The sequence below is a fragment of the Marmota flaviventris genome, chromosome 15 (genome assembly GCF_047511675.1).
Source record: "Marmota flaviventris isolate mMarFla1 chromosome 15, mMarFla1.hap1, whole genome shotgun sequence".
Lineage (NCBI taxonomy): Eukaryota > Metazoa > Chordata > Mammalia > Rodentia > Sciuridae > Marmota > Marmota flaviventris.
Window position 1 is genome coordinate 69,993,465 of NC_092512.1, and position 144,179 is coordinate 70,137,643.

At 35.6% G+C, this 144,179-nt stretch overlaps 2 protein-coding genes across 3 annotated transcripts; both read right to left on the bottom strand.

Moving 5' to 3' along the window:
• Window positions 1–33,837: 33,837 nt before the first annotated feature.
• Window positions 33,838–71,727, bottom strand: Mybl1 (MYB proto-oncogene like 1). 2 transcript variants are annotated; one of them, XM_027932904.2, is made up of 16 exons: window positions 71,639–71,727; window positions 62,077–62,182; window positions 61,690–61,761; window positions 59,441–59,533; window positions 56,833–57,053; window positions 54,962–55,136; window positions 51,836–51,910; window positions 51,168–51,272; window positions 46,386–46,619; window positions 44,574–44,942; window positions 41,907–42,049; window positions 38,655–38,769; window positions 37,523–37,639; window positions 37,331–37,435; window positions 36,724–36,903; window positions 33,838–34,267 (listed from the first exon to the last, which is right to left on the bottom strand). In XM_027932904.2, the coding sequence occupies exons 1-16, from the start codon at window positions 71,656–71,658 to the stop codon at window positions 34,139–34,141; spliced, it is 2,259 nt and encodes a 752-aa protein (XP_027788705.1). In that variant the 5' UTR covers window positions 71,659–71,727; the 3' UTR covers window positions 33,838–34,138. The 2 variants fall into 2 exon arrangements, with proteins under 2 accessions (XP_027788705.1, XP_027788706.1); XM_027932905.2 differs by lacking the exon at window positions 36,724–36,903.
• A 13,373-nt stretch (window positions 71,728–85,100) lies between these two features.
• Vcpip1 (valosin containing protein interacting protein 1) lies at window positions 85,101–114,158 on the bottom strand. Its single transcript, XM_027932843.2, has 3 exons — window positions 111,188–114,158; window positions 101,055–101,141; window positions 85,101–92,099 (listed from the first exon to the last, which is right to left on the bottom strand). Exons 1-3 carry the CDS (start codon window positions 113,898–113,900, stop codon window positions 91,231–91,233), a joined length of 3,669 nt encoding a protein of 1,222 aa, XP_027788644.1. The 5' UTR covers window positions 113,901–114,158; the 3' UTR covers window positions 85,101–91,230.
• Between the last annotated feature and the right edge of the window lie 30,021 nt (window positions 114,159–144,179).

Consider the following 144,179-nt stretch of genomic DNA (forward strand, 5'->3'; position numbering starts at 1 on the left):
CTAAAAAGAGCATGCTACAGGGACACTGCTACATCGATGTTCATAGCAGCTCAATTCACAATAGCAAGACTGTGGAACCAACCCAGATGCCCTTCAATAGACGAATGGATTAAAAAAAAATGTGGCATTTATACACAATGGAGTATTACTCTGCATTAAAAAATGACAAAATCATAGAATTTGCAGGGAAATGGATGGCACTAGAGCAGATTATGCTAAGTGAAGCTAGCCAATCCCTAAAAAAAACAAATGCCAAATGTCTTCTTTGATATAAGGAGAGTAACTAAGAACAGAGTAGGGACGAAGAGCATGAGAAGAAGATTAACATTAAACAGAGATGAGAGGTGGGAGGGAAAGGGAGAGAAAAGGGAAATTGCATGGAAATGGAAGGAGACCCTCAGGGTTATACAAAAGAACATACAAGAGGAAATGAGGGGAAAGGGAAAAATAATACAAGGGGGAGAAATGAAGGTCAGTAGAGGGGGTAGAGAGAGAAGAGGGGAGGGGAGGGGAGGGGAGGGGAGGGGAGATAGTAGAGGATAGGAAAGGTAGCAGAACACGACAGTCACTAGTATGGCAATATGTAAATCAATGGATGTGTAATTGATGTGATTCTGCAATCTGTATATGAGATAAAAATGGGAGTTCATAACCCACTTGAAGCAAAGTGTGGAATATGATATGTCAAGAAATTTGTAATGTTTTGAACAACCCACAATAAAAAATTAAAAAAGAAAAAAAAAGAACTATGTAATGTTTTGAACAACCAACAATAAAAAAAAAATAAAAGAAAAAGAAAACAAAACCCTGGAAAAAAAAAAAAAGAAAAAGAAAAGCAGCTGAGTCATCCCAAAGTCTAAATCTTCACAGGAATCTCCTGATGAGTTCACATAAATGCATATTCCTGGGTTTCACGCCCAGCAATTATGATAGGTTAGGGTGGGAAAACATAAAAATTAAAATAAAAAAAAAACAGCAATAACAAATATCCAGGGGATTCAGATGATAGTGGCCCAATTATTCCGGTATGCTGATTTAGGATAATAAATAAATAAAAGACTTTCACTCTTTCCTTTTACTCTCACTTCATTTCCCCACAGTCCATGTTTTTCAGAAGAAGAAACAGAATCCCAAAAGGCACCCTTATTTAAGTATTCAGATACATCATTGAATATTTACTTGTAATTTATAGCCTACCCATTTCTAGAATTGCTTACGCACTTCCATGCTTGAGCAGGATTGCCAAAAGAGATGAACGTTAGGGAAGACTAGATCTGGGGCCTCACATTTAGCGAACACGTGAGTGGCTGCTATGGGCTCAGCGTTTGTTTTCACAAATACTCTCAGGTCATCCTCCCAGCAACCACATTCTCTAAATGAGAAATCAAAGGCTCAGAAAGGTTCAATAAGTTCCTCAAGGTCACAGAGATACTAAGTGTGTTTGTGTCCACTCTGATCCCAGATTGGCCTCTTACCCAACAGCTGCAGTGCATCTCAAACACTAGGCAAGTAAGCATGAAATCACTTATCTTTAGATGTCATTAAAGAAGAAAAAACAAAAAGCTTTTGAAATTGTTTTTCACTTGATGGCTGCATAAGCATGACCAGCAATAACCCCTCTTGAAAAAGGAAATAATTTGGCTACTTGTGGTTTAGAAATGTTGTCCCACCCTCAATGTCATACCTACCAAGTCAGTGAGCTCCTTACTTACTGTAGCCTCCGGTTGAGTCATATCAGTGTACAGGGACAGGAAAAAGGGGAAATTCCACTAACTATCTGAAGTCTTGACTCAGGAATGAGTGACTCAGATGCCACTAACAGCCTCCATGCCTAGCCTATCATCCTTATTAAGAAGACTCATGCAGTCAGCACATGCTTAGAAGAATTTAGGCTTTCAGAGCTCCAACTTTTAGCTGATGGCTAAATCCTGGGCCCCAAACCTACAGAAGGTCATGAAGCAAGTGATTTAACTACCCTGGTCTTTGATGTTTTCATGTATATGATGAATGTAATAACTAACCTACTGCATGGAGAAGTTGTAAAGCATAAATAAGATAGGGAGGTGATGATTGGCACACAGTGAGTGCTGGATTGATGCAAATTCCTTCTGGATTGTCAGAAGGAAGGAAAATATGTTGTAATGAATAATGGATGGTTAAAGTACTTCCCTGTTGACTTCATTCTTTGTGATTTGAGTGCCCACTGGATGCTGAAGAAAAAGGAAGAAGGCAGTTAAGATCTTGGTAGAGCTCTAGCTGGGATGTAGTGTGAGAAATGCAGAAACACAGGGGTTGCAGAGGTAGAAGCCCCAGAGAGGGACTGACACACTCTTTCTGCCTGGGGCATCAGAAGGACTGGGGCAAACTGGGATTGTGCAGGAGCAGGAGCAAGAGGTGAACAAAAGAAGGTTTTAGCCAAAGCAACAAAAAACTGGGGAGGACAGACAGAGGATGTGCTACAAGATTGGAAAATGGTTAATTTAACAGCAGTAAAATGTATAGAGGAGAAGTGGAAGACAAGATTGAGAAGAGGGTAAGGACCCAGAATGTCATGCTAAGCATTTATTTGTGACTCTGGTTAGCAGTAGGGAGTCATAGGAAGCTCACAGGAAGAGTGGAGTGTTCTGATGAGATCTTGTAAAGAAAGCTTTCTGGATGACAGGCAGTTCTATGAATGAGAGATGATGGATAGTGCCAAAAGTTAGAAAATGAGCAAAAAGAAACAAGGATGAAAAAATAAGAATTAAAGGCTAATATCCTGGATACTCCATGGTTTCTCTAATTAGCATTTTAGTCATCACAGGGATTACAGGGAAAAGTCCCCAGAGGTGCATAATACTAAAATTTTATACATATGCTAAGCAGTCTGTCCTTTCCAGTGACACATCCCAAAGTGTGATTGGGAACCCACAGCATCCAAAAGGACATTTGGTCCAGTCAATTCAAAATGGCGCATCTTTTAGGTCTGAGGTCAGCTCCATCCCTCACCTTTCTTGTTCACCTTGCCTTCCTTTTCTGGACTCAGTTTTCTCTGAAGGGCACAGTCATGCCCAGAAATATAGTCTTAAATTATGCTTGCCCACTTGTTTATTCCTTAACTAATTTTACCAAACATTTACGAAGACCTATTCTCTCCTGGCAATATGAAGCTTATAAGAGAAATAAAAGGAGGAGATGACTTTGGTCTCATGGACATTACTTCTATTGTATGGCATACCTATAATAAAATGAAATCTGCTACAAGGGCTTCAAGCACAGGCTAAACAAGATATTATGAAAATTCAAAATGAGAAAGGTGATTTGAGAAACTTAGGTTCTGCCAACAATTAAAAAATTATCTATAAATCTTTGCTTCTTTAGGTGTGGTTCATGGAACCAGAGCAAAGGCACCACCTGGGAGCTTATCAGAAATACAGAATTAAAGCCTCTACCTAGACATATTGAATCAGGATCTGCATTTCAATAAGTTCTTTTAGCTGCGTGTATACCCATTCTAGCTTGAGAAGCACTGCTTTAGAGCCCCTGAGATACTAAAGTTTGCTTTAAATATGGTCTAAAAAAAGTAAGCAATAAGCAGATAGTGATCAAAACTAAACTCCCTGTATTTTAAGATTAGTCTAACCACAATATAATCTTTCAAAATTAGTACTTCTTTTCCTTAAATGCATCTTGTATTTCCAAGTCTTCCATTATTCCTCCTGAGAGGGATGCAGGCAGGTGTGTGGGACTGAAAGATGAAAAGAGAAGGGGAAAAAAAAATAGGCCCTCATTGGAAAGTAGACCAGACTGGCAAGCTACCAGCAGATTCAATTCAAGGAAATAAAGCCTGTGTGCTTTGAGGTGGTCAGGAGTCATTTGCTCTTAGATTTCCATTTCACCTGCTTTGCAGCTGTCCTGCTGTGTCACCACATCAGCACCGGTGAATGCAGTTTTGTGAATTTCATTTCACATGTCAATCAAGAAACATCTGAGCACCTACTAAGTGCATTGCATGAGCTATATGCTATCAGGTACATAAAGACATGGTCAAAGATGTACCTAAATAATTACAGGAACAGGTAGAAAGCAAGTAATATCAAAAGAGAAATGCAAACCAAACACTGAATGTTCAGCTAAGGAAAAGAAAATTCCTGGCTCAGGAGACCCAGGAAAGTTTCATGAATGAGGTAGCAGAAACAGTTGGGCCTTCCACAGATGAAGAGAATTTTAAGTGGTAGAGATGAGGCTAGAACATTTTTTAAAGGCTGGAGGAGTAACTCTGTGGCAGAGCACTTGCCTAGCATGTTCAAGGCCCAGGGTTTGATCCCAAACTCCACAAAAATAAATAAATATAGGTAGATAGGTAGATAGATTGATAGTATAAAGGGCCTCTAGCCCTGAAAAACAATACTGGTGAGGAGATGACAGGTTTTTCAGAGGAGATGAGAGAATCTGTTTGGTGTGTGAGAGAGAACAGTGGAAGGGAATGCTTGAGATTAGGTCTCAGGTAGTCCCAAATGTTTAAATGTGAGCAGCAGTGAGTCACCAAAGATTTTTAAGTTCAGGAATGACATGACCATATCTGGACTGTGGAGTTTTCTTATACCTACACAATGTATGCTTGGCTGGAAAGGGAGTAAGAGGAAGGGTAAGAATTATGAGACTCTTCCTAGAGCTTCCCTCAATTTCCAGTAGAAGACATAGTTATTATTCTCTTCCATAATGTCTTTCTAGCCCACTACCCATCCACCCCCACTTCCTACCAACTATACAATCAACAGACACTCAGCATCTGAAGTTGAGTCCAGCCCCCACTGAAGCCTTGTCTGAGGTTGGAAAGTAGCCTGAGCCTTGTTCCCAGGAAGACAGTTACTACGCAAGGGGTGCTGTGACAGTAAGTATCAAAGTCACACCGATTTATCAAAGTCGGGGGTTTTGTGATTACCATTGAGCATGCTGCATCATCCAAAAGGTGAGGAAAATCAGATTTTAAAAGAAAACCTCATTTGATAGTAATCTCCTTTCACCTGTGCTCATTTCTGGGTATTGTGGTTCTAAGAAACCTTCAGTCCTCTTTTCTGTGAATCTGATTCCCCTAATCCTGCTATTTCTTCTTTCTAACATTATTGTCAAGAACTTTGGAACTGGGTAGAACCACAGGACACTTCTCTCAACTCTGTTCATGGAGAAGATGAACATACCTGTCCAACTGCCGTCAGCAAAGCCTAGAATACAGCCGTTGTGAAAATATATCAAATATAAAGCTGGAGAAGGGTCCCTGGCATGCTCCCACCCTTGAAAGTGGGGGCTTCTATGTCACCCATGTCCACAAGGTGGTTATGTTTCCAGAAAGGGTCAGTTCTAGCCTCATCCTGGGGTGCAGGCCAGTTGATGAGAACCCTCACACAGGATGCCAGAGTGGATAGCACCTTTGACCACAGAACCAGGCAGCCTACCTACACAACCCAGCTGGACACACCCACCTGTGCTCTCACTCCATCTCAGTGTTCTGTTTTTACTTGTAAAAACAAAAATGCAACAGGATCTTAAACTGTTTAGAAGAGAATTTTAATTCAAGAAAATCTAACTTATCCTGCTTGGCCTAGACCAAAGTACAGAGACTGGTGTGAAATCATTTCCTCAAAAGGAACTAAGTGAGGCACGCTCAGTTGCTTCCCAGTGGAGGTGAGAAGGAGTTATTCTTTTTCTTTTGCAATCCCTGTGGAGAATCAGTGTGTGGAGGAGGTAAGGTCCTTCCTGAAGGAAGTATGCAGGGCTTATCTCCTTTCAAAAAGAGAAATAAGGACACCTCCTTCTCCAAATGGTGCCCACAGTTCTCCCCATGTCAAAATATCCTCTAAGGCTTTAACTGTCTTGTGCTTTGATTCAAGCTTATAAAGGAGAAAAGAGAATGCCTATTAAAGAAGGGGTCAAAGCATTTTCAAACATTAAAAGTCATTGGCAGATATTCCTTTTGACTTGGGCTTTCTCTAATCACCTACGCTAAGAGGTGAGGCAGAGCTTCCATTTTCAGAACGGTTTTGGTCAACCTGAGGGCAGAGCCTGGCTTTAGCTCTTCATCTATGAGAACAAGGCAGGGCTCACACCTGTGTCAGAAAACAATGAGGCCAGGATTGGGCTTCCCCAGGGTAAGACAAAGACAGATGAGAGGATTCTGTCACCAATCCAAACAAGCCTTCTGAGAGCACATAAGGCTGGACATTAGGAAAGTAGTCTTTTTCCTAACACTTACAAAGCAGTGTCCCAGGGCTCTGTACTCCTGACTATACAGTGGGATGGTTAGGTATGGCGCAGGCCTGGGGGCGTGGCTTGTCCTCCCTGACCTCACAGGTCTCAGAGCTGGGAGCTCATTAGAACCTCTCTGCCTTGGGTCAGGCAGGACCTGATGCCTAGCTCAGCAGCAATAAAGAGTGGGGACAGAAAGCAATTGAGTGGGTGCCAGGCACTCTTCCTTGGGAGCCAGCCCAGGATCACAACAGTCTGGTCACACTGAAAAAACCCCATTGGTGCATGCATCCCAAGGATCCTCTGGGAAACCACCCGAGTCACACACATACAGCTACTGTGACAGGTGCTAGGATAGAAAATGCAGGTGTTAGAACAGAACAGCAACATAGAATGTAAGGCTCAGAAGTTAACTCTTCTGCCCATAGCCAGTACAAGGCAGAGGGACCAAAACCAAGTCTCGAAGGCCAGGTTCTGTGCTTTTTTCTGTTAGGCAGCTTTTTCCATTATTCAGGGGCAGGGTAGAAAAGATTGTGTTCCCTTATCAAATGGCCATGGTTCACAGAGGTGGAATGAGCGAAGGGAGGGTTTACATGGAGTTTCCCAAGGCTCTATAATCCAGGGCACAGTTGAAGTCACGAATGCAAACACACAGAGCTATGGCTCCAAAACACACACCGGGGCTGTGTAATCACTGGGCTCCTGGTAAAGTAAAGCAAGGCAAGGCAGCCTGGGGGTTGCCTCATTCTTGATGGGTGCCCAGTAGGCAGCGCCTGCTAGAGATTATCGTCCAGCACCTGGGCTTGTGTCTTCTGTGGGGGTGGAACCTGAATCCTCTGGGCCTGCCAGAAGGTAGGAAGGAAGCTTATCTCAGGTTCAGGCACAAGCTTTCCTAGCCTCACCTCAAGCTATCACAGCACCAGGCAGGGAGTCCTGGGGCCTCAGAGGATCCCAAGTGACAGCCACATCTGTGCCTGTGGGGGTCCTTCAAGGTCATGCACTTATTCAGTGAGCTGGATGTTTGCTTCTCCTTGGGGACATAGTATTTCTGAATAGTATCCAGCTTGGGCTTGGAGGGGTGGCAGAGGACAGGGTGCTTCAGCATGTGCTGCAGGGCCTGTGTGTTCTTCTGGATGCCTAAGGCAGGATGGTAAGACAGATGCAGCTTCTGACTCCTGCCTTCCCCAGCCTCACAGCAGCCATTGGTAAAAGGACTGGAGAGTCCCCAACATGAAAACTCTGCTCCCAGACCTCCCATGGCGATGAATTCCACAAACACAATTTTACTTTTTTGGAAGCCACATTAAAAAGAAAAAGAGAAAATAATTTTAACGTTTTTATTTAGCCCAGTGTATACAAACTATGATCATTTCAACATATAATCAATATGTGAGTTTTTTTTAACATTCTTTTTCATACTAAGTCTTGGAAATCTGGTGTGTATTCTATACTTAGCGTACATCCCAATTCAAATGAGCCACATTTCAAGGGACAAATAGCAATGTGTTGTTGCTGGTTATTGCACTGCATCTCTCAGAGTTAGAGAAGCAAAAAAAGAAAAAAAAAGTAGAAAAGATAATCTAAGGATACTAATCATCTGGGGGGAAATGCCTATCTATTATAGTAAAGTAAGTGGGGGGTGAGTGGCTAGTCCTCTAGGAAGAGGCCACTATAAGTACTGAAAGATCCATCATTGTCACCATCTTCATTACCATCTTTATTATTATCATTCTAACTAACACCACCATGATCTTCAAAGAGTTTATTCCATCTTTACGCTGACCCCATGGACTGGATATTAGTCTCTCTTGATTAGAAATAAAGAAACAGGGGCTGGGGTTGTGGCTCAGAGGTAGAGTGCTCACCTAGCATGTGCAAGGCCCTGGGTTCAATTCTCAGCACCACATAAAAATAAATAAAATAAAAATTTGTGTCCAACTACAACTAAAAATAAATAAATATTAAAAAAAAAAAAAGAAAGAAAGAAACAGAGTCAGTTGATTAACACTTGTCCAAGGTCAACCATGAAGGAGAAGTGAATGCAGGATTTGAGCCCAGGGCTCCTGACTCCTCACACTGTCTGTGTTATGTCAGGAGACAATCCCTGAAACTCCAAAAGTGTCTCTGTGGTGTCGTTCTATCTCATCCCACACAGATTTCACCCTTTCAGAAGATCAATGACACACTACCTAAAGGCAGATGGACATCTATGCATATCCTGGATGGTGTCTTAGGATTGCAGGGTTAGAGGGGAAGGCGAGAGCCAAGCAGACTGGCCATGGGCAAACATGTCAGAGGTAGCTTTTAGAGTTCCCTTCTCTTTGCCACATTCTCTCAGTAGAGACCCTCTGCTGTGCTTCCATCTTGGTCTGCATGTCCTCTTTCTCATACTGACTTCTCCCAGCTCTCATGCCCCAGAGAACTTTTGAGTATTACCTACCCATGATGCTCCCTGCATCCATGATGAAGTGTACTCATGCGTTAGACTCAGGCCACCACGTAGAGGTAATGGGGACCTTCTAAAGAGAACACCCAGACCTCAGGAGACCAAGTCAGTGGATCCCCAGTTTAGAAGACAGAGGGGGATTTTATACACTCTCTCCTTGAGTCTGCTGGGCCAGGACAGTAAAGTTCTAGAACTGAACACTGTGTTCAAATTCAAACAGAGCATTTACCACTCTGTCTAAACAGTGGTCAAGCTGCACGTGTTCTGCTGGATCCAGAGAAAGGGCCAGCCCAGAGGATAGAGGCCAGGGCATGCTGCTACAGGTAGGGCAGGGTTCTGCCGTGTTACCTGTCTCTCCTACACAGACCATAAATCCACACCTGGAAGAGCTCTACTCTCATCTTCCACTCGGGACAAGAACGCTGAGCCAAGATGTATTTGGGGAATTCTCTCTTTGGATCCTGGAGCCTCACTCCTCACTGAAATCCTGTCTGCACGTGCCCACCCGCTAGGCGCTCCTGGGGGCAGGCCCTGCAGAGAGCACAAATCCATAATCCATCCTCCCCGCCACCCCGACGCTCTTTTCATTCAAGTCCTCCGAACAATGGCCAGCCGGTGCTCACCCAAGTGCAAACATCGCTCTGGTCTCTGCCCTCAAAGGCCAGATGGAAACTCCCCCTCATTTGTTGGCCCAGATCTGACAGAGCAAATAAATGGCTTTTATCCTACAAGGAAAGAGCCCAGTTCCGAGTGGCAACCCCGCCCCTACGCACACACAAAGTCAAAAAGACATTTGTCCCAAGGGCCCGTCACGGAGAAAGTTCTTTTATTTATTTATTTTTCGGTTTCTCTTCCCGCCAAAATGTCTGCAGCAGCCGCAGCAGCCACAGCAGCAGGTCCACGGGGAACCTGCCATCTGACCTGCTGGTGCCGTCCCTAATTGCGCCCCATCTGGCGTCTGGCAAGCACAAAGCCCGGCGCCCGCCCGGCCGCGGTCTGGGCGCTCGATCCGCTCAGTCCGTTGTGCATTTGTGCAGCTCGGGCTGCGGCCCGCCCCGACGCGACACACTTTTGGCCGGCACTGGGCCAAGAGGCCACACGCGGCCGGCTCAGACCGCTGCGACTCTGCAGGGCGCTCTCGGGTCTCGGGGCACACAAAGGCTGTTGGCCCAGGGGGACCCCCCTCTGCGCTCCTGGGCTTTCACAGAAGATATCTTGTCAGCCAAAGGACTGACAGTTGATGTCCGTGGACTGGACTTCAGCCAGAGAAAGGCAATGTAGGAGCCCAGGACCCCATCCAGAGTTGCCAATATGTGCTACAGTGTGTATGGCTGTCAATCAGGGATTCAAGTCGTTGTGAACTCGATATATAAAAGTTGGACACAGAAGGAGACAGGAAAGGAAATCAAGAAGGGGAAAACAGGAGGAAAGGAGAAAAATCAAAAGGATCCCAGAGGTCATGTGAAGGAACGGATCCAGGCAGAAGAAAGGATTCTGTCAATGCCAAGAGGAAGAAGTCAGATATTAAGGGATGGACTGCAAATGAGCATTGGATTGGCCCGAGGAGATTTTATCAGAATGAGAGGGAAAGTGAGGAAGGAGAGTGTTGACAGCAAGAGCTGCAGAGAAGTGGGAGGTGTGGAGAGGGTGTGGGTCAAGAGAAGGTTGTGATTTCAAGATGGGGAAGAGCTCCACACTGTTTTAGATGATTGGAGTGATCAGAGAGCAAACCATCAGGTCTTGAGGGATGTTGGAGAGAGAAGACACTTCAAGGGTAACAAGGTTGGATAGATGAGAAAGGATAGGGTTCAGGTCCCAGGGAAGATGGCCCACAGAGTGAGACCCCAGCAGTCCATCCTCTGCTAAGGGAGAGAAAGCAGAGGAAGGGTGGGCATTATCTCTTAGTAGGTGGGGGAGGAGGTGAGGTATTTCTGGCTGGTTGTCACAATCTTGTCTAAAATATGGTACAAGTTGAGAATGAATGGGAATCCATGGTGAAGAAGGTGAGAGAGATCCCCCAGAGAGGGGAAGAGTTGCTCACCCAGATGCACAGGGTAAAATTGAGCCCCAGCTCCTTTAAGGGATTACTTGAGGTTTGTGGGCATCATGCATTTCACAGGTCAGTTGGCTTTCTTGTGTGCTTTCCTTTTGCAACAGGTGCTTCAGACTTGTCCAGGGTGATACGGAAAATGTCAGGGGGAGATCCCAGCAGAGCATTTTTTGGCATCAGAAGTTTGGGTCCTGATGTTCTTCAGCATCTTGCTGGAAATAGCTTCTCTCACCCCCTGCCTGAAGTCTATTCTGACTTTAAGACCTCATTTAGTGATCACACCCCAAATAAAACCAAGAAAAGTACTGCAACAAACATGAAGAATAATTATGCCTGTGAATCTGTTTCTAAAATTAGACCAGAAGTTTCTTGAGGGCTAGGAATGGGTTACCTTTATCTTTTGGATTTCTAGTACAGAATTTTAAAAATAGTAGGATCTTGCCTAAAATATGGCACAATAAATATGTGTTAAGGAAGAAAAGCAGGACAAAAGGAAGAAGGTAGGAAGGGAATAAATTTCTTTACTTTAGAATTGAGGAAATCTTGGCTGGGGTTGTAGCTCAGTGGCAGAGAGTTTGCCTAGCATGTGAGAGGCACTGGGTTCAAACCTTAACACCACACAAAATTAAGTAAATAAAATAGAGATAGTCTGTCAATCTACAACTAAAAATTAAAAAAAAAAGAATTGAGGAAAGAAATCAAAGCTACAGAACAGTAAATATGGCTGCTGATTCTAAATCCTACTTATAAAAACAGCCAAGAAACCAGGTGCAATGGCACACTTCTGTAATCTCAGCAGTTTGGGAGGCTGAGGAAGGAGGATCACAAGTTTGAGGGCAGCCTCAGCAACTTTGCAAGAGCTTGTCTCAAAATGAAAAATAAAAAGAGCTGAAGGTGTAGCTTAGTGATAGAGTGCCCCTGAGTTTGATTCCCAGTACCACAAAAATAAACAAATACAACCAAGAGTTTTGTATAACTATTTGCTTTATCAACAGACACATAATTAGAACTAGAGAGACTGTGCACATGATTGCTTTATGTTTCTTGTCCCAGGGTAATTATTATAGCACCATATTTCAAGCTTCAAACTATCCCCAATTTAGATGATAAATTATATGGTCACTTCAGTTACAGCTGCTCTCAAGTCAGCCGAGACCCTTTGTGTCACCCTTCACTGAAAATGTGGTTCCCATGGGCCTCCGTATGTGGATGGAATTGTCAGTGCACACCAACTCCTGAACTGATGTGGGGTGATTACAGGAGTCCAAGCATTCAGAATAATCTAGAAACTGAAAATTCAAAACCTTTCTATATTTTTCATGTTGTTTCATATCATATTCTCACTTTTAGCTATTCTACTATAGCCCTACAATATAATACATGAGTGTGAACCCAATTATATCCTTTTGCTCCTATTTTCTTTTGTTACAGTTTTGTTGGTTTTACGTGTGTGTGTGTGTGTCTCAAATAAAACAATTTCTTCCCCCTTTGCAGTGCTGGAGCCTTGCACATGCTAAGCAATTGTTCTGCCTGTGAGGTACATCCCGGACCCCCAAATAATTAATTTGTAACAGCTTTATTAAGATATATTTTATTACACACCATAAAATTCACCCATTTAATAATACAAGGGGGACAAACGAATGTCAGTAAAGGGGGCAGAGAGAGAAGAGGGGAGGGGAGGGGAGGGGAGGGGAGGGGAGGGGAGGGGGGATAGTAGAGGATAGGAAAGACAGCAGAATACAACAGACACTAGTATGGCAATATGTAAATCAATGGATGTGTAACTGATGTGATTCTGCAATCTGTATATGGGGTAAAAATGGGAGCTCATAACCCACTTGAATCAAATTGTGAAATATGATATATCAAGAACTATGTAATGTTTTGAACAGCCAACAATAAAAAAAAAAAAAAAAAAAGAAAAAAAAAAATTCACCCATTTAAATGTGTGACAACTTGAATCAAATGCATGAAATATGATATGTCAAGAGCTTTGTAATGTTTTGAACAACCAATAAAAAAAAATTGAAAAATAAAAAATAAATAAATAAATGTGTGACAAATTTTAATATTCAGAGTTGTGCAACAAACAGCACAGTAATTGAATTAATTTTATTTATAAAATGAAAATCATGTGTATCTTAAGCTTTTTATTTTAAAAATTATTTAATACACATAACCCCATTCACAAACATATACTTCTTAACTCTTTCTGTACCTCTCCTACCTCTTCCTCTCTCTTCTCTCAGTGCTTCGATTTTGTAATAACTTTTATGTGTCTCAGGAAATGACTTCAACCTCAAAAAAAAAAATGGGAATTACAAAATAATAAACATACTATTGAACATGATATTACTTTAGAAGATTTTTCTGGAACACACTCCATCTTATGTTTTCACTAAAAGGTGGGGGGACGATCATGAACGAGAAGATAGCTCTCTCCTTACAATGTAGGAGAAAGTCGATAGCTGACATCTGATGATTTAATTAATAGCCCAGAGACATTCTGCTTCCAGGGTTCCTCTCCTCACTATCACCCATTATACCTCCCCAGCAAGCTACCTGTGCTTTGTGGCTATAACTAAGTAGGCATCTGCCTTGTCATTTAAAGCCATTTTCTCTGGATTATAAGAGAAGAAAATCCATGCAGCTGCTTGTTTTCCTGTGGGCCTCTTTGGTCTTCACCGCAGATTGACATTCTGTACCAGGGTCCCAGTTTTAAAATTGCTGATCAACTTTTCTTTCATCACAGAACTTAATGAAACATCATCATGGCTACAATGCCCAATTTAACTGAAATTTATCTCTATCATGTTATGTATTTAATATCATATCATCAAGGACTTTGCTAACTAATGTAAGTGGAGTTTCTGATATTGATGTTCCAAGAAAGCTTAATGGTAACAAGGGCTAAATCTCATGTCTCACCAAGTTTCATGTCTTGGTTCACTGATCACAGAACATATTTAAGAACATCATTACAAGAAAGAACCTGGAAGAGAGTAAAAGTCGGAGATCTTTCTAGGACCCTCTAATAAAAAGCAATAGGAATGGATTTTCTCATCTAAGAAACTCAGAAGGAACACCCAAAATTTTAGATTTCATTTCATAATTTCAAAAATACTGGGGGTTTAGAGAAGAGATTGATTCAGAGTCTGGCCTATTTTGCTAAATGGAAACTATTCTCTGCTTTAAAAGAAAAGATTATTATTTTATTATTTAAACTCCACCCAAGTTAATTACATTTTGTATTACTTAAAAACTTATGCCCATCTACTTTCCTTGATGAGAGTATATCCTTACCCAAAACAGAACTGTCTTTACTATAAACAATTAAATTAGAAAAATATTTATTTATATTCAGTTTTTAATTTAAAAAAATAAAGAAAGGAAATTCCTACCACTTGTGAAGACATTTATAACCTGGAAAATAGTCTGCTAAGAAAAACAAGACAGAAACAGAAACAGTCCAGGGCAGGACTAAGGGAAGTGGGAAATGTAGGCCCAATAATTTAAAGTAGCAGATATGTAGAACAAATAAGTTCAAAGATCTTAAATATTAACACGAGGATTATAGCTAATGAAATTGTATTATGTTAGAGACTTTTGTTAAGTAAAGTTGTTCTTTTCACACACAAAAAAATTATGTGAGATCCTGGGTCTGTTAAATTTAACTACACTAATCATGTTACTATCTATATGTATCCCATACCATCATATTTAACTTCAAATAGACATATAAAGTTACTTTTTTAAAAAGAAAAACATTTGTTTCTAATTCTTTACCCAAATTGAAGGACTGATTAAAAAAAAAAACAAAAACACTGAATTCCAGAATTCAGGCAATAACTGTGGTATCAAAATGATCTAATGAAGGCTGGGGTTGTGGCTCAGTGGTAGAGTGCTTGCCTCCCATATGTGAGGCACTGGGTTAATTCTCAGCACCACATATAAATAAATGATTAAAATAAAGGTCCATTAACAACTAAAAAAAAATTTTTTTTAAATGATCTAATGAATTGTAGACATTCTCTCCTGTCCCCCTTTTACACCTTAATTTATATTATGACTTAGGGAAAGAATTTCCTATGTCATTCTTTCTATATCAGCAAACCTGAGAAAACATTCATCCTTAAAATCACAGCGTAAAAAGTTATAGTGAGAAAAATTGATTAAAGTATCCAAACTACAGAAATAAGATCAGAAATAAGATTAGAAGTGCTCAGAAACTGTACAAGTGGACATGCTATCATGGCCTAGACACCCCAAATTTACTTATGGCTCCTTGGTGCCATCGTATATATTTTTTTCCTTTGGAAAGTGAACAGTAAACCAAATATACAATGAATATAAACTACACTTATTACTTCAAATTGATTGTATGCATCAGAGGTCTATTAACTACCAGCTAGTCTACTGCTGTCTCTAGGTGATCAGCAAGACAAGCCCTGTGGTCTCTAAGAAGGGAGGAGGTAAAACATGACACAAAGAGCAGCCTTTAGAACCAAGTGGAGCTGGGCTGGGCACAACTTTCATAAGACTCAAAGAGATGGGTGTCTTTCACAAAGGCAGCCTTCTTTCATGTCTTCAAACACTTTTGGCTTAACTTTTCATTTTGACATAATTTCACCTAAGAGAAATATAATGAGTAGTACAAGAAATTTATGAACAGTCCTTTCATCCAGGTTCACCATTGCTAGCATTTTAGACATATTCATTTTGGCATCCTTTTTCCTTCTCCATACACACACACACACACACACACACACACACACACACACTCCTTCCTTGAACTATCCAACAGAGGTTTTCCTCTCTTGCTCTATGTTTGAGATCTGGAATCTCTCCTAAAGACCCATGTGTTGAAGGCTTGGTCCCCAATGCAATAATGTTCAAGGTGGGAATTTTGGGAAGTAAGGGCTCTAACTTCATTAGTGGATTAATCCATTGCTGAATCCATAACTTGATGGTATTATTAGGAGATCATGGAAACTTTAGGAGATGGGACCTGGTTGAAAGGAGTGGGTCCTTGGGGTATTCCCTTGGGGATTATATCTTTTCCCTGGTCCCTTCCTTTTTTAGTCTCTGCTTCCCAGTTGCCAGAAGTGAGCAGGTCTGTTCCACCACACATTCTCCACCATGATGTTCTGCCTTACCACAGACCCTCAGCAATAAAGCCAGCTGACCATGGACTAAAACTTCTGAAACCATGAACCAAAATAAATCTTTTCTCCTTTGTTTTTATCAGGTATTTTGTCACAGCAAGGGAAAGCTAACACACTCCTTCATCTCTAAACACTTCCTAGGACAAAGATGTTCATTCACTTAAGTAACCAGAATATATACAACTATCAAAATCATAAATTTAACATGGATACAATACCATGATCTAACCTATGAATTTTACTTAAGTGTTGTTAAGTATATGGACAGAATATGTTTCTCCAAAATCTGTATGTTGATGCCCTAACCTCCAGCATGGTGTATTTGGAGATAGGGGCTCTAGAATAGTAATTAAGAATAAATGAGTTTATGAGCACTGATCCAATAGAGCAGGTGTCCTTTTAAGAAGAGATGCCAGAGAGTTCTTCAGCTTCTGCCCAGCACACAAGAAATACCAAGTGAGGACACAGCAAGAAGATAACTGTTTATAAGCCAAGAAGACAACCCTTGCCAGAAATCAAAGTTGCCAGCACCTTCATCTTTCCAGCTCCAGAACTGTGAGAAATATATGTTGTTTAAGCCACCCAATCATGTATTCTGTTCAGGCAGCCCAAGCAGTCTAATACACTAATGGCCCCAATAATGTTTGTTTGTTTGTTTGTTTGTTTGTTTTCTTTTTTTTAGAGAGAGATAATTTTTTAATATTTATTTTTTAGTTTTCGGTGGACACAACATCTTTATTTTATTTTTATGTGGTGTTGAGGATCGAACCCAGCGCCCCGTGCATGCCAGGCAAGCATGTTACCGCTTGAGCCACATCCCCAGCCCCCAATAATGTTTTTAATAGCACTTTTTGTCTGCCAGCCCAGAATCCAATCCTCACCAAACTTTTAAAACATTCTATCCAAGGCCAAGTGTGGTGGAACACACCTGTAGACCCAGCTACTTGGGAGGCTGAGACAGGAGGTTTACAAATTCAAGATCAGCCTTGACGGCATTTGGGAGCTTGTACATCTCTCAGCATTTTCAAAGACTTATTTTTTAAAACTAGAGCATGAGTGTGAGTATAATACAAGTATGTATTTATTCACACCAAAAAAAAAAAAACAAGAAAGTTTGTCCTACCCATAAATGAGACAGTCCACTGAAGCCATTGGCCCCAAATTACAATGCAAGTAGCAGTAGTTACGATTTATTTCCATTCAATCCATCAACAAATACTCATTGTGTACCTCCTGTGGGAAGACCATGTGGGCAACTAAACCAGACCCTGATTCAAAATAAAAAATAAAAAAAAGATCTGGAGATGTAGTTCAGTGATAGAGCACTTGCCTAGCACTTGTAAGGCCCTGGGTCAACCCCCAATACTGAAATAAATAAATAAATAAATAAATGAATAAATAACGCTTTCTATATCCCTACCTTTGCTCACAGGAGCTACCATATGTTTTGGGTTAACTTTTCACATGTGTATGGCCATCTCCCTAAGGAAGCTTAGGCAATATGAATCTTCACTTTAGTCTCTGCTTCTGTGATTGCTACACATGGTCTGTACACAGGAGGAACCCAGTGAATATTTGTTGATTGACTGAATGAGAATAAGCTTTAAACCACTAGTTTCATTGCAATGTGGGGTAAATAGCCTCAGTGGACTGTCTCATCTGTTGTCGGGACAAAATCTCTTGTTCTTCAGTGGGAATAGTACCTATTTGTATTACATTCACATTTATGCTCTAGTTTGTAAAAATAATTCTTCGATAATGCTTAGAGGCATATATGTTACCAATTGCCTTCAGGATAAAAGTTCAATCTTCTACCAGGATTTTAAAGGTCCTGTAGCATCTTGGCCCCAGTGTGCCTTTCACAGTATTATTTTATAACCAAAGTGGATTACTTGTCCTTCTCTGAATATGTCAATTTTTTACTCTTCAGTCTTTAGTCATTCTTATTCTCTCCACCTAAAATGCAATTTCCTCCTTCTCCATTCATTAATCAAAATTAGACTTATGTTGGAGGACAATATTGAAGTAGGGCAACAATTCAATAGTTTTTTGTTGTTGTTGTTGCTTTTGTACCAGGGCTTGAACCCAGGGGTGCTTAGCCACTGAACCACATCCCCAGCACCCCCACTTTTTTTTTTTTTTTTTGAGACAGGTCCTTGATAAGTTTCTGAGGCTGGCTTTGAACTTGTGATCCTCCTATCTCAGCCTCCTGAGTCTTTGCTATTACAGGTGTACACTACCACACCCAACAAAAAATCAATAGTTTTTGCATATATACATCTATAAGTTTTTTTTCTACGAATGTTTATTGAGCACCAACTATATGTCAGGCACTGTACTACATGCTTGAACTGGGGCAATGTATACATGATGGTTTCTTGCCCTCTTAATCATCCTTGCCTCTGTTATTTGGGCCCTCTATTCTGAGAATTTAAATCAAGATTTCTATTTACAATGGTTCATTTTCTTGATGTAATAATACAATGGTCAATCATTCGGCCAAAAAGAATGTTTCACCTTTGTAGATGATTCAGTAGTTGATGGACACATACACAATCAACTCATTTTATTTTAACTAAGAGGTTAGTAAAGATATACTATTCTCATCTCATAAAAATTCAGAGAGGTTAAGATAGATTTTTACTAGAATCAGATTGAAGATGAGGATCCTGGCCTTTCTGAGCCCCCACCTAATTTTACCACCTCCTTTATATACAAATATAACCTTACAGAAAATGATAATGTACTGTACATTTCAAAAATTATAAGAAAGAATTTTTAATGTTTCCACTTGAAGAAGTGAGAAGTGTTTGAGGAGATAAATATGTTTAACCTGATTTAAATATTAGGCAATGTATACAGGCATCAAACCTTCTGTCATTTATCAGATACAAAGATTTACATTATTGCAATTATATTCTCATACCCTGGCTTTATTTTTTCACTTGATATCCTATTAATATTTTTCTGTGTTTCTATATAATCTGAAAATAGAACAGGTCTTGGAATCAGAAAATTCATATTTAAAACCCAGCTCTACGACTTATGCAAAGAAAGATTCAGGCTTAATGGGACCCAGAACTTTTACAATTTGGGGAAAATTTTATATTTAAAAATACAAAATTAAGGGGCTGGGATTGTGACTTAGTGGTAGATTACTTGCCTAGTACGTGTGAAACACTGGGTTTGATCCCCAGTACCACATAAAAATAAAAACAAATAAAATAAAGGTATTGGGTCCACATACAACTAAAAATATATATTTAGTTGTATGCTAAATATGTGTATGTGTGTATATATATATAAATACAAAATTAAGAGAAGAATTGATTATCATTTTGGAATGAAAAAGCAAATCACAACTCTTTTGTGGAGATTTTGAGATTTTGATCTTCTGAGAGGCAGCTTACCAGAAATGCTTATATATATATATATATATATATTGCTGATTGCAATCTTGTTTCTTCTCCTACATGCTACACTGTGAGACTCCTTATACTCACAGGGACCCATGCAAGTGGCAGCCCTGACACTTAAGCTTCACTCTTTGTGTGTGTGTGTGTGTGTGTGTGTGTGTGTTTATTACTTAGGATTGAACCCCAGGCACTCTACCACTGAGATACAGCTATAGCCCTTTTTATTTTTTGAGACAGAGCCTCACTTATGTTGCTTAGGATGGCCTCCAATTTGTACTCCTCCTGCTTTAGCCTCCCGAGTTCCTGGAATTACAGGCATGTACCACCATGCCTGGTTCATTTTGCTTCATAATAAATTCACCTCTGCCGGTAGGATCTTAGGCAGGTCAAATCATTTTTCTGGTTTTCAGTTTGCTTGTCTATAAAATGGAATCATTCCATCCACCTAGAGAGGTTCCAGTTAGGACCACAGGGAACCATGCAGAAACCAATGTTATAAAGCCCAGAGCACCCCAGGTCCATTCTTGTTCCCCTAATGCCAGTGCTCAGGAGGCAAAAGTTGTGCAGTGTTCTGGCTCCTTAGAGAGACCACTTCCTTTCCATTATATTATCATCACTTTTCAGCAAACAATCTATGTCTTCTCTTCTTATGTCACATTTAATGAATATGTAGACTAGCAGATTTTGTATGTTTTTGTAAATCCTTCTCTAACAATTCATGACCAAAGTAAGAGTTAAGTAGAGCAACATATTTTTCCATTTGATTATTTCTTCTGAAAACAATGCCATGCCTAATAAAATCTGATTTTATTATTATTTTTTTGTCCCTGGATGCATTGAAGCAATTAGAAAAGAGGTTAGAGGACTCAAGAGATTCAACGGCTATGGCCTGTGAGCAGACGGGCCATTCATAACTTCTTAGTTTCTAATTCGCGGCAGTCTCTGATGAATTTCCTGCCCAAGCTGGTCTGCACAAGGAACAAAAAGCCTGTAGATGTGCATTTCACGCCCCACTGGAGGAGCACATGCCCTGGGGTGGCCTCTCTGGTGGCCCACAATCATCAGAGGGACTGCCCACCCTCAATAATGTGGCTTTTACAAATCATTACAGGGAAATCCACTTAGGCAATGTATAAACATTTTCCTTCATGCCACGGGGACACTACTACTGTCCTTTAATCTTAAAAGAACCCACAAAGGTTTCTATTAACCATTTCCTATTACTGCTCCCTCACTAAGAAAGACAATCTTTTGTGCGGTGACTTTTCTAAAAAGCTAGGAAAACTCTGAAAGTAACCACTAAAAATTGTTCTTAAATCATCTGTTCCACAATTTACAAATAGATCCATCAAGGACCATTTGTATGGCTACATTTTACCTGATATCTAATACTCTGAAAAATAATATGCAAGCTTATAAAAGATACTAATGTCCCAACAAGAAGATTTGTGCCAGGTTGTCTTATTCCATTTAAACAAGGAACCTTGGTTTTACTCCTGCCTTCTTTTTGGAGGTGGGGAGGCAGGGAACACTTCAGCAATTAAAATGACTTTAACCTCAGCTCAAAGTTACCTCACTTTGGGCTGGGGTTGTGGCTCAGTGGTAGGGCACTTGCCTAGCACATGTGAGGCCCTGGGTTCAATCCTTAGCACCACATAAAAAATAAATGAATAAAATAAGGTTATGAAAAAAAAGTTACCTCTTTTTGATGATTTTTTTTTTTTTTTTTTGTACTGGGGATTGAACTCAGGGGCACTCAACCACTGAGCCACATCCCCAGCCCTATTTTGTACTTTATTTAGAGAATGGGTCTCACTGAATTGTTAAGCACCTCGCCATTGCTGAGGCTGGCTTTGAACTCACAATCCTCCTGTCTTAGCCTCATAATAATGGAAGAAGGAGCTGCGCAAAATGACACTTGCTTGTAATCCAGGCTACTTTGGAGACTGAGGCAGGAGAATTGCAAATTCAAGACCAGCCTGGGCAACTCAGAGTCTTGGCCTCAAAATTTAAAAAATAACAATAAAAAGGTCTGGGGATGTAGATCAGTGGTAGAGTGCTTGTCTAGCATATATGAAACCCTGTGTTCAATTCCCAGTACCACAAAATAATGATGATGATGATGATGGTGGTGGTGATGATGATGATGATGAAGAATAAAAACAATGCAAGAAATGGAGGAGGAGAACTACAAGGTAAATAAGAAAGATGAACCCAAAGCGGAGGTTGGGCATCATCCCATAAGCAGATTTGGGGTGACAGAACAGGAAAATGTGCCATATACAACATTGGAGTGATGGAGAGAGCGAGCAAGTTATTAGTTAACTAATTTTAAACAGTAGGTAGTAATGTATTACTTCCCATGATTTCTCTGAATCTTTAGGGTTTGTTTATTTTTTGTTGTTGTTGTTTGTTTCTTTTTGGTACCAAGGATTGAACTCAGAGGCACTCAACTACTGAGCCACATTCCCAACACTATTTTGTATTTTATTTAGAGACAAGGTCTCATGGAGTTTGCTTAACAAGCCTTGCCATTGCTGAGGCTGGTTTTGAACTCATAATCCTCCTGCCTCATTCTCCTGAGTCACTGGGATTACAGGCATGCACCCCAGCTTAGTTTTCTTTTTCTCATAAAAAAAAAAAAAGAGTATACTGCATGTTTCAAATACTTGGAGAGAACTGAATACACATAAGCAAATTTCCTTAAATACTCAAAGTAAGTGTCTAGTAATTGTCCATTCTGTGTTAGAATTGACCTCAAATTTTAGGTTAAGTTGCTGGACCTGGTGGCATGTGCCTATAATCTCAGTGACTCGGGAGTCTGAGGCAGGAGGATTGCAAGTTCAAGGTCAGCCTTGGCAATTTAATGAGGCCCTAAGCATTTTAGTGAGACTCTGTCTCAACATAAAAAATAAAATAAAAAGGGCTGGTGATACAGCTTAGTGGTTAAGTGCCCCTGGATTCTATCCCAGGTACAAAAGAAGAAGGAGGAAGAGAAGGAAAAGAAATTTAATCTAAGTTTAATAAAAGTAGAGAAAAAATTCCTGCCATGCCAACTTTTGATGATATTGTAAATATCATGATTTCACCTCTCTTAAGATATTTGACCCACCTGTTTTTATCTGGCCAAAGGCATCATAAATTTGAAACGATATCTACTACTATTACTACTCTTCCCAAAGAGTAAACCCAACTTCTCCACATATTGAATTTAATTTTCCACATTCTTCAACCACTAGGTTGCATGGATTTATTATTACCATTTCTTGCAACACCAGTGTAGTTTTACGAATGATGATTTCTAAAAATGTGGGGGCTGGAGTTGTAGCTCAGCGGTAGAGCACTTACCTCAACATGTGAGGCACTGGATTCGATTCTCAATATCACATATAAATAAGTAAATAAAATAAAGGTCCATCAACAACTAAAATATATATATATATATTAAAAAAATTGTGCCCCACCTAGTGCCAGCAAAGAATGCTTCCTACATTGTACATGAATGTAAATTTATTGGATAAGTGAACAAACAGTAACAAAACCCTCTTTCATGCTTAAGGAAGTTAAGAATGAAATTAACATTACTTAGGACTGGGGATGTAGCTCAGTAGTAGAGGGCTTGTGTCTACATGTGCAAAGACCTGGGTTTAATCGCCAGTACCACCAGGGAGGAAAAAAAAAAACAAACTACCATAATTTAGTGTTAGGGTTAAAGAGAGAGAGAGAGAGAGAGAGAGAGAGAGAGAGAGAGAGAGCGCATTTAAGAAAAAATCTGCCTTCCATGGGGAAAATTCACCTTTAATGGAGCAATCTCGATAGTTCTTTACATTGACTACAATTTCTGAGTATTATGTAGTATGTTGTATTCACTCCATTATTCAAAATTTGTTCATGGACTCTATATCTGCCAAACATACAATTCACAATGTCCTAATAGCCTAGTGTGGGAAACTAAATAGTGATCCTGTCAAAGATGTCAACATCTAATGCCCCAGCATCTGTGAACATGCTACTTTACATTGTTTAAGGGACTTTGCAGATGTGATTAAGGACCTTGAGATGGGAGATTATCCTGGATTATCTGGGTAGGCCCAAAGTAATCATTACATTCCTTAAAGTGTGAGGCAAAGGGAGATTTGACTGCAGAGGAGGAATGTCAAAGGATGAAGCATTAGAAGACTCTGACATTCCTGGTTTTGAAGACAACAGAAGGGGCCATAAGCCAAGTAAATGGATCTTCCCCAAGAGCTTCCAGAAGGAATGCAAGCATGTTGCCACCTTGATTTCAGCATGTTGAAACTCATTTCAAACTTCTGTCATTCAGATTATAAGATAATACATGTGTTCTTTAAAGCCATTAAATTAGTGATGGTTTGTTACAGCAGCAACAGGAACCTAATACAGCAGAGGATAGTGCAATAGATTTTAAAAACACTAAAGATCTGTTTCAATTTCTGTGATCCAAAATAAATGAGCACAGTGAATTGAATAAAATAAGTTGATCTTGCTTGAGCAAGAATGACAAAATGATGGGACAGAGCCAGATGGCTGACGAGAAAACAACCAACCCAGAAGATAAATGTCTCAAAAGAATCTAATGAAGGGTGAGGATGTGGGGAAAAAGGTATACTCATACATTGCTGGTAGGACTGCAAATTGGTGCAGCCAATATGGAAAGCAGTATGGAGATTCCTTGGAAATCTGGGAATGGAACCACCATTTGACCCAGCTATTCCTCTCCTCAGTCTATACCCAAAGGACTTAAAAACAGCATACTACAGGGACACAGCCACATCAATGTTTATAGCAGCACAATTCACAATAGGTACACTGTGGAGCCAACCTAAATGCCCTTCAGAGGATGAATGGGTAAAAAAAAAAGTGGTATATATACACAATGGAATTTTACTCAGCAATAAAAGAGAATAAAATTATGGCATTTTTAAGTAAATGGATGGCATTGGAGAAGATAATGCTAATTGAAGTTAGCCAATCCCAAAAAAACAAATGCCAAATGTTTTCTCTGATATAAGGAGGCTGATTCATAGTCAGGTAGGGAGGGGGAGCATGGGAAGAATAGACGAACTATAGATAGGGCAGAGGGGTGGGAGGGGAAGGGAGGGAGCAGAGGATTAGCAAGGATGGTGGAATGTGATAGACATCATCATTATCCAAATTACATGTATGAAGACACGAATTGTATCAACATACTTTATATAAAACCAGAGATATGAAAAAAATGTGCTATATAATAAGAATTGTAATGCATTCTGCTGTCATTTATTTTTAAAAAAATAATAAAAAAAATAATCTAGGGCTGGGGTTGTGGCTCAGCGGTAGAGCACTCATCTAGCATGTGCAAGACCCTGGGTTTGATCCTCAGCACCACATAAAAATAAATAAATAAAATGAAGGTATTGTGTCCAACTACAACTAAAAACTAAAAATATTTTTAAAAAAGAATCTAATGTAGACTATTTGTTACATTGTTTATAAATAAGGAATTTACCCAATAACTACCACTATATAAACTCGAGAGTCTCAAAGGGCTTAATGGTAAGAGTGAACATAGTATGTTGACAATTATAGTAATGAACCTAAATGTGTAGGCTGGATTTGATTTTTTTAAAATATTTTTTTTATTGTAGTTGGACACAATACCTTTATTTTATTTTTTTAATTTTTATGTGGTGCTGAGGATCAAACTCAGGGCCTTATACGTGCTAGGCGAGCGCTCTACCACTGAGCCACAACTCCAGCCCCAGGGTTTGATTTTTTAAAATTTACTGTAATCATAGTAACAAATTGTAGATGTTTGTAGAAGTTTCTATCAGAAGTATCAACTGTTGGAAATTACCAACCATGAGGTCAAAGGAAAGAAACTGGCTTGCCCAGGCCAATGGCACACTCCTATAATTCCAGCTATTCCCAAGACTGAGGCAAAAGGATCACAAGTTTGAGGCTAGCCTGGGCAATTTCGTGAGATCTTGTCTCAAAATTTAAAAAGAGCTAGAAGTGTAGCTCAAGAGTGGGGCATTCACCTAGCATGCACAAGGCCCTGGGTTCAATCCCCAGTACCACAAAAAAAAAAAAAAAAAGAAAGAAAGAAAGAAAAGAAACTGGTTTCAGTCTTCCCATAAACCCAATCAGGTACCACAGCTTTCATGTGCCCTCCTAAAACTTTAAAAGATCCAGAGGTCATATCCAGGTATGCACCTGTGCCTCCTGCAGTTGTGCCCTCTGATCTTAGAATGCAGGGAACTGGGGGTGTGGCTCAGTGGTAGAGCACTTGCCTAGCATGTGTGAATCACTGGGTTCGATTCTCAGCACCACATGTAAATAAATAAAATAAAGGTCCATTGACAACTAAAAAATATTTTTTTAAAAGAAATAATGCATTGTTACAGTAGACCCTCTAGAAAGAGAGCTAAAGCACACAGAAATAATGTTTTCTTGTTCTTATTAGTGATACATGATAGTAGAATGTATTTTGACATATTATACATACATGTAGTATAACTTCTCATTCTTCTGGTTGTACATGATGTAAAATTACTTTGGTCATGTAATCATATATGCATATAGGATAGTAATGTCCAGTCCATTCTACTATCTTTCCTATCCCATTCTCCCTCCCTTTCCTTGTTCCCCTTTGATCAATCCAAAGTACTTCTATTCTTCCCTACTATACCCCTTATTGTGAGTTAACATCCACATATCAGAGAAAACATTCAGCCTTTAGTTTTTTAGGATTGGCTTATTTCACTTAGAATGATATTCTCTAGCAGAAATGGTTTTAACCAAAAAAGAAAGAGAGAGAGAGAGAGAGAGAACAGAAGCAATGACAATCATAAGTGAGGGACGGACAAGGCACAATGGGAATTCAGAAGGGACAGAACAATTTCCAGCTTGAGGGTTATCCTGCCTCATAACCATTGTTCTTGATAATATTCCACACTTCCTTGATTCTCATTCTTTCATATCCATTTGACAAATGGACACTGTCTGCTGCTGCATGGAATCAACCTCACCTCATGGGGTGTATGCATTCATGCAGGGCTTCTACCCGTGGCTGTGTGTCTAACTGAGGGGGAAAGTAGGACCTGAATTAACACAAAAGTGTCATTATGGACCTAGCAAGGGGCCCAAATTCATGCTTACCAACCAAAAATGAGTCCTCAGTGCTGCTTGTCAATTTCACTGTGTTTCCCTAATCAAATCCCTTTCTCATTTTTCTCAAGTATTATTTCAAATATTCTTCATTCTCCTAAGATCACTAACCATGCTTCCCATAGAATAGCCCTTCCTTGTACTCTCAGCAGATGAATCTTCCCATTCCATGAACACACTGAAGTTCAGGGATTGCCTCTTCTGATGAGTATGCTGGGGCAGGCCTTGCTTCCTGGACATCCCACTTGCAATGATGAACCCATGATATAAAGACCTGGTCTTCTCAGCTGGACTTGGAACAACTGGAAAGGCCTTTGAGCCTCACAGCTCCCCATTGAGCTGACTGAGACCTTAATTGAGACTCTGGGGCCATTCAACTTCTCCCTCTGTCAATACTGCTTCATCCCTTCCCCACGTGTTGACTACCTAAGCACTCCATAATGCATTTCTGATGTTAATCCCTGTCTCTAAAATCTGTTTCCCCGGGAATACTTGGCCCACCAGGTCTGGTGTCTCTGCTTAGGGAACCTCCTCTTCACATCCCCATTTCCCACCAATCTCTCTACTTAAAGCATCTTAGTCTTAGATTCTTTGAACTGGAACTGGTTAGTTCCTCTGGCCTTTACCTGGTGTTCCCCAACCTTCTTGATCTATTTGCCGCATTCCTATCATCTGTGAGATACATCATGTCAAATATAACTGCCCCCTATCAAAAAAAATCAGATCAGATCAGTTTCGTATGTCACAACCCCTTTTGGAATCATATTTTTTCCTTTGTAGCGCTTCGATTTATGTCTATCTGCCCTCTCAGAATTTAAGCCTGCCAGCAGGGTTGCTTGGTCTTGTTAACCACTGCATCCTGGATATTTTGAATATTTCCAGATGGTGTGCTAAATGCTGGACATGGAGGGCTGAGCAAGACAAAGGTCTTCCACTCAGGAGTTTCTGATCTACTGAGAGAGACTGTAAAGGTGTTAAAAATGTAGATCTCCATTTTACTAATGAAGAAACTAAAGCTAGTGTCCTGGACAAGTTCCCATGGTAAATAAGAAGAACAACTGAGATTAAACTCCAACTCCAGGGCTGGGGTTGTGGCTCAGTGGTGAACACTTGCTAAAAAGTATGATGCATTATATTCGATTCTCAGCACCAAATAAACAAAAAATAAAGGCATTATACCCATCTACAACTAAAAATATTGTTAAAAAAATTCCCACTTCAGAGTCAGAGAGGTAGGAAGGTTGGGAGGGATGGCATTGTTCTTCTGTGGTCTGAAATAGGTAGTGTTTCTTCTGAATTACTGAAGATTTTTCTCTGAGTTCCTAGTACTTAAGAACTGTGTTGCCCAGTATGTGACTATTGAGCCCTTAAAAGGTGACTGGTCTGAATTGAGATGGACTCTAAATGTAAAATGCACATTGGGATTTCAAAGACTTAGAATAATTAATGCAAAATACTTCATTGATAATGTATATTAATCACGTTAAAATTATAATATTTTTGATAGATCTAAATTTTAAAAATGTAAAAGCCCCCTTAGAAGACGTTATTTGTATGCAAAAAAACTGAGCAAAAGTGTTCAGTAAACTGGGAAGAGGCCTACCAGCTCCGGGTAACAGGGATCTTGGGAATAAAGAATGTGTGTAAGTTGGATGAGTGAATTAAATGAATGTTGGTTAAGAGAATGTCAACTTTAAATAATCAAGACAATAACACATGGTGTCATAGAAAAATGCAGTTGATAAGATACAAAGCAATTGGTGGGACAGATGAAGTAGATGAATATTTGGTGACAAGTGACTTGATGACTATGAATATCTCAGTGGGGGTGGGAGTCAAAGTGTAAACTTTAAGTGGAGAGGAGAATCTGGGCAAAGGTTGATAGGCATTGGAGAGTATTAAGAGGAATGTTGTCTATTTAGTTTGGCTTGAGTCAAGATTTCATGCAGTGGAGCACAGTGAGCTCTTAACACACAAAAATACGACATATAATCACTCCAGAAAACACTCATTTATGTAATGTAGAAGTTTAGTATAAATTTAGTTTATCATGAGAAATGAGCTGGTGAATAATGGCAATAAGCTGCATGCTGGGTTTATAGAATCAGAAGTACGCATATCAATGAAATAATATAAGAATAATTCATTGCAGTTTGCTCTTGCTAAGCATTTTTATTTTTCTCTGTTATCCAACATAGGCTCAATTTTGACTTATTATTGAAGTGTAATGTACATACAGAAAAGTGCACATATCATTAATAATGGAGCTTGAATTTTTACCAACAGTGAACATTATCCACAAAATCAGCAGTCAGCATAAGAAATGGAGCATTGCAGCATCCCAGAAACACTCTTGTGCTCATCAACCCTTCCAAGCAGGGTAACCATTATTCTGACTTCTAACAGTAGAATTAGCTTTGCCTGTTTTTATACTTCTGTATAAATGAAATCATATACTGTGTAATCTCTTATACCATATACTTAATTTTAAACAATCAACCCAAGCCTCAAATGATTGAATTCTAGTCAGCATTTTATTGTGAGTTTGGATAAGCCTCTTAACCTAAGCTTGTTTCCACATCCATAAAAGTGGATTACAACAGTGTTTACCTCATAGAATTATTGTGAGGATTATATGAGATTGTGTATGTAAAGGGTTTAGCATAGAGGCTGACATATGGCTGTAGCTGCTACAATGAACTAAAATTTTTAGTCTGCACGAGTCTCCAGTGAACCACCTAACAACTAATTCTGCACACTGGAAGGAAAAAATCCACCCTCTCTGGGCAGAGTTAACCTTTTCTCTACACATAAATGAGCAATACACATGTAATAGGAAACTTGGCTACTTGATACATCTAATTTTTTTTTTATGGCCAAAGAAGAAATATTTCTGTCATTTCCTCTTTTAGAATGCAGCAGAATACAACAGACACTAGTATGGCAATATGTAAATCAATGGATGTGTAACTGATGTGATTCTGCAATCTGTATACGGGGTAAAAATGGGAGTTCATAACCCACTTGAATCAAAGTGTGAAATATGATATATCAAGAACTATGTTTTGAACAACCAACAATAAAAATTAAAAAAAAAAAAAGAATGTCAGCTTAAGAGAAGGGTACTATTTACCAAAGTATCCTCAGTAACTAGCCCAGGGTATAGTAAGTGCCCAGTTAAGTTGAATAAATAAATAAGTGCTAACTGTATTAGGACTTAGGAAATTATGTCAGCATCTGCTCAAACCTTTGAGCTATGGTTGGCAAAACCCCAGTAGTTCAAACCCTGTGCTGGCCAGGAAAAATCTAACCAAATCTAGCACATTCTGTACTTGGAACTTGAATAAGCACACCAGGTCAGAGAATTTCAGAAATAAGAGCCGTACATTACACTATTTTTGATACCACGTTTGCCTCAAACTCAACAGTTTTTAATGTACTTATGTCAAGATACTGAAAGCTTCAAAAGTACTCTTCCTAGCACATTGGTCACAAATAATTTTTTTCCAAGTACACTTTGTCTTGGTTTTCTAATATATTTCAAATATTCTTGACCACTCTGTACTTATTTTTAAAAAGGACTGGAAAAAGTTTAATATTCCCATGGAATTTTACTTGGTCTAATTTATCCACTACTACTTACTATAATAAACTTCACTTATCAAAGTAAGAAGTATCTCTTCAAATAGTATCATGTTTTACATTGAAATTAAAGGTCCAATTAGCTGGCAGGTCTTTGTATAACTAGACAAGTTAAACAGAAAATTACAGAGTTATAAAAATGAGCTAAAAATTTTTACGAAAGTTAATAGTTTCTTAACTATAAAGCAAAATTGCCTTCTCACAGAAACTAAAAAACAAAAGCTATTTGTCATATAAGTATCTTTAATATTCTCCAACAATTAAGACTAATTTTTAACATTTTTTTCAGTTTAACTTTTAGCTAGATTTTCTAAGCACCATGATAGACACAGAAATGAAATAGTTATAAATAGCAATTCCTACTCTTCAAAAATATAAATTTAGTGGAAAAGTTTTATGGAAGTGCTAGAATACTCAGGAAATGATTCACAGCCTTGTGCCTTAAAGGACAAATGAGATTTTAACAGTCTAGAAAGAAAGAAAAGCAGTCATGCAGAGAGAATATAAAAAACTCAGGCATGAAGAGAGGTAGATGCATTTGTCTTGGGGATCCAAGACAACAGCATGATGAAAAATGTAATGTGGAAAGACAAGCCAGGTCCAGATTAAGAAGTGAAGAATTATTATTTAGGCAACAGAGATCTGTGAGAGGTTTTTAAATGAGATGTGATCATATTTATGTGCTTTTTATATTTCTTTCTGCTTATATATGAGAATGTATCTAGTCCTCTCAGCAGTTTAATTTCACACTGATAATTAATAGATTGACATTCATGTTACATGTATTAGTCTTATAAACTTGATATTAGCCTTCTACTGTGGGGTAAACTCATTTTTCAGTGAGTTAATTCCAACAGATTTCTGAGACTAGAAGGCTAAATTAAAGCAACAGTGAATTTACCAAGGTATGTGATGCTGCCAAGACTTGATAGGGTAACCAAGTGGCCTTTCCCAGAGAAAACACCCTGATGTCACCACACAGTTTCTTGATATTTCTATAGAATAAAACTCAGAGAGATTGGTGCAATAATCCAATCCAAGTGTAAGAGAAAGGAATGGAATTAGAATGGCGGCATTATGCAAGCTGAGAGATTACAACAGATTTCAGTAAAGAGGTGAGGAAAAGATAGAAGATTATTCAGGGGATGAAGGAAGAGAAAGCAATACCATTTAGAGATAGAACAAAGGAAGGACAGGCCCAAGTTGGGAAAAAGGAAATCTGCTTTGGACATGTCATACTTGAGGTGCTGACAGAAGATTCATGTGGAAGTATCTACAAAGCAGTTGAAAATATGGTTCTGAATGAGGCGCAGTGAAGAGGCCATGTTGCATTAATAGATAAAAATCACCTGTAAAGGGAATTCTAAGAGAAAAAAGGTCTAAGAACAGAATGTTGGGTTCAGTCCTTAAGAGTATCAAGTCCATAAGACAAAAAATGGAAGTGAAATGAGCAAGGCCAAGTCAGCTTGTACACAGATGCTTTATTTGGATGTTAATATATGTCAACACTGTATGCAAGATTCTCTTACAATAGAAAATTTCTTCATATATCAAAAAAGCTCAATTTAGTCAGGGTAATTGCTGTATTAATGTGAAAGCCTTACAATAAAATGCTGTATATATATTATATGATATATGTGTAGTCAGTTTCCAGGAAAGTATGGCTGCTACATGTATGTCTGGCATTTTTATAACAATGAAAGAAATTTAAATGAACACAACCGTAAAAAGGGAGAATTAAGATGCCTGACACATTTACAATTGAAAATCTTGCAAAAAAGCAACAAAGCAGTTAACTGGAGAATTCAACCAATACCAATCCAAAAATGTACTATGTCCAACAAGCCCAGGCTTATCCACAATATATTTCCATTTGGGATAATTTAATGCTCAAGAAAAATTAGACTTTAAAAAATATAGCTCTTCTAAGATATTATACTTTGGTGGTTTAGAGACTATGTGTATCCAATCCAGCCAAGGGCTACATTAAAAAAAAAAAAAGGCCATTATATGCTATCAGTTTAAGGTAACTGAAATGATCCAGTATGATTTTGTCACAATCATTGGTTTTACAAAGTGAAATTTCTGTGAGAAGTTCATTAATTAGAAAGCAATCAACACACTTAACAAACATGCTAAGAAGATTCAAATTGGTTTATCTATTTGTTATCAACAAAGCATAATCTTAGTACCATACATATTCTTTACTTCTCACTAACATATAGTATGCAAAACTAGCAAGTGGATTTAAATAACTTAAAACCCTTTTAGGTCTACTGTTCAAGAGCTAGGCATTAAAATTCTTAGTATTTCCATTTCTATTAACATAAAAAACAGATCAGAAAATCCTAAGTTGTTTTGTTTTGTTTTTAAGGCATAGTAATATTTTGGTATTGATAAGAATTTGCCTGGTAATGGTTGATTCCATTAAGTTAACTTGAGAACTTGCCATCATTTGCTTTTTATCTTTTCACACAGTGCAAGTGGTGGTCGCTCTTTCCATCTCTCATAGCAGCAAGCCGATTCTGCTATTTTCTATAGCAGCATACATCAGGAGTGGAGAGGGAGAGAGTGTGTCAATTATAAATAATTCAAACTTCAGTGTACAATTCTATTTGCCTGTCAGTGTTTAAATTGACAGCACACCATTATATGTTTCAAAAAAATTACATAAAATCTCTACCACAAAAGCAAATAAAGACATTCTTTCAAGAAGAAATAAAATAAGTGCAAACACCTAAAACAGGCAACTGAAGCAACTGTTGTAACCTGTAGAGAAACACAAAACATTTATAAAAGGACAAAATATTTTTATAAATAAAAGATAATGTTCTCTACTTCTGAAACATTGAGTAAATACAATAAACTTCTAAGTACAGTCTGTCTTTAGGGACCAAGGTACCATATTATTTTTAAACAAAATGCAAAAATTTCAACACATATACAAATTACCAGATTAATTTATATGACCCCCCGATATAATTTAAAAAGAAAATATTAAATTATTATTTAGTACATTTTTAGAACTATTTTATAACCAACATGATTTAAAGGGCATAGTGCAATATTTAGGTAGATGTGACATACAGTATAGATATTGTATTCTTTGCAGATATAACTTACTGTTTCATACTTAAAGGTCAAAATTGTTCTTTTCTATGTTAGCTGTAATGACAGGAAACAACACTGGCTTCTAGACACCCTGTATATGTATAAATATCTACATTTAAGCTTTAAAAATGAAAATAAATTATAAAAACAGACATCTGTCCAATTTACAAAATTTTCCTGCTCCTACATACTGTACAATACATTCAACAAAACTCTCAGCTCTTCTGAGATTTATGAAGAAAATACTGACTCTTTACTAATAAGGAAAAAACCTTTTTCAATGCTTCTTGTCTTTAGTACTATGCTCAAATAAATACACTTAACACTGTAGTTAATTTTACTGTTTCTGAAAAATACCAAAAATTAGTAGTGCAACTTTCTATCTTCCTTTAGACTTCTTTTCACTGTGTTTCTTTTTAAAATGGTAACATAAGTTAATCAGCACATGGACAAAAATACTTCATAAAACCATGTGTGCTTCCCTTGGCTAATTTCAGAGATTATATGTACTAATATACCTGTCTATAACAAAACTGCAGCCTCAAGAGAATAGCAACATATATCTTGTAAAGAAAATATGTGAGAATTTACTTCTGAAATATCCATGAACATTCTTATTTTCCCATCTTGTTCTTTAAAAATAATTTTTTAAAAATCCCATCTCTTTAAAAAAAAATAAACAATGAAATTACCCACTCCTTACGTAAGTGACTTATTAGCTTTTTTTTTTCTTTTCCACTACCGGAAGAGCTTATTAGCATTTTGCCTACCCAGTATAGAAAAAAGATGCTAACTGTTTTAAGGCTATATTAAAACTTTAGAAGTAATTAATTGAGAAAAATTTCACTGCAACCTAATTTAGTATAGAATACAGTAAGGGAATGGGGCATTTCATCAGTTTTAGTAACAATTACAGTATTAGAGCTCTTGAAGTGCTGCTGGTAGCTGTGTAAGTACTCAGATATCTTCTTGCTTGTTCAGTCATGATAAGCTGGTCTTCTGTCTTCCCATAAACCACTGTTTCCCATTCACAATTTGACTAGGAAGAAAAAAACAACAAAAGTACTAAAATAATATCCATACCTACTCTATGATTAGACTTTTAAAAATTAGTTATTTTAATTGATCAGGTATTTTATAAGTCATTACTATAAAATGTTTTGATAAGATACTTTAAAAATACCTAGAAAATATTTATAATCAATTTTTTAAAAGTCAATTATTTTAACTATCCATATTGCTTATAGGCCTATGGAAGTAGTATAAAAGTTTTTTCCCCAACAGCTCCTCCAAAATCAAATGAGTCTCAACATGGAAAGAAATGTTAAATCTTTATTACTTCCAACTTTTGCAAAAATTTTAAAAATAGGGGGTTATAGACCAACATGGGTGAGCCCTGGGTTATATCACCACCACCACCACAAAAAAAAAAAAAAAAAAAAAAGATTTAAAGAGAGGATGTAATGTCAAAAAATTAACCAAGAATGTTTTATGTCTTACAAATTAGTGAATACATTCATCACACAAAGTCAAGTTTGATTTGTTTTCTTCCCATTTAAAGAATAAAGATTACTACATTCTAGGTAGGATCTAGTATATAATGAACTTTTCCAAAAGGTTCTATGTAAATTAAACATTGGGATTAAGAGAATGTGCTACACAAAAAGCAACTCAAAATGGATCAAAGATCTTGGAATAAGGCCAGAAATTATGCAACTCTTAGAAGAAAACTCAGGGTCAACATGCCTCCATATAGGCACAGACAATGAAGTTCTCAATAGGAAGCCTAAAGCTCAGGAAAAAATGCCAAGAGTTAATAAATGGGATGACATCAAATTGAAAAGTTTCTGCACAGCAAAGGAAACAGGAATGTGAAGATAGAACCTACAGAATTGGAGAAAATCTTTGCTAGCTACTTGTCTGACAGAGGCTTAATATACAGAATATATGAAGAACTCAATAAATGCCCCCAAACCCCCTAAGTAACCCAATTAATAAATGAATTAAACAGACATTTCTCAAAGAAGAAATACAAGCAGCCAACAAATATACGAAAAAAAATGTTCAACATTGTTAGTAATTAGGGGAATGCAAATTAAAACTATACTGAGATTTCTTCTCATTCCAGTCAGAATGGCAGTCATCAAAAATACAAAAAATAATAAATTCTGGAGAGGATGTGAACAAAAAAGAACACTTTTACACTATTGGTGAGATTATAAATTAGTACAACCACTATGGAAATCAGTATAGCAGTTCCTCAAAAGACTAAAAAAGGAACCATTATATGACCCATCTATACTGCTCCTTAGTATTTGTCCAAAAGAATTAAAGTCATCACACTATAGTGATACATGCATATTCATGTTTATAACAGCACAATTCACAATAGCCAACCTATAGAACCAGCCTAAGTGTCCATCAATAGATGAATGAGTAAAGAAAATGTGTTATATATACATAAGCCATAAAGAAAAATGAAATGTCATTTGCAGGAAAATGGATGGAACTTGAGACCATATGTTAAGTGGTAATAAGCCAAACTCAAAGTCAATGGTCATGTTTTCTCTCATATGTGGAAGCTAGAGAGGAGAAAGAAAAAGAAATGTGGAGGGTGGGGATCAAATGAAAATAAAAGGATGACCAGTAGAGGAAAAAGGATCAGGGAATGAGAAGAGGGAAGGAACAGGGAAATGATGGGGAGTGATACTGGCCAAATTATATCGTTATATTTTACGTACATATGAATCTGTAACAATAAGTCTCATCATTATGTACAACTATAATGCCCCAATAAAAATGTGGAAAGAAGAAAAAAAGAGTGCTACATATCTCTTTGAAGCAGTAGCTCAAGACAAATTGGAGGTGACCATATCTGACTGCCAATGACACTTTCAAGTAATCCTTAAATGTCAGGAATACTATGCTGCAGTTGTTACGGCATAAAGAAGAAACCCTCCTCTTCTATTAACTTATATTCTTACATTCTGTGGAGTAAGCTCTTAAGATAACATAATAAAAAATTTCAGCCTTTATTTGCAGCAATATACTGGCCACATAGCAACAGATACAAGGATTTTATTTCACTATTTCTGAGCCAAAAACTTTACTGGGAACCATTATAGCAATAAAAGCATGCTGACACTGCTTCCAACCACTTAACTCTTTCAGGACAGCAATTAAGACTATTCATATTTATTATAGGAGAAGAGGTGCCAGAAATTGATTTAGGTATCTTTAGTTTAAAAAAGAAATAGTACTTAAGAAATCATCAAGCATCTTTGGCTACAACTCCAGTTGTATGGTTAATATGTACCCTGATGAATGAGTCTCTCAAACCCAAATCTACTTTGAGTGACAAAATAATGATGAATGTTTAGGTACTTTTATCGTCAATTTCTAATTTAAAAGAAAAAGTATTTGTGATCAGTAAGTCTAGAGTGATTATTGAATAAACAATAACAAAAATCACTAAAGAAATTTAGAAATCCATACCTGAAGATTCTTTTCCAATGTGACACCTTTGGAAGTGTTAGGGTTTGGTTTCTTTCTAGTAAGTGTATATGTTTTGTTGGTTGAATTTATATCTTGTTTTTCAGGAGTCAAGTTGCACCTATTGTCATGTATTTCCAATAATGGTATCATTAATAAAGATGTTGTAAATATATTTTCTGACTAAGAGAAAAAAGAAAGAGGAAAATAAAATAACTAATTCAAAAATGGAGACAAACAGAGGGACTACTGAGTAAGTGGTAATGGAAGCCCTGTTCATTTCCCTCCAAGAAAGCATTTGGTTCCAATGCACTGTCTAGTAATATGGCAATATTAAATATTTTGGGAATGAACCAAAGATAAACACTGAAAGTTTTGCAAATTACCATTTTTTGACATTCATACATGAGAAACTAACTCCTCTCAAAATAAACAAGTATGAAAAAACAAAGAAGCAAATAAAATATTCTTTACAGTTAATAGTTTCTCTTTGCATTAGGCAGAATGATACCAAAGGAAACTATATGACTCTCTAACTGACCAAACAATAAAACTAGAAACACTAGGACTTAAAACAACCACTTAAAAAATATATTAATTCTTTACAAACCTGCATCTCTGAAATGTCTTCAGTCAACAGTTGAGTGCCTGGTTCTTCTTTTTCCCAATTATCTAAGACTAGTGACTTTCTGACTTTCTTCACAGAAGCAGTATGCTAGAATGAATAATTTACAAAAAAGCATCATAGCCAAGTCACTTGAACATGATAAAGCTTTTATTTACAATAATACTAAAATATTACCTCTTGTTTGCAACTTTTATAAGCAGGTTCATCTTCCTCTTTAAGGAATATGTCTGTTCCAGTTTCTTCTTTTAAAACTTCTCGAATATCTTCTTCCAAGAAGGCAAGTGGCTGGGACTAAATTGTTTTTAAAAGGGTTTTTTAAAGTTGTTGCTAACAATTCATTTTTCTCCCTACATATAGAACACCTATCTTTAAAACTTTTACATTATTAGCATAATTTTATCCTATTTCCTATAAATATATAAATTAATTAATCAGTTTAATGGCAAAAACAATTATTTAAAAATAATATTAGGGCTGGGGTTGTGGCTCAGCGGTAGAGCACTCCCCTCTCACGTGTGAGACCCTGGGTTAGATCCTCAGCACCACATAAAAATAAACAAAAAAATAAAGATAGAGAGGCAAAATAATAATAATAATAATAATAACTTAGTAATGAATCCACCCAAAAAGTGACTAAAAATTTAACTAAAGTAACCTGGAAGTAATTGATATTTTTTAAATTACATTTTATTTCTAGTAACTTTATAAAAAATCTGTATCTGCCTAAAATGTCCATAGTTTTTCTACATTATTTCAAAGGTGACATCATTTATGAGAACACTGAAAACTAGAATACTTCCCAAATCAATCTGTATACTACTACCACTACTACTGTAAAAATAATAATAGCAACTAAGTACATATTACTTTGAAACTCAAGTCAAGTCAATTTATTTCTGTTGTCTCCTTCAACTTCACCATAAAAATCTGGGATTTACTTTATGATCTCCTGGGTGTAGAAGTGAAAACTGAGCCTCAGAGAGGTACCCTGATCATTCAGTTTCCTAGATACTATTTTAAGTACCTGAGTATATGAAAGTAATGCTAGTAAAACTATTAAATGTACATTTTACTATTAAGAAAAAAGTTCCACTGACAACTGTTTTGCTTTATCTAGATGACACAAAGAAAGTAAAACTTAAAAATAATCGAAGCAAAAGTTATTTACTGGTCAAGGAAAAAGACTAACAAATTCAAGTTTTTGTTTCAGTTTCAGTGAGCATCTTTTTGATTAAAAATCAAAGTGATAAAATCAGTTTGTTTTATTAAAATTAGAAAAATTCTTAAAAATAAAGAGTATACATACCACAATTTTAAGAGGTCCATATTTTTTCTCCTGAGCAGCAAGTGCATTCTTAAAAGGGGTAGGAGTTCTTGGTGTGGTACCCAATATAGATCTTCTAATAGTAGGTGTTCTAAACCTATTCAACCATGTAGAGATTTGTGTTATTGATACTACAGTCAAAAAGGCATAGGGTACACTTTCCTTGCATATGCACTTGCTTTATTTAGATGTTCTAGGGCTAAAGTATGGTTGCCTAATTACAATACCAGAATTTAAATTATACTACAGAGCTATAGTAACAAAATGGTATGGTATTGGCACAAAAACAGACTTGAAGACCAATGGTATAGAATAAAAGGCACAAAGATAAACCCATATAAATACAGTTATCTTGCCAGGTGCAGTGGCACACACCTGTAATCCCAGCAGCTCAGGAGACTGAGGCAGAAGAATCGCGAGTTCAAAGCCAGCCTCAGCAAAAGTGAGGGGCTAAGCAACTCAGTGAGACCCTGTCTCTAAATAAAATACAAAATAGGGATGGGGATGTGGCTCAGTAGCTGAGTGCCCCTGAGTTCAATCCCCAGTACCCCCCAAAAAATAAATAAACAAACAAATACAGTTTTCTCATACTAGACAAAGGCACCATAAACATACATTGAAGAAAAGATAGCCTCTTCAATAAATGGTGCTGGGAAAACTGTAAATCCATATGTAGCAAAATGAAATTAAACCCTTATCTCTCACCCTGCACAAAATTCAAACTCAGAGTGGATCAAGAACCTAGGCATTAGATCAAAGACCCTACACCTACTAGAAGAAAAAGTAGGCCCAACTCTCCATTATATCAGCTTCAGAACCAAATTTCTCAATAAGACTCCTAAGAAAGTGCAAGAAATAAAATCAAGAATCAATAAATGGTATAAAACCAAAAAGCTTCTTCACAGCAAAAGAAACAATCAAGAATGTGAAGACATAGCCTAAAGAATGGGAGAAAATCTCTGCCACCTACACCTCAGATAGAGCATTAATCTCCAGGATATATGAAGAACTCAAAAAACTTCACACACACACACACACACAAAAAAAAAAAAAAAAAAAAAAACCCAAATAACCCAGTCAATAAATGGGCAAGGGAACTGAGCATGCACTTCACAGAGGAAGAAATATGATTAGTCAACAAATATATGAAAAATGTTCAACATTTCTGCATTAAGAGAAATGAAAATTAAAGCTTCACTAAGATTTCATCTCACTTCATTCAGAATAGCAATTATCAAGAATACAAGTAACAATAAATGTTGGTGAGGACGTGGGGAAAAAGTACAATCATACATTGCTGCAAATTGGTACAACCACTCTGGAAAGCATTATGGAGATTCCTCAGAAAACTTGAATGCAACCACCATTTGACCCAGTTATCTCATTCCTGGGTGTATACCCAAAGGACTTAAAATCCGCATATTATATTGATACAGCCACATCAATGTTTAAAGCAGCTCAACTGACAATTGCTAAACTGTGGAACTAGCCTAGGTGCCCTTCAACAGATGAATGGATAAAGAAAATGCGGTATATATACACAATGGAATATTACTCATCCATAAAGAAGAATAAAATTATGGCATTTGCCAGCAAATGAATAGAACTGGAGAATATCATGCTAAGTGAAATAAACCAATCCCAAAAAATCAAAGGCCGAATGTTCTCTGGGATATGTGGCAGTTAACACACAACAAGTGGAGTGGAAGGAAGAACATAAATTCAATGGATTAGACAAAGGAGATTGAAGGGAAGGGAGGGAGGATGGGAATAGGGAAAACAATAGAATGATTCACATAACTTTCCTATGTTCATACATGACCAGTATAATTCTACATCATGTACAACCATAAAATGGGGAGTTATACTCTATGTATATATGTCAAAATACACTCTACTGTCATGTATATCTAAAAAGAATTTAAAAAATTTTAAAATGAAATTTTAAAAATGAAACAAACAATATAAACAACAAAAACAAATTTGAGCTATATAAAGACAAGAGTAGTTATATTGTTAAATGCAGTATTGCTATTTTCCTGGAATAGCTGACTCTAATGGTCAGTATTTATATACTATGTTTTGCTCATAGGCTGATGTCTACAAATCCTGAGGTATTACTCATCTTCTCCCTGTTTGCTTTTAAGTGTGTTCATCTCAATATTAAATAGAATATTATAGATTTAGTTTTCCACAAAAGGACTCTAATAGAATTTAAACAGAGAAATCCATTAAATATAAAAATTTAATGTAAAAATTTTACTTTTTAGGTTGTCTATCAGCATGAAAATGAAAAGGTAGTTCATTATAACTATGCATAAACAGAATTTTCTATTATAATTTGTGAAAACTTAAATATTAGATTAAATATCTTGCTTTAAAATTTTTTAAAAATCATTTATACCCAGATTTTTGAGTCTGTTTGAGAATGTGTGCATTTTTTTCCTAAATTATTTTCTTCCTAGCCTTGCTGGGTACAGTGGTAAATGCCTATAATCCCAGCAGCTCGGGAGGCTGGGAGAATTGAGAGTTCAAAGCCAACCTCAGCAAAAGTGAGGCACTAAGAAACTCAGTGAGACCCTGTCTCTAAATAAAATACAAAATAGGGCTGGGGATGTGGCTCAGAGTGCCCCTGAGTTCAACCCCTAGTACAAAAAAAAACCCTAGCCCAGTCTTGGTAGGACTAGGTGGAAGAAGTGAGCAGATGGAGAGGAGAACTCAAGAGGAAAACTCAAGAGCACTACATAAATTGTCTTAATTTCGAGAAGTGTGGTCCTGACAATCACTTAAGACAATGTAGTTGATATAGCTGTCAGGATGGACTCTCTTTAAAGGAATTCTTCTATAGAATATCATTGTGACACTTTTCTCAAATGTATATCTTTAGTAGTATTTGATTACTATAACATAATAAAAGAGATGCACACCAAAAAAAAAAAAGGTTGCCTAAAGTAATTATTATTCCAATCAATCATCTTAAAATGAGGGAAAAAAAGGACTAATGTCAGAAAAGAGTATTTAGAAGGTTGCTTTCCTTGCAATCAAACTTTCACACTACATTGAGCAGGTTTCCAGTGTCCTAGGGATAAAATATTAGGTTATGACTTTATAAAAGTTCTAAGTCCTGCATGGATAGTGATTATAATACATGCTAAGTATTTGGACAAAAACCTAATCTACCCTTGATGTTTTACTTCTCATTTTCTCTAATACAATTATTCAGTACCTACTTACCCTACATTTTCCTTTTGATCTTTGGGAGTTGTTTCCTTCTGAAGAGGAGTTGTAATGAGAACTTTTTGCCCACAAATAGGGGTTGATGTAAATGAAGGGTTTTCTATATTAAGTTGTTCATTACCAGGACATGTGTTGAAAAACTAAAAAGGGAATACAGTTTAAAGGCAAGTTTCAGAATATCAAAATTTATACACAAATATTAAATTGATAAGACTTTCCAATTATTTTATTTGCTTTAGAAAAAGATTATCAATAATATTCCATGTATACTCCACTTCATGAAAATAAAGCTCCATAAAGGCAGTAACTTTTGTTTTGTTCACTGCTCCCAGCACTTAGAACAGCATTTAGCACGTAAGAGGCATTCTTGAAATAGTTGTTTAACAAAGGTTCAAAAGTTATATAGAAAAGTACCAAAATTTTTAAACAAAAGAGTATATTATTAAATATGGATCTGTAGAAACTGCTGTTAAAATGTAAGAATTTTGTACAATATAACTGAAGTAGGTCAGTTTTTAACTGTTATTAATGATCTTAAGTGGACTTTTCTATGAGAGTACCATTAATTCAGAATATAATAGCAGGCTGGGCACTGTGTGATCACCTGTAGTCTCAGTTACACAGGAAGCTGAGGTAGGAGGATCACTTGAGCCCAGGAGTGTCTGGGTAACACAGCAAGATGAAATATGAAATACAGCTATCTGGAAAATTTGCCTATCTAGAACACGGCACAGAACCTTGGAGCAAACAAAATTTTTATCTCAGAATCCATTTTCTAAATTACATAATGTGCTCATTCAGTCATACAAATGTGAAATACTAATTTTTGTGGCCAAAATAAGAAGTGGAAGTTGCTTCAGGACTGCTACTTTTAAGTGGAATGAATTCTAGCTCTATCACTCCTATATCCTAATATTTTAATTACTTTACCCTAAGATTAGCAATCAAACCCTCTTTCACAGAATAGTCTAAATTCTTTGCTTTGGGGACATAAGCACCTTTCAGACACTCTCCACCACAGAATTTACACTTCAATAAAAATTGCTAGCAGGCAAAACTCCAGAAAAGGAAAACTAGTAGTGTGCCCAAACCCATTTTCCCTTTCCTGGGATGTTCTTTAACTGAGGGCTGGGGAAGAAGTAAAGGGAGGCACTATTCACATTATAGTCTATGTAAATGGTGCCCCATAAAGTATGAGGGCACAATTTTCAGAGATCACAATAGCTCTGTGCTACCAGATCCTATTCATATTCCCAACCTCAAAACATACTTCCAATAATATCCCAGCATTCTCCATGTTTGTTTGACCACTAACCTCCTTGCACCATAAAACTTTTGGGGGCATCCTGGCAGCTCAGGAGGCTGAGGCAGGGTTTATTGTTGTTTTTGTTTGCTTGTTTTTAGTAGTGGGGATTGAACCCAGGAGGTACTCTACCACTAAGCTAGTCCTTTTTTTTTTTTTTTTTTTCTTGAGACATGGTCTAAATTGCCCAGGCTGGCCTTGAACTTAAGATCCTCCTGCCTTGACATCTCAAGTAGTTGGGATTACAGGCGTGCACCACCACACCTGGCTCCCCTGCAGAACTTTTTAATCTCTGTCAAAACACTTTCAACAAGCAAAAGCTCCATCTCTTACTAGGACATGTGGCTCAACTTCAAAATTTCATTCTATCCAACTCCTAAGTTTTTTTTTTGAAAGATTAACTGAGATGCTATAACAAAGGTGATGGCACACAACTTAGAAAATAGCAAGTATTCAATATGAATTTATCCTAATGTAAACATCTGCTATTCAGGAACATTAAAGGAGAAAGCAGGTAGTTCTGGAGATCCTAGAAAACCTCCTAACATGAGATTCTTATAGTAACCAGTTGTCTTTCTTCCAAAGAATGTTAAGAAGGAAAACTTAACAGGTAAACTCAAATCTAAGTTACTCTACATAGATGAGATCTCTCTATTTTTTGTTGGATATATCTGTTGAATAATCAAGGATCAACGAGTCAGACTGGATCTCAGTCTTAGCCTGTATTAGATAACTTTGGGCAAATCATTTTACCTTTCTGGCTGGTTCTGTTTCCAGGCTGATGAGTCCTAGACAGATGTGGAACTACATAATAAAGAAAATGTTGCCAGGCACAGTGGCACACACCTGTAATCCTAGCAGCTTAGGAGGCTGAGGTAGGGGTTCAAAGCCAGCCTCAGCAAAAGTGAGGTACAAAGCAATTCTGTGAGACCCTGTCTCTAAATAAAATACAAAATAGAGCTGGGATGTGGCTCAATGGTTGAGGGCCCTTGAGTTCAATCCCCAGTACCCGCCCCCCCAAAAAATAATGAAAACATCCCTTTTATCTTTAATAGTTGTAGGATGCTATAATGTAGCTACTATACTTTGTGAGACACTTTCTGATCTGAGTTTAGCACTCTCATGTACACAATCAAACACATCTGTTTTTATGTGTTATCAAAGCAACTAATTAGGGGCTGGGGTTGTGGATCAGCAGTACAGTGCTTGCCTAGCACATCAAGGCACTGGGTTCAATCCTCAGCACCACATAAAAATAAATAAATAAAGGTTTTTTAAAAAAGCAACTGATTATTAATAATGATACTAAAGATCTACTTTAGCTCATCAACACTTGGAAACATAAATAAAAACATTACTACCTGTGAAGGAGAAAATGGTAGTGTTTTCACCGGTGTGTGCTTTAGTGCTGTATTACCGCCATCGTTGAATGTGCCATCACCAAGTTCATTATTTGGGGACTGACCTATTCGCATTCTTCTCTTCTTTCTGAGTATAGTTGGTGGAGTGCTAAATTTTGCCATATTTGGGGATGTTAAAGGCACAGCCTCATTGTCTCCACCATTACAACTGTTTTTTTTCCCTTCAAGTACAAGACTGACATTAAATTGACATTCCATGGCTCCTTCATTGTGTTGAATTCGCATTAGTTTAACTGGGGTAGACTTGACAGGAGAAGCAGCAGCATCAGAAAGATCAAAACTGGTAACATCACTCCATGCTACAGGATCCTGCAATAAATTAAATTCTTAACTAAAGTTAATGTTGTAACCTAGTTTAAATCTGATCTTGGACACAGGATGGTATTTCCACTGAGTTACTTAACCATTTTTATCAGTAGAAACAGTCTTTACTCAAACATCTTTTTTAAGCAAGACCATCAAAGAAGAACAGAAATATAACATGGAACCAAAACATAACATGGAAATATATGTGTACTTTGGTTTAAAAAAATACATAAATATATATATATATATTTTCTATATATACAAAACAGATTGATGGAGTACATCAGATTAATTTTGAGTTATATGGGGGATTTTAATTTTCCTCTTTACAGTTTTCTCTAGCTTCTAACTTTCTCTAATGCACTTGTACAACTCGTTTTATGGTTTTCTTATCATACCAATTTGAAACATTCCAAAATATTATTTCATCTCATTCAGTAGCTGAAATTTACTGTTTAAAGTATTTTATATAAAAAGAACAAATTATTTCAAATTATTATCAAAAAGTATAATTTATCATAAAATTTCATATTCTACTTCCCAGGAAAACAATATTAAAATCTGAACAATCATTTGGTAATATGTATGAAATATCTTAAAAATGGTGATCTTTATGTCCTTTGATACTTTGATATATACTTTGATCCAAAAATTCAATTTAACCTAAAAACATAGACATGATTTTGCACAAAGCTTTATATAAATTTTTTGTTATTAGTAATATTGAAAATCTAGAATTCCCCCCAAATGTTCAATAATAATAGCATACTAGGTAAATACATTTCTTATATTCATCATATTATAAAGCCTACTAAAATTTAAGTTTAAAAAACAGTTTAGAAAATAAAAACATGCTCATGATATAAATAGAAGACAAAAGAAACAGAAACATAACATGGAAATATATGTGTACTTTGGTTTAAAAACATACATATAGGGGCTGGGGTTGTGGCTCAGCGGTAGAGCGCTCGCCTAGCACGTGCGAGGCCCTGGGTTCGATCCTCAGCACCACATAAAAATAAATAAGTGAAATAAAAGTATTGTGTCCAACTACAATTTAAAAAAATTTAAAAAAAATACATATATATATTTTCTATATATACAAAACAGACTGATGGAGTACATCAGATTAATTTTGAGTTATATGGGATATTTTAATTTTCTTCTTTAAAGTTTTCTCTAGCTTCTAACTTTCTCTAATGTACTTGTACAACTTGTTTAATAAAAATGAATTCTATTTAATTATAAAAAATATTTACAAGACACATACTTAAGATTTACTTATTTATTTTGCCAAAAGATACTGCAAAATAGAACAAAATTAAGTATGGCACATATAAAGTAATGCCTAATATAAAACTGGTCACTGCCCATTAACTGAATTTCTGAACATGAAACCATGTATCTAAAATTGAATTTTTGATAATTTCACAATTTTAAACTTACAGATTCAATAAGTTCCAAAGTTTCTGCAAATTCAGGAATGGTCTGTAGAGAAGATAGCACAGCATTTGCCTCTACAGCTAGGAACTTCGTGGGCGAATTCTGCTGAGCAGATGCAGTTTGATTTTCATCCATACCATAAAACTCAGTAGCATGTTCCTCAAGGCTATTTAGAGTATTAGACATGCTATCATCCATGAGGAAACTACCAGACCAGCTAGAAAAGCTTCCAGGTTGCTAAAAGTACAAAAGAAATTTGAATATTATTTGTTATTCATATTTTAAATAAAAGTTTTTTCTAGAACAATATACTTCATATCATATTAGCTAAATATACAGTAGCAAATATGTTCTTTATTCAAAATTGGTACAAGATTTATTTTCATTAAATCCTATACCTTCACTATATTTATTTTTTTTAATTTTTTTAGTCATAAAACCATGGTGAGATAAAACATGTATTTATATTGTCACATAAATTCTAGACCCCTAAAATCTGATCTTTCTCTTCCTTTCTAAATCATTTCCCAACACTTCCACTTACAAGTCCTCTTCCCAGGGAACTCAGCTGTAGTACTTTCAACTCCCTAAAGAGTAATGCTCTTTTGCCCTGGAGTACCTTTACACAGACTTTTGCTCACTTTATTTAGAATGTTCCCTAACCCACTGACCAGGGAAACTTCTATTTTTCATTGAAGATACAATTCAAATATTGAGAAGTACTCCTATGATTACATACTTTTATCTGCTCCATAATGTCCTAATTCATCGGTCTTGCTAATATATAATTATTCCGTCTTTCAAGAATGAGCTCAAATAGGACTTCTTCCAGGAACCCTCTCCAATGTGTTCCCATAACATTTCACAATTTATTTTATCATATCGATATGATATCTTGTCTATGTTCCCACAGCAAAATATATCCTTTGACATTAGGGACTCATTTTTCTTTATTTCTTTAGAGATGTACCCTAGAAAATGTATTCATTTTGTAAGCCTAGCTTCCTATTGTTTTATAATAAAAAATTAGAAGAGGGCTGGGGTTGTGACTCAGTGGTAGAGCACTTGCCTACCATGCGTGAGGCATTGGGTTTGATCCTCAGCACCATATAAAAAAACTAAATAAACAAAATAAAGGTATTATATCCATCTACAACTAAAAATATTTTTTAAAAAATAGAAGAGACTCTGAAGACTCATGAATGAGAAATAATATGCAAAGTATATAGGAATGTCCAACACAACTTTCTAAGATGATGAAAATGTTCTACATCTGCAGCTGCTCAATATGGAAACCAGTAGCAACTAAAATACGGGAAGTGAACTGAGGCTAGTAGCTGTCATATTGTAGAAAGCACACTGTCCATTCCAACTCATAAGAAATTTAAAGCTATCCTTTGATTTTTTTTTGTCAGTGCTGCTAACCTATGCAGACTTGTCATTAATTACCCTACACTATGGATTATAAATTTTAATTAAAAGTAAAAATTTCCTTGGCACTCAATAAGTAATGCCTCAGAGAATGGGAGGAAGGAAGGAAAAGAGGAAGTACTAGGGTCTGAATTAGAACAAATTATATCTCATGCTTGTATAAGTAATGTCAAAATGAATTCTATTATCATGTATAACCAAAAAGAACCAATTAAAAAAAAAACCTGAGGGCTGGGGTTGTGGCTCAGTGGCAGAGCACTTGCCTAGTATGTATGAGGCGCTGGGTTCAATCCTCAGCACCACATACAAATAAATAAAAAATAAAGGTAAATCAACAACTAAAAAATATTTTTAAAAAAACCTGGTTTATATCTGTTTGCCTTTAGTTCATAAATATTTTATTATTATACAAATGAGATGCATTAATAATCAGATAACTCCATTTCTGATCATTAATACTGTTTCCTAACTTATAAGAGATTTAAAGCCACTCTTTGATATTTTTGTCAGTGTTGATACCCTATGCAGACTTGTGATGTTACCCTACTCTATGGATTATAATTTTACTTTAAAAGTTAAAAGTAAGTGAATATAAGGACATCAATGTAATTGTGATGCTAATTATTACTGGTTTCTTTGTATATTAGATATATTTATGTCCTCAAAGTATACAATTCTTTTAAAATATAAAGAGTGGGAAAGCACTTTATTAAGCTGGTGTCCTCTAAACTAAAATTGTCGTAGCAGTAGTGTCCTTCAGATTTATATAAAAATAACAAATTTAGTTGGGGATCTACTTATATCATTTAATGTTTTGTAACTGGATATCATTAATAAATAATAAAGATTTTATGTTATTCTTTACACTGGGATGGGAAATTAAATGTATTTTTGGAAGGTTAAAAAATGGTTCCTATTACTATTACACATAAAATTTGCTAAACTGTGCTAAAGATTCACAGTAGCAAGCCAGGCATGGTGGTGCACCTATAATCCCAGTGGCCAGGAGGCTGAGGTCCTAAGCAACTTAGCAAGAAGCTGTCTCTAAAAAAAAATATTTCAAAAAGGTTCAATCCCCAGGACAAAAAAAAAGATTCACAGTAGCAAAATATTAAGTTTCAAGCTAAATAAGGTGAAAAAACACTGTTGCAAAACAAGTTCCATCTATTTTAAAGTTTCCTAAATATAAAACAAATTAAAACAACCTTAGTTCATTAGCATAGCTACCTTCTCAATTAACAATAACTTTCAGGAGATAGCTTCCAAATGATATGCCTTTCAACTGATTTTTCAGGTGGGAAAAAGATTCAAAAGATAAAGAGAGAAGTCATTGGGCCAAGAGGAAAAAACCACAAACAGAGTTGTAACCATACAAATCTAAATGTGACTCTCCAAAAACATTTCAGCTACTTAACAAAATTAATGAGGATTACCAAGAATACACAACAAAAACAGATACAAGAGTGGAACATAATAGATCCTCAGTTAAATGGTCATTGTTATCACATAATTGTTTAAAATAAATATGTGTGTATGCAGCCTGTTCTATTGGCAGCAGCAACTTCCTCTCTGGAATTCAAAAGATTCCTTATTCAACCAGATCTTTATGAGAGTGTATTTTAGATAGCAAGTTTAAAAAGAAATTAGTAACTTTCTCCCTTTTTTAATGCAAAATGTAATTGTGATGCTAATTATTACTGGTTTCTAATTAGTTATATTTTCCTGGTTAAAATAAGACTACCATTACCATTAAAAATGGTTTTAACAGCCCAATGAGGTGGCACACACCTATAATCCCAGCTGCTCAGGAGGCTGAGACAGGATATCAAAATATTTAATATCATATTAAAATCAGAAGTAGAAGTGAATATGCTTTATACCTGATAAAAACTACAAAAACATACTTATAAAGCATTCTAACAATAAAATAAGCTAATTTCTTACAGAAGGAAGTTGCTTTCACAAGTTCAAAGCCAGCCTCAGCAATGGCGAGGCGCTAAGCAACTCAGTGAAACCCTGTCACTAAATAAAATACAAAAAGACAGGGCTGGGGATGTGGCTCAGTGGTTGAGTGTCCCTGAGTTCAATCCCCAGTACCCTGCACCCGCCAAAAAAAACTTTTACCATGATATAATCATTACAAATGTTAACTCTTTGTTATTTGTAACTTAAAAAAAAAGAAAAAAAAATCAACGCTAAGTACACTTCATGTCTTCCTATTTGCCTACAGTTTTTGCAGTTTCAAAACAAAAACTCCTTTTCCTACAGTATATATCTCACCTAGTACAATTAATAAATATTCTTTTAAATAACCACTTAAATAATATAAAAACATTACCAATTTCCTCATAATACTATTTCAAGATCTCAGGTTATTCCTAGTCATTTTCAATTCATTCATCTCTCCGTCAATAAAATCCTTTTCTAAACACAAAAAGACTCAAGATATTATTTTAAACTTTTAAAATTATTAATGAAGTATAAATTTGGGTTTTTTTCTCTTAATCCTCTAGCATGGCCTGATTAATTCTACTAGAATGGTCACTATTTATCCCAGTTTAATACTATTAGTTATTCTCATTAACCATATCTCAGACAACAGTTTTCATACCTAGTAATCAAATCAACATTAATACAAAATTTCTTCTTTTGAAAGTTTTTGAGAGCATAATTTTTTATGTTCCCTTTATGCATATTTTTATTATTACTTTTTCTAATTTGCTGAATTCATATTCTAAATAGTTAGTAAGAAAAGTTTTTCAAAAAGAATTAAAGTAATGTCCAAGCTCTATTTTTTCTATTGAAACCATAATTATATGGAATATCTAAAATAAACTCAAGCCAAGCGCAGTGGCACATTCCTGTAATCCCAACAGCTCTGGAGCCTGAGGCAGGAGGATCATGAATTCAAAGCCAGCCTCAGCAATTTAGCAAGGCCTTGCCTCTAAATAAAATAAAAAGGGTTGGGGACATGGCTCAGTGGTTAAGCGTCCCTGGGTTCAATCCCTGGTACCAAATAAATAAATAAATATTAAACCAAAGCCTAATCTAAATTATACATATATGTCACAAATATATTTAAAAAAACAAATATAGATAGAAGATTTTACCCTAAGTCTGCTTGAAATTTATGACTCAGAATATCTTTTAAAAATATATCCTAATACAGAACACTGTAAAATACACTCAGAAAAATGCATATCAAAATCAGGCAACCTCAAAGTTGCAAATTAGAAAAATTATATCTATACCATATTAAAATCAGAAATAGAAGTGAATATGCTTTATACCTGATAAAAACTATAAAAACATACTTATGAAGCATTCTAACAATAAAATAAGCTAATTTCTTACAGACGGAAGTCTCTTTCTTCTAACTTCATTCTCTGCTGACATAAGAAGCATCTCAAGTTCCTTTATTTTCTTTTCCTTATCAGGATCTTCATCAACAAAGGGTTGCTAAACCAAGTTAAATAAAAGAGAAAAACAGGTTACTTACACAATTGGTTTATTATTAGTAGTGTTCTAATTTTATTTTCTTGTATACAACCTAAAATATATTTTCTCTAATAAAGCTTAATATTACTAAGTCCTAGACACTAGATATATCACAGTCCCACTAGTATTTAAAAGTGTGCTGATAAAATTAGCAGAAAAGATTTGAATGCATTAAAAAACACTGTATCATCCATACAAGTTGAAAATTTTATGTCTGGAATATATTAGTTTATTGAATTGTAATATATATTCTATTCTATTAATACTATTAGTTATTAATACTATTAGCAAATGATTGAATGCTTTAAGTTGAAAGAATGAATCACCATACCAGTGCTGTCATCATCTTACATTTGTACATTTTATATTTTCAAACCCACTTACATACTCTTTCAATATTACAATACATAAATAGGACTGTTTCATTTTTATCCTAGTTCAACAGATGAGGAAATAAGCACTATTCAACTTAAAAATATGTTTGAAAGCATTTCCTTTATTTTTTAAAAGGAAATAAAAATTACCTGAATAAAGGCAGAAGTAGTCTGAACATGTTCTACACAATTGCCTTCAGGTGACACATACTGATAACCAGGGATCTAAAAATTAAAGCATTACTATTACACATATAACACTATGCAACTTTTTAAAATCTGAGGCAAATGACAAAAAGTTTTGATAAAATGTCAACATCAACAACTTAAAAAGCATCTCTAAAATTTTGCAAATTCAAACCTGCAATAGTTTCCTATCTAGTAACTACATCTCTGTTCCTAGAATCTAGAGAGAAAGCCATAACACTAGGAAAATCCCTGTTTCCTAGATTAAATATGAGAATTACTTAGTCTAGTTTTATCAATCAATCCATCTATCTATTATCAACATTAACCAACAAATTATTTTTTTAATCTGCTACAGAAGTATTGCTCTATTTCATGGGGAAAAAAAAAAAAACATTGTTTTTATTTATCAGAGGAAGGGACTAGTCCATATAAAGCTTTCACAAGAATGCTTTTATCTCCTAAATTCCTCCCGTACCACTTCATGCCAATCTAAGTAGAAAGAAAGGAAAATAGACTAGTTTTACATTAGTTATCTTGGGAAAATAATAATAATTACTCATGTACTTTTAATAGATGCTCAGAGCATCATTTTGTTTCATTTCTAAAACATAATACTAAGTAAAGCTGGAGGCTATAAAGGAAGGGTTCTTGTGTGAGAGTGCCTAATAATGATCACAAGTCGCAAATGTCCTGAGTTAATTTGAGTCTGATTTCATAGACTTACAAATATTCCTACCCTTCTACATTGATGAACTTGATTTGTTTTTCACTGATAAGATTATAAATTACTGTCCTTATGGTTTTGAGAGACTGTCTGAAATACTAATTGTTTTTGTGCTAATTATTTACAAAAAAGTAATGCTTTGCTGCCTTTGTTGTCTTAGCATGCCAGCCCTGTGTATACCCTGTCCAGTCACCTGCCATCAGCCACTGTGGACCTCTGGACTACTCTGATGCTGAATGCCCTTAACTGTCCATGGCCCACCTGATAGAGAACAAGGACTTTTTGATTACTTCCTCCAACTTCGATCCCTCTCAGCAGGAAGCAGTTTAGAGATGTTGTTGCCCATTTTTCCATAGAAATGGAATGTAGAAATTGATAGTGAGGAAATGTAAGAGTGGTCCACTTTATGCTTTGAATATAACCCTGCTGTTCTGCCACACAATTTATTTCTTAAATGAACATGTTTCTTTCTCTTTCTCTCTCCCTGCTCCTCCCTAATCTCTTCCCCATCCTAGGCAGTTACCTGTATCAGAGTATACACCAACCATAGGAAGGAAGTAATCCAGATTTTGGGGATGGTACCAGAATTTATCAGGTGGGACTAGCTCCCAAATTAATAACCGAATTACAACTCCAATGGAGTACTTGTGGAATGTAACCTTTAAGTCACCACTTTAAAAGCCCTTGTTTCTGCTGATGGGCAGAATTACAGTCTTTGAGACGGGAGTTCCCTGTTTTTCTCCTTTGCTAGCAAAGCAATAATCCTTCATTTTCCTTTTTCTCAAAAAAATAAAAGGGGAGGCTGGAGTTAAGAAAAAGGGAGACAGGGGCTCAGTGATACAGTGTTTGCCTCACAAGGGTGAAGCACTGGGGGTTCGATCCTCAGTACACATAAAAATAAATAAAAGTTAAAAAAAAAAAAAGAATTATGAAGCTGCACCTGAGCAGTGGTGAAAATATTTTAAATCAAACAAATATAAATATGAAATTATCTACTTTCTATAATGACCTACCTAAATCACCATCTACTGCAAAAATCATACATTACTAACAGAACATTTATAATACTCAATTAGTATCAAGTATTACTTGGTACCACCAATGAATTAGAAATTTCTCTTTCTCAAATATTTCAAAATTTGAGACAGTATTTCAAACCACTGCATTTTTTCTCTAAGTACACTTTATAATAAAATTAGAATTACCCTCTTAATTGTTTAAACTAATTGAACTATGAATATATGAATCTAAGATTATTAAAAGGGAAAAAATTCTTAAAATAAATGTCCTTATAGTTCCAATTTTTATTGAGACTGCTAAATACCCCCTGGGTCCAAATAATTTTAAAAAATTATCTTTATATATGTTAAAGAGATAAATGGTAACATTTCTGAGATAGAAACAGAAAGTTTCAAGTTTATGCTATTAAAATTTAAGACTCTAAAGAAAAATGTAAAGAAACAGACAATAAAAACCTTAAGGTTCAATATCAGCAGATAACTATACTGTCTTCACATTTTCCTATTTGTAAACTAAAAATGTCATTACTTTAAATGGTTATTTTAACAGTATGTCTAAAAACAATGTCCATGGGCTGGATTTGTAGCTCAATGTTACAGCACTTGCCTTGCAAGTGTGAGGCACTAGGTTCAGTCCTAGCACCACATAAAAACAAATAAAGGCATTGAGTCCATATACAACTAAAAAAATTTTTTTAAATGTCCACAAAATGTACAATAAAATAAAATTTGAGGTATAGTAAGCACAGATTAACACCTTGACCTACTTTATATTTTGGTAGATACTATTAAGTTCTGATATAATCTTTATATTTTACATGAAAAGAACCTAGGTTTATCACAAAAAAATGACATTAACAGATAGATAGGAAAAGGTAAAACAAACCTTATGAAGACTCCTAAACTAAATTCTTGCAGGTAGGAGGATGCACTGCAAGGAACAACACAGAACTTGCCCTGTTTTGAGTTGGTAATCTCTATTTTAATGAATCTGCCTAACAAAGACTACAATCACTCAAGTCATTGGTTATTAGAGGAAAACAGAGCTTAAAGACATCAAATTATTTACTATACCTCCAAAGTGATAGCTTGAATGATTTTTTACTATTTTTTCCCTAGACCATTTTCTACACACCTATAAGACTACTACAATTATGCATAATATTTTTTAAATGGAAACTACACTATATTTGTCAAAATTATGACATTTTATTTTTAGTTTGGAAATGTATATCTTTCTCCTCCCTTAGTATATGTTGTATTTGTCCTATTAAGAAATCAAACACCTTTTCCATATATCAACTAAATAAATTTAAAAAAAATAAAGGTATTAAAAATATGTGCCTGAACAGGTATGTAAAATTGATTCTGGGTTTGCAAATGGTCCATAGTCGCACAAGGTTTGTGTTGAAGTTTTGATGAAGATCTTTCTGATTTTATTCCATCTTGTAAGTAGCCCTCCTGTTCCACTTTTCTTCGCATAGTAGAATTCCAATGATTTTTGATAGAATTATCAGTCCTAAGAAATAAAAGTGTTTAATTTGAAAAGGAAAAAAGGATTCCACAAATTTTAATACTGTATAACTTGCACAAAAAGCTTAAAACAAATTTCTACAACTGATGAAATCAGATACTTCTTTAAAAATTCTAAAGATAAACAGTATGTCTATATGTCAGGCACAGTTTTAAGCATCAGAAGTACTTCAGTGAATAAGACAAAGAAGGTTCCTACTCTCCTGAACTTACGTTCTCATTAGAAGTGTGGTCATAGGGAAGGAAGGAAGAAAAGAAAAACCAAAAATAAGAAAAATACCAATGCAGGGGCTGGGGCTATAGCTCAGTTGTGGAGCGACTGCCTTGAGAGTGTAAGGCACTGGGTTCGATCCTCAGCACCACATAAAAATAAATAAAGATACTGTGTCCATCTACAACTAAATTTAAAAAAATACCAATGCAATGTAGATAATTAAAGTAGGATGAGAAAAGTGGGTAATGGGTAATTTTGACGAGGTGGTCCAAGAAGCCCTGTATGAGGTAACAGTGAAACTAAGATCTGAATGACGAAAATGACCAACCATATGAAAAAAGAAAAAAAGAGCATTCCAGATAAAGAGTATAGTGAGTACAAAGACTAGGAATAAACATGGTCATGAAAAGTAAACCACAAATTACAGAATACTAGTATTCTTTTTTCACTTCTTAGAACAAAATATTTATAGAAAGAGCTCACTGGCTCCCTTTATAGAAATGTAAGTGTTCAACCTGTAGCTATTTGTAGTATAAATTCCATCCTGCATAAAAAATGTATTTATTGAAAAACTACTTCATATGAAGGTACTAAGCTAGGTTCTACAGAAAGTATAGATGTATAAGAGACTGAAAACATCAGAAGTTCCTAGTCCAGGGTTAGTAACCTGGATAAAAAATTTAACACTGTCTTGATTTCCTTATCTACAAAACAAAGACAGTAATGTTTGCTTTGCATAATTCCCAAGCATGTAAAGATTAATCAAGAATATATGTAAAAGCACTTTACACACTAAAAGTACTATATAGATAGAGATTACAGCAATAAAAAACAAATGCATATCTTTTGAGTGAGGTATAAAATGCCCCAAGATTGCTGGTCTGCCATACTAAAGACTACACAAAAAACATCCCCACCAGTACAATGTGGAGTGAATGTAAGACATCACACTGCCTCTGAGGGAACACATTTGCTCTATTTGCTATATTTTACATTTTATACATACACTTACTTCCACAGTTGAAATTATACCACAACTAATTAAAAACTGATTTTTCCTAACATTTTCACAACAGTTTATTTCAGCCAGTGTATTTGTAATTCATTATCTGGTTTTGTACATAGTATCCAATATGAAAGGAATCAGATTCCACTTCAACACAGTTTGTATAAGGAGGATCTGCCTGCCTTGATGTGTAAACATGACTTTTTGAATGTCTTAAATGTTTACATAATCTAAATGTCTATCATTTTATTGTAGAAATTATTGCTATAAATTTTCATTATAAAAATAATAATATTCCTTACTCCAGAATTTATTACAAATGATCTCAAATGGATGCTTGTATTATGTAGTCTAATTTTAATTATAAATAAAAGCCATGGGGTTCTTGCAAATATATTTAATAGTAAAGTAATAAAGGTCATGTTTAAGTACAGAAACATGTATATACATTTATATAAGCACCTTCCAGGAAGCAGTTTGGCAATTTCTGCCCAACGATTTCCCAACCGCTTATGCGCTTCATAGATAATCCTGTCTTCTTCTTCTGTCCAGGAAGATTTCTTTACCTCAGGATTCAGATGATTATGCCATCTTTCTCTACACTGCTTGCCTATTCTTCCTTTTAAATGTTTTGCAATTAAAGACCACCTTTTTGGTCCATATTTCTGAACCAGTTCAATAACCTAAGAAGCAAAGTTTAAAGAAAGCATTTTAAAACATAACTCAAGACAGTTGGGGTTGGGGTATCTGTTAGTAGTAAGACACTTTGCCTAGCATGCATGAAGTCCTGGGTTCAATCACCAGCACCACAAAAAAAAATTAAAATAAAAATAAATAAATTTAAAAAGACATTAAGAATAGCATCTTTTATTAACATTAAACAGATGAGGTGGGATGGAAAGGGAGAGAAAAGGGAAATTGCATGGTAATGGAGGGAGACCCTCGTTGTTATACAAAATTACATATAAGAGGTTGTGAGGGGAATGGGAAAATAAACAAGGAGAGATATGAATTACAGTGGATGGGGTAGAGAGAGAAGATGGGAGGGGAGGGAGGGGGGATGGTAGAGGATAGGAAAGGTAGCAGAATACAACAGTTACTAATAGGGTATTATGTAAAAATGTGGATGTGTAACCGATGTGATTCTGCAATCTGTATTTGGGGTAAAATTGGGAGTTCATAACCAACTTGAATCTAATGTATGAAATATGATATGTCAAGAGCTTTATAATGTTTTTAACAACCAATAAAAAAAATTAAAAAAAAAAAAAAAAGAATAGCATCTTTTAAAATTATTTATTCTAAAAATTTGTTATACATGATGGCAGAATGCAATTCACTTCATTTTACACATATAGAGCACAATTTTTCAAGTCTCTGATTGTAACAAAGTATTTTCACACCATTCATGTCTTCATATATGTACTTAGGGCAATGATGTCTATTCCACCATCATTCCTATCCCTTTGCCCCCTCCCTTCCCCTCCCTCCCCTTTGTCCTATCTAAAGTTCCTCCATTCCTCCCATCGCCATTATAAGTCAGCATCTCATATCAAAGAAAGAAGTTGGCCTTTGGTGTTTTGGGATTGGCTTGCTTCACTTAGCATTATATTCTCCAATTCCATCCATTTACTGCCATGATTTTATTCTCTTTTAAAGAATAGCATTTTTTAAGGAAGAATTTCTTATTCTTTTTTTCTAATTGTCAATGGACCTTATTTTATTTATTTATATGTGGTACTGAGAATCAAACCCAGTCCTCACACATGCTAGGCAAGTGCTCTACTACTGAGCTACAATCCCAGCCCAAGAATAACATCTTAATAAATGCATAAAATTTAAGCTACAACAACAATTTATAAAAATAAATTCATTAATAAAAAATCTTCAGTATTTGACAAGTTTAAACACAGATTACAAACTTATCTAAAATCCAAGGGTCTAATTAAAGTGACTCATAAGTGAAACTGCTTCTATACAAACTTAATAGGAAATAATAGTAAAGACATTGAGACATGTATATTTTCTACTCTTATATCTTAAAAAAAATCAAACAGAAAGTCCAATAAACCAATTTGGAAGCAGGAAGTAACTATAGTTATTGGCTTTTCACATTTCCTTTCTCAAACTGAAAAACATACAGGTTATGCATTATTTTCCCTACATTTTAAGTTTGTTTTTATTTTACCTAAAAATTGTAAAAATAGTTATTCCTAGACTACTTTACCTCATCACCACTTTGCCTCACTGTCAAATATCACATCATTAACAGTTTATATATTTAAATTTAATATATAATAATATTTTCACTATATGTGTCTATTTACTATATTTTAAAAAATAAAATTCTGAATTTATTAAATGTATTTTTAAACAAGGTCACACATTTTAAAACTTGCCATCAGTTATCAAGGAAATCAGATTCTAGTAAAGTAACTTTTAAAACTGTTGTACGTAGTAGTAAGAATGCTAACTCCCCAACTATATTAGCAACTTACATGACTTAAAGATCATAAAATAATTCCTAGTCAGGGTCAAAAATTCTTCTATTCTTCTCCAACTTTTATTGCACAACAAATGATCTTGGTTTTTAAATTATAAATACTTTGGAAATATCATGCCCTGATATCTAATTTTGGGGTTCATTAAAGGTCAAAAGGAAGAAATAAGAATGATTTCCTTACAATTCAAGTTAAATGTAAAAATAAAATTAAAATATTTTTAATATGTGAATTCAATTTTGACAGGAAAGTACATCCTAAATATTGCTAAACCAAGCTTTAAACAAGGTAATTAAACACACATAGTAGGCATTTTCTTATATTCTTCAAACTCTCAGAAACAAAGGGCTATATATATTAATTTGGTTTGACCCAATTCAGAAAAAAACAAAACAAAACAAAAAAAAAACTACATTTTAAGTACTTGATATTCAATTCTTAGCAAACAGCCTCTAGAGCACAAAATCAAGTGATTTACATACATACTTTATGTGTTAAAACTACCAATTAGTGAGGGAAAAAAGCTAGTGCATCTATAAGGTTAGCATAAAAAAACATGAACACATTACCCTCTGATCTTCTTCTTTAGTCCAAGGACCCTTTATCAATTCTGGATTTAAAACTTTCTGCCATCGATGTTGGCACTGAAAATCAGAACGGTTCTGAAAGAATTTGGAAAATATTATTGAACAACTGTCTTCCAGAAAGCAAGTCAATCCAAACTTATATCTCATGCTTTTAAGAACAAGTCTTCAAAAATAGTATAGTTGACATGTAATGTTTATTTTTCATGTCTATACCCCAATTTTGTTTTTTAAAATTAATTAGTAGGGCTTAGATTACAAATAAAGACAATATATTTGAAATTAAAGTATGTATCTTACACTATGTCTTATAATACAGCAAACAACACATGTATTACACAAGATCCTCCTAATACAGAAATAGATCAAAGATTGAGGAATAAAAGGCCAAAGGCAGAAAACTACACAAAGCAGACATAAGAACTCAAACAACATAGTAGTCCCCAATCTAGATAAAACAATTTTTAAAAACCCTAAAGGCATGACTTTACTACTGTTTGGCATTAAAAGGATGTTTATAAATGATCCCCAAGTTACTATGAAAACACTAAATATATCTGTACAGAAGATCTCCATTACATTTCAATTAAATTGGTTAAGTTAACACTTAAAAGGAAAATGAATTTGCCAGAATGAGAAAACTTTATGTAGAAACATCTTAAACCACAAAATTGATTAATAAATGAAGCCTTATTTTAATCTTCTCATGACCTAGTAACTATAATGTATTATAAGGAAAATAACAATAATACCTAATATTTCATTATAGATTCATAGTTTACAAAGTTACTAGTTCATACACAAGATTACAGATAACATGGAAAAATATAATGAGATAGATATAAATATTTTGTCTGCCAATGGCTTTGTGCCAATGGACTTCAAATAACTCTTTTTCAAACTGAGCTTCTTCAGTTATGGCTTGTATATATCAATGCATATATCATTTTAAGGCTACTCCTTTCTTCAAAATAATCAGGTTATTCTCATATGTCCTTGCAGCACACACATACTTAAAGGACATAAAGCTAATGTAAATAATTTTTCTAATTTAGTTTCCATTTATTGAACACCTGGTAAATGTCAGGAACCACACTGAATTTCTTATACATTATTTCTAATTCTCACAATAATACTTTAGAAATGAGTAGTATTATCTACCTATTATAGATAGGAAAGCTGAAGGTCAAAGAAATTAAATAATTTTTCTAAGTGAGTAGAGCTAACATTTGAACACAATTCAGACTAACTCCAAAACTTATTCTTTACATTATTTGATTTCAATTTTCAAGTTATGTTAAGAGGCATTATGACAACATAGAAAGAATACAGATAATGTGGTTTCTGAAACAAAGTAGTCAATTCAAATGTGAGTATTTTGTCTAACTACCCACAGTATATTAGGAAGTTAATAAAAGTATATGTAAATATACTTTGTAGGTTATAAAATTACATACTAACAAATAGTATGTGAATATTAGTATGATGAACAATAAAGATAATTTTTTTAAAAATCAGTAACACTTTAAAATCTAGGAATTGGATGATAAACTTTTTAACAGTTCTTCCTGATTTGACTAATTAGCTATCAAAATATTTCAATATTTAAATTCTCTCAAAATATTTTAACATAATATCACAAATATTTATAAAGCAATACCCAAACTTCATGTTATTTTTGTTTTATATTGGTAGTCTTTTGGTCCATGAACAAATCTTTATAGGTTGAGTATCCCTTATCTACAATGCTTGAGACCAGAAGTACTTTAGGGTTTTTTGTTTGTTTGGAATATTTGCTTATACATAATGAGACATCTTGCAATGGGACTCAAATCTAAACACAAAATCACATATGTTTCATACATACCTTCTATACATAACTAGAAGAAAATTTTACATAATATTTTTAGTGTACCTGCATTTTTATTGTGACCTATTACATGACATCAGGTGTGAAAATTTTTCTACTTATGGTGTCATGTTGGCACTCAAAAAAGTTTTAGATTTTAAAGAAATTGGATTTCTGATTTTTGGATTAGGGATGCTCAACCTGTACTACAAAATCAGACTCTCTAAGCCATTAGCAACCAACTACAAGCAGACCAGAAAAATAAGGATATTTTTAGAAAGGAAACCTAAGTATAAAATATGTAGACACATTTTTTAAAAATAGCAAACATAACCTAATGTCCTAAATCAGTCATGTTAGATATATAATTTAACACTTCACTTACTTGAAGATGACTAGCAATTAGCGTCCAATCATCTGTTCCATGTTGTTCCACCAATTTCTTCAACTTATCATCCTATTAAAACAGATTTAAAAATTAGAAAGCTTTCCCCCATCCTTTTCCTAAACCTTTGAACACAGGCAACTCTCCATTCTGTCAAGTCATAGCTAGTGACCATTTATAGGACTAAAGCCACTATCATAAAAGTTCCTCCATACTATTTCTGTCAGCCCCAATATCAGTAAGTTATTCATGTCTCTGACAGAAGAAAAAGAATGTGCAAGTTATGGACAACTTTTCCATTTGTTTTTAAATATCTTCCATAACTACAATAGTATTAATTTATCATACATATAAGTACAAAATTAAGAAATCTCGCCAGATAACTACCTCATCTCTCGTCCATTTTACTCTGTTCCAGAGTTTTTTCAATCCTTTTTGTTGTGGTACTTCATAATCATGATCAGCATACTGAAGGTCATCATCCTCATCCTCACTATTAAAAAAAAACCACACAATTTTTAAAATAAGGAATTTTATTTAAATTAGTGAATTCAATCATTGAACCTGTATATGAAGGTATGAATGAAGAAGCCACTCAGACTAAATAATATACACCCAATGAGATTATTTAAAGTATAAAAAGTTAAGTCATACAATGGGGAAGAGCTACAATTCTTACTGACACCAAATAGATAAGGCTGTATATATCACCAAGAGCCAAATCATAATTTTATATGTCATTCTAAGAAGATGGCCTTTATTCTTTATTTGATCTTTATTCTCTAAATGGCTTCAATGGGGAAGAAAAAACAAATATCTTGTGTTTTAGAAAAAAAATTAATGACACAACTGTGGTGAAATAGAAGGAACACCAATTAGTAATATTCATAATAACCCAAGCAAGAAATTATTACATCTGACAAATGGGAATGGTAAAATACAAACCAAAGCCAGTTCAAAGACACAATGGAAGAAGTGATCCATTACTAATATCAATGACAAAAGGACTAAACATCTAGAAATAATCTTAATGTATAAAATCAATGTATGATAAAGGGTAAGCACTCTTATGAAACAGAAAATGGAACAAATGAAAAATATCTAGACCATGTACTTGGATAACAGAATTATAGATTGTCCATTCTCCCTGAATTAATTTATAAATTTAAAATAAATGAAAATACCAATAGACTTTGGTGAGGCATTAAACAAACTATTATTATTTTTAATATATATATTTTAGTTGTCAATGGGCCTTTATTTTATTTATTTATGTGTCATGCTGAGGATCAAATCCAATGCCTCACACATGCTAGGCAAGTGTTCTACCGCCGAGCTACAACACCAGCCCCTGATTCTATTACTTATACAGAAAGGAAAGGTCTAAAAATTAATAGTAAGAGAATTAGCATTACCTAATATGTAAAAATATACTGTAGAGAAACAATAAGTATAAAACAAAATGGTACTGGCACATGAATAGAGATACACATAAATGTAACAGAGGAGAACATTCAAAAAAGAAAATCCATATAAAATTCAGTAAGCTATAACAGCAACATTTCAAATCAATGCGATAAAGACAGACTTTTCAATAAATGGTATCAAAATACTGGGCAGTCATTTTTAAAAACTAGAGTCCTATTTTACAATAAAATTAATTTAGATTAAACAAATATTTACATTTTTAAAATGAAAATCATAAAAGTACTATTAAAAAGTAGAGAAGAATTCTACTTTATGTTCTTGAGCAAAAGAGAGGTAAATGTGTCAAAAATTCAGAATCCACAAAAGTGACCAATCCAGATACCATAGTAAATGGAAAGAAGTACATGAAACTGACAAATATTTAAAATGTAGAAATAAAAGACTTTTGAAACTTAGGGCTATGAGGGACATGAAAGGAGGAGGAATCAAAGATAACAAAATTTATCACTTTGAGAATATAACTAGAACTATTTTCTAAGGAAGGGAACAGAGGTAGGAGAAATACGACTTTGGGAGGAGGGAGAGAAAGTAACTATAGTTTAGATTAGGTGTTTTCAAGGTACTTGAGAAATACACAGGGGGATACATCTAGAAAATAACTACCCAAAAGAAATATAATGCAAGCCACATATGTAATATTCTAGTACCCATATTTTTTTTAAAGAGAAATGGTTGCAATTAATTTTAATAAATATTATCTATCCCAGTATATCAAGAGCATAATCATTTCAACACATAATCAAAATAGAAATTATAAATGAAATATTACATTCTTTTCGCTAACTGAAGTCTTCAAAATCTGGTATTTTGTAGTTATAGTACACTGTAATTCAGTTACAATTGCTCAACAGCCACATGTTGCCAATACCTATCCTATTGGGTCAAACAATATTCTGGTGTCTCTTCAGATCATGTAAATTTTTTCATCTTTTACTATTGGGTAGAGCAGATCTAAAAGGCAATGAGCACATGGTTCTTCTGTTCAGATACAAGATCTAGAGTAGAGACACAGACTGGCAATTGGCAAGATACAAAGAACAGTTGAGGCCATGAGATGTCCCACGGAAAATTAACATAGTGAAGAAGAGTCCAAAGTCAGAATCTGAGTTTTTATGAAGTGGGGGAAAAAAAGGAATTTTAAGGAATAAAGCCAAAAAAGAGAGGGCAAGCTTCTATAATAAACTAAGTTAAAGGAGTATCCAGAGGACTGAATAAAGCTAAGGTTTATTTAAAACTTTAAATACCAGACATTGTGGTAGCCCATGAGGCTCTCTTAAAACTACAACAACCAGAAAAAGGAAATATTATTATCATTGACATTTCACAGAACATAAAATTTTGAGTTAGAAAAGTTAACTTATTAACAACTGTCCACTGAATATGGTATGGCTGATCTCTAAGTCCATTACTTAACCATTTTCTATAACAAACTGGAAACACAGGAAAGAGTACTAGGCAGCTGGAAGATACTAAAGACAAACCTCAAGTGCATTTTGAAATCAGAACAAGGCTTTAGTTCTAACTTTTCTGTAACCCAGACCATACTAACCTCTCAAGAATTTAGTAAACTTATTTGCAAAATGCATATAAATCCAGTGTTGCTTTAGGGATAAAATTAAATGAGAAAATATATTGAACACCTCATTCAACACTTGACACAGAAAAGTGGCCCTATATGATGTTCATAATCTGATTACCTAACAGAACTCAAAATTATTTTTGCTTTACTAGATTTAACTCTTTTCCAAAAATTCATTCTGATTTCAAACAGCAAGAGTTTGAAGATTTGTCTAACCTTACTGTAATATAGTTAAGAACATGTGAGTGCCTAGTATCTAAATATATTACATTCAGTCTTACAAAATTGAAATATAAAGGCCTAGATTTAATGTAAATTGTTTACAGATCTTTGCAGGAACTTTTAATTTCCTCTGACTTTTCAAATTCCATAGGAACAAAACTTTTTGTTGTTGGTTGTGCAATTAATAATATAGAATGGTGGGAGTTTCATTGCAGTGCATTGGTACAGGCATGTAACATTATTTGACCAATTTTACTCTCCAGTAACTTTCCATAGCCTACCCCTTCTCCCTGATTCTTTTTCTTTAACATGATAAGGATCAAAATTGTTCACATCTGAACAGGGAAAACATTAAGATCCCCTATTTTCTTATTTATGATTCTTTTTATCTATTTCTGTATTTCAAAACACTTTAATTTTCCAGTGTTCTTCCCTGAAGCCAATCTTTCTTCTAACAATAATCTGCCAGTCCTTCCTTCCATGGTTGTTTGTTTAACTATGCACAAAACAAAAACACACGGTTAATTAAAGGAAATACCTGCTACTGGCAGCCATCTTCAACTGTCAGAAATGTCACCTCATTACCCAAGAGCAAACTTAATTTGGATGTGCTTCAGGGTCCAATGACTTCATAAATTCTAAGCTACTAAATCAGATAAAGCTCCATAATATTGTTTACTCAGAGCATCTACTCTTTCTTCCATTAATGTTTCTCACAACCTCCTCAACCAACAGTAAACTCAAGAGTACAGAGGCCATGTTTACCATGCTCACCTCTGACGACCAAGCTCAGTACCTGCCATTCAAATATTTGTAAGATTAATGAGCAATCCTTCCTATCCTTCCACCTTCCTCAAGTGCTATATCATATTCCAAAATTATCTCATTCCCTTCAAACCCAACCAAAATTTTCATCTTTCTCAATACAGGTGTGATTTCAAAGGGGATATGAGAAAGAAAAATTTAAAAAAAAAATTAAAATACCTCTAGGAGGAGGTGGAAGGCATTCCCATTTGTTAAAATGGACTCTCAGAATCCAAATTCACCTCCAAGTGGTAGAATTTTAAGAAGCAGAACCTGCTGAAACAAACATTTTTAAAAATTCAGTACAGAAGGAGTTCTTTGAGGGTGTCTCCTATGCTGCCTAATCTTCCCTAGAAATGCCAATAATATTACCACTTTCTTACACCCCAAACAACCCTCAGGCATGCTAGTCACAGGTTCTCCTGTCCCTCCCTCCCCTCACATCCAAATAGCTTCCATAACAGAGTACTTGAGTGTTTTTTTAAAAAATAGGTTATTTCTAAGTCAAAACAATTTTTAATTTGGGAATTTGACCACATAGTCTTGAATATTCACAAAAGCATCTATATCACATCTAATCTGTACAAAATCCACCTTAAAGTTCTTATCAAAATGTCATAAGGCTATGTGTTCAAAAATGTTACTTTGGTCAAAAAGACCAGTGATCAAGGAGTAATATTCCTAAAAACTTGTTCATTTTAACTTTAAAATTCAGCCCCATATTTTTTAACCACATACTTTGTAAGAAATTTTTACATTTACATAAGGTTTCATTTATACATTTTACATTCAACATGGTCAAAAGTTTCAGACAATGAGCTATATATATATATATATATATATATATATATAGCCCATTCAGTGTCAGGAAGCTGGGTTTTTTGAGTCGGTGAGTGTGAGGGAACATTAAATTAGAATTCTTAGAATCACCTCTCTACCACTGGGACTTTCCTAGAGTCTAACTGACCTACTTCTTAGTTTTGGCATCAAGTTATTATTGTGCATGAGTGTGGGGGGCGGTGAAGCTGGGATTGAACTCAGGGCCTTGAGCAAGGTAGGCAAGCACTCTACCATTGGACCATACCCATTTCTATACATACTAAATGATTATTGAAAAGAATATAACTTTCAAAGAAGAGTGACAGAAGATCCCCAAAATGTGTCATCATTAACAACAATAGGAAGATGCCCAAGAAAGCCTATAATATACCAAGAAAAAAATGAAAATCTCTGCAAATAACCTTACCAACATTCATTTAAAAATGAAACAGTCTCATTGCTCAATAAGAGTTAGAAATTATCAAAACATATCTGCTCTATTTTTCTATTTGTTATGCCATCTTTTGGCATTTCTGTACTGTAGTAATAGGTTTTGGTAATATAATTCAATGAAATTGAGCTGCCTACTATGTAATTAAATAAATGAACCATTTCTAGGCTAATGGGATTAATCAAGATAGCAAAAGAAGGTCAATTATTTCTCCAGTCACAGAGCAAAATATTTCTCCAGTCTAAGACCTGGTTTCCTGAATTATTTTGCCAGTTTCCATTTTTTTAAGTTGAAGAAAATATTTATTCTATAAATGCCTAATATATAACCAACTACTATATTCATATGAAAATAGTTTTGTAAATTATGAATGAACAAAGTGATCAAGGTAATTATGAAACAGCAAAAAGAAGCATTAAAAATTCTACAACACATCAAGCCAGGAAAATGATTAAGCATAACTTTACATCTTAGAAGATGTAAGCAAATAGGATGTATAGTCATGTCTTTACCCATGAAATAATACACAAACTATCCTCAGTTGATGATATTAAGATAAAACATTTGGGAGAAGTTTGATTTTAAAGGACAACAATTATACCACATACATACACACACAAATTTAAAAAAAAAAAAACAGTAAAATGAGGTAGCCAAAGGAAGAATTTGAAAATTTTTCAAAATTTATTTTTATTGAAAAAGTAACTAATGGTCTGAAATTAGAGAAATATCAGTAGTTCCATAGAATCTGCTGTAGTAAATTTGCTTCAACTCGATCACATTTTTTAAAAAACTTTTTTTGTAGTTGTAGATGGACAGAATGCCTTTATTTTGTTTATTTTTATGTAGTGCTAAAGATGGAACCCAATGCCTAATGCATGCTAGGCAAACACTTTACCACTGAGCTACAACCCAGCCCCTCAATCACATTTTTAATCACAAACTGCCTCAGGTCTGAAATCTTTATCATAAGCAAAAAATATATCTTTATTATACTTTTTGGTGAAATGGTAACTGAGCATTTACTTTTAAGTCCACTGCATTCAAGGAATAAAATTTTACCAGGTTGATTTTAAAAGTGAAATTAGGCCACCCAGTGGTTAATGTGATGTACTGCATACATGAATATTTATTTCCAAATCTGGACTGTGCAAAGTAACATTATAGTAAGACAAATTTGACCCCACATAAATTTTGACAATTAACAATTAACTAACTAAAATGCTAAAGAATGTTCTGCCTAGCAATCCATAAACAAAAGAACATTTCTATTTGATTCTTTTAGAGTATGCACTGCCCTAAATGAGAAAAAAATTATTACAAAAGACTGTCAAAATAGATTTTACATTTAAGCAAGGGCCACCTTATAGACCATAAAATCCATATTCCCTATATTAAAAGATAAAAATGGAGGGCAAAGTTTATCTGTTTTCCCAAAGCAATATCTCCAGTTAATGCACACCTGATTAAAAAATCATTTCCCATATTTTGTTAAAATTTTACCCCCACATATTAACTACAAATAACATAAAAAAACTGCTATGCACAACCAATGAAAAATAAAATCTTGCAAAGTAAATGCTGGCTTTCACCTTTTCAGTTTAGTATACTCATTTATCATTTCAAATATAAATACCATAATACATTACTAGTGAATAGGCTTTGTAGGTTGGTGTGTTTTTAGACAGGTTCTCACTACATTACCCAAGCTGGCTTTGAAGTCACAATCCTCCTGCTTCAGCCTCCCAAGTAGTTGGGATTACAAAAATGATCTTTTAAATTTATATACTTTTTATTGGTATATTATAATTATACATAATAGTGGGCTTTGTTATTATAAATACATATGTTCATAACATGATTTGGTTAATTTCATTCCTTAGTAGCTCCCTTGCATAATTTTCTTAAAGTTTATTTTTAATGGTAGAACTAGTTTTTAAAAACTAAAATTATTGCAGAAATATTCTTAAAAATCAAGTAAATAATAGATAAGTCAATAATAGATACCCCAATTTTAGTGTTGCCTGTAAATTATGTCATAAAAACCCCCAGTGAGATCTAAAACTATTTTAAGTCTCAATACTAAACAAGCCTTTTCCTTTATGTAAATTTCAATGACAGATTCTACAGCTATTACAAAAGATCAAAAGAGCCAACATTCTTCAGCTGTTTCACACTTGAGGTATCATTTGGTTTTCTACTTTTAGGTGTTTTTTTCAGATCACACAGAAAAAGTATATTATAGGATTTATGCCTATACTTGTGCAAAAACTTTTACACAACAAAGTATAGTTTTCATTCAAATTCTTAAATGGTTATATACTGGAGATCTGAAAGTACAACTTGAAATAACTGATTTCCTTCTCTTTCTACTATACATTGAATTCATATATATTAAAAGATTCTTAGCCAAAAGAGTGGACTTTGATGAACAGATTATTTCTTCTTCAAAACATTTCACATTCCATTATCTTCTAAGACACAGAATCATATTACATATATAAGAAATACAGTTTACAGCATGAAACTCACACAACTATAAAGACCCAAGAAATGCACCATTCAGAGATGATAATTTCTCACTGCATCCTCTACCTGTATACTCCCCAGGGGGGTGTAGTTTCATTTCAGCATGCTTAATTATCCCAGACATATAACCATATAAATCATTCTATAATGTTTCAATTAAATTATACAGCTGAGAAGGAATAAAAGCCAACAATACAATCAATGATTAGATCTCAAGCTTACAGTACTATCAATAAAAGAAAATAATTTATACAGACAAGATATCATTAAATAATTTCTCCCTTCTGGTATACTATTATGGAGCATACACAACTATGAAATGAAGAAAAGACAGAAAACCAACTGGAAGGAGAGGGTTTTGACATTCAAACATGTCTATAACTTTAGCTAAATGCTGATAACAGAATTAGACAAGAAACTGTTTCAAATAAGATTAATATCAATGTTAAGTAGATAATGATACACATCATCTACAAATAAATTTCTGTAATTGGCATGTTCACTTTCACTTTGCATAATAAAGTTATTTTTAAATATTTTTTAGATTCAAAAATTCAAAAGGCTTAAGCCAGTATTTCCACAAACATAATTATAGGAGTTGTCAATTTGTCTATCTCCTGAAGATGGAAAGCTTAATTGAGTTCTTGAATTTCTGGACTAGTAGTTCTAACCTAATGATTTTACCTTCCCCCACCATCAAAAAAAAAAAAAAAAGACATTTGGCAATGTCCAGAGGCACTTTTGATTGTCATGGCTGTGAGAAGTGGGGCATTTTTGGCTTCTATTGACCAGAGGACAAGGATGCTGCTGAACATACCACTACAAAAAATCATTCAATCCAAAATGTCAATAGTGCCATGGTTGAGAAGCTCTTTATAAAGGGATTAGGGGTGTGTGTGTGTACTCACATTTGTTCCACCTCAAGGGTTTGTCTTATACTGCAGTTGCAGTATAAATAATAAGCTAATAATAACATATTTCGTGCTGATTTCTGCAGAACCATCTTACAGCAGATGCTCAATATATTAATAAAACAAAGAATTTGTGTAGTTATTGCCAATTTTAACTCAAATCTTCTATAAATGATTCCTGGTACTAAATTTCAGGAAATACAACTCTAGACTAAAGACTGAGTCTTTGGATATAAATAAATAACAATATTTGGGAATTCTGCCAAACATTTTTTCAGGTTTATTTATAATACTGAAAAGGCACTTCAGATTTTTCTGATTTCAGGGATTACTCCAATTCAGGAGTAACTACTTCTTAGTATATAAATAAGACTTAAATGCATACATTCAGTCTAGCACATGTTTCAACCGCCCCCCCCCCAAAAAAAAAAAAAAAAAAGATGTGCCCTACACCTCTGTGCAACACCTAGGTAAAGTAAGAATCAAACATGGACACTCAAGATATTAAGTGTATAAAACACATTGTTTTAAGACCAAGCTCCTGGTAGTAACAGTGTGACATCTCCCAGCAGACGATATTAAGAATATATACATAATGCTCAGAACATGAGAATGGTAATAACAGAAAAGATCAAAAAGACTCTTTCCTCAGCTATTCCTCAGAGGATTTTCCATAACCTTTCAAGGTAGCAAAGTTGGCAGAGGGATGCCCGCCCTGGTTTGTCACGGATTTCCTGTTTTGACTGGCACTGTAATTCAGAAAAGAGAACCCCATTTTCAAGTCATCCAGGCAGGACACAACCACTTTACCTGCGTAGAGTATTCCCCAAGAGTGCACAGACTTACCTGGGAAGAAACCTCCCTCCAAGAAGTGAATGTGAGAGATTAGGAATCTAGACGTGCGCTATGGGAACAATCAACTCAAAGGAGCAACCTGAGTATTTGTTACTTTCTCTGCGTCTTAAACACACTAGTCCCACACGTCGCGGCTGCGCTTCAGCCAACGGGGATGAATACGCCGTATGGCAGCGAAAAGGAAAACCTCTGCTCCGACTGGGGAGGGTCTGGTGTGGGGACAACCAGAAAAGAAAGAGAATCGGAACGGAGACTGTGCCGATAGGCCTGGGCGAAAGGGATGTCACCCACCTGCGCGACCTCTTCGCCATCCTTCAAGTACCGCATAGGCGCGGGCTGGGCGGGGACGCAGGTCAGCCTCCTCCAGCCTCAGGAGAATGCTCCTTCTCCCCGACCCTCCCGCCTCTTCCCTCGCTCTTTCCCCGAGGCGGCCGAGTGCGGAACGCAGGTCCTCGGCAGGACAGGACGGAGGGACAGAGGGGCGGACCGCGACCCGCCCCCGACCCGGGCGCCGCTCCTAGCCCCGGCCCGGCCCGGTCAGGGATGCCCCCAACATGTCAGGAGGCGCGCTCCCGCCCTCCGCTGGCCCCTCCCGCCGCTTCTCAGCCTCCTCGCTGCGGTCCAGGCGCGGCTCCGCCGCGGGCGCCGACCCCCGCCCTCTCCCCGCAGAGAGCAGCTCTGCAGCGCTCGCAGCCTCCTGCAGGGTTTTGTCCGCACCGCCGAATCTCGCGCCCAGCCTCCCTCAAGAGCCGCCGTTTGAATCTGCGCACGCGGCCCTAAACCTCATTGGCTGTGACGGCTGCACGCGGGGGGGCGGGGGCGGGGCGGGGAGCGCGCGCGCGACTGAGGGCGGGGTTGGGGAGCTGGAAGCTGGGACTGGAACTAGCGGGAGTCGGGGAAGGAGCGTGGAGCCAGGGGGAAGGGCCGCAGGCGGGGCTCGCGGGCTGCGCTGTGACAGGACCCGGAACGCGCCGAAAGCCGCACCACGAGGAGGCAGGTCGCCGGGCCCGCGCGGGGCCTGCTGGGAAAGCGAGTTCTTGCGCTCTCAGAGAAGCAGGTCCGGAAGCGGCAGCTGGACTGATCCCGCCGCCCCAAACTTCCCGGGGTGAGGCGGACCTTGCCCTTGGGGTTTGGGCGGACCCTGGGCCTGACAAGCGGACGTCTCTGCAGGCTTCTCTCCACCACAGTCCCTCACTCCTTGGGTATATCCCGCCTTACTAGTTAGGAGGCGCGGTCTTCGTATTTGAAACAAATCTAACTATAAAATTTGCGCAGTCGTTATTTTTTATTTTTAAACTCCGTCTGCTATTATTTTTGTTTATTTTTATGTGGTGCTGAGGATCGAACTTCTGCCTCACATGGCTAGGTGAGCACTCTACCACTGAGCCACAACCCCAGCCCCAGCCGTTATTTTTTAAGCAAAAAATGTGAGCTATTTTTACCCAGACATCATAGCTATGAAACAGGGGAAGATTCTGTGGCAGGAAACGAACTATAACTTATTTTCCTCAAGAATTAACAGAAATGTGACAAATGAAAAACATTTTTAGCTGGAGACGTGCTTTGTAGCGGGAAAAGGAAATGATCCATGCCTGCTGCTGGTCCCCGAGGTGGTTAATCCTGTACCTAGCTCTGCAGGAAATAACTGATTTGTGCGGTGGAGGAGTTCTGAGCCTGGAGAACTATTCAGGAAGATAGGAGTGGACTGGAAATTTTGCCCACACAAATGAGTACATTAGTCAGTCTTAGAAGGTGACCTTTTGCATGAGAGTCGGGAGGAAGGGCGTACTGTACCAGAGGAGCTTCAAGCAGTTGCAGCTACTAGAGATTTTAGGTCCAGTTTAAACTAAGAATTGCTCAGTTCAAGTAGATTAACTATAGTAACGATCAGAACCAGTTAAGAATCCAAATTTGCAAGGCAACATGCTCTACTGCATAGAGCACTGAACCACATGTTCATATTGTAACAAACTTGACATTTTTCTATTTTGAAATTTACACATCTTTTGCAAATCAGAGATGCAGGTGCAAATATTAATTAAAAGGAGCTTGCATGCTTCACTGTCAAACACAGATCTTTTCTATAGTTCCTTTTTTTTCAAGGTATATATTATGGGAAGGTAAAGCAGATTTTCTTTCAATTCTTTCCATACAGGGTTGCTGAGTTACTTAAACTAATTTAGAAATCAGTTTCTAAATTTCATTAGATTCCAAATGTCATTTGGATTCAGTGTTTTCATGTTTATTCCTGGGTGGTACATTTCTCTGCTTACATTCTAACCGAAAGCAGAGCCTCTGCTGTGTTTTGGGCTAGTCATTTTTTTTTTTTTTTAATACAGAATACCTTTATCGAGCTTTCAGGCAAGTATTTTTGATTTGACAGTAAAAATTCCCCTCATTTTACAGATAGAGAAAACAATTTCTCACATAAACGTTGAAAAATCATTTAAATCAGTTATAAAACTCAAGACAGTGGAAGTAGTTCATAGTCACCTAACTAAACATTCTCAAATGTCTCATTTATGAATTGGGGTTTTCTGTAACATGACACATACTTAAAGGTTTTATTCAGAGTATATAAAGAACTCTCAAAACTCAAGCATGAGCCAAGCAGGGTGGTGCTCACCTGTATTCCCAGTGGCTTGGGAGGCTGAGGCAGGAGGATGAGGAGTTCAAAGCCAGCCTCAGCAAAAGTGAAGTGCTAAGCAACTCAGAGGGCCCCTGAGTTCATCCCAGGTACCAAAAAAAAAAAAAAAACCTCAAGCATGAGAAAAGAGAAGCAACTGAAAAGTAGGCAAAAGACTTAAACAAATACTTCACCAAAGAGGATATATAAGTGACAAGCACATGAAAATATATTTCACCTCATTAAATCATGAGAAAAATGCAAATTAAAACCACAATGAGATACATATATTTTAGAATAAGAAACTGACTATATAAGTATTGGTGAATATGAAATTTGCTGAAACAAATATAACTTTCATGCATTGCTAATAGGAATGCAAATGGTTCAGACACTTTGAAAACGTTTATGGTGACTTTATTTGTAATCACCAAAACTTGAAAATGCATTAAGGGACATTCTTTCTTACTTTTACTCAACTAAGAATTGGTTTTGACTAGTCTATTAATGACTTTCAAGACTTCCCACTGATCTTACCTTCAAGGCATAGAGAGAACTGATTATCAAAGGGAAACAGGTGCTAAAGGCAAGTGTTGGAAATTTCTTTGAAAACTGTTTTACCTTTAAAGAACTCATATAAAAATTTTTTTTCTACTCTATGATAAATATATTGACATTTTTATATATGTATCAGTGGTAGAGCTCCTGCTTAATGTGCATGAGGGCCTGGGTTCTATCTCAAGCACAGCCAAAGAAATTTTTTAAAAAGATCTTACTAATTCACTTTCTTATTTAAATCTTCGAGTAAATTGCTTCCCCAGGAAGATAATGTTGACATGGCTGTGCCTACTTCTACCCATCCTCTACAAATGAAAGGTCAAATACTCTCAAAGTTTGCTTAAGCTAGTTTGAAAAGCCCTAGTTGATATAGTACCTAAGAGACTATAGATTTTTTAAAATATTTTTTAGTTGTTGATGGATCTTTATTTTACTTATTTATTTATATGCAGTGCTGAGAATCAAACTCCAGTGCCTCACACATATGAGGCATGCGCTTTACCACTGAGCTGCAACCCCAGCACAAAACTATAGTTTTAATAGATCTGTATACACAATCATTCCCATAAGGGGATTTTTGTCAGTTTTATTTACTGCTATATCCCAGTCTCTAGAATAGGGACACAGCCATATGCTAAATAAACTAAGAATCTGTAGAATAAATGAAAAAGAGCAAATAACAGCAAACATTTGAATAAATATGCTTGGAAGGATGTAATAAAGTATGAATTAAAATAGATATTAACATATCCATGTTATGACTACTGAGGTAGCAAATTTTTTCTAAATTCTGCCAAGAAGGTTTGAATAATTCCTTGATAAAGATATTGAAAACTGGTATAATCCTTTTGGAAAACAGTACTGGGCAAAAGCCCCAGATAATTGCACAGGCTTTGACAGATATTTTATCTTAAGAAAATAATTCAATAGAAGCAACAAAAAAAAAAGAGATATGTTTGAATGTTTATAGTAGTGTATTCAATTAGATCTCCCATCTGGAATGATTCACATTTTGATAGTAGTGTAAATGATTCATCAGCATGAAATAATAATTATATAAGCAGTAAAAAAGAGTATAAAATTGAGAAGATGCCATTAAATGGCTATTATACTGCTGGGCCCCTCTAGATTATATATATATATATATATATATATATATATATATATGCATTTGTCTTAAGTAATATTCACAAATTCTATAATCATAACAACTCAGTGAAGTAAGTATCATTATTTCCATTTACTTTTTAAATTGGGTAAAATGAGTACCAAAAAACTATTGTCTAAAGGCGTATCCAGAATCAAAACTGGAATTAGAACCCAGCTCTCACTCTATTACCTTAATATCTATGGGCACTCAACTAGAAATTACTATACATGTAGTATAGAGACAGGAAGATGTAGTACAAAGAATATTGGAACTGTATAATTACTATGATGTTGTTTATGTAAGTAAAAAGTCAAAGTGATGCTATTCTAGGAAATTGTTTATGGAATGAACAAACTATTAACTATGCTTTACTATGAAGAAAGGAATAAGATGAGATAGGGTAAGCTTTAGCTTTTTTAATTTTTTAATTTTTTATTTATTTTGTGTGTGTGTGTGTGTGTGTGTATGTGCTGGGGATTGAACCCAGGGCCTTACACATGCTAGGCAAATGCTGACCTATATCCTCAGCCCCAGCTTTTAACTTTTCACCTTATATATTTTTATGTATTTTTTGACTTTTTTAAAAAGCATGAATTCATGTTAATTTTTTAATTTTAAAAAATGAATAGATGCTAAATTCCAAAAATATCTGAAAATCCTAGCAGGAAATAGCAAAGTATGGGATAAGCTCTAGTTTGGATCTTGAATGCTTTCTAAAGGCCTATGTGTTAAAAGCTTGGTCCCCAGGGCAGCACTACTGAGAAGTGGTAAAGCCATTGAGAGGTAGGGCCTACAATGAGGTCATTATGTTTTGGGGGTCATATACCTGAAGGGGATTGTGAAACTCCAGCCCCTTCCTTTTTCCCCTCCTTTCTACCTACTTCTAATGTAAGTGGTTTTGCTCTGCCAAGCACTTTCATCATGATATGCTGCCTCACCATAGGCCCAAAACAACAGTGCCAACTAATCATGAATTGGAACTCTTAAAACTGTGAACCAACATAAACATTTTCTCTTTATAAGTTGATTATCTTAGGTATGTTTTATAGTAATGGAAAGAGAATTGACACAGTATATAAAGCTTGCCCCAACACTGATAATGCTGAAAAATGTGGTATGGCAAAAATCATGAAATCAAATATTAAGTATTCAATCTGAAAACAAAACTCAGGCTTAGAACTATATCTTGTATACAAAAATGTTTGCTCCAGCCTCTCTCCCTTACCATCAATACTTTTGCTAATCTCTACTCTGCATTTATGGTGCTACTTAAAATTTGATGAAAATTAGAATTCTTAGTTTTGCTTCAAAATTTAAAAGGAGTTATAAGAGCAAAATAAAATGTTTTAATGCATCCATATTTCAACCCATACTACATACACTTCCTTTTTGGAACAGATGGAATAATGGTTTCCCAAAGATGTCCATGTCCTAATCTCCAGAACCTGTGAATGTGTTACCTTATGTGCCAGAAAGAATATTGACATGGAAAGAGTCAGGTGGGTCCACTGTAATCACAAGGGGATTTAAGAGCAGAAGAGGGAAGCAGGAGAGTTAGAGAGAGATTAGAAGATGCTACATCACTGACTTTGAAAACAGAGGAAAGGGCCATGAGCCAAGGCTACCTTCAGAGGCCGGAAACAGATTTTCCTCTAGATCCTCCAGAAAGGAGCACAGTCCTGCGAACACCTCGATTTTAGCCCATTGAGATCCTTTTCTAACTTCTGATCTCTAGAATCTTAATATAATAAGTTTGTATTGTTTTTAGTCACTACATTTGTGGTAATTTCTTGCTGCAGCAATAAGAAACTGATACATGTTCTCTGGAATTTTCAACATTTTTGACTTGTAATTAAAAAGGTAATGTTTCTCTTTAAAAGTGATTTTTCATAGTGTTCAAATTTTAGTCTTTACTTAAATAAATAATCCTACTAGCCAAGAATTCAAAATGAAGACTAGGAACTCCAAGTTAGAAGAGTACTTAAAGAATTAAAAACAGAAATAATTTACCAGCCCTAAAAATCCTCAAACCAGGGTTATCACTCATTGATAGGAAATATGACATCACATAGATATGAATATGTGTGCTGCTCTATATCTAAGCTTTCTAATTCTATTCTGAATGTCATCATCTTCCACTTTATCAGGGACAATAATATGTCTTGTCTTTTTTTCAGTCTCCCTTTCTTCACTGGCGTTGCATATACAGGCATCCCCAAAGGGAACTGTGAATTTGGAAATTTTGGGGGAATCTGTGGTTGTTGAAGGTTGGTACTGACAATTAGTATAATGGGGCTATTAATACCTAATTCTTGCAATGTTTGAGACAGTCCTGCACAAGGAAAAAGTATCCTACATTTCATTCAACTTTCAACCAGTCACATAAATGAAACACCTGGTTATAATTATTTAAGCCTACACCCAAATTCCTTTTCACACATTAACATAAGTACATGAATTTTTTATACTATTTTAAAATATACATGAGTAGGTCAAGAAATGCCAGGAAAGATTGTATTTTATTTTGTTTTGGACCAAGAGTCATTTCCTCATTTAAAAAAAAAAAAAGTCACATCACTAAAAACAACACAGCTCAAGGTTTTGAGACATTAATTACAGCACCAGTGTCTGCCCATATTTGTACCAATTATGTCCATAATGATTCTACATCAGCTGGATGAGTTGTGCCTGAGACAGGTTTTATTATAAATTTCTTCTGTATATTATGGGTAGAGCAGTGTATTTGTCCATTTTTTGTTACTATAATGAAATACCTGAGATTTATTAAGCTCACAGTTCAAGTCAAAGTCCAGAACCACCGCTAGCATGGGCCAAAGTGTAGAGGGCATCAAAATGGCAAGAACATGTGTGGGAAAAGAATATATCTCAAAACCAGAAAGTCAAAGAGGCTGGAGTCCCACAGGCTCTTCCAAGGGCATGCTCCCAACGACCTAAAAATCCCCTACTAAGACCTGCCAAGGTCTGCCATCTCCCACCATAACACCGAGGACCAAACACATGAACTCTTGGGGACACACTCAACTATATCCAAACCACAGTAAGCAGTAAAGCAATTTTTTAAAAAATTGTAAGTTATCTTGGAATTTCATATTAGTAAAGTCCCTATATCTAAGAATAGAAAATATCATTATAAAGAGAGTATATGATCTCCAATAGTGATGACATAATTTCTCTAAGTGATTTCATCCATCCATTCATTTCTCCCATAACTCTGTCTGCTATCTTCCCTTTTTCCCTTTCAGTCAAACATCTTCAAAGAATATCTTGACTCCACTAGCCAACCAATCTTCAGTCCAACCTTTTTTTTTAAAGGGAGAGAGAGATTTTTTTTTTAAATATTTATTTTTTAGTTTTCGGCGGACACAACATCTTTGTTTGTATGTGGTGCTGAGGATCAAACCCGGGCTGCATACATGCCAGGTGAGCATGCTACCGCTTGAGCCACATCCCCAGCCCTTCAGTCCAACCTTTACCACCACTCCATGAAAACCCTGTGAAATCAAATGGATACTTATAGAAAGCAATCAGTCCTCATTTTACCTGAACTTTCTATAGCATTTGACTTCATTTCATCCTTTTATTTTAATCTTGTATTCCTTGGTTTCCATGATTTCTAACCCTCAAACTCCTTTGTAAAGCCTGCTCTTCAAATGTTGATTCTGTCTCTCAGTTTAGAGATCTAGGTTCAAATCTGATCTTGCTACTATTTCATAAGTTAATGTTCTTTTAACTAGTTCTACCTATAAAAGTTGTAAAAAGGAACAATTTAGAAGCAAAAAGCAATCTAGTAATAAATGAAAGTGTTACACTTGGGACTGCTTTTAAGAACAAGCAGAAAGGTTAAAAGGTGAAGTAACTTTAAATATTTATTTGAGAGTTTATAACTATATAATGCAACAGAATAAACATTTGATTAAAATTCAGGAAACCTGGGAACTTAGAGCAATTCAGACAATATTCTTGAATTATCTGTACATGTCTTGCTTTTCATGCCTCTGTGTGTGTTTGCACATAATTATCCTTTATCAATTATGTTCTTTGCCTGTGAGACTTCTATTCACCCATCAAAGTTCACATGTTACCCTCTCTGAAAAACTACCTATCACCCTCTACCTAAACAGTTAATCATTTTCTTCTACTTCTGTCCCTGGGATATATTTCTGCTGATACTCATCACATTTAGATATAATGTATGTATCTCTCTCACATCTACTGGACTATCATTTCTTATTTATCTCTGTAGTCCCATTATATAGAATGAATAGGTGCTCAGTAACTGTTAGTTAAATTGAAGTAATTGAAAAAGATTAATACTAATAAACATTTTTCTCCCCTAGGTATAAGAATTTCCAATTATTATTTATAGCACCAGGGGACTATGTTCTGCAAGTGAATTTTATATTATACTTTTACCTGCCTACTTCAGTAATATATATGGATATATACAAATGGACCAACTTTACATTAATTTGTTTACTGTGATATTAATCTGTAAATCAACAGAGAAACAACAAACAAGCTCCATATCCAATATAACTACATCTATGAGAAGGTGCTGACGGTTACTCTCAACCATAAAAGATTCTCTCTTCCCACCCTCTGTGTTACTGAGTATTAGACACAGGTCCTTCCATATACTAGGCAAGCACTCCCAACTGAGCGACATCCCAGCCCAAGACACACAGCTTTTAAAAAATATTTTTAGTTGTAGATGGACACAATACCTTTTATTTATTTTTATGTGGTGCTGAGGATCAAACCCAGGGCCTCGAACTAGGCAAGTACTCTACCGTTTAGCCACAACCCCAGCCCCCCAAGACATATATTTTATCCAATCAAAGTTGAGCTCAGGAATCCAGAAACTTGTGAAAGCCAAAAATTAAGTTAATGGAAATTTAAATCTAATAAGGAGAGTGATAGAGGTTCTAAAACATTGAGGATTTCATTATACACTACTTACAAGCTAAATTAGTCTGTTATTGGTTCTTGGATGCCAAGCAAAAGACACCAGATTTTCTTAGGTAAGAGACAAAGGGTTGTTATTATTTACAGCACAGCAAAACTATGAGCATCAGCATATATGTGTCAGTTCTCTTGCCTTCAGGTCCCAGGGGGCAATGTGATGGGCCCAGATGAATGTTATGCACATAGTGGATTTGTGCTGCAGTTGAGAAATAACTGAGTTTGGGAAATCCACCATTTCAATAGTAAGCACTAAGCAAACCTGTTTGTTTGTTTGTGGGTGAGATGCTACCACATCTCTAAAGGTAACTAGCTGCAGAACAACTATTAGAAATACCCTGGGCAAAAGAGGAGCCAAGATTTTGCAAACTTGATACACCCAGCAAGACTTGTGTAGATGTATGAGAAGCCCAAGGAAAACTCTCTCCAGATAGTAACCTCACAAACATATTTTAAATGATAACCCTGTAGTCAAATTACTTGAATGTCTTTTTTTGTCTTTTGTTTTTACACATTAAAAGAATCAATGAAAAACAAAGAGTAGTTTTTAACTTATATTTTTAGCATTGCTTCTTTGGCAAAACAATAACATCCTTCCTTTGAAGTCAAAATGTAAATTGTTTGCCAAATCCTGGAGTCATCTAAAGGAGACCAAAACAAACAATATTTTGAAAATTATCCTTGCAATTTCACTACAAACATATGACCTTGATTTTTGGTTCAAAATGGTCAATGGAATATACATTTATTATGTCTTCTCCAAACCAAATTCATGTTAATATGATAAAACATAAAAGGGAACAAACCCAAATCAGCTAAGGAGAAGAGTAGCAAGAAGAATATCTTTGGACCTCAGTTACTAATGTATATCTGGAATACAGGAGACAAGAACATACTGGTGTATAAAACATACTGATCCCTGGCATTAGGGCATAGCTCATTGGTACAGTATGCACTTAGCATGCAAGAGGCCCTGGGTTCAATTTCCAGCATGTGCATGCACACACACACAAACAACCATATTGATGGCAATAACCATGCCTTGGAAACTATACATATATATAAGATTGCAGCAAAAATGGGAACTGAATTTCACAGTGGGATCTTAAGACTCCAAATTAGGAAGTGAAGATATAGCAAGAGAGAATAGTGGGACATAAAACATGATAACTGATGTGTTCATGTGACCACTGGGCTAATTAATCTCCTTCATAATAGATTTCTACATTCTTCTTGTGGAGTAACTGCTGATGCCAGTTATTCCCAGGCAAAAAGCAAGTATCTCTTTAATTAATACTTTAATTAAATTAAAGTATCTTCCCTGGGAAAGCTCCAACTTCTAGCTGACATACCAGGAAAAAAGCTCTTACAACATTTGATTTAACCCTAATTGGCTATTAAGTTAATCAAACTACAGATGTCTTTTTAAAAAAGCAATTATGGTTTCAAAAACACCTTTTGAATACCATAAACCTCGATAATGTAAAAGTTGTAAGTAATAAAGTTGATAAAATTTAGGAAGTACAATGGGATAGTGTATTTGAGAGTAGACTTGCTAATTTTCTCATTTTATATGCTGGAGAGACAAGAGATAGTATCTAAAGTTGATGGCTCAATAAACAGAATTAAGTATATTATTTAAAGTTATAAAGATAACCTAAATAGGGCAAAGACCTCATCTTCCATGAGGAGGAAATAAAATACTATTTAATATTGATAAACCAGGAGATTAGATCTATAAACACCTTATTTTTCTCACCAAAGAGAAATGGTTGATTTAACAATTGAGGCGGGGATGCTGGGTGGCTTTATATTGTTTTAACCATGTGTGTATATTACTTTGAGAACAACTTAATAAGGGAAAAAGTCAGGGTCTATTTCAATGAGAAGTTTTTATGGATAACTTATTTTTCAGATATTGATCTAATTTTTTAAATCACTTTGCTGAACCAATAATAAATTAATAACATTGTAATATTTACTAAAGAGTCAAATCACTTTCCATAAGAAAGATTACATAATGATAATCTTAAATTGAAAAGGAATATCGTTAAGTATAACTTAAGATACACATTTGGTTACCAGCCACTCTGGCAGTACAACTGCTTAAAGGAAAAGAGAAGGTGACAGATACTGGTAAAGGGCCATAAACATCTAGAGAAATGAAATGAGGCTTTCTATAATCCTGATAATGTTGAAAGAAATCAAAACTGAGGGCTTTCACCCCAATTTTGATTCTTTTTTTTTCTTTTGTTGTATGCAACACCAGGATACCCCCTGACGTTGTCACAAAGTTATGAACTCAACCAACTCCAATTCAGTCCCCAGTACTTCCCCTCACCACCCCTTCCCTCCAACCCACTCCAATTCAATCCCCAGTATTTCTCCTCACCACTCCCTCCCTCCAACCCACTGATCTCTTTTCAATCCATTTAGTTTCTTTTAATTAGTTTCAAAATTGGATTCTTGCATTACTTTTTTGCTTATGTTTTTGTTATGCATTTATGCATCTAATTTACCTATTACTTCATTGTTTCTGAAGTTTTCACACACTATGCAGATTCTTACAACCAGTTTTTCTCTTTTCCTAGCAGCCCTATTTTCAAGTTTTCTCAAATTCTCATTCTTCATTCAACTAGGCCACCACCGGTAGTTTTGGGGTAGAATTGGGGTCTACACTGTGGCAAACATAATCATCCCATTTAATTTTGCTTGATGAACTGGACTTATAAGTAAAATCTTTCTGGAGATGATGAATTTTACCAACTTGATTTTTTTTTTTTGAGGCAGGGTCTCGCTAAGTTACTTAGAGCCTTGCTAAGTCACTCAGTGACTTAGCAAAGTGACTTTGAACTTGTGATCCTCCTGCCTCAATCTCCTGAGCCATAGGATTACAGGCATGTGCCACAGCACCAGATGCCAATTTGATTTTTAAGTGTCCTATTGTTTAAGTATCAGCTAACGGATTATCTCTCAGGCAACATTCCTTAATGATGAGCAAGTCAGGTTAGTTTCTCCCACAAAGTAATCCCATACCACCCATTATTCCCCTTCTCTGTGCACTTAATAGTTGTATAATGGTGGCAGGAAGTGTCTTTCTCACCACCTTATTATTCCTGAGGCTTAGCAAAGATTCCACAATTTTCTAAGAGAGATGCACATGGTCCATAAATTATACATTAAGAAATATCGCCTTTGGGGAATTCTCCTACCAAAGCAACAGATATGCTGTTAATAATTATTCTTCATCCTTGTAGTGAGGCAGTTGGGCTTTTTATCTATCCACTGATTCTCAAATTTATCCAGATTGGTCTACTTAGAAATTCTTAAACCTTTTCTGAAAGCTCCTCCAAATTTGTAGGCAGGAAACAAGGAAGGAATTTGGCAGGGAGGTTAGGGTTCAAAGAGGGAATTGTTAGGGAATGAAATTACAGTCAGATACTATACATTGAAATGAGTTCAAACCAGGTTGGTGTACCTCAAAACAAGCTATATTTAACAACAGATTTTATGAAGACATGAGCACCACATTTTACTTCTGTGCTAAATTATGAAATATGCATTGAGGTTAAGAGCAGAGACTGTGGAGACATAAACATCTGGATTTAAAAACCAGCTTTTATCTACTAACAACAGGACCTGTGTAAACTAAACTGTATCAGCTTTTTCCCTGAAAGATGGAGTGATGGTAACCAGCCACAAAGGATCATTTTAGGAATTATTGTATGTTAAAATATTAGCCTATTGCCTGGATGTAGGTAAAAGGGTCACTAGAAGCTACTATGAGTGTGGTTTTTGTTTGACTCCATCATTGAGATATATGCTCTTAGAGCATGAAATTTGTCTCATTCAGAACTGTTTCCCCAGTTCCTAGAAAAGCTTAGCTTTTGATCAGTACTTGTTTTGAATGAATGTATGATCCAAGTATAACTACATAATATGCTGATTTCATAAATCAAATATAAAAATGACTCATTATACCATACATAATTTCTTTCTACATATAGAACCAACAAACAAGAATAATGCCCCCAGATTCTCACATAATTTATGTTTTCATTTGTGAATTATGTGGCATGACAACTAGACCAAGAACAGGTTTAATTCCAGTGAGAGGCAAATTTGAAGAGTCTGCAAGTTTTTCACCTGAGTGTATCATATATGGTTTCAAAAAACCAATTAAAGGGGCTGGGGATGTGGCTCAAGTGGTAGCGCGCTCGCCTGGCATGCGTGCGGCCCGGGTTCGATCCTCAGCACCACATACAAACAAAGATGTTGTGTCTGCCAAGAACTAAAAATTAAAAAAAAAACCAATTAAAGACTTCAATTTTTCTATAGACATTTTTAATTATTTGAAACAATTATTCAGTCAGAATTGCAGTTCCTGGGGTCTAAAAGAGCCATTCAATAAAAATAAAGTTCATAATGAACTGTCATAGTAGGATGTTCATCTTTTATTCATTGAAGAGTTTTTGAGAGCTCTACCTTGATGTTCAGTCACCAGTGGTATGCATGCACAAGACCTCAAGTCCAAGACTGGGACAAATGTAGCCACAGCATAAAGCAAAGGTTATTATGATTAGTTTACTTGGGGCTCACACCCACGTTACCTGTTCCATCAGCATGACCCTCAACAAGAGAGACCATGATGACATTGTCAGCAGAACACAACGGTAACAATTGTGCAACCACAGGTTACAGCAGAAATGGAGGTGTTGAAAACTCCACAGCTTGACTCAAGTCACAGAGCACAGATTGTCACTTCTCCAGATTCTCAGTTTTGCACATGGTCAAAAAGCCCTCATATAAATAGCAAAACATACAAATATCCAGTTTTTAGTCCATTAGTGATATACCACAAATTAAACAAATTTTAGATGTAACAGAACTATGAGCCCTACATGTGAGGATTTATCCCACTTGAATGTAAACTGAACTCCACCACATTACTTTAACATATGACAATAACAGCAAATATGTGTTTACTATGTGTCAGGCACTGTTTTAATCATCAGATATGTGTTAACTCATTTAATCCTCATAAGAACCCTAGGAGTAGGTGTCATTATCTTTCTCTGAGAGAGGAAACTGAAGCAGAGAGGTCACACAGTAGATGGTGTGCAAAGATTTGGACCTGGGAAATCTGGCATCTGAGGCTATATTCTGAGTTAAATGTCTACTCTAATAAATATTAAACATATATACTAAAAAGTAAATGTGTTGATTGCTGAACTATACAAATGTAGTTTAGTACTGTTTTCTGTATTTCCCATCATTTCCTCATTAACAATAACCAGTACCTTTTAAAACACACACACACACACACACACACACACACACACACACACCCCACCAAGTTCTCTTTATGAGAACATATCTTTTAAGTATTCAGTAAGCATTATATGACCCCATTGTCTAGAAAAGTTCTGCCTACTCTTTTCTAATTGGGTCAATTTCATTTAGCTTTGGAATCTGCATTGGGGTATTATAATAACTCACTTGAAGAAATTTTTTTTTAAAAACTCAATACACTTAAGAATTTCTTTGTAAAACTCAACTATTTGCTCATGCATTATAATTTTAAGGTGTAATTCCAGGTAACTTAGGAATAAAATATTACTTTAAAATGCTAATGTGGAGAAGTTAGGGGAAAATCAGTATGTATTAACTTATAGTTTTATTATTGATATAAAAGAAAACTTCAAATTCTGTACAATGAGGTGTGCTGTAGAACACTATATACTGTTATAATACACTATTACCAAATATTCATTACTCAAATGTAATGTACACAGCAATCACAAAATCAGAAAGTAATGGGTAACAGCTAGTGCCTTAAGCATAATATAACATCTATACTATTTTACTGAGCAGTTAAAGCACTTGCTATTTTTTCCTAAATATTTACATGAGTACTGCTTATTTTTAAATATTCTAAATAGCATTTCCCTCTAAAAAGAAAGACTCTCCAGTTCTTAACACTAAATCTTTAAAGTAAAATGAACCTGAAAATACTGATAGCCTTTTCAGTCTTTTATTGCTCTACCACAGGCATAAAGGCTCAGGAAGGGATTTCTGCAATCCAAAAAAAAGTATGCAATATTTTAAAATTTAAAATACTAAGTAATTGATACTCACAAGCAGGTAATATCAACTATAACTTTTTTCTTTACTAGTTTTCCTTTTCTTTTACAAGATAATAATCATTGTATTAATATTATACTACAAAAGCATGTAGACTTCATAATTAAAAAATTTAAATGTCAGATATACAATGGCATTTTCTTCAATAATTCACAATTTTTCTAAAACAATTTCTGCTATTTTGGAACAAATGTTAAAATTCCCACGATTTAAGTATCATTAATTAAATTGAATTGAAACACTTAGCATCCCAAAGAATGATCAAGAATGGTAGAACTTGCAATTAACACTGGTGATGATTCTTCCCTGTTATTTTAATTCTTCAATATATATTTTACTATGGTATGTTTTCATGAGTAATTCTGGTTTGAAAAATTATTAATTGTGAATAGTCTCAAGGTTGTGCAATTTTGTTAAATTATGATAACCTTAAAAAATAGAACATGTGTACCCAACTTACTCAGTATCTACTACTATTATAAAAGGTCATTTTAAATTCATATTGAGTGGAATTTAAAGCAGTTTGCAAAGGCTTTTTTCTTTTATGAAAATCTTACGATGGATATCTTGCTTTGAGAACCATGAAACTCTCAAAATCTGCCCTGCAATATTTTAAGTACGGGTTAATTAAAATTACTGTTCAAAAATGAGAACAAAACTGTATTAATAATCTGAAATAAACTTTTATGATATTATTTTTACATTGACCAATGAAAGAGAATTGATGATAAAAGTTACAGGTTTATACCTAAAGGGTAGTTATTAGCGTGGTCTAAATATTTAGAGATATGTTCACTAGGAGTATTAGTAGGTAACTACATAAAACAATACTGTTATAAATTTTGCATCTAGTAGCTAACATGTGATAATCAGTGTAATTCTCAAAAATCTATTAGTAGTAGTATGTGAGTTGCTAGCAAGTAATCTTCCCTGAGGTAAGAGGCCATATGCAAAAGACACTGCTCTCTCCAATGAATTTGATACTTAAATAAAGGCAAATTAGGACCTGTGGCTGAAACAGCTGCATTTCAGATTGAGATCTTAATTGCAAGAAGTAGGCTTGATTGTAAAAATCAAACTAAAACTCATAGGAAAATATAAAGCAAATTTCAGTCAATAGCATTTGCTAAATTTCTCTGGCATCTACCCTAAAATTTTCTAATAAAATACCTGAAACAGGGATTGGGTGTAGCTTAGTGGTAAAATGCTTACCTAGCATATGTGAGGCTCTAGTTTCAATCTTCACTATAGAAAAAAATAAAATATAAAAATACCTGCAACAGCCGAGTACGGTGGTACATGCATGTATTCCCAGCTACCTGGAAGGCTGAGGCAGGTTGATTCCAAGTTCAAAATTAGCCTGGGCAACTTAGCAAAAGTCTGTCTCAAAAAAACAAAACAAACAAACAAAAAGAAGGAGGGGAGTAGCTGGGGATGTAGCTCAGTGACAGAGCACTTACTTAGCATGGGAAAAGCCCTGGTCCAATCCCCAGTACTACCAAAAAAAAAAAAAAAATTTTTTTTTAAAAACCCTGGGTAGAGAATGGGCCATATGTTTGTTCTTTAGTTCCTTGGAGGTAATTACATTCTATCTCATATTTGGCAGTGTCTTGTTTCTTGAATTTTAATCATTTTCTCATTACCAATATTCTAAACTTAGATCACCTTCATCCCTACCTGGACTTTGGTTTGTCACCTCAAACTTGGTATGATTAACTATACAATGGATCACTGAAGAAAAAAAAATTCCAATATTATTTCAATGTTCATTGAAACACTGCAAATATAACTAAATTGTTGGACTGAATTGATTATAATGTGACATCTAGAACTAAAAAATATTTTAGTTGATTTGAAATCTCTAGCTTGGACTCAAAAGATTCAGCAATATCACAACTCGTAGTACTGAAATGTAATCATGGGCTGGGGATATAGCTCAGCTGGTAGAATGCTTGTCATGCATACCCAAGGCCCTGGGTTCAATCCCCAGCATCACAAAAGAAAGAAAGAAAAAAAAAAAGTTATCACTCTTCAGTCATATGAGCAAATTTAAGAGTGATTTAAAAACTTAAACCCTGTTCTCGAAATTGTGAGGACGATACTTGGTCCACTTATTAAAAACCATTCATTTACCCCGCTCAAATATTCAGCTGATTTAAAGTAATTTCAAGAACTCTGATCAGTTCTCAGAACCAAGCCTTTTATTCCTTATCAAGGGAGAACCAAAATTGCTACTAATCATACCTAAATAGCTTCCTAAAAGCATTGCTGTTGCTAGAGAAAATAGAATATTGTCAGAGATTAAGTACATCTTCTAATGTTCACATGGTGTTATTTTATACTAAATATATATAATAGGAGATAAAATTGTTTGATATTTTTACTTTAATGCTTTGAGATTCTATTTGGCAGTTATTAATTAAATATACCAAGCCACCAATGCAGAAAATATTTGTTATGGAAAGGTGATTATATAATTTACTTGGAAGCAGCACATTTTTGCTCAGTTTTCCTATACTTAAATCCAAAAGAAAAAAAAGGGGGGGGGGGTGTATGTTTCAATGGCTGAAAAGCCAAATATAATTACAGTGGTTAGTGATTTGACATTTGTAATTTTTAGTTAATACAAAAGCTGGCTATGCTAAGTGTTAAATATTATTTTGTGGCTCTCTTACTTTATGAAGAACTAGTATACAAAAGTTCTAAATTTTCCTGCTATTTTGATGTATAGAGAAAGTAAAAATGAAAATGAAAGAATGGAGATAAAATATTACAAAGAAAAACAGTGATATTGTGATTAAAAACTAACCCAAATATATATATCTTGCTCAGATACACTTGTAAATTTACATGTCTAGACTCTCCTTTCTTTCCTAATTCAAAATGGATAGTAACTTTAATATGTGGATTCAGTTAGAGATACTTTCATAGAAAGAAGACTAAAACCTCTCTTATCTGGAAAAACAAGAATGTACTGTCTATATCCCTTATGAATCAGCAGACTGAAAATTTTATACACCTGATAATATACTTTCTGATGTACATTTTCTTAGAATTACAAATAGTTCTGCATCTGTTACATGTTCAAACAGAGACAGCCAGGCTTTGAATGCTCTAAGAGATTGTATTAACATACATTTTGTCTTTCATCCATTCAAATTCAACTTAATTTCAGTGAACAGAGGAAGATGAATTGAAATGTACATTTCAGAATACAGATTTGCAGAACAGGATAATATAGTGCAATACCAATTTCAGGATAACACTCTTTGTTTTAAGGAATAAGCATGAAAGCTGCTTCTTTAGGAAACTGGCACTAAAGATTTAATGAACACACTATTTAAGCAAATGCTCAGTTGATCATCAGGGTATGTTGAGGTAAAATTTGCATCCAAACCAAACTGAAGCCAACAAATAAAGAAAATCTTATGGACTCTAAGAAAAAAAAAAAAAGAAACATTTTGGTTCAAAGGGGACACTTAGTATATACAGGCTTACATACCATTGATCAAAATTGTAGAACAATGTAACTCATTCATAAAGATAAATTCTTATTTATAAATTCTCTGTGAGTCTGACATACTCTGAAAATTAGAAATTAACTACTGCTACCATTATTTTTAAATTTTCTAACACAATTTGCAATCAACTTTTCTGCAAGAGTTAAAAAAAAAAAAAATTAGGTGACACTTGACCAGCCAGGATTCAAAAAATAATGGTAACATATTATCAACAGAGCACACAGTTGGCTGTGCTGGCTCAGACAGCAACTAATTGAATCACATTGACTTTATCATTCTATGACAGATATTTTCCTCCAACTTTGTTCAAATCAGCAAAATGTTGTGTTACACTCCATTCTCAAGATATTTTTCTAAGAATAGTTATCTCTATGAATGTGTTGACGTTCATGGAAATGTCAGAATACCACTGTCTAATAAATCATTTTATGAATTTTAAGATACAATTTAGTTCAGATAACCTTCAAATTTACACAAATCTTTTGACACTTTAATATAGTAGTAGGATGCTTATCTTGATAGCATCAACATTGGCAAAATCTGATTTCCTCCTCAGTTTTGGTCTTTTTAGAAATCAAACATATTTAGCAAGAGATTTTCATGTTTGAAACATTAAGACTTTCATGGAATTAAAATTACAAAAAACTTCCAATGAACCACATATATGGAAGAAACTCAGCAGATCTAATAACTAGTTTACAGGAATTCAGAGCCAGCCTGGGCAGCAGTATATTAAAAGCTATTGCCAATCACACATTTGCTATCATGCACTGAATAACAAGATATAATCTGTGAATTATATACGTACAAGATTTTTAATGACTAATCAAGTTATGTGGCCCAGCCAACAAATATTACATATTCACAATAAACATTCTGCCTTTATTAGCCTCTAATTAAATCAAGAGTGATCCATTGGCTCAGTTGTGTTAGTCATCTCAGCATCTTGACTATCCATCTCTTCAGGCTCCTCCACGGAACTTCCCTTTTGTGCTTTTGACCTTGTGACAAATGCTGCTCCCAGTGCATCTGCCACACAGCTATCAGTTGTTTCTGTATTCAAATTTTCAGTGCCACCAGTTAAAGAAAAAGATTCAGGCAAGCTAGTTTGAAGACTCCCAGACCTTGCGGAACTCACAACTTCTACTTTTCTTTGAGGAAGATCAGATGGTGACTGCTCTGTACTTTGATCCCGCAAGTGTTTGTCCATTGAAGCCTGAATAGAAGAAACCATTTCCTGCAATTTTTTTCGCTGGGCCTCAACCAAATCAGGATCAAGCTGCCTGCTGTCTCTCATTGTTACTACTCCTGGAGCTATTCGAATAAGCTCACTGTTACTAGGAGCAGCTGTGAACACAGGAGGCTCTGTTTTAGTGGAACTATTACTAAAGTCTGTCCCTATATTATGCTTTCTTACAACTGAAGTTTCCCTAGCTCTTGGGTCAAGATGTGGATTAGTGGATGCAGTTCCTAGAGAATGCCCCTTTCCCTGAAAGGCAGTTACATTATGAAGTTGCTCAGATTTCTTTTTCACTACTCCACCACTACCTAGTTTTAAAAGCCCATGTGAGGGACTTGATTCTCTACTTCTTGTAGTTGCCTCTGCTCGAACCTGACTTACAGCCTCTTTAACTAAATCTTCAACATCAGGACCGATGGGGAAATGTCCTGCAGCATCCACACACAACTCCAGTCTATCTTCAGAAGCATTATAGACAAAAGTTTTGCCAGGTAGATGTGGAAAAGTACAATGCTTGCCATCAGCCATACCTAAAGAAAGGGAAAAGATATTTAACATATTAAAATTATTAGCAAAAGCATTAAGACAATTATGGTTAAAGTAGTGAAATTTCAATAACAATGTACAGGTAATAGTTTCAAAACAAGATGTATTAGAAATAATTTATTATATTACAAAAAAGTATATCACCATAGATCTTTTTTAAAAATATTTTTTAATTATACATGGACACAATATCTTTATTTTGTTTATTTATTTTTATGTGGTGCTGAGGATTGAACCCAGTGCCTCGCATTTGTGAGGCAAGTACTCTGCTATTGAGTCACAACCCCAGACCTTACCGGAGATCTTAAAGTAGTTCTCCCAAGGGATGTTAAAAAAAAAAAAAAAATCATTATTTTATTAATAAAGTTAGTGAAAATGCTTGAGCAAACAGCTAAGCTTACAAGGAAAATACAATGTAAAAAAATAATAAAAATATTTTAAATTACATTTCAAATTATAATTTCAAATAAACATTTATTTCAATGGTAGGCAAAATATTAATTAATAAAAATCCAAGTAGAATTTTCTCTCGACACACTTTCAACAGAAACAACTGACAAAAAACAAACAACTTGCAAAAATTAAAATCAAGGGCAGTGTAGCTCAGTGGCAGAGTACATTCCTAGGATGGTGGGACTGTGGGTTTCATCCCAGAATGGCAAAAAAAAGTAGAAATAATAATCGTCAAAGATGTGTTCCAAATAGTACTTTTCTGGGCACATTCTGGATTCAGTTTACTATCTTCCGATGCCCTACCCCAAATATCTATTAAACTATGGATCCAGACACAAGGTAGCAAAGAGAACTTTGTAATTTCAGGAAGCTTTTTAACATCCACTTCAATGGATAATACCTATTGAGCCTCACTATGTTCCAGGAACTAAACCAGACTGAGGATTTAAAAATAAAATACTGTAATTCTTTGAAGACAGACAATATAAATAGATTATTAGAATACAACCAGTTAAGTTCAATGATGGGTATTCCATCTCCTCTCTCCTAATTATTTGAGGATTAAATAAGAAAGTATAGAAAGCACATACCTACAGTGCCTTATGTAAGTCAGGGAGTCAAAACATTTAATTCTTCTATTACATCAAAAAAGGTTTTATAATAGTTTCCAGGCTGCTGCCATGATGCTTATCCTTGTAGGAGTTATGGTACCATACCATTCATCAATATAATTTACAATGAAATACAGGGAAACAATCTAACATTTCAACAAGAGAATGATTAAGTAAATTATGACATATCTATTCAACATGCAGTAATATGCAGCTATTAAAGTTTATATAAACAAGAAAGTTATGATGCCTGTTGTATGCAGTAAAACAGAAATGAGCAAAGTGTTATTAGTAAGTGCTGTAGAAATTAAGAAGGAAACAATGAATGAATTCTGAAATACTTTGTGGGAATTTAGGCAACTTCAATTTTATAAGATATTACAAATGGCTCCTCTCTCCCTGCAGAAAGTTAAGAGTGGTTCCAAAGTACCTCTTTGAGACTATTTCAAATAATCAGAGAAAAGAATTAATTTTCAAATAAATTGTTTAGGTTTTAAATAACTTACATAGTCCTTTGAATTCTAAGAATCAATTGCATTAAAATTTCTGTACTACATATCAATTCCATTACTCAAATGTGCCAAAGACAACTTATACTAGTATTTATGGCTACACTGGTACCTTATATCAAAAAACTGAAAACCATCCAAAAGTCCATCAGCAGAACAATGGATGAATTGTGTTAAAATAATACAATAGAATATTATGCAACAGTGAAAATGAATGAACTATAGTTGAACTCATCAACATGGATGAATCTGAAAAAGTGCTGTACAAAAGAAGCAAGTCACAGAAGAAGGTATATAATATAATTTCATTGTTTATAAAGTTTAAACATAAGCAAAGTTGAATATTACATAAAGAATACATACACCAGGGTTAAAACTAAATTTGCCATTTCATCTCTGCATTTACCCCTGTATCAAGACCTGCAAGGAAACTACCACATTTTAAGCCAATTAATTTAAAAATACCTTTCCAAATATAAAGAATGGGAATAATAATAGTTCAGTGTTGTTAAGTTGGGCAATATTTTTACTCAAGTGTACAAATCATCATCTATCTGTTAGGGTGGATTTGAATGAAGAGAGGTATGTTCTTTGCCTATTTTGGAGGATAGAGGTATGGTACGCTTGGGGGTGAGGAAGGCTTGATATGCTTTCTTGTGTGTGTGTGTGTGTGTGTGTGTGGTGCTGGGGGTGGAACCCAGGGCCTCATATATGCAAGGCAAGCACTCTACCAATTGAGCTATATCCCCAGCCCTGCTTTGATTCTTTGACCAAAAGATAATAATAAATTTCCCACCTGAATCTATCATTTGAAACAGAGAAAATTTTACCACTAATACTAGGAGAAAGTATTTAGGGAGATAAAATAATTTTATGATGATGATCCATTTCAAATGTCTATGTTAGCCAGGCATAGTGGCAATGGCCTGCAGTCCCAAATACTCACGAGATTGAGGAGGGAAGATCACTTGAGCTCACAAATTTAATACCAGCCTGGGCAACATATGAAGACTGTCTCAAAAAACAAAACAAATGAATAAAAAATGACTCTGTTACAGTCAAGATGACTCTGTTACAGTCAAGAGGAACTTTATGGGCTGGGGATGTAGTTCCGTGTTAAACCATATGCTTAGCATGTATGAGGCCCTGGGTTAATTCCCAACACTACACACACACACACACACACACACACACACACACTTCCAACACTACACACACACACATACAAAGTTTAATTCTGTAATAACAACTGGATTAATCATAATCATAACAGCAAACATTTTCTTAGTGTTTACTAGGTACTAGGCCCTTTGTTAACCACTTTATAAATATGATCTCACTTGATCCTTACAACCCTGACATTATTATCATATCCCCTTTACAAATAAAGAAACTGAGATTGAGAAATCACAAAGAAGGTGACAGAATTTGGCTTCAGATATTCTGACTCCAGAGTTCTAAATTAACTCTTAATAAGGTTAACAGTATACACAAACTTTTTTAAAATCAACAACTCTACTAAGGTAAATTCATCTACAATTCACCCATTGTAAGTTTAAAACTAAATGGTTTCTAGTATATTGAGTTGTATGACCATCACTACATTTTTAGAACTTTTTCATCACCCCAAAAAGAAGCCTTAGCAGTGACTCTTGATTTCCTCCCACCTCTTCATCATCCTCAGCCCTAAGTGAACACTGGTTTATAGTCCTTCTAAGTATGTCTATTCTTAGTGCTCTGCTACTAAGTGCAGTGAAATTTCAATAACAATATACAGGTAATAGTTTCAATTCTGTACATTTCATTTTATGGTCTTTTGTGACTGGCTTCATTCATATAGCATAATGTCTTCACAAACTATATAATACGTACCAATACTTCAGTCCTTTTTTCTTTTTTTAGTTGTGGTTGGACACAATACCTTTATTTTATTTATATGTTTTTTTTGATGCTAAGGATCAAACCCAGGACCTCGAATGTACTAGGTGAGCACTCTACCACTGAGCCACAACTCCAGCCCCCACTTCATTCCTTTTTATTGATAGATAATATTCTGTTGTATGCATACACAATGTTTTGTCATCAAAACTCACAGACATTTGCATTGTTTTCACTTTGGGATATTATGAATAATGCTACCAGGTTTTACGTGGACATATGCTTTCATTTCTTGTGGATAAACACTGAAGAATGTAATTGCTTTGTCATATAGAAACTCTGTTGAATCTTTTAAGGAACTGTTATACTGTTTTCCCAAGTGGCTGTGCCATCTTACAACCCCACCAGCAGTGTATGAAGATTTCATTTTCTCTGCATCCTTGTCAGTAGTTCTCATTATATGACTTTTTTTTATTACAGTCATGCTAGTGGTTTTGGGTTTTGTTTTCCTGATAAATTAACGCTTTTTCGTGTGCTGTTGGCCGTTTACATATTTTCTTTGGAGAGATGTCTATTTAGATCCTTTGTTCATTTTTTTAGGTCCTGAATAATATGGTTATGTCTTTCTTTTTTTGTTGAGCTATAGAGTTCTTTATATTCTAGACACAAGTCCATTATCAGATACATGGTTTGGAAAATTTTTCTTCCATTCTCTGGATTGTCTTTATGTTTCCTTGATGATATCCTCTGCAAATACAAATTTGCTTTTTAGCTATCTACTTTTTGCTTTTGTCACTTATACTTTCAGTGTCATCATATCTAAGAAAGTTTTGCCTAATCTGGGAGGTAAAGAAATTTTACACCTATGTTTTCTTTGAAGAGTTTTCTAGTTATAGCTCTCACACTTAGGTCTTTGATCCATTTTTTGAGTTAATTTTGTATACGGTGTGAGCTTACCCAAGAAGAGATAATTTGAAGAGTAGTCTGTTAAAGAGATTAAATTCATCCTTAAAACTGCCCAATAGGGGCTGGGGTTGCGGCTCAGTGGTAGAGCACTTGCCTCACATATGAGAGGCACTGGATTTGATCCTCAGCACCACATAAAAATAAATAAATAAAATAAAGATATTGTGTCCATCTACAACCAAAAAAAATATTTTTTAAAAAACTGCCAATAAAGAAAGCTCCAAAGTTAATGTAACTGATGAATTCTATTAAACCATTAAAAAAAGAAGTAATATCAAAGCCGTTACAAAATCTAGTAGAAAACAAGAGGAAGGAATGCTTTCCAAAACTACTTTAAGAAGTCAGTAGTACCCTGGTTAAAGTTATTACAAGAAAACTATACACTATTATCCCTCATAAACATAATCATAAAAATACTCAATGAAGTATTAGCAAATTAGCATGCAAAGTTGGTTAAACATTCAAAGGTCAATCAATGTAATTTGCCCTCTCAAGACACTGAAAGAGAAAAACTATATGATCATCTCAATAGATGTGGAAAAAGAACATCTAACTAAACTCAACATTTATTGTTGACAAACTTGGGAAAAGAAGGGAATGTATTCCATCTTACAAAGGGTATCTCTTAAAAATCCACAGGCTGAATGGTTCCTTTCAGGATAAGAAACAAGGCAACAAGTCTGCTTTCATCACACCTATTCCATACTGAACTGAAGGTCCTAGTCATTTCAATAAGGCAAGAAAAATAAAAGGCATACAGATTGAAAAGGAGAAATAAAACTGTCTTTTATTGGCAAAAGACATGATGACCTATAGACAATTCCAAAGAATTTGCTAAAATAAAAAACTACAAGAACTAATGTGAATTTATTAGCAAGGTCACAAGGTGCAGGTCAAGAAATAAAAACAATTTTATTTCCATGAACTAGCAATGAACACCAGAAAAAATTGATTTTTTTAAAAAAGCATCTTTTATGACAGCATCTGAAAAACCATCAATATTTAGGTATAAATCTAACAAAGTACTTGAGATCTGTATGCTAAAAAATTACAAAATTTTGATGAAATTAAGACTTAAGCAGAGAAACATAACAGTTTCACCAACTGGAAGTCTCGGTGTTGTCAAGGTATCAAGTATCCCTGATTTGATCTACATAATCAAAGTAATCACAATAAAAATCTCAGCAGACTTTTTTGTAGAAATTGACAAGCTTATTCTACAACTTATACGGATAAACAAAGGACCCACAAAATCCAAAACTATTTTGAAAAAGACTAAAGAGAAGGATTCACAGTGACTGATTTAAAGAATTATTATAAGGATACAATAATTAGAATATGGCATTGATGAAAGGAGAGACATAAATCAACAAAAGAGAAAAAAGATTCTAGAACTAGACCCACACATATGTGGTCAATTTTTTAGAACTAAATTATTGAGGGTATATTTTGCATATGATATTAATTCATGCTTTTTAAGTGCACAATTCAGGGTCAACTGTTATTTCTGACAAAGATGCCAAAGTAACTCAGTGGATAAAATATAGTCTTTTCAACAAATGGTGCTGGAACAACTGAACATTCATACATAAAAAAATGAAGCCTGACTCATACTTTGCAACAAAGTAAAAAAATCAATTTGATTTTATTTTTAAGATAAATATTTTATGTTTACTACCTAAAAGATATTTGAATCAGGGGCTAGGGTTTCGGCTCAGCGGTAGAGTGCTCACCTAGCACGGGCAAGGCCCTGGATTCGATCCTCAGCACCACATACAAATAAATTAATTAATTAAAAATATTGTATCCAACAACAACTAAAAAAATAAATGTTAAAAAAATATTTAGGGGGGCTGGGGTTGTAGCTCAGTGGTAGTGCGCTCGCCTAGCACATGCGAGGCGCTGGATTCGATCCTCAGCACCACATAAAAATAAATAAACAAAATAATTGTATTAAAAATTTTAAAAAAGACAGATAAATCTCAAATGGATGTTAAAAGAGAAATAGGGCACACACATGCTCATTGTCTCATGCCTCATCGTCTCATTGCCATGTGATGGCCTACATGGTCTCAGGACTTTGCCAGCAAGAAGACCATAATCAGACTGTAGACCACAGATATACGGACCCTCAACCTTAGGCCAGAACCATGAGCCAAAATAAACCTCTTTCCTTTATAACTAAAAAATAAAACAGAAATAGGCAAAAATTTTTATTAAGGGTAACATGATAAATATTTTAGGTTTTGTGGATTATAATGTCTCTGTCACAACTATTCAACTTTGGGCTGGGGTTGTAGCTCAGTGATAGAGTGCTTGCCCTAGGTCCAATCCTCAGCATCACATACAAAGATAAATAAAAGAAAGGTACTGTGTCCATCTACAACTAAAAAAAAATATTTTAAAAAAACCCCAACTATTCAACTGTTACTACAGTGCAAATTGCAACTATAGACAACATGTAAACATGATTATGGCTGTATTCCAACAACACTATACACAGTGGGCTGCAGACCTGATATGGCTCTCTGGCCATGGTTTGTCAATTCTTGTGCTAAATTAAAGAAGCCAAACACAAAAAGGTTACACTAAGTGATTCCACTTATATGGTAATGTGAAAAAAACAAACACAGACTCAAAAAACAAATCAGTAGTTGCCAGGGAATGAAGATAAGGGAGGAGAGCTGACTAAAAGGAGCAGAAGACAACTTTTTGGAGTAATGGAAGTATTCTGTATGTTGAATGTGGTGGTCACATGACCATACATTTTTCTCAAAATTCATGTACAGATTGAGCAACCCAAATCCAATAATCCAAAATCCAGAATGTTCCAAGATCCAAAACTTTTTTGAACCCCAACACAATGCCACCAATGGAAAATTCCACATTGTGAAACCCTGTCTCACGCACAAAATTATTTAAGATATTTCACAAAATTTCCTTCAGGCTATGTGTATAGGTATATATGAAACACAAGTGAACTTTGTATTTAGACTTGGGTCCCACACCCAAGATATCTCACTATAAATGTGCAAATATTCCAAAAATTAAAAAAAAATCCCAAATCTAAAATACTTCCGGGCCAAATAATTTCAGATAAGTGGTATTCAACCTAAGATGAATTTTACTCTATATATTATGTCTCAATTATAATATCTTTAAAAAAAGAAAGAAAGAAAGAAAGGCATTCTTTGGTTTTTGATTCAAATGAACAAAAACACACACCATTTTTTGAGACAGACAATAAAAAAATCAAATATCAATGAAATTTAAACAATAAATGACTATTTGATGATACTAAAAAATTATTGTTAAGATGGCTGGAGTTGTAGCTCAGTGGTAGAGCTCCTGCCTAGCATGTACAAGGCCACAAGTATAAACCCCAGCACCACATTAAAAAAAAATAATAATGAATAAATAAAATATATGGTTGTTTACATTTTAGATGTGACAATAGTATTATGATTATTTTTTAGAAGAAAAAAAGCATTTATCTTTAGAAATACATACTTAAGTATGTCTAAGATTTACTTAAAAACAGTTCAGTTAAGAATGGGGTAAACGGTGCATAAATAGGATTTCACTAATGTTTTTTCTACTTGTGTGTATGTTTGCACATTTCTATAACAGCCAACTTGGAGGGATTTTTTTCAAAGAAAGAAAGAAAGAAATGTGTACAGGAAGAATTGAAAATAAAACAGAGATTTTACCCTTCCTATCTAACAAGGCCAGACCGGTAGGTGAAATAGTGAGATAAGCCAGTGATAAATCCAGGGACAAAAGCATTCACGTCCAATCTTTAAAAAAAATGTGTGAGGTTGAAAAACATGCCCTGGCAACTTCTTTCTTCAGACTTTAAAACTCTGAAGGCAGTTTGACAGATACATAAGAATACATATATCTTTATAAATAGTAAACACACAATGTCAAAGAAGTTAAATGTAAGATGGGCTATTTCCTAAAACCTAGAAAGCAATGAAATATAATTATGGCTAAAACACAAAAACAACAAAGATACTATATTATCTGGATCTGGGATAGTCACCAGCATTAAAACAAAATATGATTCTAATTTCACAACTTGTCTTTTAGTTGTTGAAAATTATATATATAATTTAAATTAGAAAATGGAAGCAAGGTAGTGATAGGAATTTTTCGTAATTTTGTAACAGAACAGAAAACCAGCTACCTATGTCAGGAAAGTTATCCAATTTAACTAGGCAGACTGCTAAAGAACTGTATATACTTAAAATTTAATTTTGGAAATACACACACACACACACACACACACACACTTTTTCCTTTTTAAACAGGGTGTCCCTATGCTGCCCAGACTGGCCTCAAACTTCTAAATTCAAGTGATCCTCCTACCTCAGCCTACTAATAAGCACCTCGGACCACAGGCAGGTGTCACTATGCCTGGCTAGAAATATTTTCAATAGAATACTATTTGAACTTTCTTAATCTAATAAAAGCTCAAGTGGAAATATTATTTAAGAATAAAATGAGGAATTAACTATACCCATGGTTTTCTTCATAATATTGTAGAATACACCACCCTGCTGAAACATGTGAGGAAGTCCCTTTGCATAAGACCATACATCTTCACCTGTAAGACAAAAACAGATAACAGTTTAAACAACAACAACAACAAAAAAAAAGAGGTTATTGTCCACCCAGGGTTGCTTTAATGCAGATCACACTAGAACAGAGATTTCAAGACAGAACTCCTGAGTGAAGCATCCAGGTGCACATAGAGAAATGATATAGTGGCACCCTAGAAAATGAATGAACCATTTAAAGGTGGCAGCCACTGCCAAGTACTATCATAGAAGAGTACAGACCCACTGTTTCAATACCATGGAGCTTTTCAATACAGGCCAGAAATCCAAAAAATTTTACCCCTGTAGAACTGGTGATTTGAATCCTGTACCCACGCATGTTAGGCAAGCACTTCATCACTGAACGACATCCCTAGCCCTTTTTTCATTTTGAGACAAGAACTTCATAAATTGCCCAGCCTGACTTCAAATTTACAATTCTTCTGCCTCAGCCTCCCAAGTATCTGGGAGTACAGACCTGCATCATCACATCCAGGAAATCCAAATTTTTAATATGTAGGAGCTAATTTTAAAATGTCTTTAAAACTACATGAGTTGACTTTGCATATTAAACAAATGTATCTGAAAAGTCAATCCAGCTCAACGGAAACTAGTTTGCAAATTCTGGACTAGAACAGAAAAGGTTATAAAAAGATATCTATTTTTTAAAATAAAATATAAAATTGAATATTTTATATTTATGTTAAAAAAAGTAAAAATAAAAAGAAGGGGCTAGGGAGAAAAACAGACTGCACACAAATAATTAACATTGTATTCTGTTGTTCTAAAGTTGACTATAAAAATAAAAATTTGAGAAAAATTATTTGTTGAAGATATTCAGAATAATCTTTAAAAGGCCATAAAATATCCACAAACCAACTATTATTTCACAAAAATATTTTTTTCCAAAAGCATCCTTTGATTATCTATTTTATCTTTTATTATCTATTTTAATAATAAGTTTCAAACAAAAAGTTGAGAATGACTAGCTGGGGATGTACCTCAGTGGTAGAACATAGAGCACAGGCTTAGCATGCACAAGGCTCTGGATTCAATCCCTGGCCACCAAAAAAAGTTGAGTATGATAATCACCTTTGAAGAGTCAAAGAATGAAAAGGGCATTAAAGTTAACTTCATTTGTGGAATATGGTTGTCTTTATTTGCTTCTTTATACTTTCATGATTTTCTAACCTGTTAATGTACATGTAAGCACTTTTATTATCAGAAAATTTTTAGTTAATTTTAAGAAATAAATTGTTAAATTATCTTTGCTACAAGATCTGACTTAAGCTTTAGATGAGAATAACTAATAATCCTAATTAATCACTATATACTTATACTCTCTCTTGAGTTCTAATCTCTTCCCACATTCATAAACAGGAATATGAATTTGTATGGTAATTGGCTAAAGTTATCCTCAGCATAATATACACAAATTTAGAAAGTCTCGGCACTTAAAATTTTTTAAAATTTCAGTTAACCAAAACATTTAATTACACATACACACTTTATTTAATACTAATGATGCAATACTATTACTAGAAGAGTCATATTTAAGGGTAAGACACAGATGTTTCATTAAATTCTTTGAATATTAATAACTGCCCATATACAGAAATATTAATAAATACTCATAAAAACTCTGATTGCTGAACTTATCATTAAATTTCATTTGGATACATTATTTTTGTGGCAATAACCATCATTTAATTATTGTTAATGTTATTCTCAAGATACTCAGTATTCTCTAAAATACTTTAGTATATCATTTATTAGGAAAACATTTTAAACCCATTCAGAACTGACCATTGTATGCTAACAAGAAAAATATCATTTTTACTACTTTACTTCGAATGCCATGGATATAATGTGTATATTTATTTATACTGTATGCATAGCTTAATTTTAATTATTAGGGTAAGTTTTTTGCTTTTACCTTCCCTCTGCTAAGAACCAATTTTTACCACCTTCAAATTTATGGGAGGATAAGTCCCTTATCCTCCTAAGCTTCTATTCTCTACCTGTCTCTGAGAAGACACTTTTTATATAGCTTCATTTACTCATCACAACTAAGCTGTACTTTACTGACATGGAAACAAATTCAGATTATTTTAAAAGCTCTCCCAAGAAAACACAGCTAGTAAGTGGCAGAGTTAGGATTTGAATTGTTTATCATTCCCAAAGCTTATGCCTTTTTCATTGATACTAAACCTCCACTAGCGACCAAATATTGTTAAATTTGACAGCACGTCCAGTCTTTTTTTAATAGAAATTATGGTATCAACAACTGGTTCAAGGTGGGAAAAAAAAGCGAATCACTTCCTTTGGTTATACAAATACCTCCACTAGAGGTCAAATTTGGCAGCACATGGACCGGTCTTATAGAAATCTAGACATCAACAACTTGTTAAAAAAAAAAGGTGAATTATTTCCTTTGGTATACAAATACCTTCAATGAAGTCATGTTTACTGGTAATAGAAATGACAAAAGGGGGCTGCAGTTGTGGCTCAGTGGTAGAGCACTCGCCTAGCACGTACAAGGCCCTGGGTTTAGTCCTCAGCACCATAAATAAATAAATAAATAAATAAATTGTATCCAACTACAACTAAAAAAAAATAAATATTAAAAAAAAAAAGAAACCACAAAAGGGATCAAAGATCAGATACTTAGCAAAGTCCACCAGAGTCTCACACTTGTCTCCATCCCTTCTACTACTACTGTTCTGATCAGGCCTTGTTTTCTACTTAGATTACTGCCACTACCTCATATGTGATTTTCCCTTGAGTCTTGTGCTCCCCAAATCCATCTACCAAACAGCCTTCAGAGTTAAACATTTACTGGTTTCCCAAACCCACATGGTAAAGTCCAGGTTCCTTTTTCACGGCATAAAAAGCGCTGTGGAAGAGTTGACCCTTACCTGCTGTTCCACTTCACATCATACCTAGTCTTGATTTTTATAAAGCAACAAAACCACATGGCTCTAATTCCCTAAAGGCCAATAATTGTTACACATTCTTTAAAACTCAATTTAGGTGTCATTCCCTCTAGGTTTTTCTGAGAGATAGTTACATAGGTATCCTTCTTTGAGGTTCACATGTACATCAATACCTTAGACCCTATCATACTGCAGGCTAATTTAGTTTACTTTTCCTCTTTCTCTTTCTAAACTAAAAAGATTTTCAGATTCAGGGCAAGGTCAGTGGCCTATCAGATTTTCCATTCCCAAGACTTGACACAGTGCTAAACAAACAATAGCATTCTTAGTAATGGTTGAATGAATGTATAGAAAGAATACTACAAATGAGGTTTTTTAATTTTAAACAATGCCTGAAAGCAATCCAGAAAAAACTTAACTGAAGCAGCATACTGACAACTATTTTTTAAAGTATACTACAAAACAATTAATAGTACCATCTGTTTTCAAGAATCTAATAAACCAAAATAATAGCAGAAACAAAGTGACAATGATTTTTTTCTACCATTTCACTAGAAAGCAACTCTTACAGAATAGGAATGGTATGGTAACACCTCTATCAAATATGTTAATGCATATTTTTCTACTATAGTCTTCAATTAGTTTTACTTTATAATTTAACTGTTTCTTCAAAGAACAATAGTAAAATTCTTCTTTCCAATGTAATATTCTATGTGTATATAAATATAGAAAAAGGAGGCTGATTCATAGTGGGATAGGGAGAGGGAGCATGGGAGGAATAGACGAACTCTAGATAGGGCAGATGGGTAGGAGGGGAAGAGAGGGGGCATGGGGTTAGAAATGGTGGTGGAACGTGATGATCATTATTATCCAAAGTACATGTATGAAGACACAAGTTGGTGTGAATATACTTTGCATATAACCAGAGATATGAAAAATTGTGCTGTATATGTGTAATAAGAATTGTAATGCATTCCACTGTCATTTATATATATATATATACATAAAATAAATACATATATAAATAAATATAGAAAAAGTCTATACCACCACCATACCACCATAAATGATTTCTGATCACATTTTGTCTCCCACCAGTCTTTCCTTCTACATCTTTGAGTTCTACCTAAATAGTGGTTAAATATGGTAATGGTATTATGATGTTTTTTCCTTTCATTTATCCAATTTTTTCCCATTTGATAAGAAATATTTTTTAAAAAAAAATTGTTAAAAAAATTCAAAATATGTTTTCTAACTTTTTGTAATAACCAAATGGGGTTAAAAATGAGTTTAAATGAGTTTAAAAGGTCATCATATAATTTTCAAATTTTAAATATTTAAAGGCAATTTGGGGGAAGATTATGGGGAAGGAAGAAATGGGAAGGGGATGGTTAATGGGTAGAGAGGGAAGTTGAATAGGAGAAATAAATTCTAACTTTGTGCAGCACAGTGGATAGCTATGGTTGACAACAATTAATTGTTCAATCCAAAAGAGCTAGTAGAGAGGATTCCCAACACATAAAATAAAACGTGACCTAGGTGATAGGCCAATAATTGTGATTTGATCATTATACATCATATACATGTATTGAAATGTCACCTTGAGCACCATAAATATGCACAATTACTATGTGCCAATTAAAAATAAAAGTATATTAAATAAATAAAAAGGCAATTTGAGGTTTCTACTTTGCAATTTATGAAGGTAGTAAATTTCAAAATCTAATGTTTGTATGAAATATAAAGCTCCAAAAGAAATACTTAAAACTCTGAAATCAAGTATCTACCATCATAAAATAAACAACACATTTGAAATAAATAATTCCAATTTTTTAAAATAATTTGAATAAGTAGTTCTAAATTTACAGGACTGTTTCTACTAGAGAGAATCCTAAAGGTATTCATTTGCTAAAAAAATTGTTGCCACCTCTCCCCTCTTCCTATAGATTCTCCCATTTAAAAATTTATTTACTCTACCAATAGTTAAAACTTTCTAAGAAAAGCATACCATTTTCTCATCTCATACTTATTACCTTAAGAGTAACCAGTCATACAGCTTTTAGGATTAGAATCAGTATTAAAGGATATATTTCTAATACACATACATGCACAATTGTGTATAGATGTGTACACACACACAGTCTGAAAGGATACATTCCAACACATTAATAATGATTTTCTCTGGGAAGTGAAAATGTTAAGAAATGTTAAGAACTACCATATTTTACCCTCCCCCCATTGAAATTTTAAAACTATTATCTTGTAGTTGAAAAACATGAAGGAAAAAAGAGATAGTTGAGCACAGAAAGGAATAAATACTTAAATCTTCAAAGCATGATTATATAAAATCTCCATTTATAATGTGCATTATTTATCTTAAGATACATCTATAGTATTAGTTTTATTCAATTTTTGAAGGCTGCCCCAACATTACATATATATCAATAGAAAGGCTATCAGATGGCATATAAAGAATAATATGCACAAATACTACCTAGATTTAAAACTGTCCTTCACACATTTGAAAATAAAACATAAAAATGCAATAATAATATTCACATTCAAGGTCATAAAAAATTAAACATCTGAATCTCAAATGTGATTCTGGAAAATCTCAAGGCACTTATAGAAATCAAGAGGTGTTATGGGGCTTGGGTTACAGTTAGTGGTGAAGCATTTGCTTGTAAGCATGCACAAGGCCCTGGATTTGGTCCTCAGAGCTACCAAAAAAAGAAGGAAAAAAAGTATTACAAAATAATAAAATTACAAAATATCGTGTATTTTTTATTTTTGAGACTGGGGATTGAACCAATATCAAAATTATTAGTAAACTAATTCCATTTAAATAACTCCAAATGACATATTCTGTTTTTCACCTTAAACCTGTCTTTACCTCTTGGGAAAACAAAACAAAACTAGAAACAATGAAATATAATACTAAGAAAAAAGAAACTAGCCTCATATTTTTGGTGCATCATGTACCAACCATCATATTTACCATGAAAACACACACACACACACACACAAACTGATCTACAAGAAATTTTAGTAACATATTTTGCAAAGCTAGAATTGGGATCATGCAAGTACTATTTGAAGATGATGGTCTATAAAAAGTAAGTTCAGTGGTCTAAAAAAAAAACCAGATTAAAACATGTGATATATTATAGGTAGAATCAGTTTATTTTATTTTATACCACCATGTAATTCAAAACGACTAGTTCCATGAATGGTTTATATAGAGTAAAAGACTGATGCACTTACTCATTGTTTTGTTGACATATATAACAGACAAATTCTATTCAATGAACATTCTATTTAAAAGCAAAAGAAGGAATAAATATGTTCCTGGCTATTACACAGTCAGCCTATTTAATAAAGACATATAATTTCTATGTATACATATGACAATGAGGTTTTCTAAAATACTATGTACGTCATATATTGTGGTTTTATAATTTTTATGTCTGTAGAAAAGAAGGCTGGCAATGTGTTGATGAAAACTATAAAAGTATAGGAACTCCATCAGTGGAGATACTGCAGGTAAGTTTATAGAGGGTAAGGCCTGTGTCTCATTCATAATTGTACCTCCAGTGTGCTCTTGAGCTCATAGCATACATCTATTTTGCTGAAACAATGTACATTCATCCATTCAGCAAGCATTTACTTGGTACCTACTATAGTCCTAGGTCTTGTCCTAAGTAATAATATTCATTAGTGAATAAAAGACTTTATGATATTTTGTGGACTTTATGATCTTGTGAGGGAAGCAAATAAATAATTAAACCAACAAAAAAGATCATTAAAACTTGTGATAGGTGCTATAAGAGAAATTAAAAGGGCATAGAAATAGAGGTAACCTACTTTGAATGATCAGCAAAGGTCTCTCTCAAACCCTAAGAAGGAGTCAGGGGTGGTGGCAAAATGCCTGTAATCCCAGTGACCTGGGGGGCTGAGGTAGGAAGGATAGAAAGTTCAAGGCCAGCCTGGGCAGCTTAGTGAGACTCTGTCCAAAAAAAAAAAAAAAAAGGGACTGGGGTATAGCTTGGTGGCACAGCATACCTGGATCCTGAGTTCAATCTCTAGTACCACAATAAAACAAAAAAATCTTAAGAGGGGAATATTTATTTAAACCCTAACCCTAAATGACAGGGAGCCCACAATTTGAACAGTATAAAGCTTGATAAACTATTTTCTACACTAACACAGAGGCAGCTTATTTCACATTTATTAATTCACAAAGTAATTTCTACATTTCAAAATTTGCAATTTTCTAATCTTTTCTAAATTTTCGAAAACACCAAAAGTTCCCCTGTACTCTTTCTATACAGTTGTGTGTATATAATTATCCCCAAATTGACATTTTTATAAACGTATCTTTTTATTAAGAATATCTTCTAGGAGTGCTGGGGTGAGTGCTAGCATGTGTGAGGCACTGGGTTCAATCCCTAGCACCACATATAAATAAAAAAATATATTTTTTTAAAATAATATTTCTATATAATTCATAGTTATAAGAAAATTAGAGGGATAAAAATAATATTGAGAGAGGGAGAGGCACTGTCTTAGTACTTTAAAGCAGAAAATCTCTCAAGTGCTACTGCTATAAAATTAAAACATGTTTACATTCAAATTATTTTGTGTTGACAATGGAAGTAGAAGATATAAAGAAACTGTGGATTTGTGGACAGCAACTTAAAATACTACAGGTGAAGAGGGAAGGGATCAGAACAGAAAGACATTATCTTGGTAAACTCATATCAGTTCATGGTCTAGTTCTTAGATTTTCAGGTCCAGGAAGCTCACACCAAATTCAAAAAAGGTAAATAGGAGTTGGGGTTGTGGCTCAGTGATGGAGCATTTGCCTAGCATGTGTGAGGCACTGGATTAGATCTTCAGCACCATATATAAATAAATAAAATAAAGGCCCATCTACAACTGAAAAAAAAGGGTAACTAAAAGCAGAATTACATTTTTGTAATTTTCATTGTGAAATATATTATCCTGGGGCTGGGACTGTGGCTCAGCGGTAGAGCGCTTGCCTAGCACAAGCAGGACCCCGGGTTCGATCCTCAGCACCACATAAAAATAAAGGCATTGTGTTGTGTCCATCTACACCTAAAAAAATAAATATTAAAAACAAACAAAAATAGAAATATATTATCCTGCTGCTCCAGTATTCAAGACTACTGATCATAATCCCACCCATGCCAATTTATTAATCCACAATGGAGAACATAGCCTTCTAAAGATAATCTTTATCTGCACTCTCACCTGTACATCACAATTTATTATCAGGAAACTAAGTGAATAAAAATAAATCCTTCATGAATATGGAATCAGGCAAAGAGATTGAGATCTCTCAGAGGCCATGGCAGGACTGATATAATATTCCTGTCCTTCAGCAAAGATTACCTTGCTAGTTACCAGAATTATCATGAACCCCAGATGATGTATCTTTTTCCTTTGTACAGCAGTGTATAAACATTGCCAAATTCTGCTTTTCAGACTCTTTTTCAATGTTCAGTGCTGACCATCCATTCCATTTCTGCAGATACAGCCTTTCTTTAGATGAGTTAATGTCACCTATTGAATTCAATCAAAACTGCTGGGCAATATAGTAGGAACTGAATATACAAGGTTAGATAAGATATGAGCCACATTCTCAGGAGTTCATCTTGTATTGAGGAAGACCATCTCTTCCCTGTTTTTGACCAGGGAGAATGCCAGTCTTTTAAAATGCCTTCTGCATGTATATAGTTTTATCCATTTTTTAATGGATATTATTTAAAATTTTATAGAGTTCTAGGAATACTTCACTATTGCCCTTACATACAAACTTCAAAGGGTATTTTGTATAAAGAGGCAACTTAAGTACTGAGGAATTAAGTAGTTTGCCTGAAATCACTAAGTTAATAAGTAGTGGAGCCAACATTCAAATTCTAGGTCTGTCTCCAAAGATCACATCATCTTTCCTCTATTCCCATGCAGCTTCTAAGAAACTAAAAACTCTTAAAAGAGACAGAAATATGTAAACAGCTTAGGACAAGTCCTTATATATACTCCAATTCAATTACTATGTCTACCTAACTAAAATCAACAATATCAAGTTATAAATTTGTGCAGAGTTTGTAGATCTCCCACTAACTAATGAGTCCCCAAATTTAATAATCCAGGAAAAAATAATCTTCATTTTAGCAGGTTAAGGCCAATTCACTGCTATTTAGCACTCTTAAAAAACACAATCAAAACCCAGATCCCCCTTCTAGTTGAAAGCTCTAATTTCAGCAAAAATAAGACCGTTCTAACATCTAAAATATTTAGATTTTACTTCATACTTTAAAAGACTCAGTAAAGCATATTAACAGTGACTTAAAAACAAAGACTAAGCAAATACAGATAATGTGAAAGGTGCACCACTGAACAGTATCCCAAATCATCTAAAGCTTTAAATTACATATTTGGATGATATTTTCCTTTATGTTGCATTTTTAAAAAGAAATACTTCTTAGCCCCATTAACATCTATCTATTTCTTAAGTTTTTCATGAGCTATAATAGTTCATTATAATAGATGGTAAAGATTCACTCAGCACTAAAATTACCTAAACACATATCAAATGAACACATAAGAAAAGTGTAGTGAATTAGGAAAGAGAACAGGAAACAGAGGAGACTCTTAGAAAGGAGTGCAGCAAGAATAAACACTAGAAACTGCAATTCATCAAGCAGGAAGTCCTAGTCACATGACAGGCAGGAAAATGAAATTTAAAAATAAATGAAAAATGAACAACATGGAAAGGCCAAAGAGAGCTTAGAGGGAAAAAATGAAAAGGCTTTAAATAGATACATTAAAAATCCATTTTTTAAAAAGAAAAGCTACTGTAAAAACAAGATATATTTAAATAATCTGGTGACAGTTGAGGAACTACTTTCACTTTGTAGTTGTTTTCCTTATAGTCACTCAATAATCACGTTAAACATCTACGATCAAAATCACTAAACAATTTTCTCTGAAAATATATAATCAAATATTTACAGTAACCACAGATTTTTTTTTCTCCAAAGAAACATTACATTCACAATTAAGAAATACCATTTGAGTTAAATTAATCTTACCCATTAATGTTGCTAAAAGACATAAGGAGTACATCTCCTTGTCAGCTTGCTCTTGAAGTTCCTTAGATGACAGTTTACTAGTAACAGCAATCTCTTCTTGTTTCACAGTGTGGGCAGAGTGTGCTGCAGCAGACTGACCACCTTCTGCTTTGCTTTTTAGAATCTCTATTGTGATTCTGTCACCGTGCTGTAAAGGAACTGGCTCCTTTTCCATTCCTGCCTGTGGTGGCATTAACTCTTTAGGAGGAAAGCCATAGCGAATACACTGTAAATAAGGAGGAATGTTGAATTCTCTGGCTATACTTTCCTGAAGTTCATAAAAGGTTGTTGAAGACTTAAGTGTAACCATGGACTGTCTTCCATCGTTAGTTGTTATTCGAATCTTCTTCTCCTTGGAAGTTGTAGGTGAATAGGGAGCCTTGGTAGGGGTGGCAGGTGCAGAGGATGGCCCATCACGAATGGCACTGGGAGAAACAGTTCTGGGCTGCCCCTTTTGTTCTTGTTTTAACTTCTCTGTTTTCCGTTTCTGCATTGCAGAAGCCTGTTCCGTAATATTCTGTTGAATAGTTCTTTCAGTTTTACTCATATTTAATTCTTCCTTGTGCAAAGTTTTTGTTTTCTGTCCAGTAAGAATAATTTTAGTTGGAAGCTGAGATTCTGATTCTTGTCCTTGCACATCTCCGACTCTTTGGGCATGAGCACCATCTATATTTACAGGAGTATAATCATCAGGATTCTTTTTGGCAGTCTGATGCAATATGGTGTGGACAACTTTCTGAACTAGGATTTCACTCCCAAATTCACCTGGAAAATGCTTGGTAACAAGTTTCATTGCAACGTCATAAACATTACTATTCAGAGATGGATCACTTTCATACTGGAACCAGTACACTGTTTCTCTGACCACTCTTCCTCCCCATTCCAAAGTGATAGGGAAAGCTTCTGGCAGATTGTCGTACTCTTTACCATCCCAAAAGTGTTTGAATCCACAACCACATTTGCCACCAGTGGACCTAGAATTAGTTCTGTCTCCATCCAAATACACAATAGATCCATCTCCTCTGACTCTTCGCACAGATGTGCCATGGCACCAATTACAAGCCGTTAGGTTACTCAACCCATAGTCTGGTACCAGAACATCTTTCACTGAATCATATGAGCAAACCAAATTGTTCAAGGGAAAGCTATAATTTTTGTCAGGCCTCAGCTGTCCATGAGTACTTTTTGCCAAGTTATACAGTTTCCCTCCTGGAGCCAACCACTCTGGAGGAACATGAAGTTCAGAAAGGGCACCACAGAGCAAACATTTGTGAAGGCGATTATCCATTACTGCTTTTTTAGCAGCTGCTGTAACCTCTTCAGGCTGAACTCCTATCACTCCTGTCCTTCTATAGAAATACTGATGGACATCAGCAACTAAACTAGGATGGATACCATGTTTATCCATAAAGACTTCTTCCATAGCAGCAACAAGCCTAAGTAAGTATTTATCTTGCAAACTTCTGTCACCTCCAATAACACAACCACCATCTTCCTCGAGTTTGATGTACTTTTTAATAAGGTCCTGAGGCACACCCCATGCTTTAGGAAGCAAATTCATAGGCAGTTTAGGCAAAGCAGCCCCTTTTATGCCTACCAAGGGAATATAATGGTTTCTACCAGAGCTACTCCATGCAATACAGATTGGTTTGTTCAAATGACCATCTCTTCCAGTGCACTTCTCTGCAGGTATGAGCCCAGGCAAAAAGGTGGCTGAATAATCACCAGAGCTTCTCATGCCACTAAGGGAATCTAACAGAATTATGGGACGATGCAACACATTAGCAAGGCCAAATATATGGATGTTCCTCAAACCTAAGGGAACACCCTCAGGTGGCACAAACAGAGGATCACACTCATTGATAATGTCCTCCCACTCAGCGGCATCGATAAAGTCATGAAACAGGGCTTGATATCGGGCCAGGTGTTGCTGAAAGTGCTGTTTTAGATTCTCTCTCAGGGCATGCCAGAAGAGCTCCCGGCCTACTAGAGCTCGAGACACAGCATGCACCAGGCAGTGTCCATCCCCATCCACATGCACTGGAATGAGGCATTCCTGACTTTTATTGGCTCGTTTGATATCCTCAAGAGTGTCATGCAAATATAGAAGGCTTCCCGAGCGGTCCTTGCCATAGCCCACCGTGTTAACGTGCTCTGGTTCTATAAGGAAAGCGCGGTCACCCAGTAAAGCGCAATCGAACAGTTCACCCTGGTTCATATCCCGGAGAAGCTTGGCCCGGCCTGTCTGTTTGTCCATTCCATAGCGAGCTAATATGGGCGACAACAATTTACAGTGGTAGTTGGAAAGGCCCATCACCTTTACCAGTTCCGTGTTCTTCTTGGGTGCTCCCGTCACCCCGAGCAGCGCGTTCCGCAGCAGGTTGTGCAGCACTACGTCCGGATCGGTCACCTCCTCCACCCCCAGCAGCTGTTGCTGCTCGTGCCGCTGTCCGCACTCGGTACACTCGATGCTGACAGTACCGGAGGCCGGAAAGAACAGACGCGCCTGGCACTTCGGATCCGGGCAGCTCCCGGAAAGGATTCTCCGGTCTCTCCGCTTCGAGAGCCCCCCCGGAGCAGCTGCCGCCGCCGCCGCTAAAGACGACGGAGTCTGCGGAGCCTCAGGGGGAGGAGGTGGCGGCGGCAGCGGAGGCGGCGGCGGCGGCTGAGACATAGCTCTCGGCTCTCGTGTCTCGCTCCGCGTCCCAGGCGACCCTCAAAGGCTCATAGCCTAGACCCCACCGGCCCGACTCGATCTAGTCCAGGCCCAGGGCGAATCAGTTTCCTTTCCCTACCAGCTCCTCCTCCTCCTAAGCGAAGGCGGAAGCGCCGGACGCTGTTTCTCTTCTTACTTCTCACTGCCGTAGCCGTTGCCCCGAACGTAACGGCCACCACCCCACCCCGCACTCAACACTCACTCCCTCTCGCTCTCTCCGCCTCAGACAGACATACACGCCCTCACTGAGAGTGCGCAGGCGCAGCTTCCGCTATACCCTCTGGTAATTAGAGTCTTCCGGCAGCTCTTGGCCATCGAGTGTTAAGGATCTTTCTTTCAGAAGGAACTACAAATACGATGATGCCACGCGGTTCAGAGCCCACGGAGAGAAGGAAGAGGAAGGCAATAGGAAGGGGGTGCAAAAAGGAAGAGGGTGTCTCGCTTGGCCTGCCGGGAGTTGTAGTTTTAACTGGATCTCCTTTGTGGTCTTCCCTACTCTACTGGCCTAGGCGAAAGTCAGAAAGACCACATTTCCTAGGGTTCCCCGCGGTGCGTCCAGCCTCACTTCCTCTTTGGGCAGAGGGGAGGATGCAGGGAAGCTTGGTAAAAACAGAGTTTAAGGGATTGAGTGTTAAAACGAGAGTTGTGAAGTTTAGGACTACTAGAAGGGGAGGAGGATGGAAAGGCCTTCAGTGAAAAAAATACAGTAAATAAATGCCCAGGGATATAGAGCGCCTGGAGGTTGAATGAAATGGTTTAGTCCGGTCTGGATATCATAAAGGGTGTGAGTGGAGGTGGGGATAGTGGATTGAGTCGCAGAGTGCCTTTCTGGGTCTTTTTTTTTTTTTTTTTTTTCCTCCTCCTTTTTTTCCCTGCCCCTCCTCTCTGTTCTCGTTCCCACAGAAGCACTTGAACTCCCTTTTCTGCCTTTTTCCTCTTCTCCAGTAGAATTCGCCTAGGCGCCATTTGGCTTCTCATACCCTGTACGTCTTTACAGTTTATAGTAAAAATAATACTTTGGATGTGTGTAGCGTTTTAAATACACATACAAGATCTTTTAACTGTAAATATAATTTCGTTTGTTTCTTAAAACCTTCTGCACCAGAGTCTATAAGGTTACTGAAAGGTGTTAGTACTGATTTGCCCCTAGTAATTGTTTACAATTTTCTTCAAAATAAATTCTGTGTTTGAAAGAGAAATCCTTCAAGTACTAATTATTTTCTCGCCAATTTTCCCTGCCCCATGCAAAATAATGTTTGTTTCATAGTGTACCCTTATAATACATAAGATCGGTGATATTACCACTTTGAAGGGGACATTTTTCAATAAAAGTTTTTTTGCAAATAATTAATTCAGGCTGGAAGAGTTGTTTGTTTTTTATTCTGAAGTTAGTTTGCTTGTAATGACATAGGTTTATCTTGGAGCTAATTTTTAATTGAATGCTTATAAAATTGGATGTGCCCTATACGTGGAAGGTTTTTGTTTTTGTTTCTGTGGCTAAAAGTTATACCTGCAGTAAAGTTTCATTTTTCTCACCCACGGTGCAAAGAACTGAATTACTAAAGCCTTAGAGCATGACAACAGTTTGGAGTTCTAACACTGTTATGCACTTTTATATCGTAAACAAAAAAATAATTCCTCATCCGAGATACTGGTGAAGTTTAGGGGTGTAGTTCAGCGATAGAGCCCTTGCCTAGCAAAGCTACAGGTTATGCCTTCACACAGCAGTTCCCAGACTATAACAAGCTTCAGAATCAAATGGAAGGCTTATAAAACTACAGGTTGCTGGGTTCCACTTCCACCCCACCCAAGACGGAGATGCTGAGAATTTACATTTCTAGCAAGCTCTCTGATGCTGATGCAGCTGGTCCAAGGATCACACTTTGAAAATCAGTGCTTATTTGGTTGCCCACACTTTGTAGGGGAAGATCTCATTACTGTGTTTCTGTCATTTTAAGTACAAAAGGACTTGCTTATACAGAATGTTTAGGAAAAAGTTTCTTTTAAAAAAGGAGGTTGAAATTACTTGTAATCATTTAACTTTGGGGGGAAGGGGAGATGAGTGCTGGGAATCAAACCCAGGACTTTGCGCAGGCTAGGCAAGCACACTACCACTGAGCTACATCCCCAGCCCAATATTTTTGATGAATCATTCAAATAATTCAAGCTTTTCTTCTATGCATATATAGTATGTGCTCTTTTTAAAATTTTTTTAGTTGTAGATGGACACAATACCTTTGTTTTATTTATTTATTTTTATGTGGTGCTGAGGATTGAACCCAGTACATCACAGGTAGGAGGCAGGCATTCTACCACTGGGTACCACTAGGTTTATATTACTACCTGTGTGTATTACCCAGCCGACGCTCTTTTAAGAAACCAAAATTGGTCCAGTGCAGTGGCCCACACCTATAATCCCAAAGACTGGGAGGGGGGTCATGGGAGGGGTGAGGTAGGAGGATTGCAAATTTGAGGCCAGCCTCAGCAACTAATTGAGGTCCTGTCTCAAAAAGTAAAAAGGGCTGGGAATGTGGCTTAGTGGTGAAGTGCCTGGGTTCAACCCCTAGTACTGGTCTGCGAAGCGAGGGGCGGGGGGGCGCGCAATACCAAAATTGTATGAAGGTCTTAATAGCTGTTAACACCAATTCATCATCTACTGTGTACCAGGTTCTTTTCATGCACTTACTTAATCTGAGGCAATTCTATATGATCAGATGAAGAAACTGAGAGAGGTTAAGTGTCTTGTTGCTAGTAAATGGCATAATTAGGATTAAAACCAAAACAATCTGTTTCCAGAGCCTGTGGACTTAACAATTATGCCGTACTGATTCTTCTGTGCATATTGTCTTTAACTTATATTGTATAGTCATATCTTGAACAATCTTGATGTCGTTAAATACCTTTTTTCAACATTTTAAATGAAAGCTGGCCTTTTTCTTGTAAAAATTCAAACATTGAAAAGCACACAGAAAAAAAAATTAAAATACCTATATATTCATTATTGGATTTAACAAATCTTAATTTTCAGCATATTTGCTTCAGAATTCCCCTTTTAAAAAAACTGTATTATGTATAATGAAATTATACCAATAAAATATGAAAAAACTATAGATTTAGTAAGGCTTAAGATTTTAAGTTTTGATTTTACATAAAATTATGCCTTACCAGTTTTAAAGGAAATCACTATTTCCCCTAATAAAAATAGGAGATTTTTTTAAACTTGGTAGTGGAGAAAGAATTTCTATATAGTGAACATCTGGACAATATCATTTCCATTATCATGCCATCCCTGTGGATGGTCCTTTCCCTTTAGCACCCTGGCCCAAGCATGAACAAAACTCTTCCCTCACAGGACTTTATTAATTACTTGGTGATAAAGGTAATAAACCTAGTTAATGTGACTTGTATGACTTACTCAGTTTCAGCCTACTTAGCTTACCTCTGTAAGATGAAGGTCAAATTCCATGAGTAAAGTATCAGAACTTCCCAATAGAACCATCTTCAAGCCAGATATGTTGGCTCACGCCTTAATTCCAGCAACTGGGAAGGCTAAGGTAGGAGGATGGCAACCTCTAGGTCAGCGAGACCCCATGTCAAGATAAAAAAAATGAAGAAAAGCCTGGGGATGTAGCTCAGTAGTATAGAGCTTGCCTAGCATGTGTGAGGTTCTGAGTTTAATCCCTAGTACCAGAAAACAAAATCAAAAAACCTCTCCACAGTGATGGAAATGTTTTATGCTTATAATTGTCCAATATAGCACCCTCTAGCTACCTTAAATGTGGTGAATACAACTAAGGATTATTAACCAGCTAAATTTTATTTAGTTAAATTTAGCTGGTTGTAGCTAGCAGCTACCATATTGAACAGCCCAGATGTTGGGTTTACAAAGTCCTGGGCTGGGGTTGTGGCTCAGTGGCAGAATGCTTACCTCACACCTGTGAGGTGCTAGGTTTGATCCTCAGCACCATATAAAAATGAATAAACAAAGATATTGTGTCCATGTATAAATTAAAAATATTTTTTTAAAAATGATGAGTCCCATGGGGCTAGAGGTTTAGCTCAGTGATAGAGCATATGTTTAGCAAGTGCAAGGCCCTGGGTTCAGTCTCCAACATAAAAAATAATGCTGAGTCCCAGAATCTCAATTGAGTTCCTGGCTCTGGTATGAACTGGAAGATAAGGGCTGACTACAAAAGGGAACAAGGCAACTTTTGGGAGAGGATGGAAATATTTCTTATCTTGATTATGGTGGTATGGTAGACATTTATACATTTTCCAAAGCTCAGCAGATTGTTCTCTTAAAATGGATGCATTTTGTTTTATCTAAATTATTCCTTAATAAAATTGATTTTAAAAAGTGAAAACAGGGCTAGAATTGTAGATCAGTGGTAGAGCACTTGCCTAGCATGTGTGAGGCACTGGGTTCAATCCTCAGCACTACATAAAAATAAGTAAACAAAGGTATTGTGTCCATCTACAACTAAAAAAAATATTAAAAATAAGTGAAAACAAAGAAGAGGAAAGATTGATTAACATGTACTTCTAAGTTATAGTCCTTTACATAGTAGAGTGAATGTAGATAATATAGATAAAGAAATGATTAATGTTTTAGGAGAGATTATGTGTACCCTGATTTGAATATTATATAATATATACAAAGTATCAAAACATCATGTGATCTTCTCTAAACAGATAAAATCTTTATGTATCAGTTAAGAATTTTTTTTTAAAGGCTAAGTTCCAGAGCTAGGAGTTCCACCTCCAGTCTGTTAAGGCATGCCTCCTGCTATCCAATTTCTTATCTAAGGGCCAAGAAAGCCCTCACTACAACTTGTAGGACCCTGTATGATCTGGCCCCTGGCTACTTCTCTGATGTTTCCCTGGCTCATGTGGCTGAGACATTGACCTTCTTGTTAGTCTTCAAACACTCCCAAGCATGTTCCTATCTCCGAGGCTCCATACGCGCTCTGCTGCCTAGAAAATTCTTTCCAGATAGAATTCATGTAGGTGTCTGTGCCAATCTCAGCTCCAGTGAGATGTTTTCCTCACCAATCTCTCTGAAACAGCACTTCCATCATTTTCTCCATTCTTTTTTTAATATTTTATTTTTTAGTTGTACACAATACCTTTATTTTGTTTATTTGTTTTTATATGGTGCTGAGGATCAAACCCAGGTCCTCGCACGTGCTAGGCGAGCGCCCTACTGCTGAGCCACAACCCCAGCCCCTTCATTCTTTTATCTCTCTGATTTTCTTTACACCACTAATCACTATCTGAGATTATATAATTACTTGTCTATTGTCTTCCTTCTCCACTAGACTGTAAGTAAGTCTGTTCATAAGGGCAAGCAATTTGTTGATTGTTGGATTTTCTGTGCCAGGCACATAGTAGCCTCAGTAAGAATTGTTGAATGAATGGCTGTCATCCATGGCAGTGTGTCTCAGCCCAAGATCCAAACATATGTTTCTGAAGATTCCACAAATTCTCTGCAAGATTCCTTTAAACTTTGTATTGTTATTTTGATGCCAATCTAAAGCAGAGTAAGATTATTTATGATTTTTCTGGGTGAGCATCTTAAAATGGAGTTTTGAGTGCCTGCGTTCACATTGAGTTCAGGATTTTATTTGTATTGATTGAAAGATAAAGGAATCATGGCAAAATGTCTAAATAATGTTTCATGTTCATTTTTATAGAGAAAAGAGGTAGGAGTGTTAAGTCATCATATGTCTAGTAGCATAGCCATGGCAGACCCAAAAGAACCCGCTTTGTATTTGTCAGTGCCACATTTCTATTAAAATCAAATTGCACAGAATGTACACACACATATATTCAAATATATACATATAGTCACAACACCTTAATCACTGTAAGTGACCTGGTAAATACAGGAGGAGTTGTTTTTCAGTTTCTAGCCATAATCAGATTAGATACAATTTAATTTGTATTTCAAATACTCACTGTTATTAACCTTATTTTTAAATGAGTTAAGACTAAAGAGTCAAATGATAGGGGCTGGGGTTGTGGCTCAATGGTAGAGTGCTTGCCTCCCACATTTGAGGCACTGGGTTCCATCCTCAACACCACATAAAGATAAATAAATGAAATAAAGGAATTGTGTCCATCTAGCAAAAAAAAAAAATCAGATAAAATTAACATTCCAGGATTTTGTAGGATTTTTATTAAAATTCAAAATCTGATTATCTCAAACTAGCAACAAAAGACCTAGAAGTTATTAATACAATATATTTGTGGAAACAAATATTATTTGCATTGACATTATTACACATACAGAAATACATTTAATATAGAAATATATCTGAAGTTGATCTTTTGTGTCTATGTGGTGCTAGAGATCCAACCCACAGCTTCATGCATGCTAGGCAAGCACTCTACTGGGTTGCATCCCCAGCCCTGAAGTTGAATCTTAATGCTCATAAACCTAACATTTTGTTATTCAAATTGATGTTAATTTTAAGTAGCAATATCCAATAACCAATATGATTGGAACAAGGAATACTTACATCTTAAGTTGTGTTACCTTTGCCTTTTCCTTATCTTTCTTTTCCCTTTATTTTGAATCTAAAGGATATTTTTAGAGTGAAAAAATAATTCTTAAGGTTTTAAACACTTGTATCTTCATTCTAGTAACAATCTTGAGTTTTTATGGAAGAGCCTAACCCCTCTCTTTGAACTGTATAGCTCCATTCCTTAAACACAATCTAAATTCAGTTCCTTTTTGCAAGTATGACATAAAAATCAGAACAAGAAGTACCTGACACATTTTTTGCATCTATAGTTGCATAAGATACATTTTAATAGGCGAGAGAAGAGCAAAAGTATAAGCCTACATAAATTTTTAACCCTGTGAATAATCTACATAAATCCTTTCATATTATTCCCCAATATGAGTACATTGTAATGATGATATATATGAGAATTTAAATCCAAGGCAGCCTGCAAGTAGAAGTTGTTATTTTTGTGGGCAGAAGTTTATTGTTAGAATACTAAATTAAAGCATCAGCACAAGATGTTAATAGATCATATCAGAGAGTACCTCAAATTGAGCCTCTAGTATGCCCTTTACAAAGTACCTCTCACACAGCATTTTCCTGTTCAAATATTAATTTCCGCATCACCTGGTATTTGGCAGGAAGCACACCATGAATTCCAGGATATTAATAGGCATCATTTTAAATTAAAGGTTCAATAATCAAATGCAATTTAAATTAGTTTTATTCTTTTTCTATTGTAGAATTTCTCAGAACCTTTCTTTGCTAATGACATTTTGACTTTCCAGAGGGCAACAGTGGTGGCTCCAGAATGTCTAAGAAGAGGAGTCTATCAAGAGTCTGCTTGGGCTATAAAACACTAGGATATATTGTTCAGGGATATTTGATTATTTTGTACATTGTTTAAGTGTATTTTGTGGTGATCTGGAGATGCTAATAGAGATAATAGGGGTGTTAGTGCTCTAAGCCACCTCTTAGCACTGTTATCAATAAGTGGCATTTCCATACATCTTTGACTACAGAGCCACTTCAAACCTGTATCCAAGGCACACATGTTAGGAAACACCAATATAAGTAGAACTTCTTTTGTCAAGATGCTTTAAGCGGTCCTATTCATTCCCAAGATCAGCTAATGCTTGCCCATATTTTCTTGTAATTTATATGGGTTATTTTCATTTAATGTTTTAATCCAATTGAAGTATATTTTTGTATATGATGTGAGTCAACTTTTTAAATCTATTTATTGCAAAATTTTGCATTCAATATGCTTTTACTTTTGTTTTCAGGTATAAAACCCTTCAGATCAAAGCTTACCAATAAATTCAATATATAAAACAGATCAATGTAATTGAAGTGAGAAAGAATGAGTTATTTCACTCAGTTAGCATCTCCTTTCTACCTGCCCCACCACAACTCCAGGGAATACTTTGAAAACCACTGGAAAAGTTTATCCTTTTATAAATGATGTCAAATGCCACCTCTAAAATATACTATATTTAAATTTTTGCCTGTTCAAGTTATTTTTCTTTTTATTCCAATCCCATACTTTTAAAGAATGAGTCTAAGCGATCTATAACATAACAAGACATTGAAATGTCTGAATAAATTTAAAAATGAGTTGTGAATGAATCCTCATTCATATATACACTTGTACTACTACTATTACTACTAATAATAATAATAAAAGGGAAATCAGTAGAGTAAAGCAAGCAGATCAGTGGGAGGTAGAAGGGGAGGGAAAGGGGATGAAAGGGATCAAATTATGCGCATGAACCAATATGGCATCTTGAATCCCACTATTATGTATAATTTTAATGCACCAATAAAAATATTTTCAGTGGGTTGTGGGGATATTGCCTATAAAATTAGCACAGATCTTTAAAAAATGTCCAGTGTTGACAAGTTGAATATATATACCTTTAATACAATGTAGAGGATGTTTAACTTGGTAAAACTATATATTGATATAGATATATCAGGAATTGAATCCAAGGGTGCTTCACCATTTAAGTTCCATCCCCAGCCCTTTAACACATTTATTTCTATTTTGAGATAGGGTCTTTCTAGGTTGCCCAAGCTAACCTTGAACTTGTGATTTCCTACCACAGCATCCCAAGTCACTGGCATTACAGGCATATACCACCATGACCAGCTTCACAAATAAGTACTTTTATAATGTATGTTAAAAGTTTACATAAGGGGCTGAGATATAGCTCAGTTGGGGGGATATAGCTCAGTTGGTAGAGTGCTTGCCTTGCATGCACAAGGCCCTGATTTGATCCCCAGCACCACACACACAAAAAAAAGTTTACATAGTTCATCACTTAGGATTTAATCCTGAAGAAATAGAAATGTATGGGAAAGTTTTGCTATTGTTTATATTATTGCTAATATTGAAGATGATCTAAATGTTTAACAGATGGAACTGGTTAAATGAATCATTATATCCCTCATGAGGTGAGATACTTTTTGGCCATTAAAGTGGTATTGTAGAGGGGCTATATATAGCTCAGTTGGTAGAGTGCTTGCCTTGCATGTACAAGGTTCCAAGTTCAATCCCCAGCACCACACAAAAAAACTATCCCTATCTGATTGGAATTATCATTTATAGACAAGAAAACACTCAGAGAAGGTAGGTGACATTCAAACAGCTAATAAAGTAGTTTATTATTCAACCTATAGCTACTTGTAACCTTGTTCTTGAGCACTGTCCTAATGATATGGGAAATATTCACTGTTTACTGATAGGTTTTTTAAAAGCAATTTGACAAAACTCCCTCCTATATGCAATCCCTTCCTCCTTTACAAAGTGATGGTGCTTGGTAATTTTTTTCCTCCAAATGAATTTACCTTTATATATGTGTGTGTGTGTGTGTGTGTACACATACAATCAAACATTTTATTGATTTTAGAGACAGACTAGAGACAAACTGAGTAGAATACAGGTGGATGGTTGACCTTTAACTCAGAGGGTCCTTTCTCTGGATGGTGATTAAAAATGCTGATCCTGGACCCCACCTATCTAGATTGAATCCCAGCTCTGTTATTTATTAGATGTTTGAACTTGGGCAACTTCTTTTTCCCTCCTGTGCTTCTGTGCCTTTATCTATAAAAAGAAGGTGGTCATTACACCTACCTTATAAGATTGTGGTGAGAATTAAACTAGTAATGTGTGTAGAGTGCTTAGAACAGTGCTGGGAAATGGTAAGTACTCAAACATTAGCTATAATTGCTACTATTATTAGACAAGTGTGAAGAAAGCCAGACATAGAGGCACACACTTGTAATTCAGCAACTCAGTAGGTTGAGGCAGGAGAACTGCAAATTCAAAGTGAGCCTGGGCAATTTAGCAAGATTGTCTCAAAATGAAAAAGGGTTGGGGATATAGCTCAGTGGTAAAGTACCCCTGGGTTCAATCACTTGTACAAAAAAAGAGAGAAGAAGAAAAATTGCTTGGGTTCTTACGATGTATCATATACCTGCATGATTTATCTGATCTCTGTGAGTTAGAAATGTTTATTCCCCTACCCTTTTTTCTGGTATCAGCAACTGAACTCCAAGGTGCTGGGGGTACTACATCCCCAGCTTTTTAAATTTTGTATTTTTAATTTTTTGAGATAGGGTCTTTCTATGTTGCCAAAACTGGCCTGAAACTTGAGATCCTCCTGCCTCAGGCTCCTGAATAGCTGATATTGCAGGTGTGCACCGCCATGTCCAGCTTTTTATATAGATGATGATGAAACTAAAATTTAGGGAAGTCACATATAGTAGGAATAGAATGAATCATTAGACCCATTTCTAGAACTAAGAACAACATAAATACCAAAAGCTACCTAATCAGGAGGTAACAAAATGCTGACAAGTAAAAGGGTCAGACCTGGAGGTGTAAGTCTGTGCTCCCAGCTACTCAGGAGGCTGAAGGCAGGAGGATTGAAAGTTCGAGGACAATCTAGGGCAATTTAGTAAGACCTATCTAAAAATAAAAAGGGTTGGGGATGTCACCCAGTGATAGAGCACTTACCCATTGTGCACAAGATCCTGAGTCCAATCCCCAGTACCACAACAAACAAACCAAAAGAGAGAGAGAGAGAGAGAGAGAGAAACAACTCTGCAAAGCTGTACCCCCATCTAGGATCAAGGGGCATTGTTTTAAGATACTGGATTGCCTGGATGCCCAATGTGGTATCAGAAAACTGTGCTTTGAACTCCTAACTTTTTGATGCTGATTGTATTTTCTGTAAATGTTTCCTGTTTTGTTCTCCTTTCATATGTACTAAAATGATTTCTGAATTTTCATTTGTGCTTTGGGAGAGTAGGATAGATAAAAGGGATCTTTGGCCTTCTTGTGCTGGAACTTTCAAGAACATGCTAATTAGAAACCAGGTGTGCTGGGCTTCAAATCTAAGAAGCCCAAGAGGGAAAAGTAATACAGGGAGGAAAAGATTTTTCCCCAAAGTCTTCTGAGTCTTGTCTGATCTAACTTTGGAAGGGTTTGAACAATGTTTCCCAGAGGATGGCCTTTCACTTACTTATCTGTCCAGCATGACTCATTCCTGAGAATGTTGAGTAAGTGAAATTTTCCAGTGTTCAGTTCAATGTTTCTGTGACTTATAAAACATGATGATGTAGAGGGAGCCTGGGCTTTGGAGTCAGGCTACTTTGTCACTTAGAAACTATGTAATTTGGGACCAGCTAACATCTCTGGGCTTCCTCCTCTATAAAGTGGGAATAAATGAAATCTTTCTAGAATTTAGTTTGAAAGTAAAATGAGGCAGCAAAAATGAAAGTGAACAGCTGGGTGTGATGCTGCAGGCCTGTAATCCCCAGTGACTCGGGAAGCTGAGGCAGGAGGATCACAAAGTTTGAGGCCCAGCTTGGGCCACTTAACATGACCTTGTCTCAAGGAAAAAAGAAAAATAGGGGATGTAGCTCAGTGATAGAGCACCTGTGGGTTTAATCCCCAGTACTGAAGAAAAAGAGAGAGGGAAGGAGGAAGGGGTGGGGGTGGGGGCAAGAAGGAAGAAAAGAAGGTGGACAGTATAACCACTGGCACATACGGCACTTAGGGTCTTTCTCCTCCATGTCAGATTGTGGGTTTTGGAGAGCATTTGGCTACATCTTTTACTTATTTTTAACTTTTTTTTTTATATCTAGTGTGGCAATTCGTTTATAGACAGCATTCTATAAATGCTGACTGAACAATACTGGCATACATGCATAAGAATTTAACAATGGGTAAAGAAACTTTAGAAGTGTTTTAATGCTTCCTAATCTATGTACTCTGTCACAGAGAAAAAAAAAAACTTCCTTTACTTAAATGATTGAAAGCAAATTCTAAATATCATATAATTTTGTCCTCTTATATATCAAGTATCCATCTCTGAAATATGAATATTTTCTTATATACCACAAAGCCATATTCACAAAACTAACAATTTATTAGTATTTCTAATACCAGTTCTGTAACCAAATATCCTCGATTGTCTCAAAAATATCTTTTTATAATTCATTTATTGGAATCAGGATTAAAATATTGTACACGCAATATTTTTGTTAGACCTTTTAATTCTCTTTTAATTCAGGACACTGCTTTTTCTTTTCTCTCTCCTTTTTTTTTTAAAAAAAATTTCTCTCTTAAAAAATTATGTCATTGACTCCTAGAAACTGAATTGTCATGTAAAATGTCTCAACACTTCATAATAAAAACTTAATTAAAATTTTAAAAATAGGGCAAGATATGGGGTTTGAGGCTTGGCTTGAAACTTCCAGTAAGTCAGACCATCTCTTTGCAATGTTCTTTTAAGTGTCCAGTATACAATGCAACCCAGTGAACTGTAAAACTCACCATACTTGGCACACATATGCAAGCTGTTTAATAAGAATGTGCTTAATATTTTAATGTTAACAACCAGTATTCTTAGATTCTTGACCTGCTTACTCACTGTGATTTGTCAACTGTTATTAAGTTAACCAAATATGAAAGTAGCACACAGTTTCTGAAACATTTTTTAAAACAATTTAGGTAATGCTTCAGCTTGCTAACCTCAGCCTTTTTACTTCAGAAATTAGAAAATTAAAAATAGGTGAAGTAGAGATAGCATCAATAAAAAACCAAGTTTGTTTCCACTTTTAAGGATGCATAGAAGCAGCAGTGACCAAACAATACAAGTGTTCTTCACCTCAATCTCCGTCTTCCCTAAGAAGAACCCTTTGATTGCTTTGCTATAATTAATTAGCCTCTGTTGCCAATGGAGTAGCAACTAGAATTAAATCACTGGGTGTTTGGTTATTGTTGCTTTGACACATTGTAGTATAATGTCTATCATTGTAAAATTAAAGTACAATGATTTTAAATATCCATTTAATGTTAATCATTTTGAAGTTTACTAGTTTGAGGATTCAAAGCAAGGGTATAATTCTAAAGCAAGCAAAAAAAGATATTTGAAGAATACTATTTTTTATCTTTTTTATTTTTTTAATATTTATTTTTTAGTTGTAGTTGGACACAAGACCTTTATTTTACTTATTTATTTTTATGTGGTGCTGAGGATAAAACCCAGGGCCGCGCACAAGTGAGGTGAGCACTCTACCACTGAGCCATAACCCAAGCCCTTATCTTTTTTTTTTTAATTGTAGATGGACACAATATCTCTATGTTTTTTATTTATTTATTTTTATGTGGTGCTGAAGATTGAACCCAGTGCCTCACATGTGCTAGGTGAGTGTTTTACCACTGAGTCACCACCCCAGCCCCAAGAACAATGGTTATTTATTTTCCACTGATTTGTGCTCACACATTCTAGACTTCATCCTAGCTCTACCACTTACTAAGCACACTTTTTTCTCATGTAAAATGTATATTTCCTACTTCATATAAGACTTGGGACTGAGGTTGTAGCTCAGGGGTAGAGTGTTTGCCTAGCATGTGTGAGGCCCTGGGTTTGATTCTCAGCACCATATATAAATGAATAAAATAAAGGTCCATTGACAACTAATAAATTTAAAAAAAAAAGACTTAAAGATAATAACTGAAATAGCGAATTTAAAGCATAGCTTGGGTAATTTTGGGCATGTCCTTTGGATCAAGCCGTAAACTAGAAGGCATTTAAATTTTTTTTATATGGACTCAATGTCTTTATTTCTTTTTATGTGGTGCTAGGATCAAACCCAGGGCCTCACACTTGCAAGGCAAGTGCTCTACCACTGAGCTACAACTCCAGTCCTAGAAGGCATTTAAAAAAATTTTTTTTAGTTGTTGATAGACCTTTATTTTATTCACTTATTTATATGTGGTGCTGAGAATCAAACCCAGTGCCTATACATGCAAAGCAAGTACTCTGCCACTGAGCCACAACCTCAGCCCTAGAAGGCATTTTATAGCCACATGTATTAGTTACTTTGAGATGAAAGAGACAGAGGGTTGGGAGCCAGGATTCTTGAATCCTCCATTTTCCATCAACCAGCTACTATTGCTTCAGCCACCTCCACTCTCAATACCTTTAACAAATAAGCATGGAGTGGACCCCCAGCCTGGACAGCCACTAGCCATATATATGGCTAGAACCTCAATGTAGAGTCTGGGATGAATTTTGTAGTCACTGAATGACCTTTTCCATCCTCACTGATCAGTCACTCCTATAATTAGTGTTCCATTAGCTCTTTGGATTTATCATATCCTGCCTTGTATTATACTTATTTGTATATAAAATATACCTAAAACTAAGTATCTTGAGAGCAGTGGTCATATCTTATTTACCTTTCTAATTTCTTGTACTAAGCATAGAACTTTTTAATGTCATGAGAACTTGATAAATGTTCATTTAATTGGTTGCCCAGGATGCAAAGGTGAAAAGACATTGTCTCTGCTCTCATGGAGTTCACAGTTTTAGTTGTGTTTGACTCAGGAATCACCTTTAATAATAAAAGAATAAATTCAGGATTTATAGGTCACAGGAATCCTACAAGAAAGTAATTTGCTACCTTAAATGTAGTAGTTACAATTTATTGGATCGCAGCTATGTCAGGAACTGTATGAGTTGTTTTGCTTACCGCCCATAATCAAATCCTCACAATACTGCTCTTTAAAGATGAACAAATAGAAACTTGAAGAGGTCATGCAATTTGCCTCAAATCATAATAGCAAGTAAACTGAATTATAACTAAACTCATGTCTTATTGTTTCTCCATATCAACTCACCAATGAAGATTCCAAGCTTTAGAAAATCTGTCTGAAAATTTTTAAGAATCCCAATATTTTATGTGAAACCCACAAGACACATAAAATTTTAAAGATTCTTTGAGATGAAGACTTTGGTTCAGTATAGGGACTGAGAGAATGAAATGAAAACATAGCTCCTTGTACCTAGGAACTGGGTTATGAACAGATGTGTCTAGGATGCTGTGGAGCATGCCCCGTTTCCATACTCTAATAAGCCAGCTCCTCCCCTCAATCCAGAAAAACATGAGTAAATCTGTCCAAGTATGCAAATTCCCAAAACATTCCTTCCAGTGCCAGTGCTTTTCTTTATTGCCAGTAGCAAAATGCATTATATGATTCTAATTGTACTGTCTCTAACATTTTCTTACCATCATGCAATCAAAAATTAACTTCCAAATAAATAAATGAGAAAGACATTTTTTTCTTTTTTCATTGACATCATTATTTTTTAAATTGTGGTAAAACACATAACACAAAATTTACCAGCTTGACCATCTTTAAGTATATACTTCAGTAATAAGTACACTCAAACTCTAGAACTCTTCATCTTGCAAAACTGAAATTCTGTATTAGTCAGTTTTTTGTTGCTGTGACCAAATTACTTGACATAAACAATTAAAAGAGGAAAGATTTATTTGGGCTCATAGTTTCAGAGGTTTCAGTCTATGGTTGGCTGGCTCCATTGCTTTGGGCCTGAGATAAGCCGGAACATCATGGCAAAAAGATGAGGCAGAACAAAGCTAGCTGCTCATCTCATGGTGGTCAGAACAGAGAACAAGGGTTGGGGGGGGGGAACAGAGACAAGAAATATCCTTCCAGGGCATGCCTCCAGTGACCTATCTTCTGCAACAAGGCCCCATCTCCTAGAGTTTCCACCATCTCCCACTAATGCCGCCCAGCCATGAACCTTCAATGGATTCATGAAATTAGAACTCTCATGACCCAAAGTTCCACCTCTGAACATTGCTACATTAGGGACTAAGCAATGTCAACACATGAGCTTTGGCGGGGAAGTTTCTTCTCCAAACCATAACAATTTGTATAGCCACTGAACAATCCCCATTCTCCTTCCATCCCCACCCCTGGCAACCATCATTTTCCTCTCTGTCTCTATGACTTTGAGTACTCTAGGAACTCATATAAATGGAAGCATATAAACTGGGCACCTATAATCCTAGCAACTCAGGAAGTTCAGACAAAAGGATGCCAAGTTTGAGGACAGCCTCAGCAACTTAGTGAGATCCTAAGCAATTTAGCAAGACTTTCTCTCAACATAAAAAATTAAAAGGGTTGGGCATGTAGTTCATTGGTAAAGTGCTCCTGGGTTCAATAATTATTGGGCTGGGGGTATAACTCAATAGTAAAGTACTTCCCTCATATGCACAAAGCCCTGGGTCCAATCTCAACCTGGCAAAAAAAAAAAAAAAAAAAGAGGAAATTTTCTTTTTACTTTGAAACAATAATATCTCTCTCTCTCTCTCTCTCTCTCTCACACACACACACACACACACACACACACACACACATTCAGTGCTGGGGATTCAATCCAGGGCTTTGTCCAGATAAGACAAGCACTCTGAGCTATATCCCTAGAATCAAAGTAAAATGTTTTAAAAATTAATGTCTTCCTCCTAATGATGATCTTAAGATATTTCATGGTGATTTTATAGTTCTATCACTGATTGAATTATTTTTAAAGCCCCTCTTTTTGAATTGTCTTCAAAAGCCAAAAAATAGGGCTGTGGCTGTGGCTCAGCGGTAGCGCACTTGCCTGGCACGTGTGAAGCACTGGTGTCGATTCCTAGCACCACATATAAATAAATAAAGGTCTATCAACAACTAAAGAGGTATTTAAAAAAATTTAAAAAGCCAAAAAGTATAAGGTTGTTAAAATCAGAAGAGTGAGAAGAAACCTGAACAGTTATCTAGTCCAATCTTTTAACCATTCCAAAAAATTATGTCAAATACCATAATTTTATTAGCTAACTTTTCAAATAATTAACATTTGAGTTGTGCTCCAAAATGTCCCCTTTATAAACTTTATGTGAATTTTTGGGTACATATATCTTTGGAGACATTTGGGGGATATTTTAGTGCTCTAGATTCTTAAAAAATAGAATTACTGGATCAAAGAATATGTACATTTGAAATCCAGTTTGCCAACCACAGAAGCTGTATAATTTCACCAACAGTTCACGGACATACACTAACTTGGAATGCTATTATCAATCTTTTACTTTTCTGCCATTCTGGTAGGCAGGGACCTACTAAAGTAGAGTCAGTAGGAGCAGCCTGCCCCTGTAAAAAGGACTAGAGATGTGGTCCAGTAGAAGGGTACTCCTGGGTTCAATTCCTGGTATGTTAAAAAAAAAAAAAAAAAGCAGAGAGAGAGAGAGTGTGAGAGAGAATTTTAATATTTATTTATTTATTTATTTTAGTTTTTGGCGGACACAACATCTTTGTTTGTATGTGGTGCTGAGGATCGAACCCGGGCTGCACGCATGCCAGGCGAGCGCACTACCGCTTGAGCCACATCCCCAGCCCCTGTAAGGATATTTTAACAATTAAGTTTATTTAAAATTAATTGCTGGAGCATGGTGACTAATTTTATTTTTAAAAATCTTGAACAGGGCTGGGGTTGTGGCTCAGCGGAACAGTGCTCACCTCACTCGTGCGGGAACCTGCGTTTGATCTTCAGCACCACATAAAAATAAATGAATAAAATAAAGGTATTGTGTCCAGTTAAATATATATATATATATATATATAAATTCAGTTGATTGGCCAACTGTTAAAAAAAAAATCTTGTACAGATAACACAGTCTCTTACTGCTTTTTTTTTTTTTTAACATACCAGGAATTGAACCCAGGGGTACCCTTCTACTGGACCATATCTCTAGTCCTTTTTATTTTTGTTTTGAGACAATGTCTCACTAAATTTCCTAGTCTGGGGCTGGGGTTGTAGCTCAGCAGTAGAGCGCTCGCCTAGCATGCACGAGACCCTGGGTTCGATCCTCAACACCACATAAAACTAAATAAACAAAATAAAGGTATTGTGTCTAACCAAAAAATAAATATTTTTTAAAAAAATTTCCTAGTCTGGCCTCAAATTTGGGATCTTCTGTTGCCTGCCTTTTCCGGGCTATTGCTTATTCTGCCCACCCACTTTGGTTTACTACTAATGATAAGTTAAGAAAAATAAAATAAAATAAAATAAAAGCTGTCTTGCTTAATTTGCATTTTTATGATTAGTACTGAGATTGAACATACACTTCTTTGTTTATTGACAATTGATATTTCTAAGTAAATTGCCAGGACCGGGGTTGTGGCAGTGGTAGAGCTCTTGCCTAGCCAGCATGAGGCATTGGGTTCACTCTGCTCCCCAGCACCACATTAAAAACAAACAAACAAACAAAGTGAATTGCCTACTCAAATCCTTACCCCATTTTTCTTTTTTGATTATTTTCTTCTGTATCTTTTTCTTATTATTTTAAAGAAACTCTTTATATATTGTAAATAATAATCCTTTGTTACATATGTGGCACACATTCTTTGTTCTTAAAATTTTTGAAAGGGGGTCTAGCTGAATTGCTAAGACTGGCCTTGAACTCAAGCTCCTCCTGCCTCATTCTCCTAATTGACTAGGATTACAGGCACACATCACAGCACCCAGATTAGTCACTCATATTTTAACTTTATGGTCTCTTATGGTGGTGTTTGGAGAGGATACAAATGGGTTTTTATTTCATTTAAATTAATTTTAAAATAAAAAATATTAGGACCCAGGGAAATGTTTCAAAAACCTATTTATCAAAACTCCAAGTACTAAAAGCTCTTTGCTATCTGAACTTGGAGCAATGCCCAGGATCAAAACAAATCATAGTAAAAGACTCCCAGCGTGCCTTGTAGAACTCTCATTTCCTACCCTGCCCTGCTGCACACTGTTAACCTCAGCGATTCTTAGGGGAGAAGGAAGAAGATAAGGTAAAGTAGAGTTGGAATCTGTATAAAGTGCTAAGTCTTCATGTAATTGAATCAGCTTCTCACATCCTTCATGGCTTTCTGTACTCTGTCAGGCTAAGAAAGTTCTCTCCTACCTGGAGTTTACAAAACTACTTTTCTATGCCTTCTATAAGTAGTTTTATAGTTTTAGTTATTCGTTTTGTTTTTCCCATTTAGATTTCTAAACCAAAGCTGGCTGTAGTGGCAGACACCTGTAGTCCCAGCTACCAGGGAGGCTGAGGCAGGAGGATCACTTAAGCCCAGGAGTACTGACTGGGTCAGCCTGGACAACACAGCAGGACTCTATCTCAAAACAAACAAACTGTGTGTAGATCTTTCAAACATTAGTAAATTTACATAGAGCCAGTTATCCTTGTGCTGTTGATTGAATACTCTAGTTTTCCCTCACTAATTTGAAATACCACCTTGAATACTTGAATAGGAGTGAAATCTTATGTGTATGAACCTATCTGGGTTATTTTCTGGACTCTGTTGCACCATGTAGTTTTTCAGTTCTTTTGTCTTATATTATTTTGTTACAAGTTGTATTCCAAAACTTTCTAGGCTATTTTCAAACATTTACCTTCCTGATAAACTAGGCAATCAAAACAAAAAAAAATTTTTTTTTTTTTGTACCAGGGATGGAACTCAGGGCCACTCAACCACTGAGACACATCTCCAGCCCTATTTGTATTTTATTTAGAGACAGGGTCTCACTGAGTTGCTTAGCGCCTTGCTTTTGCTGAGGCTGGCTTTGAACTCGGGATCCTCCTGCCTCAGCCCACCAAGCTGCTGGGATTACAGCTGTGTGCCACCACACCCGGCTGACATCAACTTTTAAATGTAAAAGATTTCATTGGGATTTTGGTGAACATTTTTTAGAATTCATAGCTCCATGTGGGGATAATTATTTAAACAGGTTTTGAGCATTCCTTATGAATATATTTCTAGGCATTTTATATTTATGATATTATAAATGAGATTTATATATGTACAAATATATATCATATATATTATGTATATAATTTTAAAATTATATATATACTATATATATATAGTTTTTTGTGTGGTACTGGTGATTGAATTTTGAATTCAGGGACATTTTACCACTGAACTACATCCCCAGTCCTTTTTATTTTTTTATTTTAAGACAGGGTCTCCCTAAGTTTCCCATGTTGGCCTTGAACTTGAGATCCTCCTTCCTCAGCCACCTCCTGAGTCACTGGGATAACAGGCCCGCACCACCATACTGGCTATATTTTCAAATAGGTTCTTTCCAGTACATAGTAAAATTATGACCATGTATTATTTATTTAACCTCTCCTCCATTTCTGGACAAAATTGTTCCAAATTTTGATAATTATATCTAGCATTGCTATAAACATCTTTAATTAGATCATTTTCTCCCTTCAGATTTCCTCCCATGACTAGAAAAAAAAAGATTCAATGTAACTTTCTAGCTCTTATCACATATCACACTGCAACGTGTCCTGAGGAAACAGCCCCATTCCCAGTGCTGCCTGGAATAACCCCAGAGTATCAGGAAAAACAACAACAGTGAAGATAGACAACGAGGATGATGAGTCCCTTTGTGGAGAGCTGGACACTGTGTCCAGGGCTCCACTAACAACTTTTCTCATTTAGTCCTCAAGATGTGTCTATACAAATGCCATAAGGGTTGGGGTTGTGGCTCAGTGGTAGAGCACTTGCCTAGCATGCATGAGGAACTGGGTTGGATCCCCAGCACCACCTTAAAAAAAATAAAGGTATTGTGTCCCTCTACAACTAAAAATATATTTTTTAATGCTGTTACTGTTTCATGTGTACAGATAGGGAAACCAAAGAACAAAGGGGAGGTCACCTACTCTGCCCCTCACAGTTGGTAAAAGGCAGAGTTGATACATCATGTTCTAGGGTCAATGTCATCTTCCTATGTCTTTCCAATACCAATTGTTTTTATTTTTACATTACAATTTTAAATTTACCAGATGCATGAGACCTGAAATTTATTTTTATTAATAAGTTGGCATGCAACTTGTTAAACTGCTTTTTAAAATCTGTTTTGACCACTTATCCAATAGACTAGTGGTGTTAATTATGTATTTGTGGGAAAGTTTGTAAGGATCCTATTTTTTTCCCATACCTTTACAAATATTCTTGGGTTTTCTTGCTACTACTTCTTCCTTTCTTCCATTTATCCTAAATTATATCTTCTGTAACTTTGTATCTGAAAATTCTATTATTAGCATATATAATTGTATATTATTTGTGGTTACATGGAACACTCTTATCTTATTAATGTTGTAGTAGTTGTAGTAACAGTAAATAATCAATAATAATAGCAGCTTTCAAACATTGAGTGCCTACTAAGTAGTAAAGACATTATATACATAATCTCATTTAATATTCATTATAATCCAATGAGATATCCTCATTTTACAGATAAAGAAGCAGGCTCAAACCTATTTATCAATTTGCCCAAGGATATGCACATAGTAAATAAAAGGAAAGCGAGTCATATTCCAAAGTCCACGTTCTTTTTTTCCATATTTTTTATTAGTGCATTATAGTTGTGCACAATGGTGGAATCAATTGTCAGATATTCATACATGTACATAATATAACCACATAATTTGGCCAACATCATTCCCCAGTTTTTCCTCCTTCCCTCTCTTTGGTCCCTTTCCTCTACTGACCTCCCTTTTATTTTCACAAGATTTCCCCACACTTTTCTTTTCCTTCTTCCTCAATAGCTTACAAATATGAAAGAAAATATGCAACCCTTGACCTGCTGAGTTTGCAAAGCCCGCATTCTTAATAACTGTACTGTCTAACCCTAGGTTAAGTGTAAAGTTGACATGTTTTCTTTGGGAAATGTTCTTTATTGTGTTAAGAAAGAAAATCTCCATATCATGTTATTTATTTGTTTACTTATTTACATTAAAAAAAATTGAGACATAATATTTGTACATCTTTATGGGTACATTATCGTACAATACAGTATATAATGCATAATAATCAAATCAGGATAATATGCATTTATATATATTTAAATTTTACCATACCAATTTATTAAAGGCTTTAACTTTTTAAAAAAGACTTTTTCAGTTTTATCAAATATTTATAAGGAACCCCTGCCATCTCCCTTGCCTACTCTAGCTAGCTCCTTGGGCCTCTTGTAATCTGGGCGTTCCCAGTCTAGCCTCCAGGGGGCACTGTTTCTCCTTTAATATTGTGACTGGAGCATTTGCCTCAATTCCCTTGAATACTAATGAGACCCAGAAAAATATTTTAAAACTTTACAAAGTGCTTCAGACCAATAGATAACAAATGACTGCAGGAAGTAATATACAACTACATAATTTGGTTCACTGAATGCAGTATAGACAGTACAGTGCTTGACACTAAAAGGGTTCTTCCCTACTATAAACACAAAACAGAAATCACTTTTTCCTACCTTGCGTAATATTCTCAAGCCAGCCCAATTCTTCCAAAACCAAGATTGGTAAGGTTAGTTCCACAGAAGGACCTCCTTCTAAATTCTGGTTTTCAGTTTCAATACCTGCCTTTTCTTTAGATGATGGGCACTAAGCATTCTAGCCCTCTTCTGCTATTGTTTGGGTGTGATTTGTTTCCCAAAGGTTTGTATGTTGGAAGTATGGTCCCCAGTGTGGCAGTGTTGAGGTGATAAAATTTTTTAAGGGTTAATCCTGATGAAAAGTGACTAGGTCATGGGGGTTCTACCTTCACAAATAGATTAATGCTGATCTTAAGGAGTGTGTTGGGTCTCTGGGAAGGGGATTAGTTCCCAAGAAAGGGGTTGTTATAAAAGAGCAAGCCTGAGCTGAGCATGATGGTACACACCTGTAATCACAGCTATTTAGGAGACTGAGGCAGGAGAATCACAAATTCAATGCCAGCCTGAACGATTTAGTGAGACCCTGTCTAAAAAAAAAAAAAATGCTGGGGATGTAGCTCAGTGGTAGAGCATTTGCCTAGTATGTGTAAGACCCTGGGTTCAATCCCCAGTCACACACACACACACACACACACAGAGAGAGAGAGAGAGAGAGAGAGAGAAACAAACCTGGACTCTCTCCATTCTCTTGCTTCTTTTTTGCCATGTGAGCTCTTCCACACAGGCTGTTTGCCTTTGGTACATGCTCCCTTCGTGATGTGGTGCAACCAGAGGCCCTCACCAGAGGCTCACAATATGGGGCCCCACAATTTGGAATTTAGCTTCCAAAAGTGAGCTAAATAAATCTCTTTTATTTATACATTCCCAGCATCAGGTATTTTGTGCAACACAAAACAGACTAAGATAATGGCATTGCCTACTGCTAGGGTTAAGATTTACCCTGTTGTTGGAAGGTGGTTATTTATGAGTTTCTTATGTCCCCTTGTCTTGCTCATTATGTCAAAAATGCAAGACCTTGGGGATGGGGGCATATCTTGGTTGGTAGAGTGCTTGCTTTGCATGCAAAACACCCTGGGTTCGATCCCCAGTGCATGTGCGTGCACGCTCACACACACACACACAGACATAAAGAATGCAAGACATTGATTTCTCATATTACTTATATAGCACTGCCTAACCAATTACCTCCAATGCTTTGAAGCTTATTATTTTATTTCCTGTCAATTTCTATGGGTCAGTAATCTGGATGCAGTTTAGCTGGGTGCCTCTTGCTCAATTTCTCTCAAGGTTATAGTAAAGACATAGACTGGGACCGCTGTCACCACAAGTCTTGAGATGATCTGCTTCCAAGCTCACTCACATGGAAGTTGGTGGGTTGCAAGTCCTCACTGACAGTTGGCTAGAACTATATGTTCCTTGCTATGAAGGTCCATCCATAAGGCAATTTACCACAGAGTGAGTGATAGGGAGAACATCACAAAATACCCAAGACAGAAGCCACAGTAACGTCATCTCTGAATACTATTGTGTTGTAATAGATAGTTAAAAAGTGAGTGAATAAGTTTAGCCTAGAGTCAACTGGAGAGATTCTAAGAAAGAGTGAATACCAAGAGGCAAAGACGAGTAAGGGCCATGTTAGAAGCCTTCTACTACACCCCTCTATCAAATTTATTTCTCCTCGTTATGTTTGCAATTTTTTAGGGGGAAGGGAGTGCTGAGAATCAAACCCAGAACCTCCTACATGCTGAACACATGCTGCAGCACTGAGTTACAACCTTAGCCCCATTTGTAGTTGTGAGGGATGAGAGGGAACATCTCTGAGACAGAGAATAGGCTAAGTCCACTGCTTGCTATAAAAGCAGTGGGTCCCCAAGCTCAATATTCCCCAGCTACAATGCAAACCCACTGTCTGGGCCCCTTCATGTCACCCTTGTAGAATTTGGGGGCAAGAGGAATACAAACACAAATATGCTGATATTCATGCTTTTTAATTTTTTTCTGTGCTATGAATAATCAAGTTCTCTCTCAGATATCTCAGGCAGAAACCCAGGGAAAACTTAAACCTTCTAGCCTCACTTGCTTTTAGTTACTTGCTTTTAGTTGACTTTAAAAACATTAATTTTGGAGGTCACACGGCTGAGTGATATGTTATTAGTCTCCCACTACTTTGCTGTATAAAACCTCTGACATGAGGATTATGATAATAACAGTTGCCTAGGATACTTTCCAGGGACTTGAAGGCCATTTTTTTTTTTTTGGAGAAGGGAAGCAGGGGTACTGGGGATTGAACTCAGAGGCACTTGACCATTGAGCCACATCCCTAGCCCTATTTTGTAATTTATTTAGAGACAGGGTCTCACTGAATTGCTTAGTGCCTCGCTGATGCTGAGAATGTCTATGTACTCTTGACCCTCCTTTCTTAGCCTCCTGAGCAGCCCCAGCTGGGATTGCAGGCATGTGCCACCACACCTGTCTTGAGGGCCATTTTTAAAAAATCAAAACCACTTTACTTAGGCCTGAGCAAGTGTCTGATGAGTGACCTTTTAACATCAAGAAAGTAAAAACGCCACTCTCAGCTGGGTCCAGTGGCACAGTGAACTAAGCCTATTCTCTATAAACCCAGCAGTTCAGGAGGCTGAGGCAGAAGGATCACAAGTTCAAAGCTAGCCTCAGCAACTTAGCGAGGCCCTAAGCAACTTAGTGAGACCCTGTCTTGAAATAAAAAATGCAAAAGGGCTGGGGATATTGTTCATTGGATAAGCATCCCTGGGCTCAATCCCTGGTACCAAAACAAAACAAAACACTCTCAGATCATGATCATGCCACCAGTTTTGAGTACCAGGAGAAGCCATGAAGTTTGATTATGCATGCATAGACCACTGATTACTTCACCTCCAATTATATTTCCCCACACCTTATATATCCTTTCTTATTTATCCCATAAATATCCCCAAACCCTATCATCAAGGAGGCAGATTTGAGATTTGTGTCTTCCCCTCCACATTCTGCTGCTTTGAGAATAAACTCTTTTGCAAAACTCGGTGTCTCAGTGATTGGCAAATAATGTGGCTGGCAAAACTGCTATGGTTCAGTAACGATGTCCTCTTCTAGTATCCATGAAACAGTAACTCATTATATCAAAATGCAAGACCTTGTGGCTAGGGATATAGCTCGGTTAACCTATTATATACAATATAATCACAGACCTGATATTTTGACTCAACAAGACAACCTCATCAGAATTGTGTACAATTCTGTGAGGCTAGCATTCACACAAGAGAGCCACGTACATATTATTAATTTTATTTAACAAACATCTGTGTACCAGTTATTATTCTAAGAGTTTATGCATATAAACTCAATTAATTATGAGGTAGAAACCATTAAAATTTCCCATTTTGCAGGTATTAGAGAAGCACAAAGATGTTAAGTAACTTGCCCCCAAGTCATGCAGTTCATAAGTATCAGAGCCCTGTTATTCAAAAAGAAACAAATACCAACAACCAGCTACAGAATCTTTGACCCAATACATCATTCTGTGTTAAGGGAAGGGATGGGGCAGAGAGCAGATGAGAGACATGATGAAATAGTTAATTTCTTACACTTGAGAGATCATCGGTTTTGAGCTTTTCATTCTTAACATCATAATGTTTCAGTTCTTGTTTTTTTTTTCCTAAAAGACAAACTTATCTGTCAAAAGGGTAAATGCTTTGATTTGGTGTGCTTCATTTAGCTCATTAGGATTTAATTGAGACAATTGGTATATAAGATAGCACTTTACCACTGAGCTATGTTCCCAGACCCCTGAAAAAAATTGGTATCTATATAGGACTATGTATGTAAAAATGCTTTGTCCACACAAAAACCTGCATGAGAATGTTTGTAGCAACTTTATTCATAACTGCTAAAACTTGGAAGTAACCACAATGTCCTTACAATAGGTGAAAGGATAAATAAACGGGTATATCCTGATAATGGAATATTTTTCAGCTCTACAAAAAAAAATGAACTATCAAGCCATGAAAAGATTGGGGGAGGACTGAAAAGTATATTACTGAGTGAAATAAGAGTCGATCTGAAAAGGTCATGTACTGTATGAAGCCAACTACATGACACTCTAGAAAAGGCAAATCTATATCAACAGCAAAAAGATCCAGGGTTGAGCAGAGAGAAAGATGAGTAGGTGGAACTCAGAGAATTTTTAGGATAGTGAGACTATTCCCTGCAATACCATAAGGGTGCCTACAATGTCATTATACCTTTGTCCAAACCATAGAATGAACAAGACAAGAGTGAGCCACCATGTAAAATATGAGCTTTGGGTGATAATGTTTCAATGTAGGGTTTATCAATTTTAATAAATGTCCCACTGTGGTGCAGGCATTGATAATGGGGGAGATTATACACAGAGGGGCAAGGAGCATATGGGACTCCTTTTTAACCTTCTCAATTTTGCTGTGAGCCTAAAACTGCTTTAAAAATAATAAAATTTATTTTTAAAAATACTTTGAAAACTGCAGTGTATTATTTATTTATTTATTTTTGCAGTACTGGGGATTGAACCCAGGTGCACTTGCCCACTAAGTTCCATCTCCAGCACTTTTTAAATTTATTTTGAGACAGGGTTGCTAAGTTGCTCAGGCTGGCCTTGAGCTTGTGATCCTCCTAAACTGCAGTTCACTTTAAAATATGGCATGATGTCCTCTCCAAAGGGCTTGTGTAGCTCTGCCTCTGTGACCTTGTTTGTTGCAGCCCAAGTAGCCCTTCTGTTGGCTTGTCTCTCTGCTCAATTCTGCAGCTTTCCTAGGATGATGTCCCATGTTAACTGGCATTTCTCAGTCTTGGGGATCTCCACTGCAGATGCAGCTTCCTCCTCACGTCTCCACACTTTGACTTTTCAGGGGGTACCCACAGGGACTCCAAACCTGCTGCACTTTGCCTGGCCTCCCAGGCCTTCCTTTGAAATCTTGGTGGAAGCCTCCATGAACCCCTAACTGCATCATCCTGCATTCCTGCAGAACCAGCACCTTGTGATTGACACCAAGGTCTGCTGCCATCTAGAGGAGTAGCCAAGCCTGTAGGAACCCTTGCTGCAGCAGCCTCTGAGTGTTCTGGTGTCTGAGCATGTAGAAAAAACTTACTAGGCTCCCTTGTGCAAGGAGGGTGCCCCATTAGTCTCTTTTCAAGAGAATTTTCACTTATATTCCCTTGACCTTGAGATGGGTGTGTAGTTTTGCCAGCTCCTGAGATCCCTCAAGCCATCTTTCTTATTGTCTCTAGGCAAAGTCTTTAGCATTTCGTCTTTAACAACTGCAACTTCCTTAGCTCTAGTTTTACTCCAGCCTTTCAAGTCTAGCTTTTCCAAATCTTTCTGTTCTACTTTCTGCTCCTGATTATCACAATAAATTTGGCTAAAAGCTGCCAGCAATACCCAGGCCACTTCCTGTGGTATTCCCAGGGTATTCCTGTCTAGGAATTTCTTCTGCTAAATTAAGAAGTCCATCACTTTTAAAATCAGCCTCGCAGAAAGACTCATGACATGGGTAAAATGCAGACAATTTCTCAGCCAGAACATAACACAAATGGCCTCCACTCCAATTACTGATAGTGTCCTCCTTTTTCTCTAACCCTTTTGAGCTCTGTCTTCACTATCCATGGTCCTAATAGCATGCTAGTTTTTTGAGCTCCTTCCAGAATCAGCCATTAACCTCTGCTTACAACAATCTAAAACATTTCCAGCTTGCACTGCTAAACATCTCAAATTCCTCTGACCAATTCCAAAATGCTCAAAAATTTATGAACTACATGGTCAGGTTAGTCATAGCAATAACCCCACTTCTCAGTACCAATTTCTGTTTTAGTCAGCTTTTTTGTTGCTGTGACTAAAAGATCTGACCAGAACAATTTTAGGAGGAAAAGTTTATTTGAGGGCTCATGGTTTCAGAGGTCTCAATCCACAGACAGTAGGCTCCATTCCTCAGGGCTCCAGTTGAGGCTGAACATCATGGCAGAGAGTGTGGTAGAGGGAAGTGACTCACATGATGATCAGAAAGCAGAGAGAGAGTCTCCACTTGCCAGATATATATGTATACACCGAAACCATGCCCCCAATGCCCACCTCCTCCAATCACACACTACCACTTCAGTTACTACTCAGTTAATCCCTACCAGGGGATTAATTCACTGATTAAGACTCTTGCAACCCAGTCATTTCTTCTTTGAACCTTTTTGCATTGTCTCACATGTGAATTTTGGGGGACACCTCAAAGCTATTTAATATAAATATTAAAATATAAATATAAATATATTTAATATGGTAATATATCAAGCATATTAAATATATTTATACTTATATAAATATAAATTAAATATATTAAATATATCTTATATAATATTATTTTATATAATATATTTAATATATAACATATTTAATATATTAAATATACTTATATAAATATAAATATATTTAATATAAAAATAAATATATTTAATATGGTATCAAATATATACAATATATTTAATATTAAATATATACAAATATATACAAATATTAAATATATACAAATCTTAATGTAGTTTTCTTTTTTTGATAGTGCACCATTTTGAATAAATATTTTCAAAGTCTTATGCCATTGCTTTCAATTGCACAGATAATATGTTAATGTTTTTGCAAATATATAAAATAGGATTCATGCTGTTGTTTTCTATTAAAATTATTAGTATAATCTTGTTATTAATTATTACTTATAGAAATATGACAGATTAGTATATCTGTCAATGAAGATTTTCTCCAAAACTGCTTACGCATTAGTAAAGAGGAAAGGAAAAAATACCAGGTGGCTTAGTATGTTTAGAGTTGCTCTAATTATTGGTTAGACAGGTGTCTTTGAAAAGATTCTGTGGAGAAGTTCAGTCACTTCCCTTCTCTTGGATGCTTCAATGCCCAGAATAAACCTCCCTTGTCTTTAGAGTAAACTACCTTCTCCACTCAAGGAGCTCAAACAAATCTAACCCAGGGACTGGGGATGTAGCCCAGTGATAGAGCACTTGCCTAGTGTGCATACAGCCCTGGGCTTGATCCTCAGCATCCCACAAAACAAGGGGGTGTTAGAATCTAGTCCAATCTTACCACACCTTCTCTTTTAGCACCATTACCAGAGTATTTTCTGGATCACTATTGGTGCCTATGGTTTATACTAGTGGCCTCAAATTGGCAGATTTGCTTGATAAATATGCTTCATTTGGCCTGCACACTGTTCTAAGAAAATATAATTTCTAGTATCTCGAAATTATGCTGTTTCACACAAATATATATATATTCCTAGCTTCCCCTGCCCCATTCAGAATTAGGAATTAAACCCAGGGCCTTGCATAAGCTGGGCAAGCACTCTACCACTGAGCCACATCCCCAGCCCTTTTAATTTTATTTTGAGACAGGCCCTCGATATGTTGTCAAGGCTTGCCATGAACTCGTGATCCTCTTTTCCCAAACTCCGAAGTATTATGGATATGCACCACCATTGGCAGTAAAATTGACTTTCTATATAATTACCACTTCTATAATTTATTTTTTATAATTGTTCTCTGACATTATCATCATGATATCATCATCAAAAAGCTATAATGGGTTAAGCTATTGTAATCCAAAAACATTTCTATTGCTTGGAGGATAATCTTACAATATGATAAATTAAATGATTGCAATTTGTTATATAAAAAGAAGAAAAATGAAAAATTTGGTTAGTCAGCATGATTTCCAAAACTGGAAAAACAAATTGTAAAAGACACTTTTCACATGCCTACATTTGCCTACATCTTCTGAAGGGTTCCTGATATATCTATCTGTACATGTCTTTGAACTCCATATCTTGCACATGCTAGGCAATTGCTCTACCATTGAGCTACAATTCAGGCCTATTTATACATACCAATATCAAATTTGTTTTCTGTTTGCTGCTGTAACAAATAACCACAAACTTGGAGGCTTAAAACAACAGAAATTTAATTATCTTACAGTTCTGCAGAGTAGAAGTTTGGCATGGGTTGTCAACTGGGCTAAAATCAAGATGTTGGATGAATAACTCAGTCAT

Coding starts and splice junctions, on each gene's coding strand:
- Mybl1 (XM_027932904.2), bottom strand. CDS start 71,658: ATGGCGAAGAGGTCGCGCAG. Junction 55,137..56,832: donor GCCAAACTGCTTCCTGGAAG/GTGCTTATATAA, acceptor TTTATTTCTTAG/GACTGATAATTCTATCAAAA. Junction 46,620..51,167: donor GAAGAAAGAGACTTCCGTCT/GTAAGAAATTAG, acceptor TTGTACTTTTAG/CAACCTGGAAGCTTTTCTAG.
- Vcpip1 (XM_027932843.2), bottom strand. CDS start 113,900: ATGTCTCAGCCGCCGCCGCCGCCTCCGCTGCCGCCGCCACCTCCTCCC. Junction 101,142..111,187: donor TCTTTTAGCAACATTAATGG/GTAAGATTAATT, acceptor TTTGTCTTACAG/GTGAAGATGTATGGTCTTAT. Junction 92,100..101,054: donor TATTATGAAGAAAACCATGG/GTATAGTTAATT, acceptor CCCTTTCTTTAG/GTATGGCTGATGGCAAGCAT.